A 144179-nucleotide genomic window follows, 5' to 3' on the forward strand; every position below is an offset into this window, starting at 1 on the left:
ATCTCAATAGTAGTCAGTCATTTACCAGAATTTCTTTTGTGACTCATAACAATAATATTCCACCCCCTTTTTTGTGCATCTGCCTCTCTGCGCAACTGATTTTGACCTCTTGAGGGTTTTTTTCCCTTTCTTTTTTTTCCATCTGGCTGCCTTCCTAATCCTGTTTGGTATTGTTTGGCTCTGTTGACCTACCTTTTGCCAAACTGTGTTCTGTCTACTGACAAATTAAACTCTATTTTTATCTGCCTACTGCTGCTTGTTGAGTCTCCTTGGGTTACTTTACATTATATCTGAACTATCTCAAAACTGAAAATTGATTTTGCTTTACCAAAGACAAACAACAACACTACAAATGATAAGTATCAATCAAAATAGCTGATAACAGACCATGATTACAAATCAATGTTGTTTTTCGTTGCTTAGATTTTAAGTATTATCTTTCTGAGAGGACTGAGGACAAAATGATTGCACGTGTGCAAATTGATATTGCATAAGATTTTTACCCTCGTAAATGAATGCAATACAGACTTGTTATGTGGAGGATGGTTTCAATAGTCAAAACATCTCTAACCAAACAATAACAGATAAATACAATATATTTAGACCATATTCCCTATGCTTATTGATGCATTCAATGAACCACACAGTTTTGTAACCTTGCAGCTTTACATAGTTTGAAAATAGCATGTGCAATCAAAAGATAATTGTGAGCCTCTGGTGTTAATAAATCAAATCCACCATCAATTTCCATATTTCCCTCCCTTCATTTTATGTTCCAGCCTTGGAACATCCATAAATGCATACACATTACAGCATGCGGCATGGACGTGATAGAAAACAAGGCAATGAAAACAAGAAAAACAAAGTCCCCCACACCGCCCCCCTTTCTTTTTAAAAAAAACCTTGCAGTTCTTGATATAAATTGTACATGTGTTATGATCATTTAAGGTGAATCCAAACGCTGACACGGGCAATGGAATTAAGTTATATAAAAGGAGATTTATTGTAGGAATAAAGAGGAATAAGAATGGCAGACAAGGCAGCAGGTAGAGAGGTGATGGCGGATGGCAGAGTTGAGCTCAGCAGGATAGGGAGACGAAGGAGAGAGCATTGCTGGCTGTGGATAATCTCAGGGTTTAGTAAGGCAGTTAGGCAGGCAAGCAGGCAGGCAGGCAGGGGGGGCAGAAGTTAATGATCCTGGAAGCACAAGGAAACACTGTAAGCACAGGTAATGCAAACAAGGAGTAAACCCTGCATATGCTATTAAAGAGCAGCTAAAAGCAAGAGAGAACCAGAGTAGCTATACTGTTGAGCTGATGAGTGGATGGAATGCAGGTGTGTGGGCCAGGCAGGTGAGGTGAATGAACTGCAATCAAGAAAGTGCCAAGGCATGAAGCCACGCCCACACACACACACACACTCTCACACTCTCACACTCACTCACACACACAAGGAAACATATGGTAAATAACTGGAACCATGTCGAGGGCCGTGACAGCATGATTCTTATCACACATGAATGAATATAGCCAGAATTACCCACAAGGAGTTGCTGCACAATAAGGGCCATCATAAACACGCAATACATCTGCTGTTGACACACACATTAACAGGGAAGCAGCCGATTTTTCACACCTGCAAATTAACATAGAAAGCTTAACATCATTCTTCCACTGATCTCATTAACAGCTTCCCAGGCATGTGCTCACAAGAAAAGAAAAAAAATTCTAAGGAAACACAGAGTACCGCTTGCACAAGGGTCCATCAAGGTTATGAATCCATCTTGTGCATGTACTGTATCTCTTATCAGTTACTGTAGTGGCTTTGTATACATTCTGTAACAGCCCTGTCTTGTCTAAGCAGTTGCACACACTCCACTACAATCCATCTTCATGCTTCTGTCACACAGACAAGACTGCCTGTGCCTCGTTTTGCATTATAATTTATCTTTCACCCTCTCTCCCTCTCTCTCAAGACTCGTGGATATCACTGACAGTGTAAAAGCCAATTCCAATATCAAAAAGAAGACAGTAAAAGCAGAGAGGGACATCTGAAACTACATGAGAGGTATGCAGTAGAGTATTATAACAAATTAAATAACAATCTACTGTACCTGCAATCTTGTTATCATAATTTACAATATGGATTTGACAGTCTAGGCTATAAACTATAAATTATCATCTTTTTCCAATATACAGTACCAGTCAAAAGTTTGGACACACTTTCTCATTGAATGGGAAAGTGTGTCCAAGCCTTTGACTGATACTGTAAATCATAACATATTTTGTCTGCTGAGCTCATTAACACCCTTACAGGCGTATACTTCTCAGAAATCACAGCACAGGAGTTCATCAAGGTTATGAAGCCATCTTGTGCATGTACCAGCAACCTTAATGTCATGGTGAACAATATGGATATGACAGCTTAGTCACTATAATTTCCCATCTGTTTCCAGTATGAGGCTTATTGGAGTGCCCCACAAAACTACAGTATCCTAGAAAAATTGGCAGATGCTGACAGTTCAATTTTCCTCTTTCCCTCCTTGTTTGAAATCCCAGAGTTTGGATTTGTAGAGGGAAAATATGTGTGTCTGTGTGTGTATGTGTGTGTGTGTGTGTGGGGCATGGCCACGCTCAGCAGGCATTAGATGGTGGGAAAGATGACATTGCAGGTGGAAATCAAAACCAATTACAGGTTTGGGGTATTGGTTTTAGGGGTTTTACAGGTGGCAGCAGCGAGTGGGGGAAAAAAAGATGGCAGAAGAGGAGAGAGAGAGCGTGTGAGGATGTAGATGGCAGAAGAGGGAGTGAGCTCCTAGAAGCGCCTGTGAAAATCAGTGTCCCCCTGGGAGACCAGCTGAGCTCAATTACCAGGAGAATACAGTTGCAAAGGGAAGCTGAAAGGATACAGCATCGATCTGTCACACATTGACAGCAGGGGAGAGAGAGCGCAGGCAGAGAGGGTGGGGTGGGCTGCAGAGGAGAAACAGTGAGAAAAAGAGATGGAACTGGAAAAGGGAGCCAGCTAGAATAAATAGTGAGGAAAAGGAAGGTAGGCATGAGTGAGAAAAACAAACGATGCTGTTAAAGGTGGATTATACTAACTTTTATATGTACATGTGCATTATAGTACAGTTTGTCTTTGCCAACATTTTTTCTCTAAAGTACATGAATCATCATCAAATCAGACTTCAATCTTCTTTGTACAGTCTCCTTTGTTTCAAACAGGAAGTGGGTTAGGACTCAGGGAGAGCACATCAAAGGATTAGACTGTGTCAATACAGTTTATCTGAAGAAGGTACCAGTTGCATTCTCCTGATTTTCATTTGAAATCTGTTTGAATGATGCACACAACCTTTTAGGATCAACTCAATCAGTTCTTTAAATCACCAGTTCAACAGTTATTAAATCCAATTTAAAAACTCCTGATTCTTACATTCTTACTTTTTAAGTCATAGCTGAATTTGTAATTGACGATCGAAAGTTGTCATATACATATTTTAATTGTTATTATTAAATTTTCAAGGTTTTCTTTTAACGAGTTTCAAAATGAAAGCTAATTATTATCATTATTCCTGTCTGTTAAAAGTAAAGCAGTATTTCAATTGATGCCAACAAAACTGTCCTACAGCACAGCAATAACATACTTCAAAGCAGAAAGTTTGTGGTTTTTTCCCTTTGCGCATCTTATGTAAATTATTTATTAAAGCATAACACTGCTAATTATGAAATGTACAGCCTATTTTTTTATTTATTCATATCATGCCAATTAATCTTACCCCCCCTGCTTTATGGGCTTGAATCTCTCAACGGTCCTACAGCACGAATGGGCAAATCACAATAAACATACAGTATATGCAAATCATTTTTTTCTCGTGAACTATGGAGCTGCCTGTGCAGTCGTGACACTTGCTGATGTGGCTGTGGAAGCACTTTCGAAGCAATGTGGCCATGCACTGTAGTTGCGCTCCTGGACTTGCCCACCCTTGAAAGATTATTAGAGCATTCTTAATTATTGACTCTGACATTTGAGTAGAACACGAATAGAGTTTGCCATATTCAGAGTAAAGTGGGGTAACCTTTTAAAATAAAACAGTGGGATGCTGGGGGGAAACACGACACACGACATTTACACAATAGCCCTCTCTTTTGTAACATTTTACATCTTACCCTTATTATACAACATTTATGACCCTTTCTGTTGCTCTAAAGTAGAAAACCTTAATGCATTGGGTGTGTGTGGATGTGTCACGGTGCAAATAAACACATCCTAATAAAACTGACTCTTGAGAAATATCTGCTGTTGAAATAGTTTGGTGAGCTGGAGCTGTGCAATATGTATTTAATTATATAAATACGAGATAAACATAGCATCCATATGGAACCATAATAACAGATAGTGTGTTGATACTATTTTTATACCTAACAACATAAGTGGAGAAAAATGTTAGAGATCAATGTAATGTGGAGCCAAAAACATAAAACTGAGATTTTCTGAATTATGTAAAAGATAAGCCAGATCTTAGCAAATCCATTTAAATACAAGGTTGGAGCAGGAATGAATGAGGACACCGCAGGCACCAAATCTGAAAGCACAAATACAGGTAATGATTGCAAGAAACGTTGGAATAAACATCATCAATTACATGCAAGCCTGTTAGTCATGACTGTGCACCACTTGAATCCATGCTACACTGAGTAGAAACAAGACCCCAGTAATAGACTGATTATGCAACATCAAAGACTTAGCTTGGATCACAGGAGTTATGATGATGATCTCTTTGGTGTAAAATCTATTTTGCTTAAACTGGCCTTTGCGAAACAGGAAATCTGTTTTCACTCATCAATATTTTAATTTCAGAAAGTTTTAAAACAAATCTTAATAAGCCCTGAAAAGTGATTTTTAATTATCTATTATGGACCCGAATAAAAAAAAAAAAAACTCTCATATTGCAAATAAATCTGTCATTTATCTATCATTTATGCAGATTTGATGAAAACAATTTAAATGTCCCTGTTCAGCCTTTGCTGGACTCTAGCTGATGAGTCAGCATGTCATGAGTTTGCTTTCAGGCCCTGAGTGAGGGAATGGCTGCTCGCCAAGGATGATCTACAGCTGTCTGATTCACTGCTGCTGTGCTTCTCCACAATAGCCTACAAGACGTTGGATGCATGCGACTTGCATCCTGCATTCACCTAATCATGTTTTATAGAAAGCCTTTAATTATGTCTGAAAGGACACCTGCTAATCAGACCATGCAGTGTCAAGGACGTATGCATGTTATGTGTTACCAATAACAATATATCAATGTTCTTGGCTGTCTTTTTTGTTCTTGAGCATCAGGGAGGCCATGGAAATTGCACAATGTGCAAAGAAATTAAATTTTGCTATTTTAAAATGAATGGAAGCATTTTAGCTGCAGGTGTTGGCTCAGGCTCATTTTCAGATGCAATTATTCGATTGGATCAGAAAGGTACATTAATAATCAGTTGTGGATAAACAGATTTCATAGGGTAATGATAGCACCCACTGTTTCAAAAAGCAGCAGACATTCAAATGACTGGTGTGTTTGAGGAGGAGACAGTCACACTTGATTGGTGACTGATTCCCTACAGCACGATATTTTCTGGCTCTAATGGAGTTGTCTTTTATGAAGGAAATTGTCAAAATCATGTGTTTCAAGACATTTATAGAATTTGAGTCAAAGGATCAGTACAACATAGTACAATATCTAAAACAGAGAACTGTTCTGAGCCTACAACCAAGATTAATGCTCAGAGGTATGTTACTGTGATGGTCAGGTTCTTTTTTTGAAGCTCAGAAAACACAAACTTCACTTGCTGCTAATTATTGCTGTTCAGTTAGCATTTCATAAACCCCAACTACACATGAGCCACTGCCTGTAAATTCACACTATAAATTATCTAAAAGGTGTGATTGTCACTCCCCAGTCTCTGCTGTGCTGAGCTTGGTGTTGGAGACGGTGTCAGGTTCTGTGTCATATGCCAGTACTTCGAAAATACGAAAATCTGTATTTTAGAAGAATCACCATTATCTACAAAACAAAAAAGCATTGAAATTCAACATTAATCCACTTAGACTTCATACCATGAAGTAAAATGACCAATGACTACAGTCTTTTACCCACATCAATTAAGTACTTCTATCAATTGCAGATGAGATACCCCATTTCTTTACCACTTTAGGCATGATGCAGCTATCGGATATCAAAAAAGATACAGTCCTAATACCTATTGTCAATGGATAGTTATTGGCTAGCTAGCTAGATTACCTTTGTTTTAAGTTCCACAAGATATTTTTAGTCAGGCATTTTTTTTAGCTCATCGTCATTAGCTGTGCTCAACATGGGCACCAGTTTGATCAGGTGACACTAATTCTCGACATCAATGTGATTATTTAAAGTTTGACAGCTAGGAATCTCAGTGTTACCTTTGATTCTACCCTCTTTTGATCAGGTGACATCAAAGAAATCACTAAGACGTCTGTGTTCCACTTACCCAACACACTGTAGCTGAAATTTTCTGTCTGTGGCTGACACAGATCAACGCCTTTGTTTGTTGTAACATTTTGTTTTCAGGCCTGCCGCATGCTACGGCTAAAAGTCTTCAAGTGGTTCAGAATGAAATCTAAAACTGGAAGAAATCTTTGATCATGTCGCATGAATCTTCCCTCATGAGCTCCCTATGCACGTTAGCTCAGACTTTAAGGTGCTTCTGAAGGCATATACAATTCTACTTTTCATGCCCCATCTTCTTCACCTTAATATTCCAACCTGTGCTCTTCATTACCAGAATGCAGCGTCCTCGTCTGTCATCAGAGTTAAAAAGAGGGCCTTTTCCTATTAGGCCCCATTTTTCTGGAATAATCTACCTGATACTTCTAATCTTTTTGCTTGAACATTCAATTACTTGTTTATAATCTAATGACGTTAGGCTCTGTTGCCATTATCAGTCTGGTGGGTTGGTTTCAGTCTAAATCTATCCTGCTAACAAGAATGCTTCCTGAAAACCACCACATCTATCTGACCCTCGGCTTGTTGTCCCGCAAGCACATGGACATCCAAACTATACATCTCGGTCTCTCTTTAGCATAGTATAGTCTTTGTAAAGGAGAACCAAGAATCAGTTGTATTCGGTTAAGGCAGATGTATCCTGTACATTTACATATCTATATTTTAATTCAGGGACTTAACTGGACTCATCTTGTAATGGTTTGGGCCCAACTACACACTTGCTACATACTGAGCTATTTTTAAAGGAGAAATACTACAGTTACTTTTCATACTTTTTTTTTCTTGTAAATTCCCTTCTGGGCCTGCAATACACTGACTGAAATTCTTAATAGTAGTAGGATTTCATTTCTCTTTCTTGTTCTTTACTCGAAATGGAAAATGGAAAGCCGTTTGTGGGCATGAACGAACGATCTGATGTCATCAAGAGGAAATAGTAGACATAACATTGCAAATGAAGCATTCAGGGCAGGCTGAAACCCTGGCTTTTGATTTTTAGGGAGAATTTGTACATATGCTCATCTGAAGGTTTTGATTTTTGCCCATGTTAACATCTGACATCATATCAGTATAAAATCAGTAAAAAAGCATGATATGTCCCCTTTAAAAATGTCATGTTGCCAGTTTGCTATTTCATGTAAAATATAATACAATAGCTTACAAAATATAACCCTTTTGTGAAGCATATGACTCAGACTCTCTTGTTCATTTTATGAGCCTCGTCACAAACCTTTTTACTCATACATAGAAATCGTTATGCTCCACGTACTCAGAGCTAATTCTTTCTCTTTTCACTTTTATCAGTAAAAATAGAATAGAAGCCCATCAAAATTGCCTTTTTGATTTGAGAAGATAAGTACCATCCACATGGGATAAGTTGCTCCCAGGTGTGTATATTGGCTCTTGTGGCTTTTGTCGCTCTCTGCTCTTCATCAGAAACTGCTTGATACCCTGCAGTGAGTCATGAAGATTAACTGGCCTCTCAGGGAAGTGGTATGGACATTGATTCACGCCGGTATTCATTTGCCTTCCATGTGGTGATGATGAGCTGCAAGCTTGAAATATTGTGTAGATGTTCATTCACTGATATGCCCTGAGAGCAACTATGAATGTGTGGATTTCACTTTTGTTACAGGCTCTGTATCTGGCTCAGCGCCTCGTTTGGATTGTGATTTGCTTGTTTGTTTTTTATTCTGCTCACCTCACATACTTTGACTATGACCCTGATTGGCTATGAACAACAGGCAGGTTTCATTGAAAGATGTGTCACAAGTTTAACCTAACCCTTTTCCCTCTGGAGACCATCCCACATTGTTATTTTTCATACCTCTGCTGAAGCAACTGTGGCCTTCAGGCATAGATGTGTATATTTTTATGTTAATTTTACACAGTCCATGTATATTTCATAACCAAATGTTTCAATATTAATAAAAATAGTCAAAAAGAAAATTTGAAAATGTCCCCTACTGACAGCAGCAAGCAGCTGGGCACTAATTAAGAGGACAAATAGGGCTTTCAACTTCATTGCTCATTAAAGGGCTAATCTATGCTTATTAAAATTACATTTTAGTTGTAGAACGTATTTGCGTGTATTAGTAATTTATCTGCATCTACACATAGCCACACATCAGAAAATATATGTTTCTGCAACTACACTACTCTCATCTAGATACATATATTACAGATAATTTGGCCTTCAATCTTCAAATCTGACATCATGACCCACCCATCTACTAGTGCAGACAACTTCAATAGCTCTGATTATCTTGAAGTTTAATATAGCAAAAGCATAACTGCCAGTGACAATCCAGTCTGGCTTTCATTATCGTGTCCTCAGGAAAGAAGTGATTATGCGTGGAAGTAATATGACATCTTCAAAAAGACTATAAGACTTTGAGGAACAGCATGCATTCATGCATGGATGAAACAGATGAAAAGTAAAATACTATCATAGAATCCAAGCTTTTGTTGATGATGAAGTTGACAGTAAATGGGGGGAGGTAAAGTGCATTGTGTTTCACGTAACTGCAAAAAGAGCTAATCCTGGTTATTGTATGGAGAAGGTGGCAATACAGAATATCCAAATTAAATGTCCTGAATACTGCAGGAGAATCATTTCGATTGCAACAGAGGACGTCTGCCTGTGCAGTACACGAAGTGTGATGTGTGAGTGCACGAGCCAGCACTTCTGCTTAGACTGAGTGTGCATATTTTCATGTGTGCAATGCTTAGTCACAAAGTGCGACTGTGTGTGTCACATCGCTATAGGGCCCCAGAGACATCAGGCGATGTTTTGGGTGTGTGGAGTGCTAGATGATACAGCTGCTGGCTACTTGTCTTGTCCCTGGATAGACTTTGAATAATTTAATGCATCAATCACTCAAACACAGGACACTTCATCAACAATTCATCTAATGTCTGAGGAACTGCCCAGCTGCATTATTTTTCCCTATTCAAAAATAGGTACATGCTGGATTTAGAAAAATGCAAGGCATTGCAAGATGTTGGATTTATTCCAGAACAATAACGCACAATTCTGATTTTAGATTTTTGACTGATTAATGCAACATTTACATATCCTCCTTCTCACTTAGATCAATCAAAAAAGTAAAAATAGATTTTTTTTTATTCTTTTGTGATTTTCCTGCTAACACTAATTAGTAATAATAATTTTATTTATCAAAAGACATCTCTTCAAAGTCACAAATCAACTATAAATAATTTAGTGTTATGACTTCCATACTCTGACACACAGCTGACACACTGCTCAGACTAAGCCTCCTGTGTAGACAACATGTGATCTTCCCATACCTCTTTGGTCAGTGCTACCAAGCACGATTTGTAGTCAGCCAATTCAGGGCAATTCCCCTACACACTTGTTTTGTAGTACATACCTTATTTGTCTGCCTCTATTGAAAGTAAAGTGCACCTCATAGGCTACGTTTACATGCATGCTTATATTCTACTGTTATTCCGAATAAGAACATTTAACTAGATATGAGTTATGTTAACAGCATGTTATATTTGGATATTCCAAATTAGGCCGTATTCTGACATTAGCATTTCCTGATTATGACATGTGGGATATGGCGATATTATTCGGGTTTAAGGAGCATTTTTTGGACAGCTCATTCAGGTTGTTACTGCATTAGTGTCACACAGCCTCTTGCTTGTTTATGGTCAGCTCTATGCATTGTAAATGAACCAACTAGCCGACAGTTTGCAAGGCTGGAATAGAGATGCATGACAGGCTGGTTGTGTAACGCACCCCTGCGAAGACAAAATGACATATGTTGAAGCAGGAAGACAGACAGAGGAGAGGAATGAGAGGATAGTGGAGAGCTGTTCAGAACAAGCTGGAAAAACAGAGTGCGCCTTCTCCACGACAGGGACAGAGAGGATTGGTTATTACCCTGACATGCAGGCATGGTCTGACAGTGACAACTTGTTGTAATGCACCAAAAACACTCTGCAGTGTAGTAAACATTGTGGGACAAGATATATACTGGATGTGCCTGTAACTATAAATTCATAATATCAGTCATATCAACATCACTTACAAATATCAGCCAACAGCTCACTAATGTTTTTCATCTCAATGGTTTACTTCACTGCCTGCAAAGATCTTGTGATTCCCATTCCCACTGGGGTAGAGGAAAACCCTGAAAACCTTTCATGTAAATGGGAATATTACTACACTATTAATTTTCATTTGACATGTAAAAAGCTTAGTAGGAATATTGTCTTTATTGGAATAAGGGCAAAGACCACATGGAAACATAGTAATTATAAGCAAAGTGCACCTCAGATGACAGGCAAAATGTGATCTGTTAATATGGACTATTTTCACACAGTTATTATAAATCAGTAACTAGATTTTGAGACACATTTCAACTGAAATCGTGTCGACGTTTGCTATAGGTCACTGAGCAGCTCCACACTGAGCTGAGTAATGAGTGAATGAAGTGTAAACAACTGCCTGTGGAAATATGGGTGGGTGAAAAAAATGATTCACATCAGAATCCCAATTCTTATCTCTTACAATTCTTAATTTATTAACAAATATTAACGAAAAAAAGTAGAACTTAATTGTAAAGGTAGTGCAGCACCTGGACAGTCTACAGCATGAACACACCAGTTATCTTTGTAGTCCATCTTCAAAAAAATCAGTGGTTGCAAGCATTTTTTGATTTAATGACTAAATAATGATCTTTGCTAGATGAAGGGGGGGATATATTATGACTACGCCGTCACTCAGAGATGTTAGGTTAGCAGAGCGGAGCCACAAGCTCCAACAAAGAGTGGCTGATCCTCACACACTGCAGCAATTAAAGTACTTAAACCAACTCAGGTGAAGAGGTGAAGGAAATCTGCGTTTCATCAAAAATCCTGTGTCCACTGAATATTGTTGCACAGCAATGTCATTCATTCCCTTTCATTTGGTATTCTCATCCAGACAGTAGACTGTAAGATGCTTTCAAAGTAATAAATTAATTAATTAACGCAGTTCACTTTTTTAAAATAAAGGCTGCGTAACATTCAAATTAATTTCCAATTATGTGCTGGTGCACAAGACTAAAAATAGTGCCCCCTTTTCTATTTATTCAATTGAGAATCGGTTTTGACTTGAGAGTTGTTTGTCAAGAATCGATTCAGACATCCAAGAATGGGGATCAAATCATGAAAATCCCAAAAGTTCACACCACTATGTGAAAGTGTGGTTTTTAGCGACACCAGTGGTTCTATGTAGGAAATTGTTGGTCTGTCAGTCCACCACATTGTTCCAAACTAAAATATCTATAGGATGGATTACCGTGATATGTTGTGTGATTTTTTTTTGATTCCCTGAACTTTACTCTAGCACCAAGAGGTTCACATTTCTGGTTTTGAATGAAATGTCTCAAAATTATTGGATGGATGGATCATAAAATGTAGTATGGACGAATTGTAATAACCTTGGCGATCCCTTAAGTGTTCCTTTAACACCATCATTAGGTAAAAAATGTTTGTCTGAGACTTTGGTTTATGATCGAATATGTGTGCTTTAGTTTAGCACATACTAGCACGTTTGCATTTTACCTTCTGTCAGCATGTTAGCATTGACATTGATCATGATGATGCTAGCATGCTAATGTTTGTGTTTAGCTCAAAGCCTACTGTGCCTATACAGCCTCACAAAGCTGCTGGAATGGCTATAGACCTTTCATCTTGTTTTTCTTTCAATCCAGGATTAAAAAAAAAAATCTGAACTGTAGTTCATCTGCATGTCAGTCTTACAGTGGATAAATGTACATATTTAAATTTATAATGTACAAATTACAATGCAGCTGATGACCCAACTTGACCCAACTCGATTATGAATTGGGGGGATCAGCACAGTAATGTATGAGGTTAAATTTACACTACACTTATTTGGCTTTTAATTGAGTGCCATGGATCATTGAGGTGATCATTTATAAAAGACATGCTGAAATATTTTGGGGGTAATAATGATTTTTGCCTTCTTACACTACACTTACCTCCTTTTCATACTGAACTGCACTACTGTTAGAGACACATATGCATATATTGTACATTCATACACTGTAGCAAGCAATAAGACCGGCATCAGTTATTGTTTAGGTTTATGCTTTACAAAGAGAAAAGTTAAAAAAGCTATTTTCATCTCTGTTTGTGATAATACCAGCCCTCCAGCCTCTCTATGCCTTGTTACCTTTTTATCCTTCCCTCATAGTAGTATCCTCCCACCGTAGTTCCTTTGGACCAATTTCACATGGCAGTAATTACAAAAACAGAATGCTTTTGGAGGCTCTAAGCTTCTGGACAGCGGCAGATAAGAGAGAGTTCTGGGCTGCATAGTGGTCGGGATTAACCTCCCTTACACCCTGACTTTCCCTATAATAAAGCAAGGCAGCTGACAGGAATATAATGACTTCCATTGAACAGAAGATCATAGAAATCACTCAGTATGGATATTAAATCACATAAATTGTCTTTCTTTAAACCTAAATGACACCAAATCAGATTTCATTTACTCTGCTTGATAAATAAAATACGGTTTATGAACAGTCATACAATCTACATGGAAGAAGCCAACATAGGGAGATTATTATTGAGTGTCACCAGATGCAAAATAGTAGTATTGTCAGTCTTTACTCAAAATGGCTACTTCTCAAATACATCTGTACACGTTCTAACAACCCATTGAACACTATTGGCAACAACTTTAGGAAGAAAGGCTAAGGAATGGATGACCATTTATGGGCATGTGTGAAAAATCTGACTTCAGTTTGTTAGGGAAGAAGTAAAATTACAAACAGAGCATTCAGGGCAGGATTAATCCCTGGCCTTTAAATTGCAGGGAGTATTTTTGTCTACTTTCACCTCATGTTTTGAAACTTTGACCATACACAGATATCCAAAATTATAGCTGTATATAAATGAAAACCACAACAAGCATCTTATTTTCTTATTATTTATTTAAAACATAAAACATTTCATTTATTTTTATTGTCAAATAAAATGTTCCTTTTTGGTAGACTATTAACTTTGTGAAACTTCCATTTAACATGTCCAACTGTTGTGGTGGACATGATTAAAAAAAACAAACGGTGGAAACCACTGGGGAAGTATAGTTGAGAGCGAAATCAATAAATCAATGTTCACACATGCAGAAAGGAGACTGGAAAGACACTAACCATTCTTTCCCATTTTCAGCAGACTTTGTTCCTAGGTGGATTTCACTGGGGAGTCGAATGGTCAGTACTTCCAAGAAACAGAAGCAGAACTGTGTCTGTGACCTTGATCATTAACCCAGACTGTTTCTAGAGACAAAGGACATGATTTATAGATAACCACCATTAGCACACACACACACACACACACACATACACACACGCACATATACTATGCACACACATACACACACACACAAGTGCCCTCCCTGTCTGCTTAGTCGTGTGGTCGATATTCACTGGTGCATGTCATTGTGTCTGGGGAAGTTGGGGTAAAGGGCAAAACCTCCCTCCCCTGTGTGTAGTTTGGGCCCGTTTTGACTGAAGACAAAAACAGGCAACAGACCACAAAGGGCTTAACAGGGACAATAAGTGATGTACAGTGTGTGTTCATATATTTCCCCAAACTGGATGTTATAAGCTTCAGATTTGACTCTATATTTTCCCACCAGGCTGACAGTATTGTCTTGACATGATTATATTTCTCAGGTTAAACTGGCGAGTCTGCAATGCTCTTAAACTTAAATTAATCTAATAGTAATTCAACTATAGCTCCATGAAACTTTTGTATATACTTCTAAGTTCATACAATATGCTTTCATTAGAAAATACAGTTAAGAAATAAATATAATAAAGTAATAGAACCCATTTTTTAATGTATTTTAATGCAACAAATAAGTGTTAAAAATATGATTAGCGGAGCAATGGATTGCAAGATATAAAAAGCATTTGTTTTGTTTTGTATTACTCAACAATCCCTCTAATAAAGGCTGGAATATATTGCTTGGTGTTAAAATGTTACATGATTTTGAAAATAGTTACCAAACACAACTGGGAAATTTAGATAAACTAGCAGTCAGCCTATCATACCGGTTTGTTGCAGTGTCAATCCCAGTTTTTAGTAATTACTTTGGTGAGTACAATGTTGGAATGAAACTTAAATTAACATTAGTAAGCTCTTTTGAGTATCAACTTATAGTTGAATTGTAGCTCTTCAGATGATTAGCTTGCTTGACAGCAACTAGTCACATCAATTGCCAAAGACTCAAACAGTGACCAAGATTCATGCCAAGACAAAAAAAGTAAACTTTTATCCATAAATAACATTTTCAAAATGTTGGGACATTTATTCCTGCAGTTATTCTGAGCTGAGCTGCTAATGATGGGCCATGGGCTACTTATGCCAATCATAGGTGCTAGATGGGTATTAAAGAAAGAACTATGTTGTCTATGCTATCTTTATTCTACATTAATGACTTCAAGGCTTCAGTGAAAGCAGACTCCAGTCGGATGCCACAATGCCTTTAATCCTCTTTAACTGCACCCTGCTTCTCTCACCAAAGAGAAACTAGCAGCAGAAAATATTTTTTTCTACTCCACAACCCATCAACAAAGGCTTACATTTGGCTCACGGCTTTGTGCAATTTACTCATGGAGAGCGTGAATTAGCGAGATAGAGAGACAGAGAAGCAGAGAGTAAAAGAGAAAATAACACATCAACAGCTGGTCACAATAAACAGGGCAGCATGGCTACATACAATGTAGTATTTTTTAAATCCAAACAAAGGAAAATCCTCTATAATAATCTTTGTTAACCCAAGTGACCAACTGGAGACAGATCTCACCACAGGCTACAACATAATGTATTTTACAAAGGACATTCATCTAATGCTTTATCTCCCACAAATCTACACCTTTCACACTTTTTGTACAGAAAGTAAACAGTAAATTCACATTGCACAGTAATCTACCTTGAAAAATGTACTGTAGGTGCTGCCAGATGTTGTTGCATTGTATAATCACAAAAGTTGAGCTATGCTTTTGCTGGATGGCCTTGTAGGGGTTTTTTTGCCAGTCAGCGCCCCTGTTGTATCGACAAAGTGGCTTTATTGAAATTATTTTTTCTAACATTGGTTTGCCCATAGCCTAAGGGAATCAAAGAGTTCAGCATGACTTCATCACTAACTGTCTCAAATGGGATACATCAGCTGAATCCCAAGTTTTGTGACATTGTTGTTCTTGAAGAACTCAAACATGCATTTCCAATGGACACAGCTAAATTAGAACTGGATTGCTCACAAGTAGAAAGTTGGATGGCAAAAAAACCCATTTGAAATGTTGACAGTGCAGAGCGTGTATAAATGGGATATACATGACTGCCACACAATTAAAGACTTACTTTTATTTCAACTTTCTTGGAAAAAAAAAACATGGCCCTACATTTACACATATTGATCTCTTTTTGTATGTTGTTGTTTCCAGCAAACTTTGAGCTCACTCCTCACATTTTCAGATCTATGATTCACCTCAAGCAGGTATACTTCTACCCTTTTAATTAGTCTCAATCAATCAATATATCTTCAAAGCATTAGACTGTTTTTCAGTGACATTCGGCAGATCTATAAGATTTGGGGTAAGAAACAAATCATTAAAGTTTGATGTTAATCTTTTGCCATTAGACCAAAAAATATATACCACTATGGCTGGCTAACACAGATAAAGATATCCTGAGGGGTTGTTTTAGAAGAAGAAATCAATTTAACTCAAATGTAGGGGATGGAAAAGCTGTCTTCGTGTACAAAAGCATGTTGGGATATTGTTCAGCACTGGCCAGTGTTTCTGCTCCAGTGCTTTTAGTTTGATTTGTCTCTCTGTAGCCTTCTCCACATTACCTATGGGTGTTCTTCCTGCTTTTGCTCAGCAGTGCTGCTGGGATCAAACTGTATAAATGATTCAGTATTTCCTATAGCTCTCAAGCCAAACCATTCCTTTTATCCCCACCTTGTACAAAAACAAACACACGAACACACTCTAATAAACTCAGCAACACTCCAAAATAACTCAATTGTAGTGTGTAGCCAAAAATATTAATTTAGGTGAGCCTGTGGGATATAATATGTGCAAGAACTAAAGTGACCTGTCGATCAACCATAACTGTTTTTTTTAACTCCTATTTTAAAATCTCATTCAAACTGTATTCAGAATATTTGCCTTCTATACATTGTATTGATGGCAGGATACTGGTTTTGTTTAATGTTGCTTTTTAACATGATAGCTTCCTGAAATAAGGTGGTGGAGGCAAGCTGTAACATCATTTCTTCATTTAATGCTGCAATGATTTCCCCAAGAATATTATTGCACAACCGTTGCATAAAAGTAATGTGAAACCTCGACTTGTGGCGCTTGCAATGGTCTACTCATTGAACATCTGCAGCATTGAACATGCAGCTACATGACATCCACACAACTGGAGCCCAGCCGATCAATCAGTCAGCCGATATTATCCACTGATATTGGCCTCTCACAGATATATTGGTATCGACATACAAGTTGTCCAATATGTTTTCTCATCCAAGAAATAATAGGCTACACCAGCAAGTCCCATTTAAAAAAATACTGCTACAATCAAAGAGCATGATTTATACAAAAAGCATTTAAGTATGACTTGTATATGTCAGATAAAAGCAATGTAAGCTACATACTGCTGGCATCAGAAGTAGGGCGGTAAGGCGCCATTGTTGTCCTACATACAGTAACGAAATATATAAAAATGTCTGTCTTCAAAGGCATTTATTCATTTCTGACTCTCAGAAAGTAGGGAAGTTCAAGTGTTGTAAGTAATACCCAAAAGTCATACTTGAGTAAAAGTAAAGATATCCTGCTTAAATATTAAGTGAAAGTCACCCATACACTTGAGTAAAAGTCTTTAAGTAATGTTCTTAAGTATCAAAAGTACAAGTGAAAGTACATTATACACATATATATATATATATGTCAACTGCAAATATATGTGAGGTTTATTCTCAATAAACTCACCATCTGTGATGATATGTGACCTCCCCAGCCTACTGTCTGAATCTGTTTGCGGATTAGATGATCTCAATTAAGATCAAACAGATAAACAGATAGATAGATAGATAGCTCCCCTTTTGAACTTTTGATTCACCTCCCAAGAGATTAGGATTTTATTAAAGTTGCATAGAAAATAACAAACATATAAGTGACAAGTTTTGAACATTCTTGGTCTGACTGGTTAGATGCCATACACGATACTGATTCAAGTTGTTCTGGATCAAAGTTTCTATGATGAACACGCCCAGCAACAGAACCCTGGCCACAGATGTCCCAGTGGCAGCCGTCTTGGGTCCCAGCCACATATTTAATACATTTTTTGGACGAAATTATATGGCATAGAGAAAAGGAGATATAACAGACACACAATACAAGTGAGAAAGATGGGTTTATTGTTGCTTTGGATCTAAATACGTGATTTGTTAACAATTAGAAAAAATACAAAATCACAGCTTTTCTATCAACGCCTCTTTTTCACACAGAATGTTAAGTGATGATAATAATGCTGGTTCAAATGAAAGCACTGGATGCCACCAGGAATGCCAGTCACCCAACCAACTCTAATGTAAACCTTTGGATAAATTCCATGTGTATGATGCATCTTTGGCATAGTGCAGTTTGAAATCGTAGTAGCTTGCAACGAATGCAGCCAAACCATAGGCGAAGTCCTGAGATCACACAAGCACTTGGCCTTCCAAATCCAAATGGAGGTCTGCAAGTCCATCAGTTCCCGACAAGTCCCAACACACTGAGTCAATTAGGACGAGGCATGGGCCAATTTTAATAATATTTTATAAATATTTGTGGCTCAACAGAGTATCCTCAGAGAGAGCACGTGTCAGAGAGAGCTTGAAGTGATATTGGTGTTGGTCTTGGGTCGGGCTTAGGCTGAAAAATTGGAGAGTTTGTTGGGCTGTGGCCAGGCTAGAGCTTGAGTTTCTGGTCTGTGCAGGGATCTACATCCAAGCCCCCAGCTTCATTATGTCTCTTGAAACAAAAGATGTACCCATCATATCTTGCTGAGCAAAGACTGGCAATTTGAGGTATGAAATGTATTGAATATTGACATTACCCTGGACAATAAAGTGAGGGGTGCCTGGTGTCACAGGACTCTCAACAGTAGTGGCACAAGCCTGCAAAATAAAACTGAACTGTAACATTCTTCAGCTATTGCAGCATTTATTTTAGAATACATGCAGTAGCTTGTGGCATCACAGTGATCACTTGAGCATCACCCCCCGTGACAGGCATTAAAAAAAATGCATCAATCACAAATGGGTTTATATGTGAGGACAGGGAAGCTGTCACTGACTCAGCAGGCACAGAGTACAAATGAGCAGGCACAGTCTGGTCTAGTCTGCCCCCATTGCCAGCTCGAGGGGTGCAACATGGCATAGATGGGTGGAGGGCAGTGGCACAGGATGCTATGATTATGCTAGGTGTGCCAGCTTGAGATTCAGATGGCACAGGCACAACTGTGGCTACGCGGGTGCTCCATTCACTATTTAGAAGGCAACTGTGCTCGCAGGCCATTGTTAAAATAAAAAAGAAGGAAAACTGCCCTAAAATGGAAATGGCTGTAAAACTAAAATGTGCAATTAACTTTATATTCTTGGTTTTTTGGGACATTTTAAACAGTAAATTTATCCAAATTACCCCATTCCTACACTCAAAGACAAAAGAAAGAAACAATGGATGTGACTTTTCTTGGTCTTGGTACTGACACTAGCCTGTACTGTACATTTACTGCAAGATTGACAACTTACTGCTAACCTTTTCCTCTTTGCCTTTTGTACTTACTGTCACTTTTCTGTTGCTTGGTAAACCACACACACACTCACTATGCACACACATTACATACTGCCCTATTCCTTAAAAAGAGTTTCCCAGCCAATGACACAGAAGTTGACACACGTTCAGTAACTTGCTGCACAGAGGCTCCAAAATGCTCTTGATTTCCAAATGAATGGATATTTGGTGTTATATTTGGCATTAAAAATTAGATTAGTTGGCCTGGCATGGGTTCTTGTTGGCCTGGTGGCTCACTAGGCCTCTACAATTACTGGGAAAACACTGGTAATATTGCTTGTGGAAAGATACATTGCTGACTTTTTCTGATTAAATTTTCACATAGAAGCACAAATTAAATTTGATTCACATTCATTTCATTGGGGTGGTCTAGTTTAAGTACTGGATATTAATCAAAAGATAAAATCTCCCAAAGTTATAGTATTTCCTTCTTAAACTCAAAGCTTTTAAGCAAATTCTTTAAAATATATTGAACTGAACCAAATGATTTTGGTGACCTTGTGACCCTTCCTCCTCTGCTTTTTTTTTTTTTTAATTGGACACATATCTCTATGATCCATTACTCATATAGACACAAACCATTCTGTGAACATTAATTCTCCCTTGAGGAAGAAAGACATTGATTTTTGAGGCCGCGTGACCTTTCTCCCACCATCAGGCCACAATTTGACTCTCCTGATATAACTATCCTGTCATATACCCAGACAATATTGACAGTGAATGTAATGAATAACTGGGGAGATTCTTATGCCGTGACCAATGTCTACACTCTACAGAGTGCTTTTATGTATGTCTATGAGTCTATGCTTTAAAAATGTCAAAGCTCCAGCAACACTTATAGTGTTGAGAAGAACTTTATTGTTAGACCAATGCGTTTAAGTTGTGATCATCAGGGTCACAGGGTTCATGCTTTATACAATAAAATAATGTGTTTCTTTAATAAGAAAAGACAGACTATCATAAGAAAATACAAGTGTCAATTAAGTCTGTGGTCTATTAAGAAAATTGTTCAATGCCACCCATTCTGACTGCTGTTCATTGCACTTGAGAAATGAAGATGTGATAGAATGGGGGAAATACCAAGGGACATATGTTGTGAAACCAGCAAGAAAAATCTGTCCTGTCCTTGGGATATTTTAGCTTGGTATGTGTGTGTGTGTGTGTGTGTGTGTGTGTGTGTTTGTGTGAGCATGTCACATATAGATGACCAAGGAAGCAATAGGATCATATGTTGACAGATCGCTGGGCAGAGAGAAATTAAAAATCAATGTGTTCTCCTATCCCCAAAGTTATTTTTCTCTTTCATCACAGGCAGTGCTGACCATTGACCCCCAAAGACTTTTCATCATTAGATGAGGGGGATGAAAAAAGTCCTAAAAAACATTGTATTGACCTTGATTTTCTTTTTTTCTTTTTCTTTTTTTTAACCAGTGCAGTGCCTGTTCAAATGTGTCTGGAATGGGTCGATTTCTTATTATTAATTCGAGCAGTGCAAAGCAGTGGGACTCATATTTATGTGTTGGTGCTACTAGTGGCTAGTTTTATTGCCTCCACCTTTGTTTTTTTGTCTTAGGTGACACAATATATGTAAGTGTACGTAGCTTAGTTTGCCAGGAGACTTGATTGACATTTTGGAGAGAAGTTAGATTATCAGTCATTTAAGAGCAGCTTTGGTCTGCCAGTTATTATTGCGATGCGTGCCAATTAAGAAAAACCTCTGACACTGTATACTGCATCTTTGCTGTACTATGTTGTTTCGCAGAAAAGCTTTTCTCTTCCGTTTAATTGCCCCTGTTTCTCTGTAACAAAACTAATTTCCATATTTTCCTTGGTTGATGTATGCACTGTATGTTCACACTAAGGCACTTTGAATTTTCTCACCTCTCTATAATGCTTACAAACACTAATATACAAACAGTCATCTCTGTTTTCTCAGTTTTCTGAGAAAAGCAGTGGATAAATGACAGATAGCAGCAAGGTTGCTGAATGTGTTCTGAATGGGAGAGTGGTTAAATGCTTATATGGTACCTTAATGGTTGTATACAAATTTCCTACCAATGCAAGGTTTTCAAAAATAGAGGATTTCAGGATTTGGTTGGAGAACCAAGGATAATGCTTCCATTCTGTGGATGTCAGCTCTCACAGAGTGGAGCATATAAGCATCATATGACAAGCTTCTCAAAATTTGTAAATACACCTCCCACACAGTGGTGACCCTGACCAAATTCAAACCTTCCTTTGCTGCCCCTTGAAATGAAAGGAAGGGGGGGGGAGTCCATCCTCACTAAATAAACATACAAATCAGCTGCTACTGGTCAGAGATATTTAAGCACATCTGCTGTAGTCAGATATTTTCCAGATATAGGGGAGTTTTATCAGTCTATTACCATCAGTGCAAAAATTACACTGTGCTGCAATCATATTTAAAGGATAGGGATGGAAATGTTCTATATTTTGCTGTCATACGCAGACCCAAACAATTGTGCAAGTATTATGTACATGTAGATATTCCTTGTCCTTGTTTGGGCATATTCATTTGTTTAGAAACGGCTTCAAAGACTAATAACAGCAATCCTGTTTTCAATCTTTGGAAAGAAGTTCTGTTTAAGGGAGGCAAACCCTGTCTCCTTGAAATTACATTCATATGTAATTAAACAGAAAATGAATTTGCCAGATATGTTATGCTTGCTGAATTACGCTTTCTCTCAAAACGAAAGAAAGAGAGAAAATGTTGTTAATTAACATCATTTGACAAGTTGTATAAACCACCAACATACCTGTGTGAGTGAAATGTCTAAAGACAAAATAGATTTTTTTGTTGTTTTTTTCACCAAAATATTCAATCTTACAGTACAATATCCAATATTTTATGGTTATTTGTAAGCACTGGCAGCGCTTGGGTAAGATTAGCCAGAGATCATGGTCTTGATTTAATACAGAATTAAGTATGCAGTGCTTCTTAACCTTTAAATTAAACCATGATCTTTCACTAACATGTCTAAACCTAACCACAGGCTATTCACCCCGACGTCCTCCCTCCTAATTCAGAGTTGTTTATGAATGAAGCACTTCAGTAATTTAAAAAAAATGTTTCCTAATGCAATATGATAGGGAAAAGCATAAAGGAATAAGATATATCAGACTTTGGCTACACACACAATACTTGTACTGTAAGTATATAAGTTCATTGTTGCTTTGGCTCTACACATGAGATTTGACAATAACCAGGATATTGGGCCAGGGTGAGGACTCACTGTGGACTTCAGGAAGTGCTTGGACTGCAGATGACCAAAATTGGTCGTTCAAATCTGTTTTATTGTATTTTAATTTACTGGGCCCCTGGTTCTGATAGTTCTTTTATGTCTGAATCCAGTGATTTTCTTTTATCCTCTATCATTAGGTTAGACATTAGAGTTATTATAGTCGGTGATGTTAATATTCACTTTTATGACATTTCTCATAGTTTTACTTATGATTTTCTATTAATAACTGAGTCTTTAGATTTGATTCAACATATTTCTGGTCACTATGTCTAACACTCTTAAATAACCTCAGCTGAGAAGTTTTCTGCAGTTTCTGACCAAAGTGCAGTGTTTTCTTCTCACGCTGACATTACTCTTCTGATCCTCTCCTTTAATAAACATTGCCCTACCGTTTTGGATAATGTGGCGCTTGTAAAAGGTTTCAATCTGTCAATTAATCCCCCTGGTTAGATGACAGTATTAGTTGTTTCTGGTATAAATGTCAAAGGGTAGAGTGACTGTGGAAATCCACCAAGCTCCATGCTCACCGTCTTCACCCTTTTGACTAATTTTAACAACGTGGTTACTTTGTTAATTTCCTCCAGTAAATAGTCTTGCTTGACACCATTAGCATTGTCACTCCTGCACCCCCTGATGTGTCTGTGTTGTCAAATAAAGATTACAATAATTTTCTCTTTTTCTTTGTGGATAATTAGAGACATCATGGATTGGTGGGCAGCATGAAAACTTCCTCAAATCCTTTAAATATTTTACCAGCTTTCTTGCTAAAAAATGTACTTGGATCTATTGGTCCATGCCTGGTCTCGATTGTACGGAGCAATCTGGGTGTGTCCCAGCTTATTTTAAACATGCAGTTGTTCAACTGCTTCTGAAAAAGAAAACTAACCTTCATTCACCCCTCCAAAAAACTATATGTTAGCAAACTTTCATCTCATTCTTTCTCAACATTTTAGAGAAAGGTGTTCCCAAACAGCTCACTGCTGTCTTGAATACACACTACAGTAGATCAATTTCAATCTGGTCAGGAACATTAAACTATAAAACATCTTCCCTCAGAGTCTCCAATGACATAATATCCTCTGATGTGGGTGAATGCTCTACTGCCGTGCTGCTGGATCTTTTGAAACTGTAGATTGCAGCATCATGACTGAAATTCTTAGACAGTGGATAGTATCTCTGTGGGCGCCTTGGACTGTCTTGGGTCCTATATTATTTCCTCTGTACATGTTTCTCTGGGTCATGTTATTAAAAAACACAAAGGTACTTTGTAACACTGTTATGCCGATGATATTCCGCTCTATGCCTCTCTCGCTTGATGAGTCTGACAAACTATTTTACGCAATCGTCCGACTGTCATTATGGACTGGATGACTCACAACTCTTAACAGTTAAATGCAAAAAAGACTGAGATCCTTATCATTGCTTCATATAGCATGACTTCCAAGGTAGCTGTAGTGTATTGTGCCCCTTTCTTCGTCTAATCTTAGAAATCTGGACATTATATTTGCTCAGTTATGTTGCTCAAGTTCATTCAAGAAACATTACCAAATACCAATTAACAGGTTTTGTTGCATCACAGCCTGAGATAGAGGTGATCATTCACACTTTTATATCATCCCGGATAGACTGCTGCAATTTATTCTTCACCTGTCACCAGCAAATCGTCTCTGGACGTCTGAAAATTGTCCAGAATACTGCTGCAAGGCTGTTAACCAGGTCCAGTAGGACAACTCACATCACACCCATCTTCTTTACATTGCCCTTCTGACAAGTTAAAAATTCATTTAAGGTTCTTGTTTTCTGCTCCATCCTGATATCACCATAAGGTCACATAAATCTTTTATCCAGGGCATAATAGTTATCCATCACGCTCAGCTGAACAAAAAAGGTGATTGTTCGTTTGATACTAGTGAGATACTCTTCCTACAGGTATACATACAGACTAATTTATTCAAATTGGCCTTTGTCTCATGTTATGGTGTCTGGTATTGGTAATTTTGTGTGTTTTTAAAGACTTCTGCTGCTTATGTTTTATTTATTATTCTCTTTCTTACTGTTTTTGTCTTATTTTTAACCATTTTACTTTTGTGAAGCACTTCTTGACCTTGCTCTATGAAAGCTGCCATACTAAATAAGCTTTACTTACTTACAATAAGAAAAATCACCAGCCTTATCTACCTTGTCCTGATCCTTATACAGCCTTTAAGTTTCACTTCAGCTCAAGCATAATACTTATGGGAAATTATATGAGTGAATTGCTCAACAGAACATATTGAAGGCTTACATGTGTTAAAAATTAGAGCCCACTATCATCTGAGGCTTGGGAAGAGAAGAGAAACAGTTCCCTCCTATATTGACAGAGGGTAACAGATGGAGAAGGTAACATGAGCAAAGGTAGAAGCTGTTATGGACTAAGAGTAATTGATGAATAAGGCATGATTCATCTAGCTTTGGTGTTGCTTTTGATGTGATAGTTTGTCCCCCCTCAGTGGACATTCATGTTCGACTCAGATGCAAAAAGCACAAAGATATTGGCCAGCATAGTGATTTAGATTTTTGATCACAGCCAAGAATAACATTATGCAAAAATCCATTGAAGTGTTAAACTAAGTCCTTGTAAATCACTTTATGACGGGCATGCTGTAGGATTTCACCATTTAAATGTTGTCAAAATGTTTGTATTTGTTTATTTGGATGTGTTTGCAAGCAATTATTTCCCAGCACTTTGCCAGCATACATAAACTGATCAGATTCAAGATGTTGGTGATGTAATCATACAGCAGTACATTTGGAAAGCACATGTTCTGCTGGAAAATAAATGTTTTGGTTACAATCAATTTTTTCCATTGAGTGTGGTTTTGTGATGTTTTGAAAAGGAAGGAAAGCAAATGTCAGCCTGTTTATTGTTTACTAAAATATTGTCAATTTCTTGGTAAAACATAATCCCAGTTGATAATAACATGTGACATAGATTCATACATTCAGTGTTGTATGTGATATTCATAGACTGATCAAGATGATGCAAATGAAAGGAGGACGTGAATTATAGACTAATATCTACTTCCCTGATTTAATATGCTGACGAAATGGCACCTTCTGTATTTTTTGAAAAACAACTTTATCACGACCCATTACTAAAAGTAGTAACTGGCACATAAGTAGTGTGTGCTGCCATAATGCAATGAGCCAACACTAGTAGGTTTTACTGTATACCTCAGTGGGTGTAACTTGTAAAAACCTAATCTGTCACAATATGTTGCACTTTAGTAGAGAAAAACAATTTATGAAGCAATACATCTCAAAATGAATGACTACTGGCGTCAATAATTTGTTGCTAGTCATCTGATAATAATAAAGTTGAATTGTCCAAATTCAGTTTAAGTCAGATTTTGTGTGAAAACCAAACAAATGCATACACTTCTGTGAGAAAAAGGCACTGATGGAGAAGAGCATTTCACAGTTTATTCTCAGAGCAGCTGACCATCCACTCCAGTACAGTTTAAATTATACATTTTAGTATTGAAATTGGTGACTCTCTGGACTCTTGTGTAATAAAGTAAAGGAGGTGGTGGATTAATTTGTGGATACAAGTACAGTAGTTTTCCCCGTAGTCTGCGTACCTACAGTGGACAGACCTAAAAAAAAAGCCCCAACAGTGAATCAATGCTGCCATCTAGTGTATATTCTTTGCTATGGCATGATGAAATATACAGTATTTCTGTAGATATTTAAAATTCTGAAACATAGTTTTTTATTTGTTGATACTTGACCTTAAAATCAGGGTAAAATAAACATTTCAATTGAATAAATCTCTCAGTTGGCATTTAAGCACACACACACACACACACACACACACACACACACACACACACACACACACAGTAAATTAAGGCTAAACAGCAACTGTGTTACTGTTTGTCAAAAAACTGGTGCCACACAGGAACATTAAGATGAAGCTTACATGTCATGAAGTACTACATTATGACCATATGCTACCTCTTACTGGACAGATCTATGACACTAGTAGAAGAAATAGAGGTCAAAACCTTGTGAGGAGAATCTCTTGAGAGACTAATCTCATTAGGCTTGTTTGACTCCTTTAGGTTAAACACAATTTAAATGACCCACAACAAATCACAGCACAAACAAACATAATACTGTATATGACCTTACAGACTATTTTACCTTGAAGATTTCAGAAGCAGTTTTATACTAATTAAATAACCATCACATTTACGTTTGCCCAAAAATCAACTTTTTTGTTTTTTGTGGTTGCAGATTAATAACACTTTTTTTAATCAATGGTGTTATGTAATTCTAGTGTTAATCTTATTCTAACATTTTTTACACAATTTCACTGAATCTAAATCTGAATTAGTGGAAATATGCATATTAAATTATAGTCTAATGTAATGGTGTTATGTAATTCTAGTGTTAGTCTTATTCTAACAATTCCAAATAGCAGTCTTGTTTTATTTTGTGTTGATGTTGTCTTTTCCTTGGCTACATCATACTAGAATAATCCATGATCTCTTTCATGAAATCCTCTTAGAGACACACTGAGTAAAGCCTTCTCTAAACTTGGCCACAAAGGAGCTAATATTAGTTTCACCCTCGTATCTATATAAGACCACGGGTTGGCTGTCCTGCTTTTTGCTGTGTTTCCTGACAGGCAGTCATATTATTTCTTTAAGTAAATCCAATGTCAAGTTTGAATGAATTGGACCATATACAAAGTAATGCATACTGTATAGAATGAGTATTTTTGATAACTGTAAAACTAAATGTCAAGTCATTACTCAGTACAAATTATATAAATACTATAATAATACTATAATAAACTGAAAAACCAAAGTGATGCCATTGTCAGGGAGGATATGAAAAGTCTTCTCTACTCATTTTGAATAAATTAATGTGTCATCATACATGTACAAATACATAAACTTGATAGCAGTAAAGGTTTTGAAAAATAACAAATATAACCACAAGAGCTATCAGTATGGAGACACACCACAGATACACCTTCAAGGATTTAACAGCAGGACTCAGCCAGAGAAGAATAAATGATGACATTTCTAGTGAAAGTGTATCATCAGTGAAGACTTTCATATATTTTTAAATTCTAGTCAGACAACCTGTACACTTTAAAAAGTCAGTAGGAAACGTAGTATTTGGCACAGCAGCAGTCATGATTTGGTCAAGGAAAGAAGCATCAGTGTGCATGTGTTATGAGCCACACAATGCAGAAGGCAACCAGAAGGAGCAACCACCTTTTAACATACAGTACACGCTAGGTGAGAAAATGTCAGTGGAATGATTGGGTGGTAGAGGAACATATATGCAGTTATACATCTAATCTTATATCTGTGTTTGCGCATGTTAATGGATTCAGTATTCTCCAAAGATGCTGAAACCTTGTCTGTGGCATGAGTCAGTTGGGGTTCAGAGGAAATTCTCAGGTCGGTTGTAGTTATATTACTGCCAAACATTCATAATATTAAGATTAGTTTGGAATGTAATATCTCAAATTAGGATTAAGGCCAACACTGTACCAGCACTATCCTGTCCTAGATTAATAACAAGTACTCCACTGCTATACCTGAGGATGAATCAGAGTCACAACCATAGATCATGCTTCTGCTAGCCAGGGAGACAAAGTGTCTTGTGCGCCGATCCAATCAGTATGGTAAATGGCAAGGGTTTGAAAGAGCTAGTTCAGTACCTCAAGTCTAAGTACTTTATGCCATCAAGAGCTACCATGACTAAAAGCAATGAAAACACATTGAAGAGAAGAAGGATGAGCTAAAATTCAAGCTAACCTAGCCTAGCCTAGCTAACAAGCCAGCTCTGATCACTTACTACTGGACAGTTCTCACTAACAAAAGCTACTGTAGATCACAGCCTTTCTTTAAAAATAACCAGTTAATGGGTATCTGTATTAATAGCAAAGTCAAAGAAACTGACAACCCTAACAAGAGACTGAGATAAAGTTTGCATGTAATGGTGAAATTATCAGCACTTTATCAAATCATTATACTTCCCCATTTTGATTGCTGTTGCATATTAAATTCTCTGATGTCTGATGTAATGGTGTTATGCAATTTTGTTGAATCTGGGACATACTCATTCCAATCTGTTTTATTCTAAGATTTTCTCCACAATTTCCCTGAATATAAATCTAAATTTGTGGAAATATGCATGCATTACTGCACTGTGTATAACTCTGTAATTAAATAGCAATCCTGTTTTATTTCGTCTTGGTGTTGTCTATTTCTGCCTTGCCAATATTGAAATAGAATAATCCACGATCCCTTTCATTGAATCTCTTTAGTGATGCACCGATTAAAACCTTCTCTAAACTTGGCCACAATGCAGCAGCACATTTGAGATCCACCTTTGTATCTATTTAAGACCATGTCCTGCTTTTTGCTGTGTTTGTTGACAGGCATATTATTTATTTAGGTAAATCTAATTTTCAAATTTGAAGGAATAAGACCATATATAAAGTAATGCATACTGTAAAGAATAAGTATTTCTGATAACTCTAAAATTCAACAACAAGTCACTACTCAACACACACTATAATAAAACTATAATAAACTGAAAAACAGAAGCAAGGGAGTGTTGCCAGTGTCTTACATGTCTGGCTGGGATCAATCAGGCAAGATATGAAAAATCTTCTCTACTCATTTTGAATAAATATGTTTATATGTCATCATACATAATAAACCTGGTAGCAGTAAGGGTCTTGCGAAATCAAATATATTCAATGTACAACCACAAGAGCTATCAGTATGGAGGAATGCCCGAAATTAACCTTAAAGGATTAAACAGCACGACTCTGTTTATTTAGGTTGATCTGGTAATGAGTTTGTGAACCTGGCCCTTGCCAAATTCATTACCAAATCTTCAGTTATCCTGACCTCCTTAGTTGTGCCAAGGCCTGCTGGAGGGTCGAACTCAGCTAGAGAAGAATAAAAGATGACATCTTCAGTGAAGACTTTCATATATTTTTATATTCAAGTCAGACAACCTATACACTTTAAAAAGTCAGTATAGGAAACAAAGTATTTGGCACAGCAGCAGTCATGATTTGGTCAGGGAAAGAAGCATCAGTGTGCATGTGTTATGAGCCACCCAATGCAGAAGCCAACCAGAAGGAGAAACCACCTTTTAGCATACTGTACACGCTGGGTGAGAAAATGTCAGACTGGGTGCTAGAGGAACATATATGCAGTTGCAATATTTGCCCATCAGTCTACACTCAGTAACCCATAATGACAGTGAAAGCATGAGTTTAGGTTTATTTGTAAATGTATTTAAAATCAAAAACTGAGAACCTCATTCATTTAAGTATTCAGATCCTTAATTTACCACTTTGTAGAGGTAGAAGACATTTTGACCTTCAAAAATTGCAAATTTTAATAAGCAGAGTTGTCTATTTAAATCTTCAACCCAAAGTGTTTATAAATTGAAGGAATTTGAAGCTTTCTGAATCCACTAAATATTTGTGTATCTGTATTTGTGCATATTAATGGATTTAATCTTTCTTATTCTTCAAAGAGGTTAAAACTATCACGTTAAGGTACAGAGGGTATTCTGAGATAGGTGCAGATCCTAAAATGTACTTAGACTCAGCTGCCAGAGTCTTTGTTTTCTGCTCCACTTTGGCAAGCTGTCTGTATCGTATACTAATCTCATTGTAAAAAAGATCAGCAGACAAAGCCTGACAGAGCAGCATAATGAGATCAACAGACGGAAAACTAACCAAGTTCTTTAGGGTTACGGCACCGCAGAATGACCTGAGTCATCAATGCAAAATAGAGCAACAGGGTGGTGTCAATGTAATAGCTACTGTTTTCTAGCCCAAAGCTGTACATACTGTATAGGTAACTGGCTACCTAACATCATCAGCCTTGTCATGCACGGGCGTCCTGCCAAATGAAGCAACAAAATGTTTATACATACAGTTTTATACGATACACCTCTACTAACCACCTCTGAGGGATTTCAAGGTGGATCACACTACTAATGCAGAGATCACTGACCAATCAGCATGAAAGGAATTCTAAATTTGATTATATGGAGTCTGGATCTTGTTATGACTACATAAGGTAACATAGAGCATAGAATACAACACATTTCTAGGATAACACTCACTGTAATCTTTGTTTTACACTGGGAAGTTCCTCTGAAGGCCTTCCTCAAGCGCACTTTCACTACTATAAGTAAAAAACTATTGTTTCATATCCTTGTTCAGAAATGCACCAGATTTAGTGTTATATAACAAAAGTAAAACACTGAGCAGTGTGTGTTAGCTGTAGGCATTGTATACGGTACAGTAAATCATCATGAAGTGTAAAAGGGCTATGCAGTGTAAATCTGATTCTTCATTTCTCCACAGCTAACACCACCTTTCTTCCTTGGTTAACAAGCTGACTCACCTGATTTCATTTTAATACAAAACACTTTTTAACCCACTCCATTAAAATGATCCATTGTCGAAACTATAGGAGCTCTCTTCCAATGGCAACAAGATCCAGACTCCAGCTTCTCAACGCAGCACATGAAACTCCAAAAACATTCTCCATGAGGAGCCACCTCTGGGACCAAGCTAGTACTTCCACAAAACATTCATTAATTTGTTTAAACACTGGTCATTTCATAATGTGTAACTTAAACTGACAATTCAGAACTAAGCTGTTGTCTTGCTGCTTTTTAGTCATCTCATCTGTTTATATGCCTACTTGTTTCATATACATCCATATCCCAAATATACTGATTTTTGCATGTAAATTGGTGTATTTCTTTACAACAGATATGGAAATACCTGTATTCAGAGTTCATGACTTTAAGATATGAGACTGATTATTTTGGTTTTGTTTTTCTCTTCAAATTGAGATCAGTGCTCCCTATAATTTTACAAGTGGAAATTTAAATCCAAATGTAGCTACTGTCCCAACATACATACATACATGTATAGACCTCTTAGTATGAGCCAGTACATAGCCTGTGATCCTCAGGCAGAAGTCTTTTATCTGTTCCCAAGACTTGACTGAAAAAATAGAGGTGACAGAGCACTTACAGTTAAGGCCCGAAGCTATGGAAGGGGCTGCCTGAGGAAATCATGTCAGCAAAATCAGTGACCTCTTTAAAATCTCTTCTTAAAACATATTTTTGCCTGAGAGCTTAGGGTTAGGGTTTTCTTGATTTTCTTGGATTTTTATTGACTGTCCTTTTGCTGGTGACTTGAAGTCATTGGTTTTATTTTAATTTCTTATTACTTGGTCAGAAATTGTTTTAATCTTCTGCTTGTGTTGAAGTTGCTGCCTTGTGTAAAGCACTTTGTAATGTGGGTTTAGAGAAGTGCTCTATAAAGACAGATTGTAATGATGACTATTATTATTATCATGTCTCCATAGGTATGAATAATTTTAACAATTTAGTAAAATTATGCAGCAACCAACAAGTAATCATCAACTATTCTGAAAAAGTTGTTGGACACTGGTTAATTTGACACACTGAGGGATCCTCTCAATCCATGCCTCCAACAGGATTTGCCTCTGTGGCCTATCTGCGTAACTAATGCAATCTAATTAAAAGAGATTGATACACCAGTTTCAAATTAGCATGACTTAGAGTTTAGGCTCTTAGCTTCTTTTTGTCTGTGCAGAAAAACAACACTGAGACTGATTAAGAACAGCAATAGACTGGGATGGCGCCCATGAGGCTGATAAATTCACGGATGAGAAGTCAAGTGCCTGTAATGGAGACCCAAAACTAAACTAAACTTTATGGGTTTAAGAGAAGCTGTATTGCCCTGTACTACTACTAAAATGTGTTGACTTAATAAGAGCACTGTCAGTTAGTCAATCCTTTTTTTTTTCAGCACACCATCATTTTCATCTGTTTTATACAAAATCACATCATTTTGGCTCATGCAGCTGGTTTGTCAAAGCTAAGTTTGCTGATCAGTAAATTAATTATTGCAAACTATGCTGCCTTAGAAAAGAGCATGACTTAATAAATTTCTAATTAATGTATGTTTCATTTTAATAATGGATCAGATGATTAAGTGTAATGTCAAAGGGGATGAGGGGAAACTCATAGTGATGAATCATCACCAAGTCCTGCCTTTTTTCAGAGCTTTTAGCTGTGTCTCCTTGTTTTGAGGACCACAACAGTTAAATGAATCAACACTTACATGCATCACAGAAACTTGAGTTTATGTTTATGTTGTTGCATATCTGCTAAATGTACTGATATTTTAAGGTGATAATACGCAGATGTTGCATTTTCAGTTTGTTCTGCTTCCCCAAGTTCCTAATATTATCAATGAATTGAATGAATGTATTCACCATTCATGCAAAGGTAGGATGCTCCAAGCTTTACAGTCATAGATACTTTTGACATACATCACATTTAGGTCACACCCTGTCCAAATTGGGCTTATAGTCTCACACATGTATCATCTGCCATAACTTATTTATATAATCCACTGCTGATTTACTGTAGTGTTTTTTATTGTCAATATGCTGTCCGTGTGTATATGCAAACCACCTACATTAAAAGTTAGTGTGTTAGAATCATGCCTTCTTATCTCACCTGTAAATTTGGCCGAGACCTACATTTAACTGCAAATCTAATTAACTCAGACAGAGGAAACCCCACTAATACAGAAGTAATCCTGTGGCCACACTAATCACCTGGCTGTCTCATACGTATGCCAGAGCTTTGGAATTCCAGAGGGTTAAAAAAACAACAACACCTACAAGCATGAGATGCTTATTTCAAGTCTGGCTGCTCCATATTGTAGCTTACACCTAGAGGCTGCAGGACTATGGACTTTTAAATTAAACGCCAGCCATGGGTCAGGCACAGCAAACAGAGAACGCTGAGGAAATTGATGTCAAAGCACTTCAGGATATGTACAAAAAATTTGTTATGGAGTGCCCAAGTGGACTACTTTTCCTGCACGAGTTCAAGCGCTTCTTTGGTGTAGACCCAACAGGTGAAGCATCCGAATATGCAGAGAATATGTTTCGAGCTTTCGATAAAAATGGGGTGAGAGAGCAGTTACAGCCTTGCATATTATGTATCTTTACCAAAATAGGAAAATGTGACCTAATTGTTCTCATTCAACCTACTTTTCAGGACAATACAATTGATTTCCTTGAGTTTGTAGCAGCACTGAATCTTGTTTTTCGGGGAGACCTGGAGCACAAACTGCGATGGTCATTCAAGGTGTATGACAAAGACAGCAATGGCTATGTGGACAGGGATGAGCTGCGGTCAATAATTGATGTAAGTCTATTTATATGTTAATTGCAAAGAAATATCTTGTTTGTATTGGATGCAACTCAAACAGAGCAGCGACAAAGGGGTAATTCCTTAAGTTCCCCTTTAATAGGAAACATGGTTTCTAGTCCAATTATAAGCTTCTAGTGACAGCAGCGTAATGGGTTTTTATGACATTTTCAACAACTTCTTGTTCTCCTCCTCTGGGGACTTTCTCACATCCTCCTCCTCTCTTAGTGCCATATTTCCTGTCACAAATCCAACAAAACAATTAAAGACAACTTCTGTTTCAATGCATAGTGATTATACAGAATTTATGATTATATATTCTATATGAGATTATTAGATATGAGATTATAGGTGCATCAGTATATCTTTAGACTGAAAGCTAATAACAGCACAGATGTGGCAGCAATTTATCTAAACTACAATATCTTAGGTTTAATATATTATAATAATTATTAGTCTTCATGTTACCAGTACCTATTAATTTAGGTGTTTGTTGATTACTGGTTTATGAAAACAAAATTCTTCAATACCATGTGATAATATATTGATAAAAAAACACTCAAGATGGCCAAAGATATTACAGATTCATATTTGACACAAATAAATCCAGACACAGATATAAATCCAAAGTGATCATAATAAAGGAAAATGTTCCCTTGTTTATTTAACTGACCTAAATAAATAAGCTATAAATCTTGGTCAATCAAGTGTATCACCACTGAATGTGTAGGTGGTTGATATTTAATGATTTTGGCTGGTACAAAACCTTTTTGTTTGTTTGTTTGATGGACATGTATGCATTTTTGATTCCTGTGTTTAATGTTTTGCAACTAAATGTCAAATAATGTATGACATACGTTTATTGTCATTTTTGTGAATGTTATTTTATCGTCTTTGTTTTGCAGCTGTTTTTGAATATGGTACCTTATATATTATCTCCCTCTGTGTGTATGTTACATGTGTATGTAAGTATAATAACAGAAAAGGAGGTTGCTATGACACCATTTACTGGATTATTAATATAAAAATGCAATATTTCTTTCTTTGTCTCCATCTAGAGTATCTATCGGGTGAAGAAAGGCACAAAGACAGACATGAGTGATTCACAGCTTACAGTAGATGAGGTTGTGGATCGAATATTGCAGGCCGTTGATAGTGATGGAGATGGTAAGCATTTACTCACACGCCACATTTACAATGCACTGAAATTATTTTGAGAGCTACAACAGCCTGGGGGACTAATGTGCTGCTGCTGCTGCAGAGAATATTAAAGCCGCTTTGACTTTGTTTGTTCCACAGGTCACATTAACATGGAGGAGTTCATTAGAGGGGCACAGCAGGACCCCTGGGTGCTCAGCATGTTGAAGTTGGACATGAATCCTGCTGCATGGGTGCTGGAGCAGAGGAGAAGGAGTGCACACTTTTGAAATGTGGACAAAAGAAGAACAATCATGGCTAAAATACACTATTTCAAGTTTACAGCTCAAACCAGGATTACTTTTAGATACTCTGTCAACATGTGCATTTCCAAATTCAGAGACTGTGAAAAATTGTATTTAATCAGAAGTGGTCACCATATGGTTGTGAGCAAAGGCACAATCTCAGCAAGGACTATAATAATAATAATAATAATAATAATACATTTTATTTCTACTGTACTTTCAGGGAACTCATGATCATAGGAAAACAAATATCACTGTATATAACAAAAGCACAGAAAATAATACATTTAAAACATATAACAAATCATTAACCACTAACACAAAGCAGTTCCGAAAAGCTGAGTTTTGATTAGTGATTTAAACTTGCGCAGATCAGTGCAGTCTCAGATGTATTTGGGGAGAGAGTTACACAATGAGGAGGTGGAGCTGGTCGGTAAAGTAGTAGCTGGCCTGATTACGGAGGGCTTTGTCAGTGAGGAGAGGGATTTTGTGGGACAGTGAACCAGTGGAGGTTCTAGAGGAAGGGCGGTGATGTGGACACGGGAGCAGGAGTGAGTAAGCGGAGTTCTGGATGTACTGGAGTTTATTTAGGACTTTGGATGATGTGCCAAGAATGATGTTGCAGTGGTTAATTCTGGATGTGATGAAAGCATGGATTTAAGTTTCGGGAGCAGAGAAGGAGCAACAATAAATGTACAGAAAAACAAGTGCATACACAGTACATGTGGCTTGTGGCAAGTCAAAGCCTTGTTATTAAATGTCAATATGTAAGTGACATGTATGCTTTTCTGTTATTTTGCTTTTTTACTGTTTTGAATTTTGCTTTGTTTGCTTTGATTTTTTTATGTAACTAATAACATTACTGACAGAATTGTATCCTTATGAGGTATACTGAACACACAGAAATAAAGCCCTTTACTGTATGTGATGTAATATTGTTTTAACTGATTACATTACTGTTATCAGAGAAAGTTTCAACACCAATGAATTCAAGCCCAATAAAAACGCACAAGTCATTGCCTTGCACCGCTTCCCTTTGTACATGTGTGACAATATCTTTTTTGTACAGACATGAACCTAAAATTCAACTCTTTAATTAAAAGTGTTCTGCATCAAATTCCCATACAACCACATGAGGTACAGTACAGAGACCAGCTTCTTCTGTACCACAATTAATTTGTTGTCAGTCAGTAACATAACCTCCATCAGTCACACCCATAAACCCCTTACATTTACAGAGTTAATCTTGCTCTAAGGAGTTTACCTCAGCATTACTACAGTATATCAGCCATCCTGTAGAATCATTAGCAAGGCTCACTGACACCCTCTAAAGGCAAATGTACTATCAAGTCACAATTTTAATATCCCCTCCATATATATTTAAAGATATACTGTATGTGAATGCTCTGCTCAGGAGAACAATGTGTGTCTGATATAAAAGTATGATTACCACTTTAAAATACTTATAATGGCATCTATTTCTTCTCCCTCATTAAAAATACAGAATCTATGAATTTGGAAATGTATTTCATTTCAGGACTTCAGGGCACAAACTGTCCACTACTTCACCGAAACGTTCATTCCCAGTGCATTTGAACTGGCTTCGAGTTTCCAATCACGTTTGTGTATGAATACTGGACTATGATTGGTTTCCAAACTAGTTGTGATGTCACAAATCATGCTCATATGCATACACATGGAGCCAACATAGTACAGTATATAGAATTACTGAAAATAAGAAAGGCTGCACTGCACTTATATTCTGAGCTATAAAGAATGAAAAAAGTTAAGATTAAGCATTTAATAAAACATACTAATGTGATAACCAAACATATGTTATACTCCCTGCAGTCACACTAATGAGTTATCTCTTTCAAAGTAATAGTTTAAAGTATTCTACTGACCCTAGGTCAATAAAGCAAGCGTTTAAAAAGCTCAATTGACCATAGGTCACTAAAGGTTCAAGATGGGATAAGGCATGTGGATTATAGTTTATATTAGGCTTCGTGATGCCTTTAAGCTAAAAATAAGCTTCTTGGTTGGAGTCAGGCATCACATGAATCAGATATGCCATTCAACTCTGTTGGACACCTGAGCTGCTGAAGAGACCTTCAGCTGCAGCCATGAAGTGGACAGTGAGCTAGTTTAACTTTGGGATTTTTCTATCACTGCAGAGGTGTAGGTTAGATTCAACATGGGTCAAAATCAGCAAATTCAGAACCAGGCAGAAGAACTGGAGGTAAACAGCATTCAGGACCTCTACAAGTCATTCATCATGGAGTGCCCAAGTGGATCTTTGTACCTGCATGAGTTCAAAAGGATGTTTGGAGTACAGAACGATACTCCTGAATCACAGTATATGGACATCATCTTTCAAGCATTTGACATGAATCACGTGAGTTTCTAAGTATAATGTTTCTTCATTCAGTGAAATGTAAGCTGGAATAATTTGATACCTGATTTCATTTTCCTGAAGACAATTAGAAAAGGAGAATTTTTTTCTCATAATATATTCATGCATACATATGAATTAGGATGTTTTATATTTCAGGACAACACAATGGATTTTATGGAGTATGTTGCTGCACTGCATCTTGTTCTGCGAGGAAAACTTGAAGATAAACTGCGGTGGTCTTTCAAGGTGTTTGACAGTGACAACAACGGCCGTCTAGACAAAGAAGAACTAAGGAAGATTGTAAAGGTACAAAGTTTGGACTTTATAAAATCTCCCAGCCCTCTATGATTAAAAAAAATGTTGCCTTGAGATTATACTCTTTTACTGTCGTTTTTAGTGTAGCTATTCTAGTAACGAAGAATATCATGTTATGTGCTTACAGATGACTTTAAAAACGTACAAATGTCAACTTAAACATAATTGTACATGTTTTTAAATATAAGCTCAATAAAACAGTTGGTCAGACATATACTGTAGTTCTTTACTGTGATGAATGAGACATTGTAACTATTTGACGTATTAACAGATATTTTGAGGACTTCTGTGGTAGTCCATGGACGTCCAAACCAGGCTTGTATATTTGTTGTAGTCTGGCTCAACAGGGCTACGTACAGTAAAAGACAAAAAACTGTGTTTAACAGTGATTAAATTCACTTAACAAAACTGCCAAATTCAACAGTTGAGGCTGGCAGGGAAACATACTGTCAAGCCAACTGAAATAATAAATGATCTACACAGAAAATCATAATGACAACATAACACAAGGTTGCTAGAAAGAGCCGCTAATCTACCAGTATGAGCCAGGTCTTATATATATATTGGGCACGTTGACCAGCTGCTTGCTGTATCCTGATAGCCTCCAGCTCCACCAAACCAATGCAACGCCAATCCGACGCTGCAATGCTGACAGACAACACAATTTGTCAGCAGCATTATTATCAGTACGAGCTGAGAAACAGTCTAATTGCTGGAGTTGTCTTTCAGATAATCTACAAGATAAAGAAAGCTTCTGTGACTGAAGAATCAGAAATTCGGAACCTCACTGCTGAGCAGGTGTGTGATCGCATCTTTCAAGAGATCGATGTGAACAGTGATGGTGAGTTGCCCACATACCCAAATTCAACTTATCTCCTTGATATCATTGGCAATTCAACTAAAATCCAGAACTTTTGTCTTTGGGCTACAGGTCAGATTACCCTGGATGAGTTTGTTGAGGGGTCTCAGAGAAGCCCATTTGTGGAAAACTTCCTACGTCTTGACATCAATCCAAGTGGATGGGTCCAACAACACTTGTGTGACAGGAAACTTATGGCTCCCAAAGATTCCTGAAGGAGGTCTAATGTATTGGACCATCAGTTTTTGAGGAGTCTCCTCTTGCCTTGGAAGGTTTTCACTTCAACACAATGTACGGCCTGCATAACGGTGACTATAAGCTTGTTATAGTCTTGTTTTGTCTTCTAATATTATAAATAGGCACATACTGTAACATGAATTTTATTTTATTTTTCTTAATTATATTTATTACAAGTTAGATATAATGTTAAGATAATATCACTTCACTGATAATAATATCACTTTGTGGCCTCATATCGCTTTGGAATGTGTGTTGATATTGTATTCAACCTTATCAAACATATTTAAAATAAATATGCAATGAAGTTGGATTGTTGTCTTATACCATGGACTATGGTATTTCCCTGTGGCTATACTTGTAAACTAATATTTATTTTTATATATATGTCTGTGACATTAACATTCAGTATTCATATGTAATAAACTTAATAAGTCAGGACACAGTGAGTGATGGTTCCTGATTGTAGCTAACCAGGAACATCTAAGTGTCATGACAAGACAACCCAATGATGCGTTTCTAGCAGAAAGGTACATAGTAACATGACCATATTAGGTAAAGGCAGAACTATAAAGTTATAACTTTTGATTTAAACATCACCATATATCTGTAATTTTATCTAAACCCAGAAGAGATTGTGCAGAGAATGTAAAGAAAGACATTGTGGCAGAAGGAGTGAGTGAGTTGAAGGTGTCAAATCAAGTCTGTACAGCAAAACACCCTCTGTTAAGCAAATATTTGATTTTCTTTAAAAATGTTTGAAAAAAATTATCACGGTAAAGACGTAGAAAAAGTTAGGATACAGGACATTTCTTATGAAACAATGAATGATTGAGATACTGCAAAAGAAGATGTCATGAGGTAACATTTGCAATTTGTTGAAAGGTCTTGTCTAGACCTGCTCTTTGTGAAAAGTGCCTTGAGTTGACTTTTGTTATGATGATCTGATGCTGTAAAAATAAAGATTGATTGATTGATTGACTGATTGATTGATTGATTGATTGATTGATTGACTAACTGATTGATTGATTGATGTGGAGAAATTTCACATATAGGTTAAGAGAAAGGGGAGGTGATGTAATCAAATCAAGCCACTACATGGAGCAACTGCTGTTTTGTGTAAATATTTTACATGACCACATTATTAGTGAGTTTTGCACATTTTAGCTTATTCTCAATTAAGTTACATTTTTCAATCTATGAATGCATGCATGCTATAGATTTCTGCATGCGTCATACAGAGTCAATCCCTTACAGATCCAGGGAAATTAAACACACCCACAAAGGACAAACAGGAGCATCCTCCATGCAAGGCCAGTCATTTAATCCATTGTGAATTTAAAAAGTGTAGAATATACTGTATTACTATATAAATAGTTGGTTCTTGACTGTAGCACCAGACACCACTGGCACACAGACTTTCTAAGGGGAAATAGTGAAAATGCTAAATAAACGACTGTGTGAGTAAAAGGGTTCTTAAGTCATTAAATTACAGCAAATAAAAAAGTGCAAAGCATTGGCATACTCAACATTTCACATAAAAACAACCTGAAATGACCCCGGTTTCACAAACAGTTTATTTCTATGACACAAGATAATTAACTGACGCAGACCTAACACCATTGTGTTTCACTTCCCTATGTATATGAGCGTACAGTTGTGTGGGAAGTCCTCCCTGCTCACTTTCAGGGAAAATCACTCAACAAGAAAACTGGCTCAAAAATATCTGAAGAAATGGCGTTTGAAAATAGTAAGCAACCTATTATTTTCTTTAAATACTGTTAGTGGTCTGATTATTATTGGGAATGTTGATTTAGCTGTATGTGGTAAAGCAATGTTTGGATGAGAGATTACTTAATGGGGTCATTGTTTCGTAATCCAAAGTTAAAACCTGAAGAGTTCGGTTTAGAACCTGCTCTTTGTGTAAAGTGCCTTGAGATAACTTTGTTGTGATTTGGTGCTATACAAATAAAGATTCATGATTGATCCTTGCACATCATCAAGCTCAAGTGCTCAATGCCCAGTCAAGTATTATATTTTGAAAATATAATTTTCCTAAAAAATAATGCTAAAGCTTAAAAAGTAACAGATACTTAATTCCAATACCAAAACAAATACTGTTTTGTGGTAAATAAGAGGCCAAATGATGCTGTATTACCTCTGACTGCACACTTTGTAGCTGATGTCCCACCAAAATGTTCTTTCCCTCTCTTCGTATCATCTTATTGTTTTAATTTGCAAGACAAGTATTTGTGCTCTGAATGAACATATGGAAAGTATTATTTTTAATTATAATTTCTAATTGCTTTTTAAATTTATTTTACAAATAATGTGTGTCATACTAACAACCAGGTCACCATATAATTTATAACAACCACATTTCTAACCAAAATGAATTAACTTAAATGAAACTGTATTATTAGTTGTGTAACAATGATATAACCCTACTCTACCAGAATACAGACTGTTCCAGAAATGAGATCCAGCATGGTTTGCAGTTTATGACAGATTGATTGCTGATGGTTAGCAAAAAATACTTCATATATATATATATATACTAGTCATCTATTACTTAAAAGGAAAAGACAATTATAGCCCAACTGTTACTAGGCAACGTTTTTCCAGACAACCTTGTAAACATGCTTTTTTGAAACAGTACTGCAGATCTTAAGCGTGATATTATTGTGCCTATAAACATTTATAACACAGGATACAGTTGGGAGGAATGGGACCTGTCAGGACAGAAACTGAAGTCCCTTCCCCAGGACCGTCTAACAAATGCTACAAGGGTCAACCTGCAGAGGAACAAACTGAAACGGGTCATTGGCATCTCCAGATTCACCCACCTGACAGAGCTTAATCTCTCCAGAAACAAGATAGTGGAGTTTTCTCAAGAAATGAAAAACCTGCACAAACTAGAGAGTCTCTACATGAACCAGAACAACATCAGATCTATTCAAGAGGGAATCTTTCCAAATCTTAGGAGGCTAAAGTTCCTAAAACTCAGCACCAATCGCTTGGCTAGACTTCCCTCAGATATTAACCAGTGCACCAGCATCACTTACCTAGACCTTTCCACAAACTGCCTGCAAAACATCCAACCCCTAGTTGGTCTCCAGAAGTTGAGGGAGCTTTTGGTTAAAAAGAACCAATTGACCGAGCTCCCATCCAAGCTCTTCCACAACGGGAGCTGTGAGCTGACAGTGTTCAAGGCCACAGGCAACCCCCTGAGGTGCCCGCCAGAGGAGGTCTGTGATGGAGGGGTCATGGACATCCAGAACTATTTCCTTCAAATGGAGGAGAATCCAAACACACACAGTGATTGGACAGTCAAGACCTTGTTTCTGGGCTCCTCCATGGCGGGGAAGTCTACACTCTGCCGCAGCCTGAGGGAGGGGAAGCCTGTTGCAGTTGCAGTGGAAGACCGGACTGAGGGAATCGAGATCAGTCAGTTGCACACCCCGGAGGTCTGTTTCCTTTTCTGGGACTTTGCAGGGCAGGAGGAGTACTACCTGACACACCATGTCTTCATCACACAACGAGCCCTTGTCATCCTGACCATTGATTTAGCCAGGTGAGAAAGTGTCATCATCTTTTAAGGCAATGGTTCCTAAGTTGTTTGTTTTTTTATAATAAGTATAACTATAATTGTTACTATGAGTGATGGGATGTTTAAGTCAACAGAATTAAATATTTACAAATATATACCTCAATCACTTATAATGGCAGGATGCTCAGTGGATGTCCTTGGCGTTGTAGTGCCACAGGGCATCTTTTTCTTGTAATGAGAACTTTTTTTTAAAACATCTCATTTATACGTTATTGGAAGGGATGTGTTGTATTAGATGCAACAGCCTCAGTTTAAAAGCTATTGTGCACCATTTAGAATCAATTTGGTTACTTACAGTTGAAACTCTACTCCACCTAATCTCTGCTATGCCACACTGTTCTCTTGATCTGGTCACAATATGATTGCTTAAACTGGCACCTACGGCAGCATGTTTACACTGACATATATGATTGAGCACATTAACATGCCAACATTAGCGTTTATCTCAAAGCCCTGTTGTGCCAAACACAGCCTCACAGAGTCACTAGCATGGCTGTAGCCAATAAAAACAAACACTACATGGGTACAATTGTGAAATGAGCCCATGGTAAAAAATTATTTGATTTTGATTTTCAACCAGCTACAGCACTGAGGACCCACAATCCTTCAAAGACCAACTGTGGTTCTGGATAAACAACATACAGTTGCGTGTGCCAGATTCAGTGGTCCTGCTGGTGGGAACACACTGCGACCAGTGCCGAGACCAAGAGGAGGTAATGGAGAAAAAGAGACATATCGAGGAGAAAGTCAACACCATGCTGGCAAACAGAAGGATTGTTTTAAAATACCAGAAGAAAAATCTGGAGGAAATGGAGGAACACATTGACTCTTCTGTCTTCACAGACCAGCTGGATGAGCTGGATTGCCTACTGGAATACAATTTAAAGGTACTGATCATTTATGGGCATATGCTAATATTTGAATATTTGTCTCATGAATAGTCTCATTTTGCTTCCATATTATTTTTTGTCTTTATGAGACTCACCTCTAATACTCCTTTTCCACCGAGCTGGAGCTGGTGCTGTTTCGGAACCAGAGCTTGACTAAGCACCGGTTCTTCGCTTTTCCACCGCCAAAGCTCCAGCCCGGAGCCTCAGAACAGGTGCCAGAGCAAGCACCAACTCTTTGCTGGTCTAAAGCAAGAACCGATTATGTCAGCGCACTGGGGGCAGGGCTAACGTTTATTAGCCAGCTAGCGGGGTTAACGTTTATTAGCCGGCTAGCAGGACTAACATTTATTAGCAGACTAGCAGGGTTAACATTCATTAGCTGACTAGCGTGGCATTTACAGAGGGTTAAAGATTTGTTGATGTTTATCTTTTTTTTGCCAGAGCTGTCGTCTTCTTCTTCTTCTTCATTTCTGGCAGGCTAGATGCCTTGCGCCATTTTGCTGCCTCTGGTGAATCATGGAAGTGCTTCAAAGGTGCGCGCTGGCTACTTTATACAGTGACGTAATCGCGTGGCTCCTTGCTGGTGGATTAGCATCAACTGAGCACCGGCTCTAGCACTAGCTCCGAAACAGCACTGGCTCCAGCTCGGTGGAAAAGTCGTATAAATGTATTTTTTAATCATTTGTACAGTTTGATTCATGTATTTTCTTTAAAGTTTATGTTACTCATGTGAGCCACAAATACAGACAAAGACAAACACAATGAAGCTTCCTTAGTGTATGAATTATGCCACTGTAAAAACAAACTTACTTTGTCTGTACAACCTTTCACAGCTGCCTATGCCCTTTTGTTCAGGTTCTGGATCTCGTAACTCTTGATTGCAAAAGGACTGAGGATATTGCCAAACTCAAAAGTCACATTCTGATGTGTATTCAATCAGAGAGCTCGTCTGTATGCATTGAGAGTGTCTTACCGAAAAGTTATGAGGAAGTTGAGCAAGCCATCCATACACTTGTTGCACTAGAAGAAATTCCCCAACACGGTGAGTCAATTTTAAATTCAAAGTACACTTAATCATTAGTATTATAGAAAATGTTTGTTACAAATATTGTATTTATTTATTTATTTATTTTTATATTTAAACTTCCTCATTGTCATGTGTTCCTTTTCTGATATCAGGTATTATTCTACTCGAAGAACTGTGTGATTTAATTTTGAACCATGTTAAAATGAGACGAGAGAGTCTCCACTCCATCTTGCGATTCCTCTTGCGATATCTGCACCGGATTGGGGTGATCATTTGGTACGAAGACATCGATGTACTAAGTGACAAAGTGTTCATCCAGCCTACATTTCTCATCTCAATGTTCAAGGTCAGTAGTTATATTTAATTTCTATTAGGGAAATTGTACCCATATAATTGTGGACCCTCACGATACACCACTTCTTAAAAATCAACCTGTAACTAAAATAACATAATTGTACCAGTTTCCTTGGAAATATCTGTAGCCCTCTGGGACATATGATTATCAGTGGTACCTCACTATCATGTCTAGCATGTGTGTTCCAACAAACACTTAGCTATGTTTGTGGATGGAAAGCCAGTGATGGATTATGCTCACTAGGTGGTGATAGTGTCCTGGATGCAGCCAACAAGTTCTCCATATTAAACAACCACATATCATGTTTCACCATGTGCACTCCTGAACAACACATAGGAGCATTTTCTAATCTGTGACTAATCTGTGTGATTTGCCCTCCACATGGCCAATAGTATAATTATCAGAGAGAAGGACGGTAATACAGTGTTGGTAGTCTTTTTTTTAAAATTCTACATGATTTACAAACCGTATTATCACTCCATCTGTCTCCTTCTGTTAACACAGAGCATTGTGAGACATGACCTGGTGCAGCAGCTGGAGGGAGTCCCCAGAGACCTCCTCATGCATGAGGGGGCTCTGGTGAAACACAAGTTCACCTGGGTGCATGACTTGAAGTACAGAGGCATCCTGCACAATGCAGCCATTCGCATCTTGGTCTGCAGAGAAATAGAGAAACTGGTTGTGGACGATGATGACCTGGTCAGAGAGGTGGTGGGAACCAAGAAAGAGGAAGGCATAATACTCACTCTACTGCAGCATTTCGAGGTGTGTCTTCCCACTTTTGTTGGAAGTGCCCTGAACCCCCAAGCATCAGACTCCATCCCAGGTGAGAAGCAGTGTAAGTCAGCCTGGGAGGAAAAGAGAGACCCAGATGGAGCCTGTCTTTTCCCCATGTACCTCAAGGACAATCTCACAGTGTGCCACAAGTGGGGTGAGGACAGACAAGATGACATCAGTGTCCACGTGTACTTCCTTCCTGAGATTCCTCATGGCTTCTTCCACAGGTAGCATAGCTTGGAACATGTTTTTAAATTTGTCAATGACACACTAGGATGTCATTGGATGAGTGCACAAGGTTACGTGTACATGGGATATACAGGGATCTGCATTTTGCACTTACCATCTTATCCTTACACACTCTAAAATCTGGATATACAGCTTAGACAGTTTGTGTGTATTTGCTATATCTAACCACCAGAGTAATCATCAAGACATGCTTCCTGTACCCAACTCACTGGATTGGGAGGGAGCAGTGTCTTCTCTGCTGCGGAAACAGACTGGCTCTGGTGCGACAGAAGAGTGAAGATGGAGATATGTTCATAGAGATACGCTGCAGGAGACCTGAGAAGCATAATGGTAAAGATCTATAGTCACACTTTCATAATTCTGCACTAGAACAACACAGACAGCTGTTTTCATTCCTCAGAGTTTCGGCCGCTGTGGGATCTGATCTTGGCAGTGATGTCCAAGCTGTTTGTGCTGTCCAGGCAGTGGCCAGGACTGGCTCAGCAGGTGCACACACCCTGTCCAGAAAGAGACTGTTCGCACTACTTCACCTGGAGAGACTGGCAGGAGCTCAGCAATGCTGACTTATTTGACCTGTAAGTGTTGCATAAGTTAGGGCAGGCCCTGTTTATGCCCTCTAATGTATTATTATAACTTATGAGTCACAGAGCTTCTCAAAGACAAATGGTGATCTTTGGAAAACCCAGAACATGAATCATTTTACTGTCCAGTAGCATCACAACATATTCCATCCACAATGAAACAATATATTTTCTTTGAATTATTTACATTTAATTACTTTGCTATCTACTCTCAGGTTTTTGTCTTATCTATATATAGATTGTTTTAATCCTTATATATTCAATTATTACTGATGCTTTATTCTTCAATAACCTTACCTAAATGTATGATACGTACATCATTCACAGTTTGTCAGTGTATTAATCAGCATTGGAACATTCAGCCCCACACTGAGCTGATTGCTCCACTCCAGTAGAATAACTTGTCTGATTCAAAAGTGGTTTGGTCAAAATTAACATTCAGCACTCAGCAAAGATGACATCATCCCACTCAAGCAAAGATGAGATCATCCCACTTTTCATATTTTGTCTTTCTTTTGTCTTTTTTAAACAGTGTGAAGGAGGAGAAATTAGTTTGCCAGGGAGGCCATACACGACGGACAGAGTTGATTTTTCCAAAAGGTAAATCTAATGTCTGAATGTGATGAAAGGGAAAGCATAAAATAAAATTTAAAAAACTTTTACATGGAATGTAATTTATGATTAATGAAACATGTTTTTTGTCCAGTCCCCCTTTTGTAATTCAGCGTTTGATGAAAATTACATCAAAAGACAGAAATACAGCATCGACATCATAAAGGTGACTGACTCCATATGTTCACCTTTGACCAATGAGATGGCACATCAACAACAAACAGACAATTCTGCAAATGCAATGGAATAAAATCAAGTTCTTCAAAGGAATATTATTGTCTAATCTAATCTTTTATTTATTAACTTTGATGCTTCAATGCTGAAACAGCTGTACCCACCTACCACCACATCTAAAGCTCACTGTATTTTATTTGTTTAATCTGTCAAAAACTGATGGTGAAATCATCAAATTGCCATTTTACAAGGACTATTTCTTAGTCAATGGAGACCCCATGAGGTTACAGGTCCCAACTTTGCAGCTGAAGCTTACAGATATGATAGTGATATCAATCATCTCATGTAAATCACAGTAAAAAAGTAAAAAAAAAACATATTTCCTCAAATGCTGAACTTTGCCTTTAAATTGCAGAACTGAAAATATTACAACATCGCCATATTAGAGTCCAACAGGGCTGAATCATGAGCTGTCAGATGGTCACACAGCTTGTGTAAAAACACCAAAAAGAGGAAAAAAACCCTGTGTATGCATGACTATAAGTCACTATAAGTTCAAAGTTAAATCAGAAAGTATCTCTGCAAAATTCAGTGGATGTTTACAGACATTTTAAATGCATTTGATTTGGTTTATATAATTGGCTTAAAAAGTAACCGCTGATTTGATAGTTGGACTGTTAGCGATGTGGCTGCAATCCGAGATCTCAGTAATTAAGTGTTGAATGAGATGTCATTATAACTGGCAGCCAAAATGAAAATGAGACCCAGCTTGTACTAAAAACAGGGCTGTTCTCTTAATCTCAGTTATTTATGTTTATAATGCCTGCGCTGTCATGACATACTGATGAACATATGTATTTGACTTTCAGCACAGCAAACTGTTACTGGAACCATTATTGCACTATAAATGCAAACAACAAAGATGAATTGCAGACACAAATAATTGCAGTTTCTCTGTATACTGTTTTATGACACTGGTTGACTTGGTGTTTTAAATGTACATTGGTTACTATTTATGTGTATCTGTACAATCACAAGCAATATATTTACTGGCAAATGCATAACAGCTGAAATGTTTCTCTCTTTCAGTTCTGCTGTATGACATCTATTGTACACCTTCTTGTGTATACTGTAAAACTGTTTCCCTTTTTTAATCTTTGCTGTAATTTTTTATGAATGACCACTGTTTCAAATGCTTAAAATGACAATACATACGTAATATAAGTTCATGTGACAGTTTTTGTGTTGCTTAGTTTTGGGTTTTTTGAGGTGTCACAACTTATACTTAATTGCTTATATTAAATTGTTATGATGACTGTTTGTCCAAATAAATCTTACTGATTTTGACATTTTACCATGGATAAGTGAAAGTGCAGTAGTGTGTTTATAGTTAATTGATTGGAAGGTGTAAAGACAGGGGAGGAGTATAATAGAAGAAAAAAAGGGAAGATTAGGAGATATATATGCAGACTTTCTGTGTACAGCACTGCCCTCTGCTGGTTTCTCTGTGACATGACTTATTGGTCAGTTTTTGTTGAGGAGTATGTCAACATATTGTCTCTCATGTAACTTGTGTTTGTGTGTTTTGTTTTACATTGTAAGGACAATACCTTTGATTCTCAACACTATTAGGGGTTTTCTCTGGATTAATAGGCTTTATTATAGTAAGTATGTAGACCTACAGGAGAAATATCAGCAGTTACAAGCAGAACCAGATTTCATATATATAAGCTATAGAATCAGGTATTTAAAATGAGTCCAGTCAGTAGAGAAATGAAGTGATATACAGCAGCTTTGATCCACCACTTTTTTTTTCATCCATGTTTTTCATCCTCTCCCTCGACTTCTTAGCCCTCTCCTCTCTGTGGGAGTTCCTGCTGCCTTCACTGTCTCCTCGTAAACTTCAGCTGCTAACAGTATTCAAGTTGTTTTAGTCACACAATGGATGCAGTATCAAAGCAGTTTTCCTGATGGATGATGCATTGTGATTGTTATTTGGTTTGTTTGTTTGTTTGTTGGAGTGACTGCAATAGTTTAATGTTTAATGATGAAATAAAGACTTAAAACTACCAACTAGGCCAAAAACAGATTTCATATCAAATGAAAGAGACAAAACAAAACATACAAGTACTGTAAGTCTTGAAATACTTTCTTTTAGAGCCAAATATCATGTTTAATTTCTAATAACTGTATAAAACATTTTTTGTCTAATACACAAAATATGGCGTAAAAAGTGGCGCAGTCTGCCTCCCCATAATCGTATTGCTAATGTCAGTGTCATTATTTAATATCAGATAATTACTTCTCCTTGGATATGATATGTGATGTGTGGGTTTAAAACATAATTTGTGATTTTGATTGTACAGTTTGCATCTTACAGCTGATCTTACTTGTAAGCTTGTCATCAATTCTACATCAATACTCTCATTTTTATCACTAATTTAGAAATTGCTGAAAAGCATTGCTATAAAAGGAATCCATTAGGGTTTTAAAACCGTTGTGTGATGGTCAGTTCAATTCAAGTCAAACAACTTTATTTGAAAGTATAGTTGTGTGTGTGTGTGTGCGTGTGTATTTGCTTTTCCCCCACATTTTGCTGTGGTTAGGTTAAAGGGAATGATGTAAGTTTCCTGTTGCTATTTCAACATGTTATCCTCCAGCCAGGCATTTCTATGAAGCATCCTCTGCACAGACCCAGGCTAGCTGTAAAGGTAAAGGCCTCCCTTGTCTACCACAATAGGTGGGGAGCTATTTAAAATTATCATAACTATAAGAAAGCAAATAGGCCAGGAATATAAAATGTATGAAACTATTCCTTTAAGGTAAGCTCACAAATGTAATTACAAAATAAATGTAACTGTAATCCGTTACAGTTACTGTGAATAATGTTAGATGATTACAAAGGGGAGTCAATCTGAAGTAAAATCTTTAAGATTTTACTCAGGAGGGTTTTTCCTCTAATTTGTTAATATTTAACATGTTACTGAATATATATACTGAATCACTATATTGAATATTGCTGTTCTTAATTATTTGAAAAACATGACATGGGCTTAAATGGTGTCACAGTACCAATTAAGCCAATGCCAGACTTTTGAGTTTTGTCATAAAAATCTTTATTTTATATTCCAAAATCTACATGAACTAATGAATACATTTTCAAATGAGAGATAAATCTTGCTTCATAAGAAAGTCCCTTATAAATCATGTCAGTATCCATGAAAAACACCTGAACTTAGATGTTGGTACTTAATGGGTACACTTACCCTAACAATTGAAAACATTCATTAAAAAAATAGGAAAGTAATCAAATAGTAATCACATGTAATAAGTTACTATTACTCGGTTACATTACTTTGATTAAGTAATACTTATTACATTTTAAACAGGGTAACTAGTAACCTGTAACTTATTACATTTCCAAAGTAACCTTCCAAATCCTGTTTACTAACACATTTTTACATAATTTAAAAGTTACCATTATTCATTGAACTGTTTAGCTGAGTTTCCATTTTTCCCACAGCCCCCGAAGGCAGCACCCTATCGCAGCATCGTCGGACCTCTCAGGTGTCTCTGCCGGGCGGCTGCACAGGAGTCAATGGAGGAATGAGAACGGGGCTCGCATGGCGGACAGAGAGAAGAGGAAAACCAGCCCGCCGCCTGGCCGCGACATCCAGGTGAACTCTCCGGCCAGCTTCAGGTAAGAGCCCGGGTGGAGGAAGTCTGGGTAGGGGAGGGGGGGCGAGCTGTCTGCTTGTTTGCGGGACTGGAGTCTGTCAATGAGCGACAAGCGAGCGCGGCTCTGCAGAGCTGAAGGTGCTGATGCTGGCTGGTCGGAGCCTCTGCCACTATGGCCCCGCACAGCTTTGCGGATTAAAGTCGGAATGTGTTGTTGAGTCGCATGTTTTTGTGTTTGGGCGTGTCTCTGCACCCAGAGGACTGAGAAGAGCTGTGGGCTGCATCCACACACTAGAACCATGCACTTAAAATAACAGCTTATGTCGCTTATTTTCATAATCTGCTCCAACCAAAAATCTCCCCAAAAACTGTCAGCAGCTGTTTTTTTATGTTATTCTCAGCTTCAAATGATGAGTTTATAATGGCCCTCCTGGCTTTCTGGCATCTTTTACTGAAGTGTTAAATAGATTTGACCTAAAACAGCTTCATGATAAGTTAGTGTGTGTCCCTCTATTGTGATTTACTGCATGTGATTGTTATAATAGTTAGCTGGCAGGTCTTATCACTGTGTTGTCTATCTCAGGAAGTTATAATGTGTGTGCAGGATTCATTAGTGAGTTTTCAGCAACCTTTTTTTAATAGTGTCATTAAAAAATATCACATCCAATCCATAATTTTTTTTAATTATATATTTTTGCTATAGACATTTTGACTCAATCAGTATTTATATGTGCAGATTTACTCACAAAATGACCATACATAAGGAAGAGAGCTTGTCACTTGTTTGGTCCAGCACAGAGCTTCACCAATCTACATTGCTACATTTTTTATGCCCACTGCAACACTTTTGTAAAATATGTCTCTGTCTTATACTGTCCCAGTCTTTTTCATAGCAGTTCTTATCGCAGATGTATTTACCTAAAATCTCCATCTAATTTCTACATTGCATGTTGATCAAGGGTTGTGTGTTCAAACCAGATGCCTTCTGTTTTCTTATGATTAAGTTTTGCTCCAGATACTTCCTCATGTAGCTGAAGATGTTTGTTTACTATGTTGAATTCAGTTTTGTTGGTCAGTTATGTCATCAGCATATAGACTCTAGGCTTCAGGCGGTGCACAGTGCAGAGGTGCAAAGCACTGGATATTTTCTAAATTTTTAGACTGGTGATATGCAAACCAATTAAAAAGTATTGAGTATTGAGTATTTGGTTATTTGGTTTTCTGCAACTTTGTCCCAGTGATCAATTGGCATGACACGCCATTGGAGGGCCCTTTGCTTTGCGCCAGTGTTTGAGTGGGCGGTTCCTCCGGCCTGCAGGTTCGCTTCTGTGGCTGAGGAGGGTCCCACTCGGTAGTGAGATCGAGATGCCCCCTCTGTCCAAGTAGTCCTGCCCGAGAGCCCCCGCCCGGTGCACGTGGCATGGCTTTCTGAGAACAAGTTTCTCTCTCTCATCTTTGGTTAAATCGCTGGTAACCCGAGGCTGTGTCAAGCTTCGGTCCCTGTCGCTTCAAAGCATCCGAATTCTAGAATGAGGGTGGGTTCGGTTCGGGTTGGGTTCTGGCCCGTCCCCTGTAAAACCCCCTTCACAGCCCTGGTGGCTGCAGCAGGGGTCTGTTCAGCAACTCGCTCTCCCAAGGTGCAGGTTAGGCAGTGACTGAGGGCTACCTTATGCTTGTCTCAAAGATTAAGCCGTGCAAGTCTAAGTAAACTCAGACAGCTCATTAAATCAGTTAATGTTCCTTTCATCACTATCACCATAATTCTAGAGCTAATACATCCAAAGGAGAGCTGTGCATTTATTTTTTCCAAAACCCTTGAGGTGCTCCAGGGACAGGTGTGGGTAGGAAGTTTGACTGGGGCAGTACACTTGTCAAATACTAATGCAGCTGTCCTAAGGTGAACTCAGGGAACACAGGAACCTGCATGGAGAAGAAGAGAAAGTTTGCTTGATCTTGATTTTCAGTCAGCTATGTAGGAACAGGATGTTTTATTGTACAGAAACAATTAATAACCTAAACCTAAACCTGCATAAAAACATAATTAATTAGTCAATAGATAATTAACACCTGTTGCACAACTATAGAAAGCCAGACTTCATCAGGTAGTTGATTAGTCAAAGGTTATTCCAGCTGCTGCAAATCAACATGTTGGAGAGATTAGCTGGATGAGGTATTAGCTGCATGGTTTTGTCATGCTTTTATTCTCTCTGTGACACACACACGCACACACACACATTTGTCTTTATATTCTTGTGTGGACATTCATTGATGTAATGCATTCCCAAGCTCCTGTATGGTTGGACGCCTGTGATCGATATTCCCCAGCGGGAAAGCACCACCTCACACACAGACGCGTACACACACACACACACACACACACATACCCCCACGCAACCCCAGGCTCAGTCAATCCCTCTCTCATTAGCTGAGCCTGCACACAGGCGGATCCACAACCATCTTTCTTCAGATTTTCATTAAAGTAGTGTTAGAGTTGTACCAGCAGTGTTTGATCTGTGAATAAAATGATGGAAGCAATGTAATAGTGGTTTCAACAATGCAAAGACAAAGACACAATGTGCAATCCAAATGTAGACAAAACTATTGGATCATGACCAAAATTTAAAAAAAAAAAACAACCAAGAAAGACATTGAAACAGCCACTAAAAACTATAAGAGATAAGCGTATGTATGTAAATAGATGTGTAAGTTCCATCTTCATACACTCATACACATTAAATAAGGTGTTATGGTTTAAAACTTCAACATGTTTTGCTCATCCTCACATGTTTTCATAGATTGTAGGAGAATGAAGTGTATTGATGAGTATTACAGATTTGTAGTTGACCAGAGAATGGAAACCAGCAGCCCTGAGGTTGGCCCAGTCCCATTGAAGCCATATGTTGGCATGTTTTCCTCCGTCACCTTCCCTGCCTCCACACACTGTGGTCGAATCCTATGTCTCTCTCCAATCTGCTGCTGTTAATCATTCTGCTGCCATAATGTGCAGCTCTTGTGTGGTTACTGAAATACTATACGAGAGCAGCTAACGCTCAAATTTAGATGCAGTTGACAGTTTCTTCTGCATTTCAGTGTGACCTCATTTTGAGGTCCCTAAAATTTTCATGACTCCCATCAAGAGTTCCCAAGTTATCATTTGAATTGGGGTACCACTTATTGTTGTTTTGAACAGTCAGGATGTTACCTCAAGCAGCTTTTACAGAAATGATCATAGATTTCAATCTAGTTATAGATCATAGACTTACATTTTTTAACAACAAGAAATGTATTAATATTTCATATTTTCTTCATATCAAGTAACCCCTGATGGTAATCAACGGTTGGTTTGCTTTTGTAGCTCCTTACCAGAAAATCAGAAGATTGCAATATTGCAAGCTGGGGTTTTTTATTAGGCAAGAGCTTTGAGGGTCCAAAAATAAACATCAAAAATAGATTTCTCTGGCCTCTTTTCTCTGATCTTTCCGGACTCCATTTTTTTTATAGCGTGACCTGAAAAAATTATATCCACTAGTCTAACTATGACTGTGGTGTCTAAAACACTTGGATGTTCCTGAAATAAGCATATTTTAGCAGTGATTTTCTCAGCCATTTTAAGTGTCTTTAAAGCTCATTCACCTCTGATCACTTGGTCACTAAACTCTTTATGCTCTGGTAAAACATTCAAATATGTTCCTGTTACACAGCATTGAAGACTTGAACCTGAACACACCAGCAGTCAGATTCACACTGAATGTGAGCAATGCCAGCAGAGTTAAAAGTACTATTTTGTGACATTTCCCCATTTCCCTGTGAAGTGCTGATGTTGGCAGAAAATTGCATTTAATCATCAATATTTTGCCGAAGCAACAAATGAGTAGCGGCTGTTTAAACCTTCAGGTAACCACAGAACTACCCTGACAATCATTTCCTTGCAGATATTATACAAAGCACAAAAGGATGTTCCAATGTAAAGTAAGCAAAACCATAAAAGGAAAGCTGTCATGCTGGCTGTAGTTTCTCTTACTAATTTTTACTTAATAGAGTATTATTTAATATGAAATAAAAACTGTTGTTAAGCTTTGATCAGGACATCATTTCTTCATGATTTTCTATTGTTGTGTTTTAGTTCAGTTTCAGTAAAATCTGTTTATTGGCTCTACTGATTTCACTGGAGCTGAGCGTGACACATTAATACTGGCTTTTCATGTTTGGGTGAACTGTACCTTTAAAGTCTCCCACACTGCATAGATCATCTGTGGCACAAGAGGGCGTAGCAGGAGACTCTGTCACATTAGGACAGTTGTTATTCTCTGTGTGTGTGTGTGTGTGTGTGTGTGTGTGTGTGTGTGTGTGTGTGTGTGTGTGTGTGTGTGTGTGCATGTATGTGTGTGTAATTGGTAATTAATAATAATTATAAAAATAATAAATAATCAATAATAATACCTTGTTTTTCTATTTTTTTTCTTTACTCTGAGCCACTTACATGCAGCCATATGGCCATGCAGCACAGCCTTGGCAACTGGCCAGAACTTAAGTATGTTATTGTTGTTTTTAAGAATTACTATTGCATGTTTATGTGCTATATTCATCAGTAGCTAAAGGCAGAAATATAATTAATCACAACTGTAAATCAAAGTAATTTGTCTATTATCTCAAATAATTACCAGTTAAGTATTTACTCTCTTTGTCTGTTTCATTGGAATTGGTTGTTGAATTGTTGGCCAGACTAAATAGGCAGCATTAAGAATCAGGTTGCACTAAGAACAGGACATTTTATTTTACAGAAACAATAAATTAAATGCATAAAAACATACTTAGTTGGTTAAGTGATGATAAAAAATTGTGTTGGGGAGCTATACAAGACCCAAATGAATCAGAGGTTATGCTCAAATGAACATGTTTCAGAGAAGCTGGATGAGGTATTAGCTATATGGTTTTGCCGTGCTTTTATTCTCTCAGTGTGACACACACACACACACACACACACACACACACACACACACACACACACAAAACATTAGAAGAGTGTCACACATTTCCCTCAAGTGACATCACACATTAGAGCAAACACAGAATAAAATGCTAGGTGCTAATGCTAAGGTTTCGATCTTGAGAGAACCAATTTCAGTTGAAAACTAGTGTTGTGACATTTTGGCCAGTCTTCACAACTTCAAATTTGAGGGTTAAAACTTGGTTTTAAGGTCAGGGTTAGAACTGGGTTTAGGTTCGGGTTATGGTGAGGGTTGTGTTTAGGCATTTAGTTGTAAAGGTTAATATTATTGTAAGGGTCTAGGAAATGCATTATGTCAATGAGTGTCCTCACAAGGATATAAAGACAATTGTGTGTGTATGTGTGGGTGTGGGTGTGAGTAATGCAGCATGCATGGAGCAACAAGACAGTGATTGCAGCCCATGCTGTGGTGTGGTGCATTATGGGAAAAACGGGGGAACTCATGCCATCAGGGATATGAAACCAGAGATCACTCTTGGGGCAAAACCAATCGCTCTCACATGAAATTCAATATTTTTCTTTTTAAAAGGACAATTATGCTTTAGCAACAGTAAATGAATAGATGGATGAATTTCATTGTTACCGCTTTGTCTGTGTGTTCGGTGTCTTTTTGTTTTCTTCATACTGTAAGTGATTTGATCATTGTATGTTGATTCATCATTGATTTTCTGAATTGATTTGATTGTACAATAGCAGCTAAATGAACTGTATTCCATTAGCAGAAAATGGTGCAACTCATTTAACACTTGACTGATTGATTTTATTGATTATTGCATTGCTTTGCTGGTAATATGATGTCATCCTGTCCCCTGGATACATGCATCTTTCAACATCAAACGCCACAAAGGAAATAAGACTTAAGACTTTTTGTTATACAAAATGAACCAACATACTAATACAGCCACATGAGCAGCAAGGATAACATTTAATTGTACCTCAATACTTTTTCATTGGCTTCAAGACAAAAACCATTAACTGTCTTTTGAGTTATTAAATTATCCTGCAGTGTTGAGGTGGGGAAGAGAGTGTAATGTAAGATGTGACACATTTCATGACATGAGATGTGAGTAATATATATATATATATATATATATATATATATATATATATGAATATAGGCTGCAATTAAAAAGACTAAGCAAATGTTTTAAAATGAAGAAAAAAGAGCACATAAATACCTGTGAACCCCCTCCACCCCCGACCCCATTGCTTTCCTTCCAGCTTCCCAACTGATGTGACTCTGCCGACAAGATCTGTTTAGGCAGATGGATTCACAGGGTGTGGGATGTGATAGGGATGTGAGGGTGGGAGAGAGAGAGAGAGAGAGAGAGAGAGAGAGAGAGAGAGAGAGAGAGAGAGAGAGAGAGGGAGAGAGGGAGAGTGGAAAAAAAGGGCGGTTAAGCACATTTTGAAGTGTCAGTTTCTCCCCTCAATGATTCACTGCGTGCCTATTTCTATTTTCTTGAAAACAATAAATGATGTCTGGTGTTTTTAACAGGATTATTTATCTGCACAGAGAGAGAGAAAGATAGCTCATTTAAATTGAGCTGATTTGAATTCCATCTACAGGAGAGGCAGACAGGATGGACAGCAATTGCTCTGGTTGCAGTTTACCTCCTGCTAATCATTTGCTGCTGTCACTCAATTTTGCTGAATTGGCATGTTCTCCTTGATTGCACTTCCCCTTCACCTTCTCTCTCTCTCTCTCTCTCTCTCTCTCTCTCTCTCTCTCTCTCTCTCTCTCTCTCTCTCTCTCTCTCTCTCTCTCTCTCTCTCTCTCTCTCTCTCTCTCTCTCTCTCTCTCTCTCTCTCTCTCTCTCTCTCTCTCTCTCGCAGTTAATTCATTCTCAAACAGTGGCCTCATTTACCAGGTCTACATCTAAACCAGATAGAGACAGTTCCTTTATACCAAATTTTCCATTTTTAGCAAGATGTTCTCCTGCTTTCAGATCTGTTCTTGTGTTGACGTTGATGCTAAATGCTGTTAGACAAGCTGAAATTTGAATTCTTCTCACATTTTGTATAAGGAAATAAGAATGATATTGTTCCTCTTATTTTCCCAATCTTTCCAAGATAATAAAATTAAAGGGACAGATTTTTGAAAAGGGCACCAGAGCCACAACCCTTTCCCATGCAAGAGAGCTGGCGATGTTAGATGTGCTGTCAATTTCTGCGGATCGATTTTTTTCAATCAGTGTGAAGGAAGTGTGCAGTTTGGGTTGCACTGACACTAGCTTCACATCAAGTGGGATAAAAAGAAAAGTGTAAATAATGCTATAGAATGTGAAGTATGACATGACTCTCTTCGAATGAACGCTTTGGGAATCTCCATTATCTTGAATTTATAAAGACAGTAGGTACATGACAACATCTGAACAACAGGTTAAAAACATAATGGGATTTACTTTGTGTTTCATTATTTTTGTTTCCATAAAATGATGAATGAACTCATATTTCAGCACATGTATGTTGAACTGTGTGTGTGTGTGTGTGTTTGTTTACACTCTGTTTTGGGGAGCCGCCTCCCTTATGGGGACAAAAAGTAATGTAAATCCTCCAAAATGATGGAGACACAGATGTGTGTGTGTGTGTGTGTGTGTGTGTGTGTGTGTGTGTGTGTGTGTGTGTGTTTGTGAGGGTGTATGTGTGAGCTCCATAGGTTCTGGCTGGTTGCCGTGGCAGTGCTGTATGGCCATATGGCTTCGCATTGGTAGCTCAGAGTTTAGAAAGTCAAGGACTTAGCATCTTTGACCTTCTATAAAAATACATTTTGAAGCTTGGAGTTAGGTTATCCAAAGCACAACTGCAACTGTTTTAAGTTGTGATGAATACTAATACTACATGGCCAAGGGAAATACTCTTTAAGCTGCAGTAAGTGATTTCTGGCCACTAGAGGACTGAGAAACATCAAAACAAGTTGACAAATGCATACCCCGATATATTGTCATGGTTTGTTATTGCTCACATGTTAGAAGATAGTTGCCTGTTTGCCTTCCTGTAGACTTAGATCAACATTAGCATCACAATATATTGCCATGGTTTCATAACTCCAATACTCAGCTCTTGTTTTTGTTTGTTTGTTTCCATCTTATCTCAGAAATAATGTCACACTCTTTAGCTGTTTTTTCACCAGCTAGTTGTTAACATTGTCTGCCTGCCTTTTTGTAGTGCACAGTGGGTTTATTAGAGCTTGTCTGCAGAGCGCAGCAGTCTGCTGCTGAAAGACAAATACTTAAAAGATGTTACAATGCTCCAAAGAACTGAGGGAAACACCAGAGTTGGTTGATAATTGTCTGTGAGTTTGTCACCACAAGCAAGCCCTTATATTACACTTTGTAGTTTCCACCGCTTTTTAATTTAACAAAAAAATTAAAAAGCTTGGTCAGCTGTACCTGTTTTTAGCAATAGCCAAATTAAAGCCGGAAGAAGCCAGAAGCAAAGCCAATGTTAAAGTGGGATACACCACTTTCCTACATGCATATTGAAGCCTTTGGTGGCTAAAAATAGCAGGTCACTCTGTTTTACTGTATCACTGCACACATACAGTACAGTACACATGCTTTGGTTTAACATGCTAACAGCAAGTTTGAAGGTCAGTGGCATTCATAGGGTTAATTGGCTACACAGATCGCTGCGCCAGTGCTCATTTCCACACACTCATTGATTTTGAGAGGAAGCTTAACCACCTGCCAAAACAAGCAAAGACCAGCACAGGTTATAAAATAATCCTGGTTTATTACAACTTTTACCTCAATTGTGTAGGTTTGGAATCATTCCTTTTGATAAAACTGACAAATCTAACAGTGATATTGCTACAAAAATGTTAGAAACATGACGATCATAGTCATACAATCATACAGGTTGTAAACAAACCCCAAGGTTCACCATATGTATTTGCTAGAGAAAAAGAAGGTGAATGGCGAAATTATTACCCAAACTATCTACTACAAAAAATCCATCACACGTTACAAGACCCTACTGTTCATTTTTGGTCTATTGCAATCACTGCAGCTATGAACATATGATTTTTCTTCATAATAAGTGGTTACCAGCATTATTGGATGATTAGCCTTTTTTTTAACTTCCAAATAGATGGATTTATATAATCGGGATTATTGCCATGATTATAACCTGTATGATGTCTGACTATTTTTTTAATCAATCTCACCTTGTTCCCAAATCCTAGTAGTCACTGTAACTTGGCAAATACAGTGTTATCATAACTGGTAAGAATGATGGTCAAAGCTACAAACATATTACCCAAGTTGTAATAAACCAGAAAGATGATGAATGGAGACACAGAGATAGGGGAATCAGAGGGAGTCTTACATGATCAATGAGCCTCATGAATAATTGAGCGCAACTGTGTTTTGCAGAGAGAGGAAGACAGAGAGAGAGAGAGAGAGAGAGAGAGAGAGAGAAAGAGAGAGAGGAGTGTCCTCTTGTGCTGATGTTTCTCTTGTTTGGGCTTTCAGTAGCATTGCATGTTCTGCTAACACCAGCATTTTTTTGCAATGGCATAGTAAATCTGATAGAGTAAACATCAAAGAAAGAGAGAGAGAAAGAGAGAGGGTATATTATATAACACTACTCCTCTCTGGCAGCTTCAGCTCCTCCGCTTTGAATAATTTCCCCTCCATCTCTCTCCTCTCCGGATGAGCGGTAGCAGCAGGGCTTTGAATCGGACGCCTCTCCCATCGACCCGGACGAGCTGCACCCCTCCTCCCTCTCCTCCAGCTCTCCTCTTGTTTGCTCCTCCCTCTCTCCCTCCTTCACTTTTCTAACCTCCTTGCTCCTTCTCCTCCTCCTCTCGGCTTTGGATGCCCTCCTCACTTACAGTATGGACTCGGGAGGGGAAGGAGGAGAGGGTTGGATGGAGGACCAGTGGGAGAAATGGTAGGGAATCTCTCTCATTCCTCTCTGTTTTACCGGCATGCAGCAACATGGCAGTGTGTGACCTTGTGTGTGTGTGTGTGTGTGTGTAACTGCTAACATGCTTTTTTCCTTGCAATATGTCGTCTCCTTGAATCTTAAAGCTCAGGGTAGGCATGCCCTTGAAGGAGAGAGGATACATGTGGTTGTGTGTGTGTTTATGTCTATAAGAAGAGATGTAAAACGTGCAGCAGAGGTTGTTGGTTTATGTTGACCAAAAATAGGACCAGAGAAACCACAGAGGAGAACACACATCACTTAATGTTGGTGTGTGTGTATATTATAACACCAATGCCATTGCAGGATGTAGCATTGTCGGCATGGGTTTGTTTTTCCACTTTGTTATCTGGATGCAAAGGATCGGACAGGACCATCCTGGTCCAGGACAGGTCCTGTCCTTGCAGGAGGGCGAAGCTGATGAATGACCCTCAGTGTGAAGCCCTGTTGTCTCTCAGTGGGAGCATAAACGTGTGAATTACTGGGGAGAGATGGGGGAAAGAAGACAGACAAGGGTATATGTGTCAGCTGTGACGACTAAATGCTGGGTTCAAATGTGTATGTTGTGCGAGGTGATTAATTATTATCAGCACAACACTGTAACATTGCAAGAGATGAGCGAGTGTAAATATACACAGTTGTGTGGGTAACATGCCTGTCTCGGTTCCACTGATACATCAGCAGATATTGCAATGAATAAATAAATTAATTACATTTGATTTGAAACATTTGTTTGTTTGTTTTTTCATACTGTTTTTAATTATTGACGTTTCTTTGTTGTTTTTCTTACTAATAGGGGATTTTAACCCTATAACTGGAAGCAGTTTTCTCATCTGTCCTCATCAGAGTGTGACCCTTTCCCTCTGTAATCTGCAGTGTTTGTGTCAAGAAATATAACAACTTGTGGATCTTTAGGGGCATACAATCATACAATCAATACTGTTCATTGTATCCTGGTACTTTCATTGAATATAAGTATATGTAAAAAATAAATAATTAAAAAAGACAGTTATCCCTAGCTATATGTGACCTTGCATGTTTGAACTAAAACTGCAGTCAGCTTTGTAAGCAAGCAGTAGGTAAATACAGTGCTGTTGATATTAGGGCTATAGCCTGAGCCAGATAAAGACTAATGAGCAGGCCGGGCCCATCATGGCCCGAACGGGAGGTCATGCTGTCCTTCATTAACACAACCAGAGATGCATGGTGAGGAGGCATAAACACACACTCATCCCCCATTGTCAGAGTAATGCAGGCGTTTATCCCAAATCCTCACTGAACCAAACTGAAACATCCACCCTGCAGTGTCATTGCCTTCTGATGTCATTTTAAAACACAAATTTTGGATGTAGTGTCTGAAATGTCAGTTTTTCTGAAGGTTTGTTTTGAAACCTGGAGCAGCAGAGTGTAGCTGAGAAAAAGTGACAATGACCCAAGATACCTGTCAGCTCTCAGACTTACCCTTTTGTAAGTCTTAAGTCTTTATACCATCATTGCATCAGAGTTTAATCAGTGATGCATTTTTAAAACATAGGACATCTACCTGAACAGGACTTTACATAATCACAGGAATCACAGAGCCCAATTAAAAATCTAATTTATTATAATTAATTCCTGGGGTAGTGGTAGAAAGATCATATATTCTGAGAATGGGATCAAAATCACAGAATAGCACATGCAATATTAAAATCCCCCCTGGAGAGAACTCAGGGCTTAAGACACATTAGAAGAGAAATTAGCTAATGGTACTTCAACATCTTGTGGTAAAGAATTTATATTTTGAAAGATGTTTGGGGCATCCCTAGATGATTTACTCTGAGGTCTTATTTTGGAGCTGGCATTGAACAGATAAACTACATCCCAAGTGGCCTTAACACATTATCACATCCTGCTGGTCACCTCCTGCTCCTCAGTCATTTAAACAAGTGTAAACCTTTGCCAGACAGCTATGAAACTATAAGCTCTCGTTGTGCTTTATGCTGTCTTACATAAATTTCCACATTGCATCTATTTACTGAGCAACAACAGCTGAGCAAAATAGCATAGTCATGTCTTCTGGAGTTGCCAGAGTTTTATACCCTGCTGACTCATATGGACCTGTGACAACTAAAGCTTACTTTAAATTATTATAGTTATCTTTAGGCAACTCAAAACACATGGTTAGGATCATGATCTTGGTTACTTATTGAAAAGGTCAAGGCTGACTTCAAATGGGAAGGCATGCTTTGAGTTACTTGTTGTATACTAAAACCTTATTTCCTTAGTATTAGCCAAGAGTAGCATTAGCTTAAACCTAGCAACACATGGCACACAGGATGAAAATCTTTGTCTCCAGAGAGTCCTGAGCTTTGTGCACTTAAACATCCACCTAAACATTCTCTCTGCTGTATAAGAATGTCACACATAATGGATTTGAAAAAGAAAAAGTCGCCAGTTAACTAAATATAAGCAGCAACTGTTCCTCCAAAGGTTATTTGACAAAGACAATTATATAGATATTTATTTTAGCAAACAGGGTACATCCAAGAGATTTCAGGCATCTGAAAACATAATCTGCTCATAACTTGTCCAGCAGTCAAAAATAATATTAAGGGTCAGGATGCTAACCCTTCAGCTAGTTCTTTAGGTCTTTAGGGCCCTGTGAGGTAACTGTGCCAACGTGATGTCAATGTCAGTGTTACTATGGTCCGACTGATTTGCTGCGTCTCACTTTCAGTGATGACACAGTAGATGTGTCAGAGGGATCTCTGCCCTGGAAAGCCCAGCCAGTCTGCTGAGTCAGCCCGCATTGATCACTGAGTGTGTTGTGAGTGTGTGTGAGATGATGAGTACATGTAGTACACAAATACAATCCCTGAGGAACTAATGAGGATATTTATGGTGTTCCAGGGTGCTCCAGGTTATTGTTAGGCCATGTAATGGTCATTCAGGAAAATCAGGATGTGGTCAGCTCTCAAAAAATATTTTATGTGAATATGAATATGTGAATATTTTTCACACTTTGGATAATTCCAGACATCAGGATGTTTTTCATAAGAGTCTAAGACTTTTAAGTAGTTATAGACACTATTGACACCGTCGAACATAGTTGCAGTCCACAAAAGTGTCTGTGCCACCTTAAGAAACCATTGGAGTCCAAATCAGATGTGAAAGCCAAATCACTCCACACACTGAAAACTGGGATAATATCATTTTTAGTGTTTCATACAGTATGGATACAACATGTATCAGTGAAACAAAAGCATTCTCATATTGAGAGAAGTGTCTAACTGATCAGATATAGTGCATTTCACAGGTGTGACAAAGATGGCATATTGTGTTGCCATTAATACATAATACACAATATATGCTTTTTTATGGATTCTCGTGTGAAAACAAACAGTAATGAATCCCTCAGCCAAACAACCGAAAAAATAAATTAACCAAATTCGTTTTGAATTTAGTCAGTATTCTGTACTCTATTTACACAGAAGGCACTGAATGTATGATATGTAATAAAACTTGAGTTGAATCCACAGCCGCAGTGTTGGCTTGGTATTCTCAATTAGGTATTGCATGTGTTGCATGTGGGAAGCAGGTAGGGTGTCATGGTCTTTGTCCTGCAAGCTCCTATATACATGCCAACAGGTGCCTGTATGAATGAGAGTGGGATCTGACAGATGGGGGAAAAAAGGAAATATTTGCTCATACTGTTGAGTTTGCAGGATTCAGATTGTTACAAATCAGTTTGACTGTGTGAGACTTGTTCAATAATAATGTCATTTCTTCCCATTAAGAATAAAATACATATACAGTTTAGCATGTTTAATAGCAATTACTGTTAAATAGGTGTTTGCTATGTTATTGACATCAGATAACAAAGTCATCTTTCATTGTGTGTACATGTGGCTTTGTCATTAATATTTAATGCTGTATAACAGAGCTGTCAGGGACTAAATGTGTTTACCTTTGTGAGAAGTAAAAGAAAACTTAAAAGAAAAGCATTTCACTCTTGTCTTTAAATGGCATCATGAACCTGTAATGATTTACATGAGCTGAAAGCAAAATATCCTCAATATTTGTGATTGGAGCTTTTCACACAGCAACTGTGATGTAACCGTGCAGCTTATTTGATGTGAGCATGCTTGACATCATGCGCCCTGAATGCTATCCTGAGCCTTGATGTGTGACAATGTAATTTGCTCTGTATTGTACACTCTGTTGGTTTTCTCTAGTGTCTGCCTCCCTCCTTACCCACAATTCACTGCAGCAAAGGGGTCACCCTGTCCTGTCCCTGTTCAGGTGGTTTATCTCTCAGCACATAATTTTCTCCTCCCACACCCTCCCTCCATTCGTTTTTTGTCCCGATGACTCTCTCCATCCTTTCACTGTCCACTGCCCCTATTCACCCTTTCCTCAGAGTTTGATCTACAGTCACGTTAATGTTTCCCCTCTCCTCTCCTCTCCTGTCCTCTCCTTCATCTTTTTGTCTCTTTCCTGTAAGTAATGCTGTTAAGAGGGGGCCACTTATCTATCGCATCTGTCTTTGCTGGAATAAATTGCATTTGTAGTGTGCTGATGAACTAGCAGTTTTTGTTATTCAGAAGCAGGGTAGTGTTGGGAGACCAAAGCCTGAATATGCAGGACGGTAAGGACAGAAAAAGAAAGTTCCAATGGCGCCTTTAGCCACATGCTGCTCTGTGTTGGCCTTATCTGGTGGGCAAGGACAAGAGGAGATGGAGACATATTGGCAGAAGAAAAGCTTTTTAAACAGAATATGTATTATTTGCTACTATCTGGCAAACATTCTGTGATAAACTACCAATGCAATATGTTGCATTCTTATACTGGTGGAAAAATCTTACATCCCTTGTGTTACACCTCACCTGTGGGGCAAACAACAATTCACTATCTACCTAAAATTCTAACACCTTTAACAATATCCGAACCACTGGATTTATTAACAAAACACACAATTCAAACCATTACGTACTATAAACTATCAAAATACAACAGAAACACGTAATAACATAAAATCTGAGGCTGAGAGGCAAGTCCAGATTCCACATACCTGTATAAGATGCCTCTCCTCTGACACAGGAATCTGGAGTGTTTTACTTCCTCTTCCCTGGGCTAGGTGCACCTCATTGTGCACTAATGAGGTGCACCTAGCCCAGGACACAAAGCACAGGCAACACAAACAGCTGTAACACTTGGTACTAGAGAGCTCTACTCAACATTTTTTATTGCAAGATTACCAAAAGTTAAATTTATATTGTTATACATTAGTATAGTTAGTATTTTTGGAAAAAATGGAAATAAAAGACTCCTATGACTTACTGACTGTGAATACTTCCAGTTAATAATGTTAACAGAAAAAAGTCATTAATTTGACCTATACTTTATACAACATTGCAACATTAAACAATATTTTTGGTTGTATGACTGTAATGTGAAAGGATCAAAGTGAGAGATTTAACACCAACTCAAACAAAGCAGTGACAGAGATAACATTGGTTAAACTAAACATAACTTCCATTAGATGACTATATATCCTTGCATTTTAGCCATAACCTTTTGCCAACATGATAGCATGTCAAATTTCTCTGTATTGCAGCTTTTAATGAAAAGCAACATTATAGATTTAGACGAAAAACTTTTAGGGTTAGCAGCACTTTAACCACTAGCCCACTGGTTTCCAAGACAAAAAAAAACGATTAAAAAAATCTGCAGTTATATATATATATATATATATATATGTATGTTCTTAAAGTACATTTTAGCAAACCTTACTCAAAATGCATTTGTTAGATTTTGTTTTTTTTACCACATATTGATAAATGCATTAGTATATATAACTACAGTATCCACATCACATTCATGGTGATGGAGAAGATGAATGCACAGATAATTAAGCTTTACCAGGTTTTGGCTACTTGTTACTTGTTACTTGTTAGTTGGATCATTATCTAGTGGGAAAAGACAAGAGGGAGTTAAAGCAATATTTGTTAGTGGGATTATTCATTTGGTTTTGATCATTTTAAGTGATTAATTGAATCTACAGGGGGAAAAAAATTAATATTGCCAGCCTTTAATGAAATTCTACAAAGCCACCTTGCATGTCAGTCACTACACATCATTGCAATTATGTTCCATTTTTAGAAAATCAACCTTGACCGAATACTAAGCTGCAGCTTTGCCAGTTGCGGGGTTGTTTAGTGGAGGCAGTTGATTGAATTCATCTGGTTCTTTTTTCACTGTGTTGCTGTCTTTCTATCAGGTGTACATATGGTATATACTCTTCAGAGATATTTGACTCCCTACAGATTACTGGGTTCATACACTCTCTCTCATTCTCTCTCAGTCTGCTATTTCTTTCTTTCTCTCTGTCTCTCTCTCTCTCCAATTCCATCCCACGGCTCTTCTCCCGCCTCCTTCAGGGCCTCATTATAGAGGTAAACAGATGCTTCCACCCAGGCTATTTAACTCTCATAGCCATCCTCCGACACGTGACAGCTAAAGATGGTCGCAGCTGTGCCTACATTTGCGGAGGAGACAGCCGCAGCGTCCATGTAGCCCGAAATTATATTAGCATCATCCAGCAACAGGATGATTGTAGCTCTCCAGGTTCACCAGGTCTCTGACAGCTCACTGTTATGCTCCTTGTGATCCCTGTCAAGTTCTCTTTCCTCCCTCTAATATAATTTCCCTGCTCTCCGTCTCTGTCCGTTACGCCCAGGAGGCTGCAGGGTAAAGAGATAACAGGCAGACATAATTACAGATCGGGAAAACTGAAGCATTGTTTACTGGAAGCTAATTGAATCCTACCACAGACAGCAAGACAGTACATTTCCCTATGTGACACTGGCGGGACACTGGAAACGTTAACAAGACCTTATATTTGTCCCTGTAAAATATAAATGTTTTGCGAGTGGAGAAAATAATCATAGTTACAGTAAAATAAGTGGAAGTTTCATGGTGTGTTACTGCCACCAACTGACAATCAGTGATAAAGTGAATAAGATGCCAGGCATGTGTACCAAACACTCTCTTTTCTGTGTGTGTGTGTGTGTGTGTGTGTCAAAGTGCATTTGACATCTGAAACTGTCACACTGTGTTGACATATTGACAGAAGACTGATGAGAGGCTGATGCTTTGTAAAAAAAAAAAAAAAAAAAAAAAAAGAAGAAGATTGTACCTTGTAGTTGTATGATTAGCTGTTATATTGACTTTAAAGTTGTTCAATTACAGTCTGCTGGTTGGTCACACATATCAACAACAACAGGTCTTATTGCCATTATGGATATTTGTGGTTTGGTTTTTGATCATCGTGCACCAGTGTCTAAAGTAATTTCACTTCAAAATCTTATCAAAATACAACATTTCAGTTTTCTCTTCACCTCATTATGATTTTAGTTACAGTAAGTTCATAGACTGAGCTGGCATCTGTGATGAGGCATTTTCCTTTCACTCCACTACCGATGATTCAGTCCTCTCATCTCATCACTGTTTGTGTGGTGTTTTATCTGGGCTGCTAATGCTTAACCAGCTGCCAAATGGACAGTAGGCCAATCATACCAGCTGAAAGAGCATGACCTGCTTCTCGCCTCACACGCCATTCATCTGCCTGTGGCCCGAACAGGAATACAACACTGGTGCTTGCTAGTAATGAGAAGGAGCTGTTGATTATCCCTTTCCTTCATCCCTATTGACAAAGTCGGAAACCATGTTAGCGGCTTTGGGTTAAATGCTAATGTCTGTATGCTGACATGTTGATGCTATGCAGGTATAATGTTTACCACCTTAGTTAACATTTGATTAGCACATAACACACAGTTCAGTAATTGGTCATAAACCAAATTGGAAAAATTGAAATGTTCACCTCCAAAACATAAATGTGAACCTCAGGGAGGAACTAGAGCAGGGGTGTCAAATGTTCGGCCCGTGGGCCAGAACCGGCCCGCCGAGGGGTGCGATCCGGCCCACTTCCCTTTCTGTGTTCTTTTCCTTCCTTCCTTTCTTCCTTCTGTTCTTCCTTCAATCTGTCCTTCCTCCCTACATTCCTTTTTTCCTTTTTTTCATTCTTTCCATCTATCCTTCCTACCTTCCTTTTTTCCTTTCTTCCTTCTGTCCTTCCTACCTTCCTTTTTTCCTTTCTTCCTTCCTTCCATCTTTCCTTCCTCCCTTTCTTCCTTCTGTCTGTCCTTCCTACCTTTCTTCCCTCTTTCCTTCCTTCTGTCCTTCCTTCCTTCCTGTTTTCTTTTTTCTTCGTTCTTTCCTTCTTTCCTTCTTTCCTTCCCTTCTTATTTCCTTCCTTCCTTCCCTCCATCTTTTTAATGATCCGGCCCACATGAGATCAAATTGGTCTGTATGTGGCCCTTGAATGAAAATGAGTTTGACACCCCTGAACTAGAGGTACATTCAGATAATTAGGTTTCATCTTCTGGAGACCATGAGAACAGAAATTATTTATTGTTTTATTTACATCTAATCTTCCAAAGTGTCATATATATAGGACATATATAGGAGTGAATAATTAAACATTCATTTTATTGTAGAGAAGATTTTACTTGAATATATATAGCCTTTATTTGTAATTAACTCCCTACCAACGATGTGGGGAGGTAGTGGTATGGTAATGTTGTACGTTGTGACCAGAGCGTATGACCCGAGAACTTATGCCATGTTTTGGCATAGAGTTGCCACCCCGGTAGACTGATTATTTGGTCAACAAGAGATTTAGAGATGTACTGTGGCTGCAGATAAGTGCTGAAGGATTAACAGATTTTTTTTTCCCACATCTCTTCCCTTACCTCTTTTCCCCCCATCTCACCCTAATCCTTCCCCTTCAACCAGGTTGACCCATGACATCAGCCTGGATGAGTTTGAAGATGACGACCTGTCAGAGATTACAGAGATCACAGACGAGTGCGGGATGAGCCTCAACTGCAATGGTCCAGATATAAAGGTAAGATGCCCACACAAAGAGCTCGTTCTCACCGTCTCATGAAATAAGCTTAATATTAAGAAAGTGCTCCAATTTTAAAGCACTCTGGTGTAACTAACCCGTTGTCTATCTGTGAAGGTTCTTTCATTTACTTCTTTAGTTATAGATATAGTGGTGGACAGTCTCAAGTGAACAAAAAAATAAATAAATCCACAGTTTTCCTGAAATGTACCTGCAACTCAGATTAGGAATTATATATACTCAGGGAGAGTTCAGTTTGAGCTGATTAATACAATGTCTGCATAGTCATTAAGATTAAAGTTTTTCTCTTTTCCTTTTCTGTGCTCATACAGAAGTGAAGCATACGTTTTAATGATTAAAGTGCTTTCCCTGGCAAGTCAGTCCTCCTTCCATGATCATAGTATAATTTTAGGGAGCGTACCTATGTTCCCCGGGTCCTATGTTCCCCAATCGCAGCTAACTCGGTTGCTAGCTCAGCGGCTAACTCCGCTGTTAGCTCGGCGGCTAACTCGGCTGCTAGCTCGGCTGCTAATTCGGCGGCTAATTCGGCTGCTAGCTCGGCGGCTAACTTGGCGGCTAGCTCGGCGGCTAACTCATCTGCTAACTCGGCGGCTAACTCAGCGGCTAACTCGGCGGCTAACACAGCTAACTGGCTAACTGTAGACAGGATCATCCCTATGTTCCCCGGTCACATACAAAGCGGGGAACATAGGACCCGGGGAACATAGGGATGATCCCTAATTTTAGGTGACACAGCTCTGGGAGTCTCAGAAGTTGCTTTCAGGTTAAATCATGGACAGCTGCTTCTCATTGCTTGTGTGTTGAAAGGTCAAAGTTGATACTGACTGAACACTACAGTAACAATGTGTAAAATCTGGGGTTATTGCTGCTGCGAGATTCGGTATCGTTGCCCTTTCTACATGGAAATGATGTGTCATGCTGTTGCAAAGGGATTCTGCTGCTGATCATGTGTTTTGGGACATAGTGACCTTCTGTGGCTCTGCTCGGCTGGCTGCTGGACCACACAAGGAATAATACAATACCGTATCTTGATACGGCCCTCACAGGGATTTAAAATATAAACACAATAAAAATACAATTTACATAGTTAGGTTTATGCTACAATACCACACAATTCCTCCAAGTCAAAGAAATATTGTCCATTCTTCTATTTTTTTAATTGTTTGATTTTTTTATTTAGGCTGATTTTCATGTAGATTTTCACTGGATTGTTGTTGTTTTGTTCTTGTTTTTTTCCATCTGCAAGAGGACACCATCTACTGCAGCTTAGAATTAATGAGGCTCTCTTGCAACATTGACAGCTCAGAAAATGCTTCGGTAATAGAAAGTGAGAGAAAGGGAAGAAAACAAAGCCAAGCTGCTGATTATGCACCAAAGTCCCTCTAACTATTTAAAAACTGACAAACAGATTATGAAATGTTGCTGATGAGGGTATTATAGTTCAATTTTCATAGATTTCATAAAATTTTATTTTATCCAATTCATTAATACTCAAAATATACACCAGATTTAGGTGTTTTTTTAATTGAGAAAATAAGCTGTAATTTCTATTCTTAATGCTCATGCTCATACCATCAAGTTGTATAAGACTGTGCTGCCACCATTCAGCAACACAAGTTTGATCTCAACGAGGGGTCAGACACTCGTCCCATGGCGTTTTGTCCTCAACAGCTGCTGCATTCAGCTTCCCGCCAGCAGAGGAAGGAGGCCAGAGGCAGCGAGGCTTGACAGACAGCACAAGAGATGCTCCATAAAAATCTTGAGCCTGATTGCGTATGATTGCCCCACTGCATCCTGGCCATCTAAATTATTCATTCTGGGCTGTTTACTTTTTGTTCAAGTCCTCCAAAACTTCATTGAAGTAGGGAATTTTATTTCTTAAAGAAAGTTTTGGGTACCACAGGCCCACCAGCACCCTGGTTTTCCCAAGTATTATTGGCATAGTAATGAGCGGGTCATTAAGGAAAAGTGGAGCGGGTGTGAAGAGCAACTATGAGCGATAGATGTGGAGTGGTACAGAGGGAGGGAATAAGCAGATGTAAATTTATTATTCTGTCAGATCTCTCCAGCTCTGTTCCCTCTGAAACCATCATCACCTCCTCCTCCACTCTCGTAACCAAGGCAACAGGAGGGTCGAGATTTTTCCTTTTTTTTCCAGTGTCATTTATCCGAGCAGATGAGCGATTTTTTCTTTGCTTACTCACATTTTGTTGTTTTAGTGAGACGGTGACCTGGCATATGAGACAAATTGCTCCAGTGTTATGGAAAGTTAGGAATATTTTTAGGTTGAAAAGCCAGTTCTTTCTCTGTCTGCTCTTTTATGTCTTCCTATCCAGGGAGCCAAGTATAGCCTGCATTATTGAATTTTTGTGTGTGTGTGTGTGCGTGTGTATGTATGTGTGTGTGTGTGTGTGTGTGTGTGTGTGTGTGCGTGCGTGCGTGCGTGCTTGTGTGTGTGTGTGTGTGTGTGTGTGTGTGTGTGCGTGCGTGCGTGCATGCGTGTGTTCGTGTTTGTGGTCAGTGGTTGAGCTTAGGGTTAGGTAAACTTAAGCAAACCTGTGTGTGTGTGTGTGTGTGTGTGTGTGTGTGTGTGCGTGTGTGTGTGTGTGTGGACATTGATGACTCACCCCTTTGCAGGGGCCTCACAAGGATCAGAATCCAAAATGGCTCCTTGACTAGTACAGATGTGGCAGGTCTGACAGCAGCAGGAACAACAACAACAAAACACACGTGTCACTGAGCTTCATCGCTGTCAGTGTTTGGCTTCTGTGCATGTGGAGCCTGTAGACAGTGTTTCAGTTAGGGTTAGTTTGTTTTTTCTTACACTGTTCAGCAGAGAATGGGCAAGCTCTGCTGGTCAGTCTCAATAATTTGATTACTCTCAGTCGATTAGTCTCATTATTGTATTATTTTGGTTTGTTTGTTTGTTTATTCTGTACTGTCCCTCTCACTTTGTTTAGATGTCCAGTGGACTCAGGTCACACTGTCTTCTGTCCTCATTGCTCTCATGCATGTGAGTGCACTGCACAGTTACATGCAGCAAGCTAAACACACTTACATCAAATGTTGAAGATAGGTAAATGGCCTTTAAAGTTTTGTTTTTACTGGAAGTAGCTGTAAAACTATGAATTTAAGTGTAATAATGCAACAATTTAAATGATAGTGAACAAGTAAATAAGAGGTTACTCTACACATAAATAGTCAGCACAACATAACAACTGTTATATTAAGCCATGTTCATTAAATGGCAGTTACATCTAAATACAATCAAATATTAACACTGATACAGTTGATTAAGCAAATTTGAATAGAACTATACAGTGTTTGTGTTTATCTGGTTTGACTTGCTACAAATACATAATGTAAAAAAGTTGCTAATGTAGGCTATGTATCTGATGATGACTATTGCTCATGTTCGCTCCTAAATTGGATTACTGGCGGCTTTTACTGTCACCTCCTCCGATTTGATTGATAGACAAAGGGTGTCATGTTGTATGTCGTATAGATTGCAAAGTCCCTTGAGGCAAAATTGACATTTGTAATACTATACGATATAAATAAAATTGACTTGACATGACATTAGCCTCAGACAACCAGTATAATGACTTGCTTGGTTTCTTCTCAATTGTTCAAAGAAAATCAAATATAATGAAAAAATGTTAATGTGAATATTTTGCAGGTATTTGACAAAATGGTTAATATAATAATGTTCAACTAAAACCAACTGCTGGTGGCTGAACGCTCATGTAGGCCCATGAAATTAGGAGAGAAAGGACTTATTTGCTTCTGAGTTTAGATGCTATTAGTGGTGTTGGAGTAAAGCCAGCTGGTGGAAGATAGGTCCTCTCAGGTTGAACCTCCTGGGACATCCTGAAGGGCAATGAGAGAGGTGAAAAAAAACAGAATGCCTCAATATTTAAAGACCGGCATCCAATAACCCATTAGCTCAAGAAATGTGGGCAGAGAGATTATCGGTCTAGATAATGAAAGGAACTCCAACAGTGTGGGATATTGAAAGTGACAGAGAAGATTAGAGTGGAGGGGGGAATAGCAGATATTCATCAGTAGACAAATGAAGGCACAATATGGCAAAGTAGGAGAGAAAATGTTGTTGATATCTTGTTATTTAGAGTTTATAAGTGAAGTTCTGACAGATGGAATCTGACCAGAAAGCTCGCTCAGCTGACGTGTTTTCAAAAACTCTCTTTTCTGTGGGTCTGCGCATGTGTGTGTGTTTGTGTGTATGTTTGTGTTATTAGGGATGGTTTGTAGGAGGTCATTGGTGTCTTTTGCGTAGCTTTTTGTTGTTTTTGTTTGTTTCAGCTTTCACCCAGTGCATCTGTAACACTTAGGTAACACGTAATAGTGTTGAGATCTTCATAGATGTGTTTCGAATACTTAATGTGTTGGTGGTGATGCTGATTTTATAGAAGAAAATTCTAATACAAGAGTAGCTTCTTTGGACCTGTAATTACAGGAAAGAGCCAAGGACGAGTTAATGGAGACCAAAAAAGAGCTCAAAGACGTGTAAATAGACCGTTGGTTCCTAAAATGTCAAGTAAGTCTATAGTCAGTGTTTCTATGTTTCTTTTCTTGTCTTAGTTTTTCTGAGTTTGTCTTGCAAGTCCAAGATGTGCAACACAAACCTGAGAAGCAGCTGTCAGTGAATGAACTGAGTAAGACAGACTGCTTCTTTCAGTCATATTTCAGTTGGCATTACAGAGACACAGCTTTATCTTTCAATATGGTTTCTATGTGAAAGTGCACAGTGCTGCTCAATGGAGGCTCGACCTGTTCAAAAATGTATGAGGGGCTGGTGCCGCCTTAGAACGTCAGGGGGGTTGTGAATTGTGAGCCCTGTATGCAGAGCCCTCACTGTATGTACACACACATTCACAAAGGGTGGTGACCTCATCAGTGAGCTCATTGTCCCAGGGGAGTTCAGGATGCATCTTGTCTTATCAATAATGGACGGTCACATAGAAGAAAGCATTATGAAATCCCAGACAGGCGTGGTGTCTGCCTCAGTGGGAAGGCAATGACTCTGTGTGTGTGTGTGTGTGTGTGTGTGTGTGTGTGTGTGTTAGCAGGAAGAGGCAATATCCAAAAAATGTAGACACAGGTTACAGGTCCGACTTGTTTTTTTTTTTTCAGATTCCATCAAAACATTTTGTTGTCTAAACTATAACCCTACAGCAGTATACAAACATTTATATTCTCTTCTTCTTCCTCTCCTTTTTTGGTGTACAAAATATAAATATTAGTGTCTCTAGGAACATGTTGCGTGAGCTCAAGATGTTCCTCAGCTTCAAGTGCAAGAACCTGGTTCTAGTTTAACATCTGGCCCTACATAAGGCTCACAAAGCAGGACTTTATTTATCAATCTGACAACTTATGATATTTCTAACAAAGATCTTTGTAATGACTGTATCAGTTCATTTACCCTCTTTACTTTTACCTTTTTTCTGATTCAGGATATATTCAGTAACATAGATACACAAGTTAACATTAATTTTGTATTTCAAGTTATTAGCATCTACATATACTTTTATTTTTGGTGATTTGGTTTTTACATCTAGAAAATAAAGTCCTGGCTCTCTGGTTATACTTCCCAGTAGCTCAGGAATTGTCAGAACGAGAGTTTTCAGACCTTAACAATGTTGTCTAATATTCTTTTTTGACCATAGGCACTTTTTGAGGATCATTTTTTGGAACCTAAAGAGGCCTCAGAAAGTCCCTGCTCTGGGGGTAATACACTCATGTATCCCAGAAACTGTTGGGGTGGAGTTAATAACATTGAATGTCACTGGCTGGTCTTGCCAGTAGTGTCAATATAAGAACTACAATTGGGCATTTCCCACAGAGTGTGTTGACATTTTAACAAAGTTAGGTGAAATCGACTTCCCAACTAGTGCAAAAGAAAAGAAAAGGAAACAATATGAAGAGACGTGGGCAGTTGAGTCAGCAAATGTGTGTCTCAGGAAAGCAACACTTATTTCTATTTACTGATTGTTTTGTTATATCTTTATGCTCTCAAACTGAAAAAAAATCACTTAGCAAATTGCTACTACTTTTGCAGATGGGTCTATTTCCCCTTCCATATCTAAACGTCTCCTTCACAACATCCATTAAAATATCACAGTATCACAGCAGTAAATCACAAAGAACAGGGGGTTATTATCTCAGAAGTTGCTTCTCAAACAAAGTTTCTTATTCTCAACCTTTTTTATAACAAGTTACCTGAATCTTTAGGGTTCCTCAGATACAGTGGAAACACAAACATGAATGTACTAAGTGAACTTTTGGTTCCTGAATTGAGTATTATTGAAAACAATTGTTTTTTTGTGGACAGAAGACTGACAAAGAAAACTTATTTCTATTTACTGATTGTTTTGTTATGTGCTAATGCTCTCAAACTGAAAAAAAAACACTTAGCAAATTGCTACTACTTTTGCAGATAGGTCTATTTCCCCTTCCATCCATTAAAATATCACTGTATCACAGCAGTAAATCACAAAGAACAGGGGGTTATTGTCTCAGAAGTTGCTTCTCAAACAAAGTTGCTTATTCTCAACCTTTTTTACCTGAATCTTTAGGGTTCCTCAGATACAGTGGAAACACAAACATGAATGTACTAAGTGAACTTTTGGTTCCTGAATTGAGTAGGTATTATTGAAAAGATTTTTTTTTTTTGTGGACAGAAGACTAACAAAGAGTACAAAGAGAGAGGAGAAAATTGATTTCCATTTGTGTGCACATGGCTGTAACCACAAAGGGTTAATGTGGAGCAGCTCATGTCTACTGTGAAACATAAAGAGATCCTCAGAGACATGAAATGACAACATGAATTATCACATTTACTTTCTGTGTGTGTCTGAATGAGAGAGGAGAGTGCTTCCATGCGTGTGTGCAGGGGTGAATGGATTAGATTAGCAGTCATTTTGTTCCGTGTAGATGGTTGAAAGAGTCAGCGTTGGGGTCAGCTAGATTGGGCAATTACCTTAAGTGGCCGCAAAAACACACACAATTCTGTATCCATCCACACACACAGATATAAAATAATTCAAGGCTTGTTATGCTGTCTAGGGTGCCCTCTATTGTCTCATTGTGCACACCTGGGAGACACAACAACATAAAATGAAATGTTAGATCCACTTACAATTACAAATACAGCATGGCTTTTTGTTGACAGTCAATCAGACACCAAATGTTATCAGGTCACATGACTTTCATCCAGTATATCATTTTATATGGGCTCTCTACGATCTTTATACATACAGTTCATCATTTAGTAATGTATTGTTATAAATCACCATAAATACATAAAGTTATTCAATACGATATTACAGTCATCTTGTGCAGTCTGAAGCTTGGAAGAGTTCATCAATAAAAACAGATCTTATTAACCCAGAGAGGAAGAGCTAGGTAGAGATACAGAGAGATTGAGCAAGAAAGAAAAACAGTAGAAAGAGAAAGGAAGAGATGAGAGATGAGAGATGAGAGAGAGAGAGAGAGAGAGAGAGAGAGAGAGAGAGAGAGAGAGAGAGAGAGAGAGAGAGAGAGAGAGAGAGAGAGAGAGAGAGAGAGAGAGAGAGAGAGAGAGTCCAGTATAGCACAGTACAAGAGGAGGAAGGAGACGTATTTCCATGGCAACAGTGTCTCTCTCACCTACTGCATGTGTTAGAGCTGAAAATAAATGCAGTGTCGCCCCCCCTCTCCACACACACACACTGCCTCCATGGATACTGCTCACGTCATCTCGACCACACATGGTAACGGCAGAGAGGAAGGTGATTCATCAACATAAACAAAAACAGAGAAGCCCTGTGAGTCTCTGGTCCTATTCGGAGCATCATTAACTGTTTGTCTATATAATTATTTACAGCTTTCACTGATATTCAGTGTGCTGGTGTGTATTTTCATCTCTGTTGACTGTCTGATCAGCAGCAATATACATATTGACATGGCAGGAAGTAAAAGGATATTTAGTACTTTTTGTCCTATTGGATACATGGGTTCATTTAAAACTGTAATAACGATTTAACCAAGTTGAAAAAACAACTTTACTAAAAAGCAAAGACAATAATCTTTATAGTTTTTTTAGTAAGATCTCATATTTTTTTTAGCAACAAATGCAATAATATGTTTTTCAGCAGAGTAAAACTTTAAGCTCAATTAATGGATATATGATTTTATTTAACATTGCATCCTTCAAACATTTAATATCCCATTAAAGGAATAAGAGACCTGTTGAATCCACATTTGCACAGAATCTATTCCTGCCTTCTTTTATTGATTGAATTGTTTTTTAAATGCATCAACCGTATCAGCAGCAGGTGTTTAGCAGGTGTTTTCAGTCCTTTTTTTCAATGACACAAGGGCAAAAGGAGGCTGTTGTTGTATTTGACTTGTTGGTTGTGTGATTCCCCTGCTCAGGCTGCTCTGATTGGACAAGAGCCAAGCATCACAGCATCTTCGGGGCAGCAGCATATCATCGCCCTCCTCATCGTCACTGAGCCCCTGGTCTCCTAGCAACAGAGCCGGGGCTCTCTTAAAGGGGTCGGTCGTAAATTGAGGCCATAAAACATGAGAGTACCAGGAGAAACCCGTTGCATTAGCAGTTATTGATTTTAGATGGGTGAAAAGGTGGATGAGAGGAGAGTGGGGGGAAAAAAGGAATGAAATGGAGGTCCAGACACAGAGACAGATAGTTGTTTGATGTGAATGAGCTAAAAAAGAATGCAGGAGGAGGACAAAGACAGGTGATCGGAGCATCTCCTGACAGCTCATCACATACTTAATGGCTTGGTGGGTGGACAGACAGAATGGGCAGGATAGGAGGATGGATATATTAAAAGATAAGGATCGTGAAGTAATTAATAATGTAATCATTTATTGGAGGTTGTGTTATGATCTTGGTAGAGAAATAGACAATTGGTAGCATATGATTCTGACAAACTGCAAATTATGTTCAATGTTGACTTTTTTTTTTAATTGATTACTTATACAGCATCTATAAATAGGATAATATAGTTTGTACTTGTCCAGATGCTGGGTCAAAATAAATGTAGTTTTTCTATGTTTCTCAAAGCTACTGTTTAGGTATGTTTGACTATCATGTATCTCTGAGAGGCTCCCAATACTCCCTTAAAATATATATTTTTTCTTACATATGCAAAAAAGTACACGATTTCAAATCAAAATTGGCTTTATGTCAGGTACAGAGACATCAATCAAAACATGAACTTGTGTCTAAGTCAAACAGCAGATTATCTCTTTGGTGTGGAGTATCGACCCTATAAACCCTACCTGTCCTGCAGAATCATCCAATATGTAATTCATAGACTGTTGTATTGGTCCTTCAGGGCAACAACAGAGGCCTTAAAACTCTTCTAAAGTAGAGCTGGGCTCATACTGGCATTAAGGACCTTAAAGTCTAAAGAGGGAAACAGCAGTAGCTCTAAACTGTGTGTGCACATCATTTCTGCACTCTGGCAACTTTTGTTATTGTCTGTATTTTTAGAGCACATTTCTCTGCTGCAAACTCTTGGATGTATACCTAGCTTCACTCTGCAGTGGACTTCTCATGTATGCACATCATGTGATTTATTTAATAATGACCTGAGCATGAACATCTCAAGCATGAACAACATGGTCATGTGATTTGAGTCCCTGAATGCATCATTAAACTGGAAGTTGCTCACTGAGATACACCTGGTCTGCCTTCCAAATTTAGGTCAAATCAGGCAGAATCTCTGTGTCACATTCGAAGAAACTTTTGAAATTGGTTTTAGCTGATAATTAGTTGATTAATTGATTAGACAAATAATTAAGTAATTTGTCCAAAATTGATGCTTTTCTGAAATATGAGAATCTGTTACTACATTTCTTTGTCTTATATGACATCCAATGCAATCTCTTTGGACTGTTGGTCAGATGAGAAAAAAAGTCATGTGGGGTTTAGGAAATTGTGACAGGCCTTTTTCACTGTTCTCTGGAATTGAATAATCAAGAAAATAATCAGCAGATTAATCAATAATGAAAATAATTAAAGTTAATTAAGTAAAAACATGCTTTAGAACAGTCCTTGTGTGCATGTTATGATGTATTCTGTCTAGAAATGTAGACTTTCAAGGACTCAGTTCCTGAAATGGAGTGCTGCTACATACAACACCGCTTCTCATTTTAGTCCCAATTCAAAGGTTTCTGGCTGCTTATAAACTAATTACAGCAGTGCTCTCTCTCCCTCTCCCTCTTTCTCTCTCTTTCTCTCTCTCTCTCACTCTCTCACTCTCTCTCTCTCAATCTCTCTCTCAAATCCACACAGGCTCTTTCTTTCTTGACAGAGAGACCTCTGATATCTGTGATCGGTGTTTTGCTGCATACAAATGTGCTTGAAGGCAACATGCAGCCGATGGAATTGGATTAACCTCCATTCCATTCACCCACTGTGAGTTAGCTTACTGTCTGCAGCTGCGCACATGTGTTAATACCCGCTGTGCTTCATTTGCAAAGAAAAACTGATACTAATCTTTATAATGCAGTCATTCAGCAGCAATGAGGTATGTGCATGTTCGAATAAATACATGTGCTGTATTTTAATACCACCGCTTTGATACTGTACGTATTATTTTGGCTTCAGCTTCAATTCTTGACATGACTATTACTCACAACACAAAGGCTGTTCAGTAATTCGCTGTATAATGTAGCTTTGTGTGAAAGAAGGTTTCTTCCCTTCTGAAATTGTCCAGACTGGTGGTGAATGGTTTTAGGCATGTTAACACAGCTGTTCCTGTTTCACTGTTGTCCTCTGCTCTCTGAATCTGTTCTGGTCTTAAAGAAGCTTATTCTTGTTGGAATATGCTTTTCCCACACTGATCTCACTGTGATAATGGAATTCACTAAGCATTAGCATTGTTAATTCATTTCCCAATCAGGATATTATACTATCTATGTCTACATCTATATATCTATATCTATATATATCAATAGAGGGAGCTAAAGCTAAAGACTGCCTTAGCATGTCAAAGAATGCATCTGCAGCAACAAATGGGAGGAATTACTCTGTGTGTGTGTGTGTGTGTGTGTGTGTGTAGCTGCAGAGATAGTGATGGTAAGTGAAGCAGACAGTACTGCCCCAGTGACCTCAGACCTTTGCTGTCTCTCAGACGACACGTGTGTTTTTCAGTCGCTTTGATTTCCACAGTAGCATTAAAGACAATTGAAGTTAATCTCGTCACTAGATTAAACGACTGCTCAATTTAGCACATTATGCCATTCTATTAAGTCCCACTAATGAAAGCATGGAGCAGCTCTTAGGCGTCAGGGTTAGTTAGCTGAGCAGGTTTAATGAATTAATGACACAAACAAATAGGATTTTACAATAGATGTAAGACAGTGTTTCATAATGTAGTACAACAATGCATCACGTTTTAACAGTCCACTCTCACCCAGTTAGTAGTTATCAAAAAATAAAGCATAATTCAGACACTTTATTCCACACACTGAACAGCTGAAGTTAAGAATTTGAAAACATTAGCTATTTTAATGTTTGAATGCTAGAGATCTATACTGATAGGTGCTATTTTCTATTTTCTGAATCATTTTTATTTAACCTACCAAGGCAGTGAAATTCAAGAAATTCTAAAGATAAAAACCATTTTAGTGTCTCATAATTATAACATAGTACTTTAATTGTGACATAATTTATTAGATTTTACCTAACTACAGCATAATTATGTTTTTAATATTTTATATCAGAATTATGAGATAGTTATTGCAATTTTAATTTTCATCATAACTCACTTTCTACCTGATGAGAATTGACATCCATAATGTTTTTTGCAGAATTTCACTCCCATTGTTTCCCCTATTCATAATATCCAGATCCCTCTACACTGCTAACTTTGTTAACCTGTTCAGGGATGTCAGACATTGACTACCTGTGTCACTAGTTGTTTCTTTAACCTGAAAGCAGTTAAGGCATAATGCCCACAAGGTCCAAGTTATATCTCCCAGTACTGCCCCCATTGTGCAAGAAACCTGCCCAACCAGTTCAAGTTGCTAGTGCAGCAAAGAGAATGTGATCCCTCACTAGCTTCCCATTTTCACATACAACCAGTTTTGCTATATGTGTTACAATTCACAACTAAACCACATCTGACTTCTGTATTTTATAACCCTTCATATGCACTCCAAACGTACCTATGTACCTAGAATTATGATTTTACACAGTTAAACTACAGTGTTGAGCACCTGCAGAGGCATCCTATTAAATTTTAAGACTAGTGTTTTCATGTCTTTAGTCATTATCTGCAATCTGAAAAACATATTTACAGAAGGAATACAGAAAGAATAAATAAAAAAGTGTGCATCCAAGGAGCATCTTTCCTGCATGGTTGCTGACAGCACTGTTAGTCAAATTATGTGTGCTACCATTCAACAACAGAGCTGAGAGCATCATAGTAATGAACAAGTTGAGCTGCTATGCAACACACTGTTCTCCAATCCCCATCACCCTTTTATATTTCTATTACAGTTAGTTGTGTAGTTATTTTGAGAGCATACTAGGTCAGTAAACATCTTGTCTTGTTGTTCTGTGTATGCATGAGTAAAGTAAGTTGAATAAATCAACTGACAAGATAAGTCTTCACTTGTGGGATTCTCGACTCAGGATTCAAATCATCAAAACCCTGAAAAAGATATAGATGGGACGGATACATCAGTGACTACTTGCTAGCTAACATGAACACAGCATCAGACTGATTAATGAAGTGGAAGTAAAGTGGCAGTTCAGTCAGGATTATCAAGTAAGATCAGGACTTCACCCCTGTACCATCTGTGCATGTCAAACAAGATTTAACAGCAGCTACTGTCAAGAGGCTACAATGAAGAAAAAGCTGTGAAACTGAGCAATTATTAGCAGAACAAAAGGGTGTTTTCATTCATTTATTCACTATACTACTGTAGGTATGTGTTGTTTTGGAGGAGCAGATGCTAGCAATAGCCTCTGCTCTCTCTCTCTCTCTCTCTGCTATAAGGGTTGGCAGTGAGAGTGTTACAGGCTGAAGACAGAGCAGCTTCTAATTGGCCGGCTCAGTCTCCTCATCCCATCCCCACACTCTCTGTCTCTTTCTCTCTCTGTCTGTTTCTGTTTCTCTGCCACAACTGACAGCATGTATCATCCAATCCCTGCAGGGCCATGTGAGGCGAGGAACCAATAGCATGTCGGGGAGGGCCGAACTGGGTGCTGTCGGCCAGCTCCAGGCAGAGATGCTGCATTTGGACCTCATTGACGGTGCTGACGGTTACCGCGGTGACAAAGAGTCCTTGAAGGCGTCCGCCATCGCACCCCCGCCATTCATCAAGGACCCTGCAGCACCTGTTACCATGGATACCTACCGTCCCAAGAGACCCACGACCCTTAACCTCTTCCCAGTTGTGCCACGCACACAGGTAGAGTCTGAATTAACCTCATCCTTACACACACTCATAGTTTGTGACAGCTGAGTGAAAAAGAACAGAAGGAGAGGAGAAATCATTTTTTTCTGTGAAGATTTTCACATCTACCTGTCTGGAATCTTCCTCACACGCAGATATGACATTTCATGATGGACAATCTGTGTGGCATCACTACTGGATTCACTATAATTGTTTCTCTGAGAGGATGTGTTCACTGCACTGAACAATAGCTTCAATTGTCAAGACATTGTTTTTTTCCCTTGGTGCCCATCTCTGTTTGTCTTTGACTGCTGCTACAGCTCGTGACTGTGTGTGTGTTGTTGTACTTCTAGATTTGTGAGGACATATTTGATGTTTTGAACCTCAAAAAGGGGGGAGCATTTTGTCTTTTAAAGGTCTGTTTGAGGCTTAAGACTTGGTTTTATATTTAAAATTAGGGGGATGGACAAAAGAATGTATTATGTCAATGAGGCTCCTCACAAGTATACAAGTACACCCGTGAGCGTGTGTGTTTGGGTGAGGCTGTGTGTGACAGTGGAGGTAGGTGTGCGTGTTCATCACTGTCTGTTGATCATCATGTGTGTCAGTCTGCCTCCTGCATAAACAGAGCTCAGGTCTATATTTTTCAAATGCATGTGTATCTGTATTCAATGTGGAAAATACTCCATGCACAGAACAGAACAAAAACAAAAGCAAATATTACTCTGAAATAAGAAGAATCACAAGTTCTTTTCTATAAATTATGATTAAATCACACTCATTAAATTACTGTTATGACGTGCCACTGCAGTAACCTACAGCCGTGTTAATAAACAGCACTGATTTATCAACACCTTAGAGCTTGTTATAGGTAACATATGTTAGTAAAGCATGCCTTCCTTAAGATATTGTGCAGCATTATCATCATTGTGACTCCTGTTTCTGTCCATCGGATGAATGTCAGTCTTTTAGTTCTGGTTTGCTTTCCACCAACTCTCGCCCCTTGCTTTCCTCATCAGCTAAAAGCTAAGATTCTAATATGACGTTTGCTGCTGGGCAGGTAGTGTACAGTAGATTTTTCAGAGCTTGTTTGTTGAAAATGGCAATGTACTGCTGGTGGAAAGGGATTAATGAAACAGTGAAACAGAATAACAAAATAAATGTGCTGCAAAATCAAGCTCCATAGGGTTGCTCCATACTGTGCACAACTATTTTCAAATTAAATGTAGACATTTGATCAATTGTTGACTCAACTAGCTACACCAACCTGACTTAAGCTATTGCTATAGGTGTGTATTAATTTGAAGAAGTCATTTTAGGGCATAGTAGTTCATGGACACAGATAAATCATGCAATGTTACTAAATGATTTTACTATGCATATCACTCATTTGATTGTCATATGTGCACTAAAACTGTTTCTCTTTGATATCCTTCAGACTCCATAGCAATGCCTCTATGATGATACTAGTTACACAACATCATATAGCAGCCTACAGTATATGATCACCCTCCCCCACAGTGCAGGCTGTCAACATGATCAACCTAGCAGTACTATATCTGTCTACACTTTATTCTTTGCCCAGTTTTCACGAGGTGGAAGAAAGACTACTGTAGATAGTTATGTCCCTTTTGTTCTTGTGAGTTTCTATTTGTGTGTGTATGTGTGTGTGTGTTTGAGCTGTCAGGACAGGGCGGTATAAAGGAAATAATTGCTCTGAAATGTTTTGTTCGTGGGAGATCTTCCTGTCTCCTGGGACGTTGTCCTTTTTCTGCAGTAGCTAGAAAAAACTAACATAAAAAAAACAGGATGTGAAGAATCTTGGAAAATAGTGTGAACAATAAATGGGTGTTGGTTTTGGAGGTGTGAAGACATGACGCAACAAATCAGATCTCATTATGATAACAACCATCAGTAGCAACGGCAGCTCTTGGGGTCAGTTTGATTTCTGGACTTTAATGAATCTGGTGTAGCATGACTTTATTTACAGATGATGTTATAGTGTTCTTACTATTAATGTGCCTGTTTGATATGAGGCTCCTTAAGCTGCTATAAAGCATTAAAACATACTTAGCTGAAAGTTAAAATCCAGTTAGTATCCCACAGTTGCTAGTTGCATATTTTGTACCATTTAAAAAGCTTGGAACATATAAGCTGTAGCCAATACGCTTGTATGTATACATCAGATATTGTTGTAACAGTAGTAGTAGTAGTAACATTCAGCATGTTCAAGGAGATGGAGTATTGTAGTGTGTTCTCAGTTTTCTCTCTACCTGCCTCGTCTACTTAGTCAGTTATTGATTCAGTCAAGGGTTTCCTACACTACATTTCCTAGAATACTTTTGCATACTGGTCTATTTCTTGCTTCTATAGGTCATAGAGATTGGCTTCTGTTTTCTCTTTTTCACTCGATATCTTAGATTTTTTCAACCTCACCTATTGGCTGTCGTTTTACTGGTTTTGTGCAAACAGAAAAACCCACTCCATGTCTGAAATATACACAGAAACAGTTCAGATTCTGAAGATATTATGGTGATAAAAAACAACCAAATTGATTTTTTTTTCTATGCAGACAACTACAGAGAGCCTGAAATATAGAACACATTATCAAAATAGGTTTAAAGCAAAGATTGAAGGTAGATTTTTAACACATATGAGATATAATATATATAACATATAATTGAGACACTACAACTCTACTAGCTCCAACAGATCTGACAGTGAAAACTGAGGTTTAGTCAGGCGGCGCAGAACTCAAATGAGATGAGATAGATGAGTGCTGATGATCTCCAGGCAGTCTTTCACAGACAGAGTACTGTAAGATAAGAGCAGGGAGAGAGCTGGGTGACTGTTTCCAGGTCAGTGGATCGGTAAAAATGCAAAATACACATTTAACTGTGCATCATTTGGCGGAGAGTAATAGACTTTTGTGGTTGAACAAAAGCTTCTCTGAATGCTGACGGGGGGTTAGAGCAATGTGGTTTAATGAAAAGCAGTATTTGGGATCCAATTGCCAGCATTATGTGCCAGTTTACTGTGTATTTAAATGTAATTACTCTCATGACAACAAAAAATGTTGCACTTAGACAAGTACTCTATTTCACCCAGACTTAAAAGCTGGAAAATCCTCTATCATGAGACACTAAAAAGCATTAGTTAGTTCCTAGTAGGAGTAAGACCTTTCAGAGTTAGACAGATTTTCATCCAGGCATCCAAACTGCATAATAGCCACATGAGTAAACATTACTATATTTAAAAAAAAAAAAAAAGACATGTCTTGTACCATGAACTCTTGGTAGAAAGTGGTTTTATATCACAGACTGTTTCCTCTAAAGCTGCTTGAATGATATTATCCAGACATCCATATCAGGAAGGATTCCTCCGTCTTAATCCAAATCTGACTAATCTGTCATCTGGCTACAACAGTCTGGCGTGATCTATTTAAGTGCTTGTGTTTATGTGTGTGTGTGTGTGAGTACATGATTGCAAGGTGTACATACACATTAAACTACACTCAAATATAGCAATGGACATGGTGGTCATCAAGGGTTTGAAGTGCCAGGACGTTTGGGCTGACATAGTATGTAATGATTTGTGAAACATGATTTTAATGCCATATTTACTGGTCAAAACAACATTGATATTCTCCATATAAACTTCCCTAGCCTTTTCTAGGAAAAACATAGAGATGAGAGGGAGGTGACAACAGTCCTTAAGTTGATGTGTAACAGATGTAGCCCCAAATTGGGTCCAAAATAACATTTACATTTACATTCTTTCAATTGGCAGACACTTTTATCCTAAGCCACTAACAAGTAAGGCAAGACAATCAAGACAATCAAACATCAGTAACTCAGAAAGAGCCATTGTACAAGTACTCCACCAGGTGCTGCTTGTGCAATAATGCAGCGCTAAACATCATTTTGATATTTTTTAATATTATTTTTAATAATAGAAAGAAAAAACTTGAATAATACAAGTACATAAGAAATAACATAAACAACAACAAAGTAGAGCAACAGTCAATAAAACACCAAAAAGTTAAAAAGTTTGTTGAAATCTGGAAACACTGACATTAATAAAAAAGCAATCCAATAAAGATGATCAAACAAACCTCCAGGTTAGTCAAACTTAGACAGAAAAGTTAAGGCACACTATAAATGTATGACACAAACAGTAAAAGCTAATATACTGTATAATAAATTACCAAGCCTCTAGATTACATTTGATTGCATGAAAGACTGAACTAACTCTTCTGGAAAGCAGTGCCACTGTGATTTAAAATGTTGCTGACGTAATATCTGCTGCTATGTGCGCTGTGGTATATCTGTGTGTTGCCCACTGTCAAACTGTGTAGTTGACAAAAAGGTCACATTCTATTAGAGTCACTTCCATGTAGATCTGAGTCATTAATACACACACGCTGTCTGAGTCACGGCCCAGAGGACTGATCTTTTTTGTCACCATGGTAAAACAAACTCTTCAGATCGATGCTGCCATCTCCCACCTGCTGATTCACTCATTACCATGGCAACAGCTCCGTCTCCGCCTGGTACACGTAAATGTGGAAGTGAGTCATGCACGTTGGTGTGTTTGGCGGGTGGACAAAGGAGGAGAACATGGTTTTATTTTGGACGACACATTGTCATCACAGGAGTTTCCACTATCTGTTGAAAAATCCCCTTCTACCATCTCTCTGTCTCTCTCTTCTTATCTCATGTTAAAAATCAAACGTCAGTGCTGTTTTGGTACAGTCCAATATGTGTCTACCACTGAGTATCAAAAGCTGACATCCAGTTCTTATTCACTTTACCAAAATCTTGTACAGCTGCTTGTGTTAAGACAGTCTTTTTATGTTTGATGGCTTTACTTGTTCCTAACTCATAAAAGTCTGTTTTTCTTGATATTATAGTATTTAAATAAAATGTTTCCTCATTGATCAAATATTAATGACATAAAGAGAAACATAATGAAATAATTAATTCACTTCTCTCTCTGGTTGAAAGAGTCTGTTTCATATCTGACCATAGCAGTGATTTCACTTTATTGTGTACCCAGGGTGTGTACACAGCACAAACCCTGGGTACACTCATACATCACTGCTCTACATGACAAGTTAAATCAGCTTCCAGTGATTTTATAATGTATGTTATTTGGCCACCGTCTTTTCTTGGAAACCCTTCACTCTTTTTCCTACTTCTGTATCTATAAAATAAGAAGGTAAACTGAGTTCTGTACTGTTCTGAGTGTGATTTGAATGAACTGATCTTTTAGAATTAGAAAGACAGAAAAAGACTCTTGTGAGAAGTATCATGGTTTCTAGAAAAGACTCCCCGCAATCAATCAACAACTCCCCTACAACATCCTAAAGAGACCAACATTGTTTTTGGGTGAGTGTGTGTGATCCCAGTTGGGGAAAAGGTCTGGTTCCCTTTAAATGCACACCACGGAGCGCAGACAAAAGAATCCCTGCTCATTCAACAGAATAAAAGCTTTGTGTGTGTGTGTGTGTGTGTGTGTGTGTGTGTGTGTGTGTGTGTGTGTGTGTGTGTGTGTATGTGTGTATGTGTGTATGTGTGTGAAAGAAAGAGAGAGGGGGAGAGAGAGAGAGAGAGAGAGAGAGGGAGGGAAAGAGATAGACAAAAAGTTTTGTACACTGAGTTTCAGGATCCAGAACTCAGTCACTCTCTGTATCTCTTCATCAGTTTTTCTCTCTCACCACTTCCTCCATCTCATCATCCTCTCGTCTATTTCCACAGGACACATTAAACAACAACTCATTTGGAAAGAAATACAGTTGGCAGGAGAAGGTGTCGGGCTCTTCCTCGCCTCTTAAAACAGGTGAGTTTTTCTCTTTCTCACAGTTCACACCACAAAGTTTAAGTTTAAAGGTCTAGATTTCCTCATTTAGTTGATGCTCACTGGGATGTTTGGAGCAAAATGCTTCTTCTGACATTGTTCACCTTTGTGCTACTAACACACCAGCTGAATGTGTGTGTGATTTGCATTGAGTCTGGCAGGCTGTCTCTTTCGTTCTGATCCTCGGGGGGGGGGGCAGTGTTAAGGCTTGGATTATGCTAAGCTAAGTGTTGCTAGCTGAGGCAATGCTGTAGTAGCTACTGTGTGTGTGCGTGTGTGCGTGCATGTGTGTGTGTGTGTGTTTGTTAGACAGTTTGAGGCTTAGCTAGCCGGCAGCTGTCACAAGTCATTGCTATAGCTCCTTTCAGAGCATCATGTGAGGCGGGACTGGCCAAACTTGCTGCCAGCAATTCACCACTGTTGATAAAAGTGAAATATTACTCTTAAACATTTCAAAAGACACTTAAATAACCTTGAAAAATCATATTAGATCCAGATTCTTGTGCTTTTATGCTGCACTGACACAATGTTTGCAGAACGGGAAGAACATAAATATACTTCCTTTTATTCCAACTTTGGAGCATTACTCTGACCCACCCACTGCTGGCCTTGTAAATAAATAGAAAATACAATAATTAGCTAAAGCTAGTTTTATATACATGTAATTACTGGGGATGGATATCATAGCTGTCAGACATTTTGACCATTTAGTTGCTCATAATTACAGTCTGAACAATATGATTTCAGGCTGCATTAGAATGAATTGGGAAACCACTTAATATTGAGGTCCAATATTGTTGCTTAGTGACCTGACCCTGAAACATGAAGAAAAATAAAGATGGGAGAAGGTTTGATCATTTGATGAGGTTCACCATTATTCTATATAATTTAGTTGACAATCCAACTACAAGTTTGTTCTTAATGACAATAAAATGAAATGCATAAATGGAAGTCAGGGGAAAAATCTGAATTTGCAAAATGGGCATTTAAAAAATCCAACATGAATAGAATAGAAAAAAAGCTGATATGTTTGGGAGGGTTTTCATTTTAGTTTCATGTTAGTTTTCCTACTCTAAACATTCTCAAGGCTCAAAGTGATAAACGCCTGCTGTTTTGTTCGTGAACACAACTGATGCCATTCATATGCAAACTAGCAAATGACATCACTTTGCCTGACAAGCCCCAAGACTCATTTCAATTCACAACAAGTTTATTGTAAGGAGTCATCTGAGAAAATTCTGTTGAACTTTAAATTGCAGATTAAAAGGGTCCCTTGCAGAACAAGCCTGTGCATAAGGGATTTCTGACTTTTATATTTGGATACAATAAAAAGCTTAACTCTAGTAAAGTAAGTGTACATCAAATAGCACCTGTAATGATGCATTCGTGAATAAAATACAGACTTAAATTCCTTTTAAGGTGTGACAAGACTGATATGTTTCAGCATCGTCCTGATTTGACCTCTCTATTCAAACACTCATTCAAACCTGTCGTTTGCTGTCTTGTGGCTTAAGTCGTCAGTGCTGCATCATCCACAATGAAATATCATGCCTGGATTTTCTGCCGATGGATTATGACATAACGCGTCAATCACCTTCTCTTGGCTGCACTTGAATTTGATGAGTAATGGGGATTTAGCTGCGTAATCCTGACATCTATTACCTAACCATTTCTACTTTTCTCTCTTCTTGTTTGTGCTTTACTTTTTTGCTGTCTGTGCATTTGCTGCCATATCTGCCTTCGTGCCTGTTTGTGCATCTGTTCGTCGTCATGTCTCCATCATGTATATTTACCCTGTCTGTTTGTGTGGCCTTTGTGCGTGTTTGTCTGTCTGTGTTTGTGTTGTCGTGGCTGTGTGTGTGTTATTTTGTTTGTTTACTCTTCCTTCAGGTGATCTTACCCCTCCACGTGAGCACAGCTGTCTGAGCGACGAGGACAAGGTACAAGGCGGAGGGGCGCAGACCAAAGACCGCGGCACATCCACCGATGCCCCCTGCAGACACAGCCACACCTCTGGACACTCGCACAGCTCATCCTTAGCGGCAACACGGTCCAAGCTTCAGGAGAAGCCACCTGCACCGCCACCACCACAGAACTACACACCAGCTCCTCTGTACCCAACAGGGAAGGCGGATGGGGGTGGGCACCACAGGGAGAGGATCCGCTACCATACAGATGTTCATCTAGAGCCCACAGAGGAGATTTATCTGACTCCTGTGCAGCGCTCTGCTGACCCCCTGGAGCCTCCCAGCACGCAGGACAGGCCTTTCCTTTCACAGCAGACTGAGCAGGGCCGTATGTCCATCAGCTCCGATACAGAGGGCCCACCTCCTTACCAGCCCCTCCCAGACCGGACCAACCCCTCCATCTACGAGGAGGACGAGGTCTACATTCCTCCACCTTCTTATGCTTCATGTGTAGAGTCCCTCATCACACCGCCTAGCATGGCTCTCTCAGCACGCTCCTCCCTTGCACTGGACCTCAGTCTGAAGGGGACAGGAACGGGCGCTGGGGTCGTGCTGAGAGGCGGCTCATCTGTGGAGTACGTGGACGCCACAGATGAAAGCTACTGTGGGGAGGATGAGGATGTGGACAGGGTAATAATGGATGGAAGGATGAGGAAGGGGGGAAGAAAGGGGCATGGCGGCGGTGGCGGTGGCAGGGCCGTTCCGCTAAGGACTTCCATGAGCTCGGACGCCAGCGGCCTTTCGTACGACTCAGTCAAATACACGCTGGTGGTGGATGAGCACGCTCAACTAGAACTGGTCAGTCTCCGGCAGTGTTACCAAGGCTACAGCGACGACAGCGACTCAGCCACCGTCTACGACAACTGCGTCTCGTCACCCTACGAGTCGGCCATCGGGGAGGAGTACGAGGAGGAAGATGAAGAGGAGGATGGCACTCGGTTGGGAGGAGTTAGGAGAGAGGCTACGGCTTGTCTGTCTGAAGACTCCACTCCAGAGGCAGACATGCACTTCTCCAAGAAGTTCCTCAACGTCTTCATGAACGGACGTTCTCGCTCCTCCAGTAAGTCACTAAGTCACTGCTATGATACCAATCAGTTCAATTCAACATGTTTAGTACACACAGTGTTTAGTATATAAGTGTACTACACAGCAGCTCCTCTGTACCCAGTATAGTATATTCTTTTCAAAATTGTGATGCTGATTTCAGCAAGTTTGTATTCATGGTGAAGACACTGATTGGAAGTGTAAATGATGGGGATGAGTGGGAAATGTTAGGGATTGGTTAGGCTTTACTTCTGGAGCTAGAAAGACATACATTATGCAAAGACATGCAAACTAAGACTCCATCTGGTTTGATTATGGGCTAGCCTTATGATGCTATGTGACATCACGGCTCCTTTTAACATCAGTATTTTCTTCTTCATCCATTTATCAGATAAATCACAGTTAAAGTTCATTCCCCTCTCTATTTATAAGACTTGATTTTACATTTTGAGAATATGTTTCATGTATTATGAGCAAAACAGCCAGGAAGTACATCAGCACTGCAGGCTGTTCTTCTGTGTAATTCCCTCTAAACATACAGTAACACAGCAGTGAATGCTGTCTAGCCAAATTGGCAGCATGGTGGAAAAGGCTTAAAGCGGTGTGGCTGTTGAGGCAGAGCCACAGAGAGATTCAGGGGCTGGAATATTCTCGGGTAGCACAGATCATCATTCACGTGACCGCTTTAACGCTTTAACTGGATACTGTGACCTTCTGTAGAATAACTGCATTGAGTCAGATTTAACCTCATTGTAATTCTAACAATGGAAAACGTTATGATTGTGACTAAAGACTTTGGGCAATAATGTACAATTTTAAATTTTTAGTGGAAGCGGTGTGTCTTTTTGGGTTTTTAGCCATTGGTCACTCAGTTGAGATTGGAATATCTCAGTTATTGCTGAGTCAGGAGATCAGGATCTTTCTCTTCTGTCAACATCACATCGACATTTGTGATTTTTTGTGAAATGTCTCAAATTTATTACATCTCTTTATGTCCACCTCGGGATGAATTGTAATGACTTTGCTGATCTTTCAGGTCAAAATTGTAAATTGTCCGATACTTTGTCTAATGACAAAACAATTAATTAATGACATTCCAACAGCCTCAGCTGTACTTTGTTTTTGCAATGTTAGCAAGCTTTTAAATGTTACACTTTATTTTAAGTATGTGCCTTGTTAAGGTTAATCAGATGCAAACACAAGACAAATGGTAGCATTTGTGTATGAGCAAAAAACAAACAAACAGACAAACGAAAAAAATGGCTCTTAAAATCCCAAGGGAAAAGAAAGAATTGGGCCAAGGGGAGATCCTATGGTGGAATATTGTAGAATTAGGTTGATGGTCATTTTGGGAAAACAATGGGAAATATTACCATTCAAACATCTACCCACATCATGTTGTGTATATATAGCCTGTATATAAATATATATGTAAAGAAGCCTACGGTAATGGGCAGAAGGTAGGATTCATGTGAAAGAGGCAGACAAAGAACAAGAGCTTTGTCTGTAATGTGTATGTGGTGATTTTCTTTAATAGTGTTGCTGTCCTTTTGGATGCTGTCCATATGTTTTACAGACTCATTAGAAACTCCACAGTAGTTAATGTGGGGAGTGCAGGAAGATGACTCAGGGGAATGTAGGTAGAAATACACAATGCTTACCTGTTTCATGCCTAATTAAAGTGTGATTTATAGTTTCTACAGCAGGCATGTGTGGTTCAAAGCAAACAAAATGTGCCTTAATGGTTTTCTCTGTTTGTCAATGGGCTGTTGTAGCAATTTGAAGTCAGTGTCATTAATCTTTTTGACAGGCTAGGACTTTAGGGATTGACACTCAGCACTGTTGTTATTGTTCTTGTTTTATTTCACCTCATTTTTCCCTTTCTTATTTCTTGGTATTCAAGGTGCAGAGTCTTTTGGCTTATATACTTGCATTATAAATGGAGAGGAGAAAGATCAGAGCCACAGAGCCGTTTACAGGTGAGGAAGAACTACACCACCGTCATCTTCATCGCACAATCATCATCCATAAACCATACTGAAAATATTTGTAGTTTTGGCCATTGTCCTCACATTGTCCAACACACAACACAAGCAGTCAAGGAGTCAGACAGATATCATACAGTTTAGCCATACATGTATTGAAAAGTGAAAATAAAGATTAGTACCTGAAATGTCCAAGATTACAAGATTATTCTTATAGTTTTGGTCATTTTGACATCACTAGTCATAACACTGTGTCCATCAAAGAAATTCCTGAGATCTCACACAGCTACAATTACTGTCTCTTTTGGGGCAAGAAACTTCTCCAGACAATCCATTTGCACAGGAAAACAGTGTGCATACACCATTACACTTAAGTATGGGTGCAAGTTGAACCAGAAGGATTGTTTGTAAAGTTCACAGTTTGCCTTTTCTCACAATCAAAAGGTAACCTGTGAATAGTGTTATCATAAAGGATAGCATAACCAAAATGGAAAAAACTGCTAAAATAAGATCCAAGCTGTAATAAGCTGTGATTTTTCCAATGAGTTGAGCTTTAAATTTTAACCCTTTGTTTACAACCTAAAAACAGTCTTTACACTTAATGCAAACAAACTTTTTTTTTCTTTCTTTGTGTCTCCACTCAAAATTAGTTTGAGTTTGGCTCTTAAAGACTGTGTAAAGTGAATTCAGACATTTTCTTCTAAACACATTAAATAGCTCATAAATGTATTTCTAAAGGTATAAATACATTCAGCACACACTACTACTACTACAGTCTACAGTTAGCCAGTTAGCTGAGTTAGCCGCTGAGTTAGCCACCGAGCTAGTGGCTGAGTTAGCAGCAGAAAGCTCTCAGACCTAGCGTCCATGTTTCTGGTAGAGGTGGTGACTTTGATTGACAGGTGGCACTTGGTGGGGGGCGGGGTTTCAGCGAACTCGGCGGGCACCCCCACAGCGTTTGGTAGCAGAGAAAGAGGAAGATTTTTACACAATTTTGAAGCCTAATTTCATATATTTGGCAATTTTTTTAATCATTCAAATTTAGCAGGGTGGTTAACAACACACTTTTCTGCGGTTTGTCAAACTCAGAACACATATTTATTCTTACTTTACACGGACTTTAACTGAATACAGGATTTTAGACAGAGCATTGATTTTTCACCGTGAAAATTATGTCTAATAATGCCTCTTATTTGATGTGAAATTGAATGTGGAAATGTGGTAAAGAAAGATTTTGTTTTAATTCTTTAAATTTAAAAATAGGATGCTCCTTAAATGCTGGCAATACCTGAGAGTTCAAGACCGTTAAGTTGGTATTTGTTCTGCCAAAAGATATACAATATCAACAGCAGTTTAGCCAAAACATTGGAGTCTTCCTTTGAGATGCTTGTCTACACTGTCTGGTTAAGATCAGCAGTGCAGAAAACTCTCTACTTCTACATGTTTCCTCAGTAACAGTCACACTCCAGTTGGCAGCATGGAGTTACAGCTGCTGTTGAAGACCTCAGGCTGGCATATGCGTGGGGGAGTGGGGCAAAAACAACAGCAATGCAGTCATGTGAATAGCAGCATCTCACTGACAGACCATGTGATGATGTAGCACATAATGCATGGGTAGCAGAAAGCTGGGCCTTATTACAGGGTTCCTATAGATTCCTATGAGTATAGTGTCACATAATTTATCTCTGACTAGCCAACATTGGGATAGTTAGGCTCTGTCCACATCAATACATTTTCATTTTAAAATGCGTAACTTTTGCTACATTTCCACCTAGAGTCCAAACTACTCAGGCATTTCCAAACCCCTAAAACAGAGAATTTTGAAAGCCCTGCTAATCGTGTTTTAGTTTGACAACTTATGGGATTGTGTTGTTGTCTGGATGGATGTAAACAGAGACTTTTAAAAACAATGACACAGATGCCCACATACTGTGAACAAGATGCTGATGGTGTCGGATGTGCACTAGCTGTCAGCCAATGTAAAAAGCGACAATACGCTCTGCTTACCTTCAAACTGAGTCCAGTTCATGCAGCCAAATATAGCACAGTCAGTGAGACAGTGAGATGAAAACACTGGTCACTTGATAAGTTATGGCATGTAATAAGTCTCAACCTGTGCACATAAAAACTATGTGCAGAACACTAAGCATCCTCTCAAGGGAGCAACGTTTTTTATACTTAGAGGTGGAGACGATTGGTCACACTTTAATACTGACCATGACCTATGATTGGCTGTTGGGTTTGATCAGTTACACAATATAGAATAGGGAGTTACCTGAGAGAGTACAGGAAAACATAAATAATGATATTTTGCGGCTTATTATCCCTTTTTTTGCCATTTCTTAGAAAATTTTTTAGAGATTGTAGCAAAGACCATAATCTGTTTGAACCCACTTTCAGCACCTAGTTTTATACACATAGATTTTGAGACTGTTTAAATACCATAATGAGTTATCCCTGCCACACCATGTGAGCATAGATGTCAGTGAGGATAGTGCTTCCCATTAGGGCTGGGCGATAAACCGAAAATTTATCGATACCGAAATTTACAACGATAAACCGAAGTCATTTTGCCCATGTCGGTATATTTGGTTTTTAACCTCTTAACGCACGCTGTTCCGCCTATGGGACGGGACCGATGTTAGGAGGTAGCCACACGTTCTTCTGAATGTTTTAAAATCCAAACCTTAAACATATATACTCATGCCATACATTGTTGGAAAGCTTAGATTCTCCTGATTCATTCAAGACCACTCACGACTTATATGGTTGCTCACAGCCGTAATAGTATTAGCGATTAGCTCGGCTAGCCACTCAGCTAAGTGAGAAAAGCTATAATGCCTACATACCTTCAAAGTCTTCCCTTTATCCACAACGATCATCTTATGACTCAGGACTTTCTGTACAACTCGCCAAGTATCCATTCTTGTGAAATATGAAATCCGTTTCCATAAAACCGGAATACTTTCCTCAATATGTCCATTTATTTAGTCCAACACGTAATGTAATAACACAAATAACAAACCATATACGGTCCGTTTACGTCATTTCCTGACCTGCGCGTCCATCTCAGAGTACACGTGACTAGATGTTTACGACCGTGAGCCTCTTCTGCTTCTGACGACACCACACACAAGCCAATCGGTGCTTAGGATTAGGCAGTACGTGCCTCCAAAGCCAATGAGGACGAGGACCGACGACAACGTGGGTTTGATTGACAGCTGTTCCAGCCAATGGAAATATTCGGTGAAATGAAGTTGATAACCTTTTAGCCAATAGTCAGAGGTTTCCAACGGTGTATGACACTAAGCTATCAGGTTTGGCTGTCCATAAACAAACTCCAAGCGTAACCGGCGTGCGCCCGGTGCGTAAAAGAGTTGAACCATATCATTACGCACTCGGCATTTTGGTACACGGTTGGTTCTTCTTCGACTTGACATATGACTTATAGCAAGATAAACAGATAGATAGATAGATAGAGGACAGTTCAAACGTCGAAGCTGCAGCGCCGGCGGCGGAGGTACACCTGGTGGAGGAGGAGGAAGAGCAGCAGCTTGTTCCCAAGAAAAACGCGTCTTCAATCGTGTGGCAACATTTTGGTTTCAAAAGGGAAGATACTGCTCAGAAAGATGTAAAATGTAAGTTGTGCAAAAAGACTGTCGTCACCAGCCAGGGCAATACCTTGGAGTGGAGCAATTATGCTGCCACAGCCCCATCTAGTGGCCAAACTTTTTTTTAGCGCATGGGGTGGTGGTAGTCAGAGCGATAGATACAACATATGTTATATCTATCGCTCTGGTGGTAGTTATCGTCCATTTATCGTTATCGAGGTGAACTGCTCAATATATCGTGTTATTGATTTTAGGCCATATCGCCCAGCCCTACTTCCATGCAAGATGCAAAATATCAGCCACACGAAGTCTCTATACTGTATGAAACAGAGCAGTTCCTCTGCAAACACACACACACAAAGCAAAGGAAATAGTTGATAGGCTTGTGAGATACTCATAATTTGTTTCCTTTAAAGAGGACCAATCATACACACTTCCAGGTCTATATTTATATTCTTGGGGTCTACTGTAATATTTTTGCATGACTTCCAGTTCAAAAAAACTTAAACTGGCTCTTTATGCAGCCCCTCAGTTTAGCCTCTGTGTAAAACAGGCCGTTTTAGCTCCTGTCTCTTTAAGGCACCCCTTCATGGGTTTTGATTGGACAGCTTATGGAAGCTGACCCTCACCAGAATAACAGCTGCATTTAAGGCCACATATACAAATAGTTGGTTTTCAACTTTCAGGGAACATTTTTATATTCATTCATCACAAGTTTTAGATCTTTGACCATTTCACATTTTCACATGGACATCAGACATCAGAAAATCACAAAAGCATGATGTCCCCATGCAGCATTGATACATGCTGGTAATGGAGATACTCTGCAATGTCCTGCTCATAAAAACCCTTTGAGATCCCTCAGATCCTCTGCTTAACTACAATCCTTTTCCACAGGTTTGTCCCTCGACACGATGATGAGCTGGAGCTGGAGGTTGATGATCCGTTGCTGGTGGAGGTCCAGGCTGAGGATTATTGGTACGAGGGCTACAACATGCGAACTGGTGCCCGTGGGATCTTCCCAGCTTATTATGCTATAGAGGTGACAAAGGAAACAGAGGAGAGCTACAAAGGTACTAACACCGTGAGGAGTATTAATTATAGAAGGCTTACCACACACTGAATATACACTGACTGAAACTGTACAAATACAAGTGCAATCTTTGAAATATACATTTTATCAAGTTTTTGTGTTTCTCATCAAATTAGTAGTATTATAGGAAGGTTATAATCTTATACAGACAAACACAAGCAGTTGCAACAGCAGTGATTGTCTATTCTAATAGGACAGAAAGGTTAAGTCCCACCAAATTAACCAGCATGTGTGGCAGGACTTTGGTTTTGTATTCAATGGGAGAGTTCTAGCTTCTTGAGTAACAGTAGCATTAAAACTGACCATGTAAATATTTAATTATAGACACAAGTAAACTAGTGCATTACACTACGTGAGAAGCATCTTGTTAAGAAATAATTTATCCATGCTAAATGCTAACTTCTCTGCAAAAGGCCTTTTTTTTTACAGCAGACAATTGGACTTGTCATAGTAGGAAATGGTCCAAGTGTTGATAATAACATTACTGGCGGCTGTGTGTTTCATGTGTTCCAGTAAGCCATGACAGTGTGACAGTAAGCCAACATGCACAATACCAGAACCCTAAAAATTGAAGCAGCTACATGGAATTAAGCCATCATTAATTATATTACTAACACCTGCAGTAAAGTGATGCTTTCTTAAGTCACGTCATGTCAGTTTAGCTGTAAGCAATCCAAATATAGAATGTATTTATATGCATGCTGTTGTTTTCTTAAAGAGACAGAAGTTGTTGTGGAGTGAAAGATAAAACATGTCAGAATCAGCAGCAAATAAGATACAGTTAGAGCAGGTTCTAGTGAAGATCTGTTTCCTCTTTAAAATGTGTTTAGACGCATCTATTAAAGTGAGTAAACCAGGAACAGGATAAGGGAACATTCAGCAAAGAAATGTGGCATTGTTCATGGGTGGGAAGCCAGTGAGGGATTATGTTCAAACATGGCTGTTATCTTGGAGGATAATGTAAACTCCAGGTAGTACTACATCCTCCTGATTAAACTCCTCTCTGTCTGGTTTTAAGCAGTTGGACACAGTGGTAAAATAAACAAATAATCAGCTATGACAGATGACAGGTGTAGATAAAGTGATTCTTAGGAGGTAACAAACCCTATCAACTCCCAACACATGTACTATTGTCCTTTTTTGCAGTGGAAAACCTAAAAATAACTACTTATTTTGTCTGTTTGGGAAGGCTACTATAATCTAACCAGGATTTGAGCTTCTAATATATTACTGCCACCTTTTCTATCTTATGTTGTGTGTTGCCTTTGATTATAATTTCTTGTGTGGGTTAATGGATCTTATTGTATGCTTTATTTTCATCCCTATGCAGTGAAGAGCAGTGAATGGTTGGACAGATACCATCTGAAGTTCCTGGGCTCAGTCCAAGTGCCCTTCCACAAAGGAAACGACGTTCTGTGTGCAGCTATGCAGAAGGTATGGGAAGTGTATTTGTGTATGTTTGCATGGGTAAAGCATTTAACTACTGCAGTAAAACATTAAATGTAGTCCTGCAAGGATACATTCATTACTCCATAGACAGAAAATTAATTGGCAACTATTTTCATACTTAATACTAATAATTGCTTCAGTAATTGTTCAATCTGGTTCCATCTTCTCATATGTGGTGTTGTGGGTGTGGTCCTTGCTAGTGAAATTTTCACCAGTAATTTAGAAAATAATCTTCAGTTGCAGCCCTAATTAAATGCCGCAGATACATCAACTAATGCCCCGGAGACAGCTGGTAGAATACAGATGAAAGATGTTGCATAATAAAAAATAACACAGATGTCCAAATGAAGGACTAATATTATACATCGTGAGATAAGCAGTATTGCACTTGCTTTATATTAGGTTTCCCCTTAATTTTGCATTATCTAATATACTGTCTTTTTTTGAGAGTGTTTTTACTTCTGTTTCCCAGATTGCCACCAACAGAAGGATGACAGTGAAGTACAACCCGCCATCTTCATGCATCCTGGAGATCAGTGTGAAAGGCATCAAGCTGGCAGTTCAGGAGGATTATTATGCCTGTGACAGAGTAAGACAAGCTGGCTTCCCTTTTGTCTGTCATTATTTGCATCGTCATGGATTCTTGTCCAATAAAGGAAACATCCTGAAACTAGAATTAGATTGAAAAGTTGAGGCATTTTGCCCTCATGTGGCCGTTGATAGAAACTACAAACAAAGATGTTAAAAGTCTTTTCTTACAGGAACGAGGTCTTAAACATACATGGAAAGTAACCAAATATAATATTTATTTTGTTTTATTTGATACTTATACACTTTGCTGCAAATAATTAAATATAGTTACTTGTAATTTATGGTAAATATGAAATAGTGTAAAACTCATTCTATAGAGACATATAAGGAGTCAAATAATATGCTTAATTTGTATCATTTTAAGAAGAGTAAAGCTGTTACTTCCAGTAATTGTAGAGCACACAGCCATCTTGATGTTAATATAAGACATTTATTCTGCTTCTGTTTTTGTCTTTACCGATTTCTGTTCACAGAGTAACGAATGCAGTCACTTCTTCCAGTTAAAGAATGTCTCCTTCTGTGGTTATCATCCCAAAAACAGCAAGTACGTAAAATGAGTCTGTTCAAAGCAATGTTTAAAGTCTTAAGATGAGGGATCTTTGAGATACTAAAGAGATACTGTCCTACAACTTCTCCAACTTCACAAGATGTCACTATACATCAACAAATGTAGACATGATGTTTTGACTGCCAAGTCATAAAATGTAAAGTATCAGTTTGTTATTTAAACATCACAGACTTAAAAATTAATTATTCAACAAATAAATGTGATTCTTGTACTGAATGCTTTTTTTAGAGACTCTTATCTGTCTTCTCTGCCCTCTCTGAAGGTATTTTGGTTTCATTACTAAGCATCCGGCAGACCAGAGATTTGCCTGTCATGTATTTGTGTCTGAGAACTCCACCAAGCCTCTCGCGGAGTCAGTAGGGTGAGTTTGACTTCCTGCTTATTAGATATTAATTATTTTGTTCAGGGCATTTGTGCATTTAGTTCATTTCTGCTGGCACATACAGATGCTTACTCTGGTTTAAGGATGCATTGATTTGATGTTTTTACAAGCAGTAAGGTATCTAACAATTCATTTAATAGAAGGTGGTGCAAATTATAAGATAAGATAATATTGTTAAATTGGTTTGGTTGTTAAGGGCCAACTTATTATATTTCAGTTCATACATAGTTGTTCAAAATTCAAAAATCCTTGAAATCCCTGAAAAATAAGTTGTTTTCAGTGTTAAAGGGAAACTTTATAACGTTATTTTTCAACCTGGACCCTATTTTCCCAATATTTTATGTCTAAGTGACTAATGGGGACAACAATTTTTGAAATTGGTCCAGTATTGAAGGAAAGTGCTGCAGCAGGTCACAAAATGGGTTGCAATGTAATCATTTGGTGTTGTCAGACATTTATTATAACAATCTGAGCCTGTCAGTAGCAAAAACAAGCACTTTTAGTGAACATACATTGACAGGGTGCAATTGGCTCAAAAGATTACATTGCAGAATGTTTCACAGCTGCCAGCTGCAATGTTCTTACTCAGTAGTTGGCTCTCAATTGGGCACTATAACACAACTTTTAAGTAATGATTGATATCTTTTTGTCTTTCAGGAAAGCCTTCCAACTGTACTATAAAGAGTTTGTGGAGTTCTCGTGTCCTACAGAAGACATCTACCTGGAATAGCCTAGCCCTGCCTTCAACCACAGCCCTGTACAGTACACTGTATCATAACATAATGTTGCATGGACAGACATACCTAAAAATAAAAAAATAAATAAAAAAAGTAACACATCTGACAAACAAGCAGGAACAGAACCATCAAGAATTGGAATAGTGGTCAAAGAGAAGATACGAAAATGAGCCAAAGGAAAGCGTTTTGAGGAAAGAAAATATGCAAAATGGCGTCGGTGATGAGATGGTGATCACAGGCTGTCCATGGAAAGCACAAACCAGCTGTATCACCGCAGCCTTGGCAGCGCTAGTTAGCCTGTAGCATTGTCTCAGCAGGTGGACACTGAAAGCCCAGGAGCCGTACTGGACTGCACTACCTTGTACTTGCACTTGAAAAAAGAAAAGCAGCAACTTTTTGAGTGTCAGCTGGAGGTGGAAAAATTAACACATGGTGAATTTGCTGTGACCTTAAATATCAGGGTCTGAGCATGAAGGAGGTGTTTATTTACCAAATAACACCCTTACATTGAAAGTGTACACTAACTGAAACAACTCCATGTAGGAACAACAAATGTTATCCTTTTAGCACAAAAGATACGAAGAAAGAAATATCCACATTGTTCAGTGATGATGTACCTAAAACGCTGTTATAATACCAGCTATAGGTGATGATCTTTGCATTTTTGGGTCCATTTTAGACAGTTGGTGTTCAGGACCAAGCCTCTGTTGTCAAATCCAATTGTAAATCCAGCTGTAACACTGCTGTTACACCACTGTTTAAAAGCAGAATATGCCATAGTCATTTGGAACATCATTGGCAAAGCACCAGCTCATGTAGTCCTTAAAGCTCTATAGATGATCATCAGTCCCAAATTGATGCTTTCTTCATTGGTAAACAATAGTTAGGCAGATACAACAGTGGTTCTGCTGCCAATCAGGTGTTCAGTGTAATCAAGCGATGGCTTCTTCCTTGAGCTGCACCAGTGTTCAACATTCAAACAGGGAAAAGAAGATGAATAGAGACCAATTTCTACACCAAAACAACTACAAAACTGCCAGCATGCTAGCAGATCTAGTTTTTTTTCTGGGTTGAAGGGCATTCTGGACAATGTAAGTAATCACTAAGTGAAGTAGGAGTAGACAAGGCACCATCAACTAAAAAAAATTCAACACTACTCCTAGAATATATTGAGCATCACATGTTGATTACAAAAAAAACAGTGTTTGGGTTTATGTGAGTGGATATTTTCCTTTCAAGCCTTGTAGCGGCTTCTATCGGTACTGTAGTGCTAAGCTAAACAGCCCTCACCATTTGCCCAGTAAAGCCTTACTCCTTAATTCCTAGCCTGACTCCAGAGACACTGCGCTTCTTTACTGTGTGTTCCAACTAAGTATGAAATCAATGAAGATGTTTAACACCAGGAAAAAAGAAAAAAAAACAAGTGTTAGGCTGTACTTTGGTGGTAGAAGACATACAGAAATTCCACTGTGTGGCATTATAGAGACTTGCTCCTCATCAGAAATATGAAATGCTCAGTGAGGCGGTGAAAAGAGAAGAGTGATTTTTGGTACAGTAGGTGCAGGTGCTCACAAGGGAGCAAAAACAAAACTGGTGTCTTCAGATCTTTACTAGTAGTGCCTCTTTTTCATCAGATCATTGTGACCTTCCTCAATGAACATTATCACAACATTTTAAGGGATTGCCATTGAGTGTGTGTTGAGTTTAAGAGTTTGAATGCACATGATGTGATGTAGGGTTATCTTTGATGTGACTGGGGCTTGTTTTTTCCACTGCATCAAATGTGCTGTACTGTGCTGTTGCAATCCTGTCTCATATATGTTATAGAACAAGCAGGGTGAAAGAAAATTATGCTCAAGCCCAAGAGACAAAATTGAAGTTTAAAATCCACCAAAAACAAAACTTAAAGAACAGGATAAAAATACACAGGAGTGCAGATCATCCTGAAAATAGTACACGTTGAATTTGAAAGTAAAGAAGATCGAGTTAGTTAATGAATCACCCTTGATAATTACATTTAAGACTTCAGATTTGGACTCAAGGACCTGATTTACCACAGACCTAACCCCTTAAAGACTTGACTTAACACTTGACATTAAAAACATTCAAGTCCCAATTGTTGACCAGACAACTGTGACAAGCAGGCCTTACATAGCAACCAATGTTGGACAGTAACACATTACTTTGTATTTCAGTGATGAGTAGTGTAAGGGATTACAATTTGAAATACAGTAATTATGTTACAGTAACTAATCCCACTAATGGTCCACCTACACTCAGGAGACATCTGACACTAATCAAATTCATAATTGGAGTATGTGTAAATTGTGCAGCAGAGGTCGGGACCTTTGGAGTGCAGTCACTGAGGCTACACTAACGCTGGCTGTTGGATGGTCAGTAAATCCTTCCAAATAGTCTCCTGCCTTGTTAAACCACAAATGTCTCCTTTTCTTTTTCTACGTGTGTTAAATACAAAAGTGTGTGGGTGTGGAAGACTTTGAGTTGTTTAAAGGCTGCTTTTTTGGACTTGACAGCTGAATAATGAAAGTAAAGTAACACTAGAATAGAATGTGTTACTTTTGCTGCTACTTATTGAGTAAGAAGTGGGTTACATTTACAATGAGTAATGTGTAATAAGTAATTAATTACATTTTTCATTTAACTCACCCAGCACTGATAGCAACACATTATAAATATCTAATTATTCAGCCAGAACATTGTGAGGAGTATGGACAACTATGTAAAAACACTGCTAACATAGTTTGAGAGAAAGATTAATTAAAATACCAAGACCTGAAAGACCATCTTGACTTACAGTTTGTTGACAAAAACTTCTGACTTGATTTGAAATCACAGGCTACTGACTTGGTAGTTGTTTTCTTATTATTATTTCTTATTATTAAGTTTCCCTTCCTCTAATGGGGTTTCAGCAGAGTACATCTCTTATTGGCATATTGCTGCCCCCCACTGTCAATACTACACATTTTAAATTGACTTGATGTGACCACCAATCACCTCTGGTGTTGCCAAATGCACCAAAACAATTAATGTTCAGATTAAAATGAGGTCAGCTCTGAACAAGCTTAATGAGAACAGAAACCAAATGATTGCCTTTTTAATGATCCAGACCAGTATGGGCACAGCACAGTTCTGCATTGGAAAAAGGTTGGCTTCCTGCATCATTTATTGTTAACACTAATTTGTAACAGATAATTTTATGTGATCTATATTTAACAGAAGATAGAATGTTTGTAAAGGAAAGACTAATTAATGAAGGATGTGGAAATTCAGTTTAGCCATCTCATCAGTCCCCCATTTGTTCCTTTTCACAAAAAGTAAAAAAAAGAACAAACGAGTTATCAGCTGTCGCTGATCAAAGCCATTGTGTTGGCATCAAGAGATCAACACTGACTTCTGTGAGTTCCCTTGTCAAGAGCCAATCAGGCAGACAGGAGAAAATGTAATGCAGTGGGGCCTATACATAGGGTGTACAGACATGCCATATATAAATAAATAAATAATTTAATATCTAAATGCAGATAATACATTGTATTGATTTAACATGTAGTATGTGAAATTTCTCTTTATTCTGGATTTTTTTAGTGTGAATTATTCTTTATTTAAAAATTTTAATGCAGATTCCATGGTGTCCTGTCATTATTATGTTGCATCAAAGCATGAGAAAACTTACGGATATACACACATTTGTGTTACTGTACTTGTGAGGATTTAGTGTTGATTCCCTCACAGAGACCTATTTTCTAAATCTGTACCAAAGTCCTAATTCAGTTTTTGTAGTGTTGGAGTTCATTCCCACCAGTTATATAAACAAATCCTTTGTGCCCAATAAGCAGTTTGGGGATCTATTCCAGTAAGCGGTTTTAGAAAAAACTCTGGAGTTTCTTAGCCATTAGATGAGGGGAAACTCTGGGTTTTCAGTTCCAGAAACATAAAGTACTTTAACTCTGGGTCAGTTAACACAGTAATTTACCCTGTGAACCTAACCTGCTCGCTGGCAGCTTCACCAGCCTCTGCGAGCCCATCCCCGAAAATACTCTACATCTTCTGGGCTTCAAACTCCATTGTGCAGCCCATGTAATGGATTTAACAGGAAAAACAACAGGAGGCAGCATCTGCTTTTTACATAAATGCAGGTTGGTGTACAGATGTCAGTGTTATGTAAATTTGCAGTCAACATTTTGAGACTTTCCTCATGTTTCAAATGCTCCACTTTCCCAGAGAAAGCCTCCATCACAGGACTGGAATTATTACACACCATGTCCCCCTGACATCTGTGGTTGTGAAGTCGTTTGACAGACTGATGTGGACCCACCTCAAGAATATTAGAGACCCTCTGTTGGACCCCCTGCAGTTTGCCTACCAGGGAAACAGATCAGTGAATGATGCATTCAACATGGGACTACACTACATCCTGCAACATCTCAACACCCCAGGGATGTACACAAGGATTCTGTTTGTGGGCTACAGCTCGTAAAAACACCATTGTCCCAGAAGTCCTCTTTAAAATCTATCAGTGGATCACAAACTATCTGACAGTCAGGAAGCAGCAGGTGAGAATGGGGAAAATCACATTCAGCTTCTGGCCAGTCAGCACTAGCATCCTTGTTCCTTTACACCAAAGACTGCACCTCAGGAGACCTGTCTTAAATGGGGTCGAGCAGGGGATGAACTTCCTGCACCAGCTCGAACTTGAGCTCAAGTGCTGCTGATTCAGTTCTACACTGCAATCGAGTCTGTTTGCTACAGTATCTGGTATGAATCGCCTACTAAACAGAACAGGAACAGACTACAGTGGACAGTGAAGACTATAAAAAAAGATCTAAAAAGCTAACTGCTATAAGAGCACTTGGTTAGCCAAGTGGTTAGGGTACATGCTTTATAAGGACAAGGTCCCTCGTTTGAGTCTAGCATCTGCCCATGGTTTAACATATCTTCTGCAGACAATACACAGCTGTACATTTCTATCAAACATGGCCATCTCAGCAAACTGTCTGACTTAAACAACCGCCTGAACTATATGAGAAGCTAAATGTCTCAAAACTTTCCTAATTTAAATGAGGATAAAACAGAACATGCCCAAAGGACTTCGCAGCAGTCAGTGAAACCTCTAACGTCGAATATAAAGCGTTATTATAAAAATTAAAGGTAGAATATGTAGAATGAGCAGAACAACGCCATCTAATGTCTCGAGATCGTAGTCGCAACAACCAAAAAGTAATTCCAGCAGTCGGGTTGCCAGGTCCGGTGCCGGATTTTATTTTAGCTCTAACTCTGTAAATATACCACTTTATCCACATGTCTAACCTTTTTAGGCGAGAAAGTAGCCCTCTAGATCAACAATGTGACGCTAATTTGTCCAAATAACATCTGCTTAAAGTTTTGTTCCTGCGAATTCGGAGCCACTCAAGTTAGCCGTAGCGAGTAACGCACTTCCGGTCATTTTCACAAAATAAAACACCCGTTGCCTTTTATTATTAAGAAAACCATAACGATAGAGTTGGTGCTTTTATTTTGAAAACAGGAAGCGAACATACCCTCGCTGTTGCTGTAACTGACTTGAAACCACCGAGGTACATTACATTGTAACACGCCAGTGGGAGTAGCAGCAATGTCTCTGCATGTACTGCCTAATCCTAAACACCGATTGGCTTGTGTGTGGTGTCGTCAGAAGCAGAAGAGGCTCACAGTCGTAAATATCTAGTCACGTGTACTCTGAGATGGACGCGCAGGTCAGGAAATGACGTAAACGGACCGTATATGCTTTGTTATTTGTGTTATTACATTACGTGTTGGACTAAATACATGGACATATTGAGGAAAATATTCCGGTTTTATGGAAACGGAGTTCGTATTTCACAAGAATGGATACTTGGCGAGCTGTACATAAAGTCCTGTGTCATAAGATGGTCGTTGTGGATAAAGGGAAGACTTTGAAGGTATGTAGGCATTATAGCTTTTCTCACTTAGCTGAGTGGCTAGCCAAGATAATCGCTAATACTATTACGGCTGTGAGCAACAATATAAGTCGTGAGTGGTCTTGAATGAATCAGAACAATCTAAGCTTTCCAACAATGTACGGCATGAGTATATATGTTTAAGGGTTGGTGTTTAAAACATTCAGAAGAACGTGTGGCTACCTCCTAACATCCGTCCCGTCCCGTGAACGGAACAGCGTGCGTTAAGAGGTTAATGATCAAATATCAAAATCCGAATAGCGTCAGAAAGTCAACCCACTCTCCACATTTCCATTGCTACCGTTTTGATACTTCATGGTACACAAACAAATAGCATCTCATATGAAAGCTAAGACCCTGGCGAGTTCAACAGTACCACTATTATTGCGCTAAAAACTCAGTGAACCAGCAGCATACAAAAGATAAACAACCACTTATTTACAGCAACTAACAGATATTCTGTCTTACCTTCGAAGTTTTGTGATGAAAAGTTGTACTTGAGAGCAAAAAACGTTGGTTTTAGTAAGTCCAACACGGCCGTGTTTGTTTACAACTCCATTTCACCCAGTGCCAGCCTACAGTAGCTGCACCGGAACAACAGACAACCCTGGCAACAAATGGCTGGTACAATGTACACAGAACGTGTCAGAACGTCATTGTCGAACCCGTCAAAAAATTTTAAAAATATTAATTCAGACTAAATATTTTTTTTTATGGAAAAGCAATACTTTCATTCTGTACCCCTCAAAACGCCCCGTGGCTGTATTTTTTTTTTTTAAATATAGCTTTTAATAAATATTCTACATATTCAACCTTTAAGGTTTCACTTTTGACCCTTTCTTGTCTCTATTAAAATTAAGAAAGTTGTGCAATCATTTCAATTACAAAATATCTCTAACATCAGACATATTTTATCTTGTGAAAATGCAAAGAAAGTAATCCATGCTTCTCTGTCCTCATGGCTATTGCAATACATTATTGCCTCAGCCAAGGAGCTCTAGCTCATCAGTAGATTGTTCCCAGTGCTGTAGCCCTTTTTTTAACAAAGATAAAGTGCAGGGAGCACATTACTCCAGTGTTGGCTTCTCTCCATTGGCTTGGTCAGTAGTTAGAATCAATACATACAATTTTGTTTATTACTTTTCAGACTCTGCATAATAAAGCCCTTGAGTACAGTTCTGCATTGTTGTCTCATAATTGTAATTTATTGTCTCTCAAATCTTCTAACCAGTGTCTGCTGCATCTTCCCAAAGCACGACTTAAGATGAAGATCGGGATAATAGATTATTAGTTTCCCTTTGATGAAAGCAGAAATGCACACTGTCAGATGGGGATGCTTGGGAGAGTTGGGGTCCACAGGAGAGGGGTAAATCTTAAAGTGATGGTTCAGTGTAATTTTGACCTAGCATCATATGCACCATTACGTCTATCTAAACACCGCCTCAGCCCTTTTTTTTCATTTGGTCGCTAATGAGTGGAGTTAGAGCCATCAGCGGAATGGCTTAGTACAGGCACTAATGGAACCAACAGTGTATCTCTTAAATTACCCCACTAATAATGCCTGGATTGTTATCAAACTTCTGCAGTAGTACAAATAGGGTCTTTACTGATGAATCCATGCATTGGAAAGTTTGTAAGCACACCAGGAGTTTATTAAAATAACACTTACCTGATGGCTTTTACTCTGCTGTAACTGCTAAAGCTGTAAACATTGTTGAAATCTCGCGCGGTCACTGAAATACCGTGTGGTCACGTGAGATCCCGCACAGAGCACCTTCGAAATTGAGCCACCCATCTTCACATTCGCTTACGCTGAACCATCGCTTTAATTAGTGAAAGTAAAGAGCAGGAAAAATATGGATGAGTCAATAACAATAAGAGGTAAGGATTGCTTTTCCTGTTTTAATTTAACATGCTGTATCAACTGGCTGCTTTGCACCAGAATCTTTAGTAGTATTCATCCTCCAGGTTAGGTTCATAAGGATTTTCAGTGTCTGGTGGTGGTGGAGGAGGTACGGGCTTCTCGCCATAATCTGCAACAACACAGCAACATTGTCAAGTGGAAAGTTTCCAGCAAAATGTTCTCTGATGTTTTATGCACATAAATAAAAGTAAACTACATTATCAGAAGTCTTACCATCAATAAGGCTAACATGCTGTTTGAGGAGGCCAGGATCAAAGAACAGCTTTAACTCTGTTGCACCATCATCAGTTCTACAATAAGAACACACAACACTATGAAAACAAAGTAACAGTACCATGAAACTGCAACTCAATAGTGTCTTTACTTCATTAAGAACACTAATTTCAACTTCTAATAAGTACTTTTGCAGATACTAATTTATGTAGTAAATGCCAGAAGACTCAAATAACCACTCATGAATTGTAATATTTGTTCAACTTGTCAGAAACATTAACTGTTGCTAAGATACAGACTTTTTAGTTTAGCTTAGTTCTATTTTGCTTATTTTAGCAACACTAACACAATATTAGGACTTTAGTTTTCCCACACGCAAAATGAAAATAAAAACATTATTATGTGGCTCCAAATGACCGATCAATGTTTCTGAAAGCTGAAGTGAATGTTACACCAAAGGGGAGTACAATGAGTTGGCTAGAGCAAATGATGTACTGAAGACCTACCTTCTCAGCACACGCACGGACAGACCTCCTCCAAACAGACCTCCTCCAATCACCAAATAAAGAAGGATCAGGCGAGCTAACATTTTGTACTGACTCTTGTAGAACCTTGAGCAGACTACTGCATCCATTCAAAACAAAACTCATTTGACTCTAGAATGAATTATTTGAATGATGTATGATAACAATGATTTGCAACTAGACTGGATGAAACTTTAAAAAGAATATAGATCATAAGAATCTGTGAGACGAGAAAGTAAAACAAAAAACTACAGGGAAGAAAAAACAATTTCAGATCTCCACAAATCTACTGCTGATGCTTAAGATGCATTAAATAAAAGTTCAAATGTGGACTTCTGTCCCCCTCTCTGTTGTGTCCTCTCTCGGTGTTTTGTTTTTGTTTTTTTCAAATCTCACTAGAGAATTCCACTAAAATGTCTTGTGTCCAAATCCATGCATATCTTACCCACAGGGGGGCTCTACAAGGGTCTGTGCTTGATCTCCTTCACTTCTCACTGCACCACCTCATTTGGTCCAATCATCGACTCATACTATTTCTATAGTAACTTGTTTTATTTTTCTCACTATGTCAGAAATATTTCTTGGTAAATGATTAAATCAGTGCTGTTGAAATAAAATATTTTAAATTATGCCATACTTTATTTGTAGTGTAGAGACAGACTGCAAGTTAAAGAGCTAGTCTGCCCAGTTCATCGCTGGGTGGGGTGGCCCAACCCTCTGCACAGTATGAACCACCCTGCAGCCACCTGTGTCATTCAGCTAACCTTAGATCAGCCTGGACCTGTCTGACTGAAGGCATCGATGCATTATTCATAGACTGCCACCATCTGGCACATCAGTGCACCCTGCCACCCTTGCACTCACCCTGTCAAAGACATACAAGAAAGAAAAGGGCAGAATATTATCAGCAGTCCTGGCCTTAGTGTCTATAGTGCTCAGTCCAAATAAAGAGGAATCCTGGTGTGCATGTAGACATTTTTAGAGAGGGGTTTGGGGAAAAAATGTGAGATTGTGTGGGGATTATGTGCAACACATTCCATTCGTATTCTACACTCACTGATTACTTTATTAGGAGCACCTTTGCAATTTAATGCAATCCAACACAACTGCCATAAATTAAGGTTATGAAGCAAATACATTTTCAGTTTTTATTGACATTGTCAGAAAGGTGATCATTCCAACTTGTTTATCATTGAGGTCATAGTGGGTTCCTCCTATGTTGCCATCCCCATGTATGCTACAAAATATTCAGAGCACTTTTCTGTAATTCATGTCTTACATTTGATTGCACATGTGTTCCTTATAATATGCTCTGTGAGAGAATAGTTGCGTACCATTGTGTGAAAAGGTGTAGTTCAGCATTGTGGCCACTTGGGGGTGATAGTGTAATGTCTGCCTTTGATACACAACTGTTCTTTCATACCCAACCTTCTAACTCATGTTCAGTGTATGTGTCTGTGTATATGCATCTAATGTAATGTAGTAATGTGTTTTTTTTCCCTTTTTTCTTAAATAATTCCCTTTAAAACAGTGTTTCCTTTCTTGGTTCTTGTGCTGTGATATGATTTATTTTGGTTTCTGTGAAGACACTGACACTCATTTTTAAGAAAAATCACCAGACTTGCAGATTTTATGAACTAAAAAAAAAGAAAAAATCGGACTCAGTAATAGAAAGGAATTACTTGATAAGGTAATTAAATACTGGATGAAACAGTCTGCACAAACTCACCACTGACTTACCACATAAGGCCACGCGATGGCACTCAAAGCAAACAAAGTATACAATGAGTAAGAACAAGAAGCTTAAAATACATCCCAGACAAATGAAAATGCAATATTGTGTGTGTATGTGGGGAATACAAATATTCAACAAAAAGAGTTTAATGTAACAAACTGATTTGCAAAATTCAAGCAACATTTTAGCTATGTTAATATCGGTTACACTTTTGTCAGATGTATTTTTAGAGGTGATGGTTTTATTCTCTTATGCTATGACAAATAACACTCCACTCCACTCCAACACATCTAACACAGTCAATAGGTGTTGTAAGCCCACATCAATATACAGGCCTCTAAATAACACTTCTAAAAAGGTTTAGTAGCCTTGATGACTAATGGGGTTTGAGATTATGTGGACAAAAATCTATCCATAATCTGAACAATAGCACCATCTGTGACTGCAGAGTGATGACATGTTTCTTTCTTAAGACAATCACCTTTTTATATAGCTGAATGTAAATAGCTAAATGTATTAATATTAACAGCATTTACTATATCACAAACACATGAGACACATGAGACAAAGAGACTTTGTCTTTTTCCAAAGCAGCTCTGCCTGCACAAAGTATTTGTATAAAGCTCAAGAAACACTAAACAATTACAAAAACCCTAAGATATCTGTTGTGGTCACATTAAACAGATTTTTTTTTCCAGTAGTAGTCTCCATGGTCTGGCTGTGCACCCTAAATCGTGTGTTACAGACACAACAGGAAAGGATTTGGCATGGTGGCTCTCGATATCTGCTGTCTCAAATGCAAAACATGACTTTGTTTTAGATGACTGTGCCAAAGTAGAGCTTAAAAAGGAGAAGCAGCTCTCAACACAAATTGTTTGTGCCCTCATTTATGCTGAAAATAGAAACAGTAGAAGGATGAGTGAGGGCACAAACAGACAGCACGTGTTGGCTGTTCTTCAGAAATATAAAATAAAAACCCTAATAATTAAGTCAAGTCAAAATATCAAGCTAGGAAGGGAGTATTATTAGATGCTACCACTGCCGAGGGGGTGTAATGTGCAAAGAGAGAAAGCTACTCATTAAATTTACTCCATTTTCTCAAGTGCTGGGCTTATAAGTACCAATTAATCAAGTGGTACGTCAGCGTTTCCATTTAAGCTGACATTCTTCTTTTCCTCCACTACATTTTAAAAAGGGAAACATTGTACATTTTACTTCGCTCATGGCTTGAGTTACTAGTTACTTTGAAAATTCAGTTTTCACAAAATGAGATCATAAAGTATGGCTAGTTCATCGGCATCTGACCTTGATGACACATTGCATGTTAACACAATCCTGAGAATTTTTGCTATAGGCAGCAGGGTTGGAAAGTTTTCTCAACATTACATCTTTAGAGCAGATTAAGTCAGTGTCTAAGACATACATTCAATATGTTTGCTCTGATGCCAAAAAAAGCAGTTTGCGACTGATTGCTGTGGCATTTCTGCTCCTACTCGTGCTTCCTCCACTGCTGTAAATGTGTGTTTGGCTTCTTATTCAAACCCACCCATGTCACCATTTTCTTTACCTGACACGGAATCTGTGGTAGTTCCAGTCTCAGGGGTTCACTTGGGCCCGCCACCCTTCAAGTCACCTCCATCTGTATGTCAGGTCTCTCACAGCTGCTGTGTCCATTTGAATGAGGCAGCAGTCTGGCCATGAATGCTGCTAACTGAACAAACACAGCTCTGTTTACATTTTGTGGTAAGTCTGCTGCAATATGCAGTCATCGGCTCTTCCTTGTGTTTCCACTCATAGCTACTAAACAGTTTGTCTATGAAATGTGCCATATTTTAACACAAACTAGATATAGTTTATATTTCCATCTGTACTCTCAATTTTTTCTAGAGCTACATTAGCGGTGCTGAAATGACTAAATATATATTTAATAAGTTGATTGACAGAAGAGATCAACAACAACTTTAATAATTGATTAATTGACAAAAACATGAAACATTTTCTAGTTCCAGCTAGTCAATGTGAGGATTTGCCACTTCCTCTATTTTATGCCATTGTCGATTGAGTAGGCCTATATTAAACTGTTTGTCAGTAAATAAAAAAAACTATGTGAAGATGTCATACTGGGCTGTATGAAAGGCAGAATTTTAGATTTAGAGGCTGGATGAGTCTTACTGAAATACAACCGGAGTACCTTTGTCTTTTTATGAAAGAACCTGAATACAGTGTTCATCTCTCATACTGATAATTCAAACTGCAGAGTTTCATGTCCATCGAAACCTTAGAAGTGCTCCAACTGTCAATCATTGAACATTACTTCACTTCACTACACACCAGAAGATGGAAAAGCTAAAAACCAATCAGCTCCAGTTGCACAGTACCAGTCAAAAGTTTGGACACACTCAGAAGTTATGACTGGTACTGTATATTTGAAAATATGTAAGTTACAAATAGTGAGCAAAAGAGAAGCTTGTCCCAATGTGTGCTGCTTGAAGTAGACGGCATGCAGACTGAGTAATCACAGCTCAAGTATATGACTTTAGCTGCTGGTATGAGAATTATAGCAGGAGAGCGAGGGCGTGTCCTGAAGAATCCATGGATCACAGAGCTGACAGCATTTTCTTGTAAATTCTTCCAACAGCACCAACATAATAAATCCTCAGCTTAATTCCTTTGTGAGGACTGCGTGTGTATGTGTGTGTCTCTTGGTGTGTGTTTGTGTATGTGTGTGTGTGTTAGAGAAAGACAAAGTTCAAACATGGAAATGGAGCTGTTCCACAGGTGGCTTTTAAAAGCAACGCACCATGTTAAGACACATTCTTACAAACGCCCACAAAACACTTTGAGCTACAAATTATGGTCATATTATTCATTTACAGCATAAGTCTTTGCTTCCATCTCCTGTATCCCAGGCTTTGTCATGTCTCACTAGTCATGTCTTTTTTTCACCCCCTTTTTTTTCGTGACCTGATTTGATTAGTAACTAAGAATCTGTCAACCATTCACCTGGTTGAAAGAGAGCTTGATGCTGGAAGGATAATTAGATTTTTTTTTAATTCTCCTGCATAAGAAGATCTGTGCACATACTATTGTACTAAGCAATCACTTTATATCATGGACTTTATAAATGAGAGACAGCATGTGTAAATAGCCCTATTCCAGACAATCTCTGTATTCCAGACACATGACCTTACACTGAAGGGTATTGTATGAACTATAAGCATGGAAGTGATAAGTGAATTTACAAAAGATTGAAACACACAAAAAACACTGCATAGGTTTACTGACTCTCTATTTCAAGGGGTCTATGCTTTCTACCTCATACGTGAAAAATTAAAATTTAGACAGTTTAAGAGCAGTTAGTAAGTAAGTATAAGTTTGTACTAGTTGGTAGTAAGAAAGTATAACAAGGTGGCATTGAAGTTCTTCCAAAGTTGTATATGGTAAATGCAAAAACAGGATACATATTGCTGGAATTTGTACCTGAAATCGTTACACACACACACAAAATGCCACGAAAAACCATTACGCATATGGTCTCCCACACTTTACACAATGTCTAATTTGTTAGAAACCCTACAAAAATGTGGTTTTGGCAGCAGGAAAAACAGCCAGCTGATGAAGAGGTCACTTGCGGGTAAAGGACCTGTCACCTGTTTCTCTAAGCTATGCAGTTATCGGGCTCCTCCACAGAATCAATGGCATGAAGTGTTCTTTCCCAGAAAGACCATTAATTTCTTCAACAGGCAGTGTTTTTGGAAGCAGCAATTTAGGCCGGGACGTGCTGACATCATCTTGCTCTTGTGTTTTATGAGAGGTGACTTCTGTGTTGAAACCCAGCTAGGAAAATATGCAGGTGAACTGGAATCACAACCCACTGGCACATAAACGTCACGGTGAACATAAAGTCAGTAGTAAGTGTGCACACCTGCGTCTCTGGCAGTTTGCGTACCTACACATATACTTTATGTTGCAGATCTGCCAGGTCTCGCTGTACCCTTTCCTCCTTGTGAAAGCAGCACTTCACTTAAAGGAGCAAGCACGAATGTAGGTGTGAACCAAACCTTCTTAAGGTACTGCAGGCCTTCCAAAGACTGCAAGAGAGTCAGCTGAATGAGCTGCTGGTGAATGTCACTATGTTGGTGGAATAAAATAACTAAAGGCATAACATTATTCATTTGCTCCTTCTTTCTCTAAGCTCAATTCCAACTTGGTAAAGTACCAGATCAGAAAGCTACAGATCTCAAATAGGATCTCCTTGTGTACTCTCTTTTTTTAGCCATGTTGGCAGCAAGTCCACCACTTTGGTCCAAACTGAAATTTCTCCAGTAGATGGATTGCCATGAAACTTTGTACAGATAGTTTTGTTCTCCAGAGGATGAAGCCTACCATCAACTTTACAACTAGTGCCACCGGCAGGTTGATATTTTTGGCTTTTAGAGAAATGTCTAGCTACTGGATAGATTGACTAATTGATTAACTGTGGTGGATATATTCAGGGTACCTAAAGGATTCATTGTATTGGCTTTAGTGATCCCCTGAGTTTTCCTCTAAAGCAGCCAGCAGATCAACTTTTCAAATTCACTTAAACCATGAAATAAACAAGGCAAGTGGCACAAAATTTGTACAGCCAAACTTGGTGAATGCTAATGACTTTGGTGAGCCCTGAAGTTTTCCTCTAGTACAATTTATGATTATTAGTGAAATTTCACAACTATTGGATGGATTGCCATGAATTTCAACACACACAAATTCAGTATACTCAAATCACATACAATGCAAACTGTATATAGTTGATATTTGAGTGTGCTGTGGTTGCAATTATTGCAACTTTTTTACCACCATCAAACAAACAGTGGAAACACATTAGGGAAAAGCACAATATTACACACCTCATAACACACAGCCTGTTGGAATCCCATATAAAAAGAAAAATGGACGATGGAACCGGTGGAGAAAATTGGGAGACAATGAAGTTTCTGTTTATACACTGCAGAAACCTAAAACTAATCTAAAAAGAAATTCATGTGGCATATCCCCCTCCTGCATTCTTTTTTAAAACTCTATGACACAATAATCACAAGAATGTAAGAGAAGACCTTTGCAGGTGAAATGAGGGGCAGATTTTAGAAGTTTCACACCAATCTTTGACTTTGATGAAAGTCACAGACCCGAAACACAATAGAGCCCCCCCCCCCTCACCACCACCCTTGCATGCCCTTGTGCAAGGATATATGTCAAAGTTGTAACATCATACTCCAAAGTATCACTTTGACTCTCCACAGGTCACATTCCTCCATGATGGTGGAGAATGTGTGAATGGATTTGCCCATGTGAGGGACAGGGAAATACAGGGGGGAAGAGTTTAAGAAAAGATTAGAAGAGGAAGAAGGACAGAGATAATTTTAAAGAAAAAAGGAAAGACACAAAGAGAGGAGAAGAAGCGTTATGAGAGCAAAGTCTACTAACACAGAACAGCATCTGGCACCGCTCATCCTTTCCCATCATACACATTCCTGTCTGACACGCTCACAAAGCACCATTGTACTGAACTGGATCTGACTCATATCCTCAGTGCTACCTATCCTATAAGCTGCAACCACACATACATATACACACACACACACACACACACACACACTTTTGGCAATGAGCCACCTTTATTGTGCAGAGTTATGGGCTGACAGTTTTAATAGCTACCACCTGTAAATGATTCTCTACTGTACAGAGAGGAGGTGTGAACTTCAAAAGACAAGGAGAGAAGAGAGGAGAAGGAGGATAGATGAGGATGATATAGAATTGCTCTAATGTCAGGTGACCTGTGGTTGAGGGGGACACCACACACACACACACACACACACACACACACACACACACACACACACACACACACACACACACACACACACACACACACAGTGTTAGGCTTCTTTGAGATTTTTTTTCCAGATCAAAGACCAGTCCCCTAAAAGTGACCATGATATGACAATGTGAGTGTGTGTCTTTGGTTGTGCTCATTTCCCCCACACCTGTTCATTTCACATCACCTACCGTACCTAGTCTCAGAGGCCTCCGTAAGTGTTCATGTTGAAGAAAAACCTTTACTTTTACACAAATTAAAGTTGCAGTACCGAAAAGTACCAAAAAATGTCCTAAGTGAAGGTGAGTATTACATAGTTCAGTATCAAGAACACCAGTTTTTATGCTTTCAGATCAGTTAATGATAAAAGAAAAGAAGAATAGAATGAAAGGTTGCAGAAATAAGGAGAGAGAAAAACAAATGCATTTAGAAATGACATAAAATAAAGATAAAAGGATGGAGAGCAAAGCTAATAAGATGAGGGAAGCAGGTAAGAATGGAAGGACAGAGTGAAAAACAAGAAAAGAATAAAGATGAAAAGAGATGATTACATGTACAGTAGGTGCAAAGCTGTGCAACCTAAACACAAGGTTGAGGACAGCAGTTGGTCTATGTAGGTTTTTACGAGAAGCTCAAATGCAGCTGTCGTGATGCATTAAAGCATTTTTTATATATATGTGTTTATAGGTAGAGACTGAGACCCTCTAATAGATAGCCCACTCATCTTATACTAGTGGATTTTCAAATACACCGGATAATTTTAGGTTACCAGAGAGCCACATGGGACAAGCTTCTATCTTTGCATTTTCACTCTTACTTGGATTGTGTAAGCTGCTGTGAACTGTCAAAATCTGCCAGTGCAACAGACATAATGAGGCTGTTACTTGATCTACTGTTTATACAGTTCAGTCAGAAAATATTAGGACTGTGAAATGTTTATCATTGTTTTGTTCTCTTTGTGTTTTTACCCTCGTTCAAACATGTTCCATGTACTAGCGTTTATCTAATGTGGCTGTAAACACCTTCAGTTTAAAGATAAGAGCCTCATAGTCACTGTCATTTCAGATCCAATTATATATTGCAGTCTATGAATCTGGGGACCTCTTACATCCTATTTATATGTTATGAACAATCATGATAATCTTTGATAAGGGGCTAAGCAAGTGAACCAAAGCACAAAACATTGAGCAAGAGGATGCGACTGGTTTTGAAAGAGTTGTATTGCACGGAGGTATCTAGGCGACCGGGGGGGCAGGAGCTGGAACCTGGGACTGAAACTCTGGCATGAAACTGGACCAAGCAGGGAGAAGTACAGAGCAAATGGGGAAGACACAGGAAACAGGAGAGCAAAATACAAACACAGAGAAACAGGTTTTAACTAAGTCCAGATTTCACGCAAATGCAATTCAAGAAGGACTAGAGACATGACAGGCTGTGTTAACAGACTCTACAATCTGGTAACCAAGTGCAGACTGAACCAGGTATATATGCGGGACTAATCATGATTGATGTCAGCTGGTGGCCTGACTCCTGGACACCTGTCTCCACTCCTGCAATCAAGCACACACAGACAAGGGGAAGGGGGGGAGAGAAAGAGAGAAAGACTGGCAAACTAAGAAGCAGAAGTGGAGGGCATGATAATCTTTAATTCTCATTACACCAGCAAGGAAAGCTCCAGTACTGTCCTAAAATCTAGTCTAAAAATTAGACTAAAACCTTTCTGGAAAAATGTAACATAAATTAAAATCAGATCAAACACGCAAAGCAAACATTAGTTTTTTTGCACATTAGTATCAACAATAACTGCTTAGTGGTATAATTTTTAACTAGATTATAGATTTTCAACAAACCCCTGGAGGATTGCTATGAATTAAAAATTCAAATTGTTCTGCATTGTTATATCAAATGGAAATAAAGATGTTGTGAGTATTACTTTATACAAATTTAATCAAAATGTAGCCAGATGTATTTCTTGTATCTTTGAAAACTTTACAATCTCCAAAGAATTGAATGTTCTCTTGGATAAAAAGTTGTTCCTTTACTTTGTAAGGAATGGACCCATCAGTGTGTAACTGAGGTTATTAGTCAAGATAATATGAAAAAGTAGATCTTAAATAACTTTTGGCATTGACCCAAAACTTCAAACTGTAAATGTTTGTTCTGGGTGTCGCCTTCTCAAGTTAAAAACAACATGTTTTTCTTCATGGACATCACGTAGGATGAAGTTCAAAAGGAATAAGAGAACCAACAGAGTGCAGCCTGTTATTTTCTCCTCATCCCATTAACACTCAACTTAAATAGAAGCAGTGAGCGTTTGCCCCACAGTCATCCTGAAAAGAGTGGGCAGGTTTTTTTGGTAGCAATGCGCCCACAAAGTCAAATGTCTCCAGGGCAGAGGTGTGTGTCCACTAAATGGGAAAAGAGAGAAAAATCCCCAAATTCCCTCTGTGAATGGCACTGAGTAATTAATCTCTAGCTGGGGTTTGCCCTCTTCTCTGACATATGAGTGACATGCAGGCTGTATGTGTGTGTGTATGAGGTAGGTGTTTGATTGCTTCTCCCCCGGGCCTGCTCCATCATGTCCTCTTCTTCTTTTGATGTTTTCCCTTTTCTTTTTTTTCCATCTTTTTTTTCCTCTCCTGTCTTATTCCTCTCTTCTCTCTGCTGCCTGCTTTGCTCAGTGTTGTATTAATCCTCTTTACTTTTTGGTCTTTCCCACTGTAAAACGGATCATACAGTGAATGTGTGCATACCAAGTCAGAGCTGAGGGTAAGCTGATATGTATCGGTGATGTATAGTACAATATGCTCAGGTGCCTGAATGATTTTTATTCTTCTTTTTGAGGTGAGTTGCTCCTTTAATCGTAGACAGGTCATTGACTTTAAAGCAAATATGATCAATATATCTTATAATAGCAGTATATCAAATGACAGCATGTCATGTGAGAGATGTCCCTCATAGTGATGAACCCACAGATAATTATCAAGGACTCTGCGGCTCCGCTCAGCTATACAGAGCATTATATAATGAGTTTCAACTGTTTAGCTGTTTGGCTGCAACTTCAATCTCACTGCTCTCATTGAGCTGTTTTCGGCTGCAGCAGTCAACTACTTAACAAATATCTGGTGAACACAGCGGCTTAAGCAGCTAGCAGCTAGAGAACCAGATATGTCCCTCAGGAGTTGTTGAAGGACAAAAACAGAGCTAAAAGAGAGTGAATATTGGACTTACATTTACAAGACATCACTGGTGGAAGTTTAAATAAGCAATATATCAAGTTCAGCTCCATCAGTACATTTAAAACCAAATTTAAAAGTCTGCTTCTAAACTCTGTTACCACTGTCTCTACATTGTACTGTACTGTATGTGATGTGCTATTGTGTGTAGCTTTGTATGTTGTATGTGTCTTCTTGTGTGTTTTTAGATTTGTGCTATTTGTTATTGTGCTGTTTTATGTTTTAATATTAAAGAGACTGCAGATGAAAATTAGCACTGTAGTATATGGTATCAATAAATTATTACTACTACTAAAGAGTCAGATATTTCCACCAGGAGTTGGTAGAGACCTAACACCAGTTAAATACAGTAGAGGTGTATTATTGGACTTATAGTTTATTCACCAGGCTGACAGAGGCACAACTCCTAATGAATGATTCTTTGTAGCTGCTGGATATCTAAATATGAAGTTGTTTGCTAATACATTTGCCAAATCTACTTAATATGGTGATAATATTTAAATGTTGTGTTTACAGCCCATTATAGCCAACAACTTGCCAAAGAAAATCAAGTAATACAGGTTAAATAAGTTGTTCAGAATATTTGTACAGAAACTGGATTGAAGAAAAACCACAGAGTCTCATAATTATGTTTGTGCTTTCATATCTATTCTAGCGATTTCAATTTCCTTTAAATGTAACCACTCAAACACAATCACGTGTGTCTGCAATTATCATCTGTAAACACTGGAACATTTTTATTTCCTATAATTGGGTTACTTCAAATAAAATGGTACTGTTGAGCAGCACTGACGGCCCAAGGACTGTAACTTAAGAATCAGCTATTTGTGAGTAACACTGAGTGTGTTTTTGCAGAGGAGGAAGGGAAGAAAGCCAGCCACATTAATGACAACCACACTTATGTAAAGCTCCACACAGTATTTATAGAGTCAGCTGGGCTTCAGAGGGCCACAGACGGAAAGTCCACAAACCACCGGTCATGACACAAACGCACACATGCAAACACATGTCCACTCAGTCTCTATGTTTTACTCCATAGAGTGACATACACAACAAAAGACTCCTTACTTTCACAATTAACAAGGTTAGTCTTATTCATATATTGCCATCAGTAATGAGATGATACTTTTAAAAAGGGACCTAACACAGTTTAAAAATGTGTTTCAATGCCATCATGATTTTCTGAATAAACGTATTTCACATTTTTCTTTTTTAAATAAAACTAAGCCTTTGTCCAAGTTGCATAAATACTGATTCCTGTCATTTGAAACTATTTTAACTCTAAATAATGACTAAATTATGTACTAAATATGAAAACAGACTACATTTTTGAGTTTGGTTGTGATGCGCAATATATGGGAAATATATTGTTTTTCTAAACTAATGGTGGACTATGAATTGTGGTGTGACTGACATTTATAAATATATTATAAGTCTTTTTCTCTAAATGACAACCTTTTATTTTTGAAATCTCATAATTTCTTATTAATAAATAATGTATTACTATTAATATATTCTACTTTTATTCTGGCAATCTACAAAAATACATTATAATAAATATTATATGTTGCTGTCTTTTTGTTCCTTTTGAAAATGGCAGCATTTCTCTAAGATTGTGGTATTCTGTTTTTTATTTTTTTCAAAGTAGTTCACCACAGAGAAATAGAACAACATTTAATTTTCAATTTACTAGCTGCCAAACTGCTCGAAATCACATTAGTACATATATTCTAATGTTAAAACACAGTACTGGTCGCCGTGTGTGTTGCAGTGAATGGGAGTGGACCTCTGCTGACCCAACCAGCACCCTGCAGGGGTGTTTGACCTGACCTAACTGTGACTTCAAACTTTCACTGCCATATTTACCAGAGCTACATCTGTGTTTATAGAGCTGCCAGGGCAACTGCACACACAAATATACACAACATCAGCACTGACACATCTGTATCTGTATACATTACAGAGTACATGGAAATAAATGGGTAAAACCCTATTGTAAAGAAAGAAAGTGTTAGAAATCTTATTCCCTCTTAGTCACTGGAAGACTAGCATGTTTCTAATCCTTGATTGACCAACATTAAATGTTTATATTGATCAAACAGATGAATGGACATTTACCAAATTAACAGGACCAAACTTTCTCGAAGTCTTTTCTGTATAACACTTAGGCATTTCAGGATGCAAGGCTGTATGGTCTCACTGCCAAAATGTCATCATCAACATTGCACCACAGGTGTTTGACAGCTGACATTTGAGTTTAAAATTTTGACCTTTAATTATACCCTATTCATATGACTAATTATTGTAAACAGGTTTGCTGGATGTGTGCAGCAAGATTAATGTCAATATACATCACGAACTGGAGTGTTGACAAGGGAAATCCCTGTCGGAGCCCATTACAATTTTGGCAATTTGAATAAACGCTATTTTAATTCATTTCTATAATTGTTTCATTATGTTTCACACTCAGCTGATGCTCCAGTTTTGGAAAAAGTCACTACAGACTCTTAAGTTTTCAAAGTAAAAAGTTAAAGAAGCACAGCAATCCCACAAATCCATAGTCCTGGTACAAGGATGGTTTAATGTTTGTCAGCCCTGACACCTCCTCAGAGGGATAAAAGATGCTGCCACAGTGGGGGGTCCCCGTAATTGGCCCAAGTCAACGGATGGTGAATGGAGGAGGATTATGAGGGGGTGGTGTATGTCTGTACGTGCGCATGCATGTGTGAGTATCAAAGAATACTTGCTGTCCCATTCTGTGAACGTTAAAATGTTAAAAAACTGCACACACAAGCTAAATAAGTGCTATTTTGTATCACAGTCAGTGACAAACTCTCATTTATTTTCATGAATGTGTGTTTGTATGTTTGCGTGTGTGCCCTCTTGTGTCTGTGTGTATATCTATCTATCTATCTATCTATCTATCTATCTATCTATCTATCTATCTGTGCAGTTGGATGGATTAATGACCTTACAGAAGGTCTTAATTGTTCTTATGTTATTATTAGTTATCACAGTGAGATACATTAGATTGAATATATATGAATTTAAAGAATGTGGGGCAATAATGTTACATCGAAATTGAAAAATTCAGCAGTAAAACTGAAAGATGTGACTGCATAGAGAATCCCTATCAGTGAAAGAAACGCGAGAATATTGTAATAAAATGTTCAGGACCTGTAGTTGGTTTTCAAATGATTCGAATCTGGAGATTTTCCAGGAATAATTATTATAACACAAATGTAATCCCATAGTTGCCGAGCATGGTGTATCATTCAATACTCTATTCTCATTAAAGTAAAGTTATTATATGTGGGATGTATGTTTCAATAATCTATCTAAACCTGACATATTAATATTTTAGACCCATTGGGGGTAATGGAAGCTTTAAACTCAACATTGAAACTTTTAAGTGACTTGTTCACAAACTATTTACACATGCAGCAGATATGAAGTAACATTAGAAACAATTTGGAGTTGTAGTTCTGGCCAATCCCTCTCTTCCACAGTGGATCATCTGTTTCCATTCTAGGCACAAATACCACTTGTTTCGAGTTAGAGGGAGATCATGGTTTGGGTTAAAATAATCACTTGAAACATGATGCAAGTTAAAGTTACTGCTTCCTTAAAGTTATACAACCTTCATCGTGATGGCAACACCACGACTAGCATAATTGCAGTTGTTAAAAAACTGTTCCAACTCACACTTGGAAACAGGAAGTGAAAAATGGTCTCCTGCAGATAAATCTACTTATCTATCCAGCCATCCACCCAACCTGCCACCTCTCCTAAAATGAAAATGTGTAACCTTATATTGACTTCTTACTCGACATAACTATAGGTGGCTTATTAGGACCTATACTTACGTTTTCTTATTTTTGGGGGGACAGGCTGCATTTAATACAAAACACACACTTGTAGCAGCGTTGTATAAAATGTAATGCTACACCAAGGTAAATGAGTTTCACAGTACACTGCTGACAACACTGACTCCACCAAAGCCCTAACAACATATTTCTTGCCTGTTTTTTAAGGTTCTCAGGCGACCAACTGCATAATGTGCGCACAGTAACACAACAGGGAAAAGTGTCCACTCGAGCGTCGTTTCTGTCCTCCAGAGGATGAATAACTCTCACTTCATCCATCCACCCATCCATAATTGTGTTTAGTGGAGTCCGAGATGTGTCCACAAGCCGTTTCCACACCATAAATCTGCTTTTACAGCTGGAATATCCATTCATTCCTCTGCACGGTTTCAACAATTTACAGTTTGTTGTATAAGTGAAAAGAATCTATCAGCAGCGCCTACGTATGTGCACGTGTGTGCATATGTGCACATATGTGTGTATGTGTGTACATAAAACACTTTTGGTTTATGGTACAATGAAGACCTTTTGAAGTTTTTCAACTTGCAGTGCTCATGTGGTTCCACAGTGAAAACTGATCAGGTATGTGTTTATATGAGGACTGACATCAGAAATCATGGCTCCTCAATGAGGACTTAAAATAAAGCTGCAGAGTTTGACACAAAGGTTTTAGTCCCAAGGATGTTCTCAGCTAAAGCCAAGCATATTTTCTTTAAAACAAGCACACATTCACACACACTCACACGCACAATGGAAACATAAAATGAAAGCAACTGCCACATGTGAAGCACAAGGACAAACCAACAAAGGAAATAAAACATCCCTAAAGGTGTTTTTGAAAGTTTACCTCTTGTTCTCTCTCTATCTGTCTCTCTCTCTGTCTCTGTCTCTCTCTAACTTATGTTTCTTCTTTGGTTTGTGACTGTTTTCTCTTTGTCCCGTGTGTGCAACTCTCAGCTCAGCATGTGCTTTGCTGCTGCAGTAGCAGCCGACTGCAGGATGAAGATGGTTAATTTTGGTCTGGTGTCTGACACCTGGGAGGCAGATTCAAGCTGCCAAAAGTTCAAACACACAGACAGACACAACATCCCCTGAGTCACCAGGACAAACACAAAGACTCTGCAAAGACAAAGTCTACAACTCCTCTCTCTCTCTCTCTCTCTCTCTCTCTCTCTCTCTCTCTCTCTCTCTCTCTCTCTCTCTCTCTCTCTCTCTCTCTCTCTCTCTCTCTCTCTTCTCTCTGGGTTTTAAGGTCAGAGGTGTCTCTATGGTCCAACCTGTTCTATCACTATTACATGGCTCATCTTCCTCTTTGACTTCATCCTCCTCTTTCTTTAAATATTTACTCCTTGATGTTGTTGTAGCACCCACAAATCCACACTTTACCACCCATATCAGCACATTGGAATTAATAACTGTGATGTCTATTCTCACATGCAATGATATGATGAGTTAAAAATGGAATAAGTCATGTGCTATTACATTCACAGTCACCATATCTCATCCAAATGTAACACCTATGGGGGATTTTGGAGTGATGTGCTAATTAATCAGTTATCACAACATCAAAGCACATAAAATATTTGGGATGGTGTTTATCTTTTCAGCCTCATACAGATGGTTGTTGCCCATCTGTAGTTACAGAAACCATATATACTAATGCATCAGATGCACAAACACATGCACAGTACACATACTGTTGCCAGTCACATAGAGGAACAGTTAGTTTTTTCTGTGCGTGCGTGCGTGTGTGTGCGTGTGTGTGTGTGTGTGTGTGTGTGTGTGTGTGTGTGTGTGTGTGTGTGTGTGTGTGTATTGTTTATATTCAAAGATGTCACCAGAAGATCCCTTATCACTAACAATCAGCAGCTTTAGAGGGCATTCATCGATCACTGTCAATGAGCAAGCCCACTGGCACACACACACACACACACACACACACACACACACACACACACACACACACACACACACACACACACACACACACACACACACACACACACACCATGGAGGTAAAACATGCAAATGCCTCAGATATGCTGATTCACAGTTTCATGCTTTGTTGACAGTGTGTAGCAGTGTTGCAGAGTCACTCTGTCCTCAGGAGACCTGCTATGAAGTAAAGTTTTATTTTTTATGGGCCTAAGTATTTTATTCACTGTGTCCATCTTTCCTATCAGTTAAGAAAACAACTTTACTCATTAACATGCAGCAAGCACTGAAATCTGAGGAAGCACCAATATTACAGATAGTCAGCAAAGTTTACACCAGTTCTCTCTCTAGGTTTTAATCCAAACTTTCTGCAGCAATAATGTGACCTTCAGTTTGACCCACCATACCTGGTGTTGTTATTTAGACATTCATTTTCATCAAAAACGGCCAAAACGGTCAAAAGTAAGAAATGTAATAGGACGATAACTTATTGGCCATGTTGTCAAGTCAAGTGAGAAAGAGACGCTGCTGTACATTTCTTTGTTTGGCTTTGCCCTTTTTTTTTATAATTCATTATCTTTTTTTTCTTTGTATATTTATAGCTTCTAACAACTAAATTTATCAGTGAGGTTTGTTGCACAAATATAGAGAATGAAATAAAAAGGCTAATAAGATCTGAGTTTTAAAATAGTTAACCAGAAAAGCTATTAAATCTTTTTAACAATGGTTTGGCTGTGTTCTTTTTTTTCTTATTTTACCAAACCAATAAAGCCTCTGTTGGAAATATTAATTTACTGGCCGATCCATGTTGGAAATTAAAACAAATCCAATATGAAACACCTTTTTTTTTAATAAAAAAGGGACTTTCCAATATACAGTTCAGATATCACCCCGTCACCCACATCACCCCCACCACCCCCTCCCCTGCCCTACTCCCCATGCTGTGAATACAAAGCATTTTATCCCAACTGAACGGCTCTGAACATGCAGCGGGTGCATATGTCCGAGGCCACTTCCGAGTGTGTGTGTGTGCATGTGCGTGTGTGTGTGTGTGTGTGTGTGTGTGTGTACGTACAAGGACTGAATACATTGAAGTGCACACAGCGTGATGTGTAGAACAGGCAACCTCTACCAGCCAAACCTTTTGTAATGTGGAAGCAATCCTCTAAAGTCACAGGGATTGACTGGGTGTTAAAGAGAGAAATGAAGCTGCCAGTCCAAAGCTCAGTTGTTGCATAGTTGCCTGGAAACAAGCTGTTGTGAAAACAGTACACGCTGTACTGCCTTTAAAAAGACTAAATTATCTATGAAGTTTTCTTTCGCAAATCCGTTATGAAAACAAGTGTTTTTTAGTTAGCGGCAGGTGAAGCTGTTTTCTTCCTGTAAAAGTTGAATTTGTTGATGTAATCAGGCTTTTAGATGTGAAACTACATGTCAGATTTACTGTGTGATTCCTGTACTCATCCAAATGTATTTAGATGATTTTTAAAAAAAATCTTTAAACCACATCTGGATTTGTATCTGTGTCAACATTTTTATTTCAACAACAGGTAAGTACAGCAGTTCGTGAGAAAATAGTGAAAGTATTCAACAACACAAAGCAAGAAATCAAGATAACTGGATTGGTACCAAAACCTGGTCCTTTGATAATGGTTTCACTTCCAATTTCAAACAAACAAACAGAGGTAAAGAATACTCCTTCAACATGATGTAGGAATAATTATTTCCTGTCAGCACTCACTTTGTTGTAATATTAATTTTTTTATTTGCACCAAAACAAACTAAAGATCTGTTAACTGAGCAAAGGCAGACGAACCCTCTCACCACAAACCATCCTGAACAGAATTTATCAACATTATATATTTTTTCTATACTGTATATACTTGTTGTGTGAAACGCCTACCAGATGTTTACTGATGGCATGTGACTTATGACTTCTCAAATTTGCAATATTTGCATCAGGAAACAATGTCATTTAGAGTTACAGCATGCAGTCTTTATCTTTGTCAAGTATCACTGTCCATGTCACTTGTGTGTTATTTTTAAAATACAGTAAACAGTATGTTGACTGACAAATCTACTTGTGTCCAAGACAGGAAATAAATAAGAAGATATAATTCATAAAGCATGGTTTGAAAGATGACGCTTATTTATGTGGGTGTGGGTTAATTAACAGGGATCAGAGGACATATAAAGCAGCAGATGTGATATCAAAACATTCAACATGACATAATGAAAATAAGACAAAACAGAAAAGCATGTCTTTGTTTGATGTGAAAGAGAAAACACTATGTAAACTGTTTTTCTCTGAAGGGGGAAAACCGATATCTGGAGTATTTAGAACATGCCTAATAACATGCTCATGCATAATCCATGTGTGTGTATGTGTGTGTGTGTGTGTGTGTGTGTTTGTGCACCCTCCTGAGTGTGCTCTTGCCATTGCGTGCTGGACAGTGCTAATGGCATTCTTTACCATGTATCTGTGAAGGTGGCCCCTCAAGCACAATTTGTCCCTAATAGCTTATTCCCCCCTCACCGTCATTCCCATGGTGCCCGTCGCCTTTAGTCCCTGTCGCACTCCTCTGTCTGCGACCGTCCAGCTCCTCATTGTGATGTCCTCGCAGCAGATGGGGGCCCTTTCAATGAAATCAGCTGGGGTTTTAGCCCACCAGCCCACCAAGACATTAGTCATGCCTCCGGGCTACCAGGGACACAAGAGGGCTAATTGGAAACAGATCACACACACTCGCATTTGTGATCACATTTACACGTGCAATCACGCACACAAGCGGGTGAACCACCCCACTCCCACACACACACACACACACACACAGACACACTTAATTACTCAGACCCTCACACTAATACACTTTCACACAATGCTTCACACACACTTGCACTCTCTGTCTTTCAGAGGCCCCCTCTGTCTCCCCAAAGGAAGCACCTCAGGGTGAGAGGAAGGGGGTCAGTTTATTGTTTCTTATGAAGAGCATGTGAAACAAACGAGGGACTCCACAGACGGGTAATGAGAGAGGGATAGAGGGATGGAAGGACGGAGAGAATGAGAATCCTCCACCTCCATTAATTTGGCTTTTCCTTTCACTATATGAAGGACAGCTCCATCTCCGTCCACATTGTGTGAAGTCAGCCCAGCGTGAACCCTTAATGGCTAATAGCAGAGCGCACGCAATCCCCGATCTGGCTGTACATCAACTCTGTGGCTCCCACAATCAGATAACTACCTCTTAATTAGCTCATCAAGGCGTGGCAGGTGGTTTCACTTTAGCCATACAAAATTACATGTTATATCCAACAGTGTTAATTTTGTTCATAAAAACTATCACTAACTAACTATGACGCCTACATCCGTTATTGACCTTTTTTTCCATGATTAAGATGAGACGATGGATAACATGCTCTATTGTTGATATTTTAAAAAGACTAAAATGTAAACGTGATGTAAAAATAAAAATAAAAACCAATTTCATTTTTAAAAAAGGGGGAGACTAAATATTATTATTTCTAAATTAAAACCCAAATATCCTGTTCAGTGTGTGGCATGTGTAGCAACTCTGTTTCTTGTGCTGCACACACCACATCGAGACTACACCAGCACAATGAGCACAGTGAGGAAGAAGACTTGGAAGAAAGAAACAGCTGGATATGTGGGTTCATTTTTGTCACAATGAGGCTGAGAGCAAAAAAGAAATAAACTAATGCATTGCTTTATCAGAAAGAAAGCAATGTGGCCATAAAATATCTGAGAAGAAGACCACAGACTCACTAACAGAGAAATTGAGGTAGGTTGATGTCCTGGTGACTAGAATTAGACAAATTATACTAAAATACTTACTTAAATTAACAGTCAGGTGCGCTCATGAACAGTGAAAGAGGTTTTCCTTGCTGTAATCCTTCCTCCTGTTCATACTGACTATTAAAAGATCCCCTTCAAATGCACTTTCATTGTAAGCGATGGGAGCCAAAATCCACAGTTTATCCACACATTGTGCAAAATTGTGGCTTCAGCAGTCATGTCAAGGGGATATCTGCCATATTCAATTCCCTCATTTGTGTTTCCTTGGACAGTGTTTCCCAATTGAGCTGTGGTGGAAGCATAGTAACAAAAAGAGGGCCTTGGCACTAAAAAAGGCTGTAATGTTGATTCATTTGGACAGAAGCTTCACATTAGCTTCAGGTAAACCTTTAAATATATTTTTGCACAGAAGGAGGACTTTGGATTTTGGCCCCCATCACTTACATTGGTAGTGAATAATGAAGGGGTCTTCTAATGATCATTACAGGAGGGAGGAATGGATATGGCAAAAGAAATCTATTTCAGTGTCCATTTGGGAAACTGTTTATTGTTTTAAGATGGACTTGAAAAAGTGTGAATCCGTCCTTTAAAAATAATGGTGGCTACAGCTCCAATGTATCCTGACAAAATACACAATGCCTCTGGTACCAAATCAAGACAACAAAGTGGCAAGATGAGCTAGCAAATTATATACCAACTACCTAGCTAGCAGTTGTCAGCCAGCATGGAGGACTGAAATTAAACAAGATGAAGTCAAACTGCATACAGCTATGTCATTTTGAAGGACTAGATATCAGTTTTTTCCCAGTTGCTTCTTTTTACCTATAAGTGAGGAGCTTTTCCTGTACTATCCTCCCCACCCCCTCCCCATTTATGAAGGTACCCTGACCAAAAAGTGGGAATCATAGGGAAAAGCCCCCAAAGGCTTCCCACCCACACACACAGCCAAGTCAGAGCTTCTGTTGCCGGGAATGTGGACGAATGTTGGGTTTTTGGGGAAAAATGTTGCCCCTGAACAATCCAGGTGCCACCTACATTCATTCTATTTAAGAAGCAAATAATCAAGTGCAAATTGGACAAGTAGCAGCATGATGCCATGAGTCAAATTGAGAAATGCAAATGATCACAACAGTCACAGATGACAAGGAATCACATTTGCATTAACTTGAGGCAAGATATTGTTTTTTCTTCTTAGTTTTTCATGTTGTTTAAAGTATAACCAAGAAGCTACTCACTTAAGCTCTAGGAGGCCAAACAAGTAAAGTTACAGTTGCATATATTGGTATGAAATTGTATTTATGTTCTGACTCCTGTCAGTGTCTGAATAATGTTAGTGGCCCCCTAGTGGCATGTAAGGGTTTTACACCTGAAAAGGTCTGACTTGAGAAGTGACCTGCATAACACATGCAGACTGTGCTACACCTCAGTGGTTGTTGTCTGAACCTTGGAGTAGATCCATCAGTAAGTATGGCTGATCTTAGCTCATTGAAGTTAAGTTTAAGGTTTGTTAAAGGCGTGTTGAAGTTGAAATCCTTTTATATCTTTTAGTTGGTAAACAATACTTACGATGCTAATGCTAACGGGACCGTAGCTAGTAGCATAGCAAATTCAATTCACTGTCAAGCCTCATTCATGTTGTATTTTAGGTTTATGTGTGAACCATTATCATTTACTGTGTTACTGTACTGTACTGTAAAAAAGATGTGTTTGCCTTTGTTAATATTGTGTTACTTACCTGATCTGTAACCTGAAAAGGAAAGTGTGACCAGTGTTGTTGCATTTAATTTCATTTGTAACATTCTGTATATTTCATTCTGTTGCAGTTTTACAAATAAGAAAGGTCTCAGAAGATTTCAGTAAACAGCTCTCAACCTGGAATCAAGCCTACTGGGTCTTTTGATGTTAGCTATCTGTCTTCTATACAGCTCACGTATTATCCAGGACAGAATAATTTGAGTAAAATGCAAGGAAGAAAATAATAACTTATGTTGGTTATTAAACCGTGAGGTGAGAAGAGCAAGTAGGAACCACAATGGCTGACAGTGACAGACCTGGTTAAAAATCATGCTTCTCTTTCAACCATAATACCTCCTTAATAACTTGAAAGGGAGATCAGCAAATTCATGACAGTGAAATTACTAAGACTTAACTTCTTGCATGGAAATTTCATTGTATTTAGAGAATATATTTTAACTAATTTAAACAGTCACAGTTTCTCTGAGGCAGCATCTAGTGGCCATAAGATGAATTGCAAGCTTAAACCATTTGTGCATTGCCTTTTGATGCTGTTTTTAGGCAGCAACATGCTAAACATTACCATGCAGCAAATGCAATAAATAAATAAATAAGGGGTTCCTCAAACCTTGAACTTTGAAATACAAAAATAGACTACAGTATTTGTTATGGTCAGTTGAAGAAAGGCTGAACAGAGCCTATGAATGACATATATGAAGGTAAGTGCATGAACGAGACATGTATAACAATAGTAGGCAATAGCTTTAACCCGGTTGTTTGCCATCCAAGACCATGGATGGGAAACAACCAGGTTAAAGCCTACTTGTTTGGGCCAAGGTGACTTCTCTGCCTCTGCCTGGGTTTGTACATTTGTCTCTCGCTGCCAGATGAAAAAACGGTACAGAGGATGTCATTCAGTATCTGCCAATTAAATAATGCCCTGGAGCATGCCTTGCTAATGCAGCTAATTTGTGTATATTTAGAGATAGCAGTTTGGCAGCAGGGGCGCCGTGTGGGGGTGGGTGGATGGCTACTGTACCTGTTCTACAGATTGGCCGATTCAGCAGCAGAGCGGGGGCGGCTGTGATGGACAGGGGCTGATTAGCGAAAGTCCAGAGCAGGTTGAGGTTGCTCTGATTGCCGCAAGGCTTTGTCAAGACAGCAAACACATCAGCCCAGGGTGCAAACACACCCCCCATTATTATTTATTCATTCTCTATGGGTGATGTTTTGACATCCCAGGGCTCCACAGAGCTGTGATGAACAAGTTATTGTTGTTTAGAACCAATACAGTGACGAACAGCTCTATGGTCCACTGGGCTTATACTTTCACGTTGAAAATTGTGCAATGAATGACATTAAGGAGGGTTGAAGAAGAGGAAGGCACATACACACACACACATACACACAAACACAAGAAAACAGAGCTCTGAACCATGCAGAAACTGATTGTCAAATTGGACAGGTGTCATGTCATCACAGGACAGTGAGCTGAAATCTGCCCTGAGGCTAAAGCTCCTCTGTGATAAATTATAAATTAGGAAACACTTCATTAATGTACTGCTTTGCATTTATGTATATGTCATATGGATGTATGTACATTTGCCAGGCACATATAAAAATGTGGAAATAGTAGGTATATGGCATGATATGTGAAATATCGGATGTTAACTAGTCCAGCCAAGTCCGTTTTATATATTACCCAAAATCCAAATCATGAATTTGTCTTCAACAGCTTCACAATCTTCATAGCACATGACAACCTTGACAACCTTAGAGTCTAGGTTATATTTCAGGACAAACACATGTAATATATAATTATCATATACAAAATAGACAGAAATATCAATGAAGGGAAATCTGTATTTGTTTTGTTTTGTGTATTTGCATTTTGGTATTGTTTTATCAACACAATAATTTCTTCAAGATAAGTTACAATATCCATCCTTGAGCCCTATAAATTACATTTTATGGGGAGAGACAAACATTATTTTTATTTATCAACATATGAGGTTGAGGAATAGACATATGTGCCATGTTGCACAATCAAGGAACAGGGTTGACCTCCATCGGCCTGATTTTCAGTGCATTGATTATCTGTAGGTGTGGGGTGAATCGCATGCTGATGGCCTGATGGTACATAGGTGTGTTTGGGTGTGACCTCCAATCTGCAGTTACTTATCCAGCCACACACACACACACTAAACTCAGTCATTTGCTTTTCTCCTTTTGTGCACACATACAGATTTTAATGTTTGTATCTGATGTAGATTTGAAGTGTTTCCCTGTGCAAGTATAACAATGTGAGTATCTATGTGGGTTCTGTATTCCATTGTGTAGAATTTTGGTAGACATGATGTTGTAAATTAGTTATTTGGTTGTCTCCTTTTGTGTGTATTGTGGTGTTGTGCTGGACCTGTTGCTGGTTTGCCACCGCATGAAACGGCTGGGTCGATGTCTGGAAAGCTGTGTGGTGCACAGCAGCAGCTGATTAGGAGAGCCCCCACAAAATACAGCCAACGCTGATACAGCGAGCGGCCAACCATTAACCAGTGACCAGCAACAACACAGCAGTCCTTGGCGTGACTGTTTTGCCTTTGCAACACGCAAGGAAGAGAAGCTGATCACACCCAGCCACACACATCCCATTCCCCTTTATCCGGCTGACTCATAACTCTCCAGGCTTTGGCCTTGTCTTCATTTATTTATTAGAAGCTGTCCAATAAATATTGTGATTTTTTTGTCTGTTGTCTCTTGCCCATTTCTCTATATTGTGTTTGGTCAATTTCATGTGAGTGTTTTAACATTCATATCAAACATATCTGCAAAATGTTCACTGACAATGAATACAGTATCTGCATCTACAACATGATCATTGATTTAAATGGTTACATTATTTTCTCAAAGCACTTGGTTATGGTTTGGGAAAGAAAGATGAACTATTGAAAAAGTCAAACGTGACTTGAAGCACAAAACAGGACATTTTTACTTAAAACCATTTGGCTGAGTGTGCAGTCTTTTTTCTAACGATAATCAAAGCCCTTTTGTTTCTTAAAGTTAATCACACACAGGACGTGGTATGAGACTCCTGGTCTCCTGTGTCAAAGTCTTCCGCTTTGCATGCAAACCATCACTCCTGACCAACTGACACAACAGATTTAGTATTCAAATATTATTTATAGGAAACAAGGTTGCCATATCGTATTCAATAAATCCTAAGAAAGTTGATTTATGGTACAAACCAAATACACAAGCATATTGTCTTCATAACTCATGGTTGACTATATAGCAGAATCACATCAAGCAGAGTCAAATGAAAAGTCAAATATTCTTATGACATTAGGTTCACAAACATGCACACAAGAACACATTTGGTGATACAAATAACTTGAGAGTAAAATAAAGAAACAAATCATATAAAAACAGTGATACCCATAATGTTTACAGCAGTACTAACAGGAGTCAATTAGGACACTATTAGAGGATAAATATATTTGTAAAAGAAAATTCAAGTTTTGAGTTTCTTCACTTTAACCACTTAATACACGCCCCTGTTTTTTATGCTGTTAGCCTAAACGACATGCCCAAGTTGTGAGCAGCACAGATCCCACATAATTTGAGACTCAGAGATGTGTCTGGTATCATTGGAAAGGACACACTCTCAGGATTCTTGTAAAAGTGTCTGTGTGATTCTGTGACTTACTGACAAAGAGTGGCAGAGGTTACAATGATGAGGTTGTTTACTCGCCCATAGGTTTGCCTTTACAATGACATGTGTACAGACATTCAGGGACCTCTCAGCAGGATATAGACACAATGAGGCCACAGCCACAGGTTTTGGCTTCATGCAGTCCAAATTTGGAGTCAAAAGACCAAAAGATGAATTTTTCAGAGTTATTTTTCTACAGGTATGTCCATGCGTTTTCCTCAGGTCCTTTTTGGAGACTCCAAATGGACACTTGGTTACCAAAGCTGTATAACCACAATCAAACACCTATAACTTCACAACCCCTTTGCCTACAATCAAAATCTTGGTCTCTAATGAAAGCTGATGCCATATTATTATTATTATTTTTTTTTTTTATTATTATTATTTATATATATTATATATTATTCATATAATATCATATATTATATATTATTTGTATTATTATATATTTTTGTTTAGCCATATATATATATCTGTTTATTTTGCTATAAGTCATATGTCAAGTCGAAGAAGAACCAACCGTGTACCAAGATGCCGTGTGCGTAATGATATATGGTTCAACTCTTTTACGCACCGGGCGCACGCCGGTTACGCTTGGAGTTTGTTTATGCACCGTTGGAAACCTCAGACTATTGGCTAAAAGGTTATCAACTTCATTTCACCGAATATTTCCATAGGCTAGAACAGCAGTCAATCAAAGCCATGTCGTCATTGTTGTCGGTCACATGTCCTCATTGGCTTTGGAGACATGTACTGCCTAATCCTAAACACCGATTGGCTTGTGGCTTGTCACGTGTACTCTGAGATGGACGTGCAGGTCAGGAAATGACGTAAACGGACCGTATGTGGTTTGTTATTTGTGTTATTACGTTACGTGTTGGACTAAATACATGGACATATTGAGGAAAGTGTTTCGGTTTTATGGAAACGGATTTCATATTTCACAAGAATGGATACTTGGCGAGCTGTACAGAAAGTCCTGAGTCATAAGATGATCGTTGTGGATAAAGGGAAGACTTTGAAGGTATGTAGGCATTATAGCTTTTCTCACTTAGCTGAGGGGCTAGCCGAGCTAATCGCTAATACTATTACGGCTGTGAGCAACCATATAAGTCGTGAGTGGTCTTGAATGAATCAGGACAATATAAGCTTTCCAACGATGTACGGCATGAATATATATGTTTAAGGGTTGGTGTTTAAAACATTCAGAAGAACTTGTGGCTACCTCCTAACATCCGTCCCGTCCCGTAGGCGGAACAGCGTGCGTTAAGAGGTTAAAATAGCATTGTATAATGATATAGATAAGCACAAATATAATAACATACAAAACTATGTATGTTATAAGTGTATAAAGGGATCCTATGTAACTTATTAACATGTATATTTCATGTTAGACTCTAATTGGATGAAATTAAATTTTAGGTTAAGAAAAGAGTTACGGTTTGAATTCAAACTGAAATGTCATCATATTTAAAATGCAAACACCACACTGAAGCTTTGTGTTCCTGTTGGCTCTCATTCATATATTGATTTCCTAACCTCTTCCGGAGGTTATAGCCCTTGAAATACCCACAAATCAGTGCTCTCAGCTCCAGCTGAGACACTGGCTGCTGTTACATGTGAAGTCTATATGCAGTATATCCAAGTATTCAGTTTCATTACAATTTTAAGAAGTGCTTACAGTGTTTGTAAGAATTGCTGGTTACTCGAATAACACCTAAAGATGATGTGGCCCCGTGCTGCATTCATTGACTATATGGACATTTAATGATTATACAACCAGCAAGCCTTTTCCTCAGAGATTTCACGAGTTACTACATTTGCTTAACGAACCCTGAGATGTTAATTTTTACAGCTATTATCTTTGTTTACATGCAGCCTTCATGCTTCCCCTCTCAGAGCAAAATTGATCATGTGGGAGATGCACACAGGCAACAGAAATATCATGGGAGTAATAACTGATGAATTACAGTTATTAGCAGAGAGTTTGAGTGCAGCCACTTACTGGGGACACATATGCATTCAATCAATAATCGCATTATGCAAGAGTGCATGAAATTGGGAATATTAAGAGGTCTTTCTTCTGCTGTGCAAGTAAACACATAAATTGAATTATTCTCATAATCAAAGTAAGAGCAGAAATGATATTAGGCATATGTTATTCATGAAAGCAGAGTCACTTATTCTATTAGTGTGACTCCACCACATGGGGTCAATGCAGATTATTTGAACATCCACTCAGTGTTGGTCTGCCTCCTTTGGTCACTTACTGGTGCTTCTTGTAAAATGACAAAAGCTGAATTTCATTCATTATTGTTCAAATTAATATAGGGTCACTAGGTTTTTATGCTTGTTCTGCTGGTACAAAAAAAAGATCATGTGACAAAAGAAAGAGTCTACGGACATTTATGAAAGTGGTCACATGATTCACAAAAGCAACTGTAAGTGTTGTGGTTTCAAACATGGAATAAGAAATGGTTTTGAGAAGGGGACAAAGGTGATAGACAAGGGTAATACTGCTGTGTGATCATAAATATTTATAGAAACTTGACCTTTACTTGATCAGATTTTGAAAGCCACTTTAATTCCTATTTCATTTCCACATTACATGTCTATTACAGGTTTTGTATATGACATACGTGATGTCTTGTGTATGAAACTGATTTACAGACAAAGGAGTTGCTCTACCAATAACACAAACACAGTGGTGATAGTCAAAACTAGGTCATCTTCTAATTTATTAGACATCCTGTCGTGCATGACTTAAATGAGCAATGGTTCCTCAGAATTAACCAATAAAATGTGTTGTTTGTAGCTGCCCATTTTCTTAAAATAGATATATTTCATGATATGACGGTCCTGTGGTAAAGGTTTAGTTAGGTCTAGGCACAACCAAGATTTAGTTAGGTTTAGCTGAGGTTAGATAAGCATATAAACACATAAAATAGCATCTTCTTTGCAGTTATGATCGTGGTGATGTATTGACTTTCAGTAATAAATGGGAAATTTAATATGTTGCCATGACAATACAGTACATGTCTGGATAGCTGAAAACCAGTTATTGCTTGTTAACCTTCTAATATCTCACTAATGCCACAGATCTGAGGTCCTCATTTGCTGAATCATGTGCGATCATGTGACTGTTGTATTGGTCTCCCTTGACGAAGAGCAATAAAAACACAGAAATGGTTCTTTGTCTCTACAAAATAAAATCAAAGTTTTACAAACTTCAATCATCTGCAATTACTTATGTAGGTTTTACAGTTCATATAACTCCCTCCTTTCCATCCAGAATCCCAAACAAACTGTGCTTTCTTTCTTTTTCTTTTTTGTTGAGCTTTCAGCACAAATTACTCTGCATTTAGACTTACGACTAGGTGGCTCTTATCCATGTTTGTATTGGTAGAGGAATATGCAATAATTGATTTGGTTTGGTTAATTGATTTGCAGGGTTGTCTACCTCCAGAACTCCAATGATTACTGATCTGTGGTTTAGTGTGTTGTCTGTGTGATTACTCCTTAAGTTATAAGTCATAAGGTTAATGCTATTTCCTGAAAGCTTAAGAAAATTGATGCCAATTGGTAAACAGTCTTTATGTGTGGTCTGTCCAGTCTTTATAGGTTGCAGCTATAGTCTTCAGGTTTGACCCCAGCTTGAGCTCCTTCTAAATCTGAACCTTAAAAGTGGAAGTCAAATGGTGATGCACTGCTAATAAAGATCGTGCAATAGATGTGGTACAAAAGTACTGCTTGTGTTGTCCATGCATTCACTTTTTCCTCACCTCAACTGGTAGAAACACTAATTAGAGTTTCATATTTCTCTGCATGAAAGCAGCAGAGCTTCACCATTGAACAGCCCATGTGTTCATTAGTGGTAATCTGTCTGCAGCCCACAGTCACAGCTAAACTGTGCTTTGTTTTCTTGCTCGAGGTCGGAGAAGTTTGACTCTCTTCACTCCCTTGTCTCTCTCTCTGAAGCATATAAACTTTAATTTCCTCTCATTACCCAATCAGATGGTTAAAACCGCTGCAGGGGCAGATGTTTCCTGTCCAGCCAGGAAGAAAAAAATTAGAAAGAAAGACAATAAGAGAGCGGAAGACAGAGGAGCAGGGTCAGAAAGACTACTCAGGCATTTTCATCTCTGGCTTTTTGAGAGGGGAATAAAAGAATGATGGACAGGTGGATGATTAGCATCCATATCACCCACTCTAAATGAAAAGCTGCAGAGATGTATAGAGGACACTTACTAAACCTTAAATAAACACCAGGATATAAACCCAGTCCCTTGTATTCCATTGAGGGATGGACTAGTGGCACTCAAAGTGGTGAAGTGAATGAGTGGCAATTAAAGAGAGGGGTGAAGTCAGATTGAAAAGAGAAAGAAGTAACAATAGAGAGGGGATGGGGGAGGTGAGTACTCCTTTAAGTTCACCCGGAGACCCTCTAGTGTGATGACAGGAGAGGTGAAGAGCAGAATGACAGACATCAGAAAGATTATTTCTCACTGCCAAACCACTGTCTCCTCACACCCTCGCTGTAGACAGTTGAGGAAAGAAGGAGAAAGGAGTTAGTATTTAGTTGCCAGCAAGAAGCTTCTTATCAAGGACTATTGGACACAATGCACAGAAAGAAAACATACGGTTGTAGCAGTAGTCAGGATTAGTTCTTGCTAGATTTGTAAGTCAAATATTTAGTTTCTGGGTTACATACATTTAGTCTTTAGGTCTGTAGAGAAACATTTCTGATGAATATCTGCTCTTTGCTGCATTACATAACATGTTCATTTGATCTAAAACCTGGAAATATTGGAATCATTGGTTCCTTCACAAAATTTCTATTTGGTTTTTATTGCCTTTTTTTATTATTCCCATCATTTAACAATGCCTTATTCAGAATTTTTCTGTTATACTTCCACTAAGCTATAGGCTGTTTTTCAGCCCATGTCTTATTAAATTATTTCCCTTTTTTGTGATACCTTTATCAGAACGTAAAGTAACAGCTTCTCACTGGGCTACACGGTCTTGTGAAGGTCAAAAATGACTGCCTCAATGATTAAGGCTTTTTAACATCAATTATTAAAGAAGTAACTTTTAAACTTTCCGCTGCTACAAAACCCAGAAATTAAGTTCACAGTATTGTCAGGTAGGTTTATATGTTCTGTCAATAAAAGAAAAAGGTCAAAAATCGCTTTTTTTTTAGACTTTAACTGACTTTTTGTTCACAACTTTCTTTCTTCTGGAGCAGATGTAACAAAGAAAAAATGTCAATAAAAAGTTAATAGAAAGCAGATTTGCAGCCCTCTTTTCATCAGTAGAGTTTGTTGGCATTTCTGATGCCCCTGTGAGCTTGAACAAAAAAAAAACCCACATATTGAACATTTGAAGGCTCAACATTTTAATAGCATTGCATTGAATCATTTCTCAAAAATAAAATAGTAGATGTGGTTATGCTATGTGTGATTGTGAATTGTGTAAAACAAGCTAGTTAATATCAGTTAATACTGTGGTAGTTATGAATTGTGTCTAGTTTAAATATTGTAAAAGTGTGTTGACATGCAGAGATATACTTTTTATCTTATCTTATATCTAATATTATAATTCATAGCTTTATTTTACTACAGATTTCTTAATTTAGAAAATGCAATGTTTCAGATTATTTAATTTGAATGCTAGGAAGTTTGTTGTTTAGGATACCGGTAAGTGTTTTGACATAGGCTACAAACACACACACACACACACACACACACACACACACACACACAAACATACTGCTGGGGAAATACAGTATGTACTGTACGCTACTGCTGTTGCCATTGTTACTGTCTATTACAGTTACCACAGCAACTAATACACAAACACACACACATCTAGACTTGTATTTGCCCTTGCACACATGTCCGTACCCCCTGGCCTCAACCCCTCCCCCACATCACACACACACACACACACACACGCACAGATCTACACACAGCCGTGGTGAATGACAGTGCTCTCTTGACCTTGGCGGCACTTGGAGCTTGTCCAAGCGAGAGGCTGCTGGAGGTGTTGAAGCCTGAGCGGAGCAGGGAGGTGAAGGACAGGCAGCACTGTCAATGTTGGAACTGCTCTGCTATTCATTCTTCAACTCGCATTCCTCCACCTCTGATGGCGGAGGAATGCGAGGTGAAGAACACAACACAGGCACACCATCACACAAACACACACACACACACACACCTCTGCTTGTTACCACTGCTGCTGCCTATACCCATGACTTGTCGTGACACGGCTGTTCTGTTGACGCTGCCGTTTTGACTTCTGAAACAAACGCTCACAATTTGGGAGAGAAAGTGCCAACCACAGCTATTTTACTAAATAACACACTTTACTTCCTGAGTACCAATTAAAATGCCTGTCATACACACTGCCCTCCTTTATGATAATTGCATCAGGATAAGAGGAGTGTCTCATTATTTGCCTGATAATAAAGAGACATAGCTGCATTCATTTATAAATATGATATTATCTTAACCATTTAGGGACATGTTTTTACTCTTGGAGAAGAACAATTTTAAGACACATTCAACCCCCAAAGTGACAGCAAAATGCGTCAGTACTGTTTAGTGATATTCTTAGCTACTGTTTGTACTGCCAACTGCTTTCAAAAAGACACTGCAGTAATAAGACTGCTTTATATAAATGTCAGCCCCTGCTTTCCTTTTGCAGTACAGTAAAAAGTCACTACAATAAAGTGAAACTTGAACATCACAGGCAACATTTAGAGGCTTTTATTTCTTTATCTCAGCTGGGATTTATTATGTGATTATCATCACTTTGATTATGCAGTTAGG

At 38.4% G+C, this 144179-nt stretch overlaps 4 protein-coding genes across 4 annotated transcripts; all 4 read left to right on the top strand.

The window, feature by feature from the left end:
• Positions 1-33554: 33554 nt before the first annotated feature.
• On the top strand, positions 33555-35422 carry LOC128355713 (guanylyl cyclase-activating protein 2-like). Its single transcript, XM_053316045.1, has 4 exons — positions 33555-33752; positions 33843-33992; positions 35054-35162; positions 35295-35422. Exons 1-4 carry the CDS (start codon positions 33555-33557, stop codon positions 35420-35422), a joined length of 585 nt encoding a protein of 194 aa, XP_053172020.1.
• Positions 35423-37631: 2209 nt separating this feature from the next.
• On the top strand, positions 37632-39221 carry LOC128361929 (guanylyl cyclase-activating protein 2-like). The gene is made up of 4 exons (XM_053322557.1): positions 37632-37832; positions 37989-38138; positions 38877-38988; positions 39079-39221. The coding sequence occupies exons 1-4, from the start codon at positions 37632-37634 to the stop codon at positions 39219-39221; spliced, it is 606 nt and encodes a 201-aa protein (XP_053178532.1).
• A 1756-nt stretch (positions 39222-40977) lies between these two features.
• si:ch211-210p4.6 (malignant fibrous histiocytoma-amplified sequence 1) lies at positions 40978-47560 on the top strand. Its single transcript, XM_053322678.1, has 10 exons — positions 40978-40993; positions 41953-42817; positions 43434-43740; positions 44599-44785; positions 44923-45116; positions 45630-46129; positions 46324-46481; positions 46552-46726; positions 47265-47332; positions 47439-47560. The coding sequence occupies exons 1-10, from the start codon at positions 40978-40980 to the stop codon at positions 47450-47452; spliced, it is 2484 nt and encodes an 827-aa protein (XP_053178653.1). The 3' UTR covers positions 47453-47560.
• A 3581-nt stretch (positions 47561-51141) lies between these two features.
• Positions 51142-102820, top strand: mapk8ip1b (mitogen-activated protein kinase 8 interacting protein 1b). Its single transcript, XM_053318511.1, has 12 exons — positions 51142-51218; positions 69969-70080; positions 83299-83556; positions 89301-89382; positions 91291-92427; positions 94315-94390; positions 98905-99080; positions 100431-100534; positions 101022-101138; positions 101614-101684; positions 101971-102069; positions 102748-102820. The coding sequence occupies exons 1-12, from the start codon at positions 51142-51144 to the stop codon at positions 102818-102820; spliced, it is 2382 nt and encodes a 793-aa protein (XP_053174486.1).
• The last annotated feature ends 41359 nt before the right edge of the window (positions 102821-144179 follow it).

The sequence above is a fragment of the Scomber japonicus genome, chromosome 1, assembly GCF_027409825.1.
Source record: "Scomber japonicus isolate fScoJap1 chromosome 1, fScoJap1.pri, whole genome shotgun sequence".
In the NCBI taxonomy this organism is placed as follows: Eukaryota; Metazoa; Chordata; class Actinopteri; order Scombriformes; family Scombridae; genus Scomber; species Scomber japonicus.

Bases quoted from the DNA above. Each gene is read 5' to 3' on its own strand.
- LOC128355713 (XM_053316045.1), top strand. From the start codon at position 33,555: ATGGGTCAGGCACAGCAAACAGAGAACGCTGAGGAAATTGATGTCAAA. The intron at 33,753-33,842 runs GTGAGAGAGCAG...CCTACTTTTCAG, and splicing joins GAGCTTTCGATAAAAATGGG to GACAATACAATTGATTTCCT. The intron at 33,993-35,053 runs GTAAGTCTATTT...GTCTCCATCTAG, and splicing joins AGCTGCGGTCAATAATTGAT to AGTATCTATCGGGTGAAGAA.
- mapk8ip1b (XM_053318511.1), top strand. From the start codon at position 51,142: ATGGCGGACAGAGAGAAGAGGAAAACCAGCCCGCCGCCTGGCCGCGAC. The intron at 83,557-89,300 runs GTAGAGTCTGAA...CTATTTCCACAG, and splicing joins CAGTTGTGCCACGCACACAG to GACACATTAAACAACAACTC. The intron at 89,383-91,290 runs GTGAGTTTTTCT...CTCTTCCTTCAG, and splicing joins TTCCTCGCCTCTTAAAACAG to GTGATCTTACCCCTCCACGT.
- si:ch211-210p4.6 (XM_053322678.1), top strand. The intron at 45,117-45,629 runs GTCAGTAGTTAT...CTGTTAACACAG, and splicing joins TTCTCATCTCAATGTTCAAG to AGCATTGTGAGACATGACCT. The intron at 46,727-47,264 runs GTAAGTGTTGCA...TTTTTTAAACAG, and splicing joins AATGCTGACTTATTTGACCT to TGTGAAGGAGGAGAAATTAG.
- LOC128361929 (XM_053322557.1), top strand. From the start codon at position 37,632: ATGGGTCAAAATCAGCAAATTCAGAACCAGGCAGAAGAACTGGAGGTA. The intron at 38,139-38,876 runs GTACAAAGTTTG...GTTGTCTTTCAG, and splicing joins AACTAAGGAAGATTGTAAAG to ATAATCTACAAGATAAAGAA. The intron at 38,989-39,078 runs GTGAGTTGCCCA...TTTGGGCTACAG, and splicing joins GATCGATGTGAACAGTGATG to GTCAGATTACCCTGGATGAG.